The sequence below is a fragment of the Amblyomma mixtum genome, chromosome 2 (genome assembly GCF_055824585.1).
Source record: "Amblyomma mixtum isolate Tamu chromosome 2, ASM5582458v1, whole genome shotgun sequence".
NCBI classification, from domain to species: Eukaryota; Metazoa; Arthropoda; class Arachnida; order Ixodida; family Ixodidae; genus Amblyomma; species Amblyomma mixtum.
Window position 1 is genome coordinate 30,654,093 of NC_143013.1, and position 134,099 is coordinate 30,788,191.

At 48.8% G+C, this 134,099-nt stretch overlaps 1 protein-coding gene across 1 annotated transcript; it reads right to left on the minus strand.

The window, feature by feature from the left end:
• Positions 1–63,401: 63,401 nt before the first annotated feature.
• Positions 63,402–119,772, minus strand: vvl (ventral veins lacking). The gene is made up of 2 exons (XM_089570999.1): positions 117,964–119,772; positions 63,402–63,569 (listed from the first exon to the last, which is right to left on the minus strand). The coding sequence occupies exon 1, from the start codon at positions 119,722–119,724 to the stop codon at positions 118,489–118,491; it is 1,236 nt and encodes a 411-aa protein (XP_089427125.1). The 5' UTR covers positions 119,725–119,772; the 3' UTR covers positions 63,402–63,569; positions 117,964–118,488.
• Between the last annotated feature and the right edge of the window lie 14,327 nt (positions 119,773–134,099).

Sequence of the window (134,099 nt, forward strand, 5' to 3'; positions counted from 1 at the left end):
GTTTCTCCTGCCGTGACAGTTGCTTAATCTGCAATAAAAATAACGGTGCAGGATAGGGGAATCTTTCGGCTAGCTAAAGACATATATTAATTTCAGCCCTTTTCCTTGAAAAATCGTGGTGGAACATTTTAACACTAGTAAGCTAAGCTCAAAGTCATCATCATCATCATAATACCCAGCCTAACTTCGCCCACTGCATGGCAAAGGCCTCTCCCACATCTCTCCAATTAACTTGGTCCTAAGCCTGAAGTGATCACCTTCAGATCGAGCCAGGCTGTTCTACTAAATAGAATATAGATTTGAGAGAAAGACGCCAAATTCTGTTACATTTGTTTCTGTATGACGTCTACAATAGTGCATCCACAAGAGGGACCTCACCGCAGCTCTTCGCCGCAGACGACACCTCGAATCGCATCTGCGCCAGTGAACCCTATGATCAATTGTTCATGCACAAGCCATCACATGACTCAGCGTCCTCTACCGGCGCTCATCATCATCAGCCTGACTACAACCACTGCAGGACAAAGGCCTCTCCCATGTCTCTACAATTGACCCTGTCCTTTGCCAACTGTGGCCACCCTATCCCGCAAACTTCTTAATCTCATCCGCCCACCTAACTTTCGGCCGTCCCCTGCTACGCTTGCCTTCTCTTGGCATCCACTCCGCTACCCTTAACGAGCATCGGTTATCTTCCCTTCGCATTACATGCCCTTCCCAAGCACATTTACTCTTTTTGATTTCGACTATGATGTCATTAACCAGCGTTTGTACCCTCACTCATTCTGCTCTTTTCCGGTCCCTTAACGTTACACCTGTCAATCTCCTTTTCATAGCACGCTGAATTGTCCTGAATTTAAGAGGAGCCGTTTTCGTCAGCCTCCAAGTTTTTGCCCACAGGTGAGTACCAGTAAGATGCAGCTGTTAAATACTTTTCTCTTGAAGGGTAGCGGTACACTGTCATTTACTATCTGAGAGAACCTGCCAAATGCGCTCCGCTCCATTCTTAATCTTCTAGTTATTCCACTCTCGTGATCCAGACCTGCGGTCGCTACCTGCCCTAAGTGGACGTATTCCATTACCACTTCGAGCGCCTCGCTACCAATCCTAATCTGCTGTTCCCTTCCGAGACTGTCGAGCATTAGTTTAGTTTTCTGCATAATTTTTAGAACAACCGTTCCATTCTGGTTGTCTGTCATTGATCATGCTTTGAAATGAATTCCCAGAGTAACTTAGCAAGGCAATCTCATCAGCGAATCGAATCTACCCGCGCTACGATGGGTTTATTAGCGGTACTTTGATGCTCAAAATTATTCGCGCCGCTTATGTGACAATCAGACTGCTGACCGTACATTTGTTCGGCCTTTTCGTCTCTGGCTACCTTTCTACGCATGTCTACGGGCAAATTGTCCCATTCCTTTCAAACCATAAACATTGTGCAGTAGCAGAAAAAGAAGTTAAAAAGCAACAAAAAAGGAAGTAATGTCTTCATTTTCCATCCCTCAAAATATTACACTGCCTCTCTTTTCCTCGGGCTTCCTCATCTCGTTTCACTCGTCTCCACTCTTGGACGTGCCCGAGTTAAATGCTTCCCAGCACACCAATATAGAACTTCAATATGCACCGAGAACAAGATATTCCAAGACTCATCTTTCTCTCTCTCCTCTTCCTCTTTTCTTCAAGCCCTACATTTTTTTTTGCCTGTTCACAAAATGAGAGCACGTTGAAAGCTCGTATGTAAACAAAATACAAAATGCACGAATTCATAATCAAACGATACGTTTAAAGGCAAGCCTGCACACACAGGAGGCGAAGAACGCACGAACAAGTCGCCCTACAAATCCAGGAACTGAGCAGTACCTCAACAAAGCGCGCATCATCTTTACACGATGTCCATCAAGGAGGCGGCGGCTTCTTGGCAGCAGCGACCGCAAGCAACCGAGCCTCAAGAGTGAGTGAGAAAGACAGGCAGAGAGAGAGAGAGAGAGATAGCGGCAGTGCACAGGAGGACGGAAGATGGGGCAAGACTTCTCAATTCCGTCAACGAGCGGGCGGGCGCTTGGGCGGAGATGAGACGCGCGCGCGCCTCACTATATACATACACACACGCCGGGCGTCGCTAGAAACAGCCGCGTCGTGCAAGCCGCCGCCTCCCAAAACGGCGGTGCGCTGAGGCGGGAGCCATTAAGGATCAGTCCGCCTCGGAGAAGCGGGAAGACGACGAGGGCTATCCTCGCACGAGCGTGATGACAGTTTCCGCGGCCGAGAAGAGGACAGACAGCAGAGCGCGAAAGCGCAGGAGCGTGCGTAGCCTTGTTCCCGCTTCCCTCAGCACTTTCGCTGCTACCCCACCCGTCCACTCCCCGGACGTCGTCACCGCTCGCAGCCGTCTCTTCGGCGTCACACCTCCTCATCGCGCGAAGGCTACCATCATCCGAGCGGCGGCTGCTTCCTGCTTGTTCTGGCCTGGGATACGCGTCGGAGAGCGTTGTTCTCGCGGGATAAGCAGGCGGGCGGAAGGGAGGGAGGGGTACCGCGCTTTCTCGAGTCTATGATGCCCTGCTTTGAAAACGAGCGCGCGCAGCGTGAGCTGGAAATTGGGCAACGCGTGCAAGAAGCCGGCTTGATTTGGAGAGATGAAAGAATATGTGTCAGCTGCACTGTTTGCAGTGAAATGAAATGCCTGTTTAAAACTCCCCCCCCCCCCCCCCCTTTTTTTTTGAAGACTGCGCCTGAAGAGACACCTCTCACAAACGATGTCTGTTTATGGCGAGTTAGTTTTTAGCTGTGTACAAGTATTTTAATGACTGTAACTAACGTTTCTATGTGGCTCTACGTGTAATGCAAAAAAAAAAAATAGAAAAACAGGGTAAACTTAAGACACGTGAAGAAAAAAAACATATTAAGGAGTTCACTGCTGCTTTCCATCTCAGTGCCCTTCAGGTTCAGAATTCGGGCGCTTGCAACCATGTCACGAAAAGGAGGCGAGTTTTTAAAAGATGAGTGACATGTTGTCGACATGAAAAACTCCAAAGTAGACATAAAGCTGGTATTGACAGTAGTTGAGTTGCACGTGCACTTATTGGGCTCTTTCAGACTTGCTCTTTGCGCTTCTAAGCAGGTGCACTAAAAGGTATGTGCAGCTCACACGGCTATACTTTGTAAAACGAAACGATCATGTTGCGGTCTGCAGTCGTGAATTCTGATATCAACATTGCGCAAGAACATAATTTGATCCGCTCGCTGAAGAGCTGTTAAGAAGCACACATCAGCAATGACATGTCCTATCCTGGTTACCATTTCTGTCATTTTAAAATATGATCAGCGGCATGATGATCAATGATATATCATCAATATGACATAGGTTACCCAATGTGGTGAAAATTACACTCACACAGTCGCCTACAAAAGAAAAAAAAGCGCACTCAGCCGTGCTTCAAGTCTGAATGGCAAACCTTACGCAATCGACGATTGCTGTTGCATCCAGCTTCGCGGATTGCAGCCGCCAAACAAAATTCTCTCCAACATCTCCAACCTACAAGCTCCCAAAACAAAGTGGCCAGTCAAGAAGTTCAGTCGACCCCCCCTGTCTATGCCAGAAGGAACTTGTGACCATCTGGGACAAAAGAGAAAGCGAGCTGGACACACTTCGTTTTGCTGGGCCAACCCAGAGGTATGTCAGCTGCACAATAAGGTCTATCCAGGCTCCACACACATGCGATTCTGTTGAATTTGCTTTCTGGGTCTTCCGTTCCCATTCCTCTGTTCTTTGTAGAGGCTTTAGACCTTACGGGCGTTTATCAATTTATATGCTCTCACCGGTCGGTCGATCCAACTAAGAGCTTGTCTCGTCTGTACAGAAACTGTTCCAATAGCCTCGCGTTCCGCAGGCAGCCTTTAGCGCATCCGTCCAGGTTGAGAACACTTCCATACCACGCGCGATAAACGCCGGTGCCCCCCCTCCATCCCTCGTGCATCACGATCCTCTGCTCTTCAGAACATCGCACACGTGCACGCCGCATCGTGCAGCCCGAGCGAGCACCAGGCCACTTACGCGCCGGGACGAGAGGTGTTGTACCGTTCACCACGTCTGCGCGGCGCTCAGACGCACGAACAATACGACCCACAACAACAACAAAACGAAGAGCATCCAACATACGCCACCGTTGCTCAGCGGCTGCGGAAGCTCACAGGAGCCGCCGCAGCCTGTTGCATCTGCCGAAGCAACTAACAGCCGCTGTGGAGAAGGGTATGCTCAGGGTGAATCGGCGCGGCGGCTGGAGCGACGGGCCTCACACAAGTTGAACGCCGGTGGACGGGCGGGCATCAGGGGAGGCAGCAGCTCTTGCGGAGCAGCCGTCTTTTATCCCTTCACGCTCGTGTTCAGAACAAGAAGAAGAAGAAGCCGCGGTTTCTCTCGCGGCTTCTGCTGCTGTTGCCGTTCTCGAGAACGTGCATAAGAGCTGCTGTGTTTTGTTTCGGCGAGGCCACAAAGCACCCGCATTGTTCTGCGGTGCCGACGATGTAACCAAAAGTGTGCGTGCGTGCGTGCGTGTGCAGAGAGACGTGTAGACAGTGAGCGCTTTCCGCAGCCGCTACTGCACGAATGTGCCCCCTCCCGAGTTTTAATGTTGGCGGGAGTTGTCTCGTTTGTGGGCGAACGCCAATCAAGGTTGGGTTCGGCACGGCTATGCTCCGAACCGGTATGTATCGCGCTGCGGGGTAGAAGAGGTTATTATAACGCGGCCGCGTAATGATGCCGGCGTTGTTAGCTTAACTGCTTGGGGCGAACTAATCGCTCGTTCGGATAGTAATGCGGAAACCTAGTCAAGTTGGTTGTTGCGGATAATTAAATCAGCGCATCAGACGACGAACAGAGCTCTCCCTTCTCTCAGTACGTCGTCTGTTCTAAGCTGTTTTAATTATCACCATGAACGATTTGTTCATTCGTTTAAAAATTTGCCTGCGCATAATTCATGGCAAAATTTCGCATGCGAATGCTAATGCTACTTTGTAATCACTTCCTCGCTGTCTCTGCACCGCATTGTTCTTTTTTCTTTGCAGATCGGGTGTCTCCAACTTTATGGTGACTATGACTAGCAAATAAGACTCTCGAGCTTGTACTTCCGTACGTTCACAAGAAGAAGAGGTAAAAACAGCGGCATGTTAATCAGTGAAGAGACTGCGATCCATGAAAATTAATGAAAAAAGTCTAACCTGTGTACTCAACACGGACACAATACCTCTGACCAGTTATAAAACCTTTGAATAAGCAGCCCTCGTTCGTTTCATCATTCCTCATCGTTCACAGAAAAAAAAAGGAAGTAGCAAACCTTCGCAAATCCGACGTTTTCAACACGTACTCTAACTTAGACATACGTATATTATTTCACTCCCATAAATTAAAACAACAGCCTCTAAACGCCTGTTGTGTCCTGACTGACCGGTACGATTCCTACTGAAAAACCTGTAGTCGCTTCATACGAAAGGCCATGGGCATTTTATGAATGGGTAACTGCCGCCCGCAGGCCAACTAATTGTATCTTAAACCCATACCAGGCATGACACAACGTTTTGAGATCAACGTCCACCTGAGCGTCTTCAATCACCGAAGATACATCTTAAAACTTCGCAGTTAGCCTCTTCGGCTCGCCTTCAGTTTATTATACCCTCCCCACGGAAAAGAAAAAGTGTGCCTTGTCGTCGAGAGTGTAAGCATGGAATGCATTGCAGAAAAGGCGTAGCACATTCTAGGACGCCTTATAAATGGCGCTAACCGCAACTGGATATTGGCCAAGTTCTCTGGCTGTTGGACGGGCCGCCCTCTTCCCCCGCTTATATTCAGCAAAACGGGGCTGCGTAGATGCCCACCCCGGCTGCTTTCGCAGCTTGACGATCCTCCGCCATCGGCCACTTGTCTTTCAACTGAATGGCGCCCTACTGGCGGAGGCATTTCTCAGCTCAAAACGAACGGGTGAAAGATGACGGCGACGACGAATTAAAGCAGTAACAGGAGAGACAACCGGTTAGACCACAAAAAGTAACAGGCGGCGAAACTGCTCCGTTTGCGCCGGCATTGTATCGAATCGCGAACGAGACTGAAGTTTTTTCCTTTTTTTTTTCTGTTCGATAACACGCAGACGGAAAAGTTCGAAAATGTTCGGATTGGTTCGGCTACATGTTCGGCCTCATGATTCACCGCAGTTTCTTAGCGATGTTCGCCCGAATGTGTCGAGGGAGCTTAGACCATTTCCGCTTGAAAAATCTCGGATCTAGTCGTTTCCCACCATGCCATCATGCCTTCTGAACCTTCAGCATCGAATCCTCGAACGCTGCATGTGTTATAGCTGCATTGAATTGAGAAACGTTCTTTATTGGAACTCTTCAATAAGGGTTCGTTCGTTCGTTCGTTCGTTCGTTCACCTCACTCACTCACTCACTCACTCACTCACTCACTCACTCACTCACTCACTCACTCACTCACTCACTCACTCACTCACTCACTCACTCACTCACTCACTCACTCACTCACTCACTCACTCACTCACTCACTCACTCACTCACTCACTCACTCACTCACTCACTCACTCACTCACTCACTCACTCACTCACTCACTCACTCACTCACTCACTCACTCACTCACTCACTCACTCACTCACTCACTCACTCACTCACTCACTCAATCTTCACTTGATGTCCTTTCCAATCTACTGTTGCTCTGACATCTGTGCTGGCGGACGAAACTATGTAGGGCTATCCGACTGTGCGCGGTGGCTGTAAAAGCGCCAGACAGTTCCACACCAAAGGTATAAATTGTAAGCAGAGATCGAAGCCAGATTTCTAACACTTCGTCACTCTGTACAGCGTCTAGCGCGCTTGGCGTTCTGCTTGTCTGTTGCACACACAGCACCACCACCATCGCTCTGATTCCTCGCCAATGAGGACGCCCACGGGGCTTCTTCCAGCACTGATTCCTCCCGCACCGAATACGCGCCCACGAACCCCGTACACGCACACTCACGGCGCAGATGAAAACGTCACCGCCCTCGGCTAAAGTATCAATCAGGCCCCTGGAAAGGCGCCCTGCACCAGATCGCAGTGGGCTGGCTCTGGGCAACCGCGGCGTGCGTAGCCGCGCACACACTCGTGACCGTCGGACGCCTGCATTCGGCGCGGCTCGGTATGGCGCCGTTCCGCCTGGTGTCCCAATCAAAGCGCCGCCTGCGGTGCGAAGGATGCCGATCCCGTGGCGAGCCCATCCTCACGGCGGCGCTGCCACGAGAGACAAATGAACGGCCATGTCGGGGACGCCGCGTGTTCTCGGAAGAGTAGACTAATACGCGCGAGATGAGCAAAACGACGCAGCATACCAGTACATCTACGCCATGTTGCAATCGGCGCCATTTTGATCATAGCGCTGTTAGTACCAGCATCTGCCCCGGTGCATGTGGCCACATCGAGCTTAAGACACTTGAGAGGCGGCAATAAAATCCCTCAGTATTTGCGACCTGCATGGACTCAAAAGACAGTACAGAGGCCGGAGCTATAAAGACGTCTGTGTGGCAACAGGATTCCATATAACGGTACTTATCGTGAGGTTTTGGATCAGAATGAGGAAATAAAGCTGAGGTTTTGTGTGCTGTGCGCATGCAGCTCAACACCAAGGTGCCTGCTTCAGTGTATTCATATCACACAAGGTTGTAAAGGGTCAGATGCGCCGAACATACCATGTCCTGATATGATCTCGCTAACGTCGCTCTGAGCGCAGGAACTCTGACAAGGTAGGAAATGGTAGGCTAGTCATTATGCTCAGCAAAACACACGCCGATCAGCCATGCAATCTACTTGAGGTGAAGTGCAAATGGTGCTAAGAAAAGTTCGTCAAGTGCAAATGGAAGCATATAAACAACATGAGTGTTACGCATGATCTGGCATATCCGTCAATTCGCCACCGGCGACAAGGTTAGAGAACATATGGGCTGACACCGTCGTGTTAACAAGCATAGCAGTAGCAAGGAGCCTAGATCACGCGAATTACTTTCCTTCGATACGCTGACAAAGAGTCGCTGTAACCACAAATGCTGCGCTCAGTTACGAAATGCTTCCTCGTTTGTCGAAGGGGAGGGGCTGCATTTTTTCATCCCGCGGGGAAAGTGCAAACGCACAGAAACAGAATCGGCAGAGAAAGGAGGCCCGCAAAGGTCAGGAATCGGAGCAAACTGCCCCTCGCGAAAGTATAACGACGCCCGGAAAACATGGTCCTCCCCGGGCCGGCCCTATATAACCTTATAGTACAGCGCGCCGCTTCGAAGGGGTAGATTTCTCGCCGGTGTTTCCTGACTGCTCCATTCCTGTTCTCTGCCGCGCACGGTCAACGAGGAAGCAGCCGCATTAGGTATTCAGGACACGCGGTCTGTGTCGCAGCGCCCACGGGGCAGCGCGGGAAGATATGGATTTATGGGCCCAGGAAACCGAAGAGCGCCGCGTGAAACCGAAAACGTGGAAGGGACTCCCCCCTCTCCACCCGGTTCCGCGCTGTCCTCGCGAGGCGGCCGACGGATCCAGGACCGGTCAGGTTTGCGGCGGCGGCAAAGACAGAGCGCGCGGGTCTCCTCTGGCCAGGTGTGAATGGGGACAACGCGAGATGCGCTTTCGCGCGCGCGCCTGAGTGAGTGAGCGCGTAGGTTGGTGGCGGAGTGAATGAGTGAATAAGTGGAAGGGTGGGTGGGTGGGTGAGTGAGTGATGGGTGAGTGAGTGAGTGAGTGAGTGGTGGGTGGGTGGGTGGGTGGGTGAGTGAGTGAGTGAGTGAGTGAGTGAGTGAGTGAGTGAGTGAGCGAGCGAGCGAGCGAGCGAGTGATCAGTGAGTGAGTGAGTGAGTGGGTGGGTGAATGATTGATTTAGTGAGCGAGTGAGTGAGTGAGTCTATGAGCGAGCAAGCGAGTAAGACAATGGGTGATTGACTGAGGGAGAGAGTGGGCGGGTGAATGGGTAGGAGGTGAGTGAATGGGTGGGTGAGTGATTGAGGTCATGCAGGAGGGTCGGTGAGTGAGAGTGATTTTCTGAGTGAATGATTTAGCGATCGAGTGATTGAACGAATACATGAGTACGTGAGTGAGTTCGGGTCGAGTGAGTCAATTAGTGCGTGAGCGAATTAGTGAATGAGTGAGTGGTTGGTGGTGCGGGCTTCCCCTCATATTTATTTTTTAGATTTTTTGATGCATTTCTTGAGAGTTTTACAATAAAGGGATAACGAGTTAAGGAGTTAATAAGCTTCTGGCGACTACAACATCCGTGAAGAAGCAGAATGTCGCGAATTTGGTGGTTGCCTCTTCTACAAGCACTTCTTTTTCGAGCGTCCTCGAATTGAACTTCATCAATGCTCAACCAGACGATATATGAGGCTTTCACCTTCACTGCATTAGAATTCGTCCTTTCACGCGTGCTCTCCAAATCTCCCGACACTTAGACCACTACATCTCCCTAAGAACTGATATAGTGCCCTCATGAAATCATCGCTTTAATTAAGCAGACCTTTGCCACCGGTGAGAACGCTGCTTGGAGATCATGATTTCGGCGTCAAGGCATTAAACGCTGCGGCAACCCGGCTATCTGCTATGATATTTTTTTTTTCTTGCTTCTTTCAAGCTGCGGGCATTGCCCTGTTCTTCAGAACCGTTCGATTCGCCTAGAGACGTTTCATCATCCAATTAGACCTAACCAAGGAGCAAATTGCCTCGGCGTGCCGCGCCCTCTCATGCTGCGACCTTCGGTACCCGATAGATCACGTCCCATAAGAACGCCGGAAAAAAGAAAAAAAATACCATAACCCTACGCATGCAAGGCACCAAGTGCATGTGGTTAGCTGAATGCCGCGACCGCGGAGTTCCCTTTTTTTTTTTCTTTTGTTCCGCTCTCAGCGCGACCCATAGCGGTACATAATACCGTTCCTCTCGGTCAGCCTTCACGCTGGTGGTTCGCGGTCGGAGGAGAAATAAATCTGAGTTAGGCGGGCCACTTCGGGAGGAGAGCGGGCGCCACCACACGGAGCCGTGCCGAGCCGCACAGGGTTAATAGGCAACGGCGGCGCGCCGTGAATAATGCATAAGCGACGGCGCGCTGAACGGGAAGAACCTCTGGCGTGCGCGCGCGGACACTCGCTGTGTAGTCGCGCCGCGGCGTGTAGTGGATCGCGCGCTATCCCGCTTCGAGTATCCTATGTACTCCATGACTACAGCGCAACGAACGGGACAAGAAGAAGGACACAGGCAGAGACACAACACAGCGCTGTGTTGTGTCTCTGCCTGTGTCCTTCTTGTCCCGTTCGTTGCGCTGTAGTCATGGAATATCGGAACCAACTCGCCCAGCAACTTACCTTATCCTATGTACGTATCCGCCACATCCGTGCGAATTCGTCCCTGCTGCACTCTCTGGCTGCTTGGTCGTTAGTGCTGCGCAGATTTGTGGTGCTGGCAGGTCAGTTTCGAGGCCACCGTACAAGAGGGTTGTTCAATAAGTTTTCGCTCGTGTGGAAGTAAGTTCTACAGCGCTATCTATGTAATGGACGCTGGCCAGTTTCGTGAAGTTCGGCCTCCGCACATGCTCACACCACGGATGGAGTGACCTCTGACCTTTCACCTCAGCTCATACGGCACATTGACAGCACCACGACAGCAGTCGTTATAATGTCCTCTTGCTGCTAGTGATAGTTCTGTAAGTTCTGCTAGTGCTGGCGCTGAACCTCTCTCATTCGCCGGTAACATTATAGTAAAGGGGGATGGGGGCGAGGGGGGGGGGGGGAGCGACCTTGACTGGTACTGATAGAACCTTAAGTTGTTATAGGTGAAAGTCTGGAGGTTCCTTTTTCGATTTATTCCCATCCAGAAGCAATGGATTTCCGCCACCCCTGCACTAATTTCTGAAGCCGCTTTTGACGACACCAACTGCGCTCACCGCACTGGTGGTCTATTTGTGGGACTCGAAACACATGTGTCCCTCATTTTTGAGAAAACAATCAGACGTCGATTTGCGGTAGGTATGCAAGTCGTAAGGTGCAGTGCGCTCTGGGTGTCATCGGCAGCCGCCCTAGCTCTCCTATATGACTGCAAGCCGCTGCCGATGCACGGGTAGCAGGAGTGCACGGTCGTAAAAGTGTTGTGCTCTTTGGGAAAGGTTTGTTTTTAACCCCCCCCCCCCCCGCCCCCTCTTATTTTTTTTGTGGCATCATTCTATTCCGTTGACTAAAAAAGTTACAGCCATGAGGCCAAGCTTACAGGACACCCGAACATCAACGCCAGATTCAGCTTGGGGATTGCATTCGACACCTAAGGATCTGCGGATGTAGCTCTCCGCGTTGTAGTCTATAGGCAGCCCATAAGGCAGTGTTCTAGATCTCCGCGTCGAGCCCATATGATGCACTTAGTGGTGATATAGCCAGACCTATCTTGTGAATGAGCAGTCGGAGGTATAGCAGAGATTTGGCATTTCAGTGCGGCAGTATAGTCACCTCGACGATCACGCAGTGCACACAATTGGTCGAGTTGGTTGCTTCGAACAGGGTGAGACCTATAACTAAAGCGCCGAAAGACATGGGCGGAAGACGAGCTGGACTCTACGAACGTTTACCTCTGAACACAAGGCGCTGTAAAGCATTGTTCGCATTGTCTAGCTCGTCCTCAGTCATTGACTTTTAGTGCTGGTATAGCCAGTGATGTTCAAATTTCTCATTTTTCAGGGAACTTATTTCAGGGGCAAAATTAGGCGAAAAGGAAATTTTTACCGAGTTTCAGGAAATTTGAATTACCAAAATTGTCTCACTTTTCCAAACTGATGGGGGTTTGAAGCAGTTGCAGAAAAGAAAAAGCCTCAAATAGGAAACTTAGGAGTTAACTGAGGGAATTTTCGCTTACGGCGTGGAGCACTGTCTCGCCACTTGATGGTGGTTGGTGATATAGCTGCGTTAAGGAGCAAATGGGGTTAGGCCTACACTGTTGATGTCGAAAATTCCTCTCCTCGACAGTTCCACTTGATTGAGCGCCGCACTAGGCGCAGATGTGATTTACAATACAACATTCAAAAACTGGGAATCCTGGTCGCTTCTCGTCATAGTTGAAGAATAGCATCGCCAAGGACACGCACGTAGGCCTCGCTCTCGCTCAGCAAAGCCTTGTCCAGCAGAAATTTCCTGCGGCGTTCGCCATTAGTGGACCCACACAGTGTAGGAGCTTTATCGGAGTGCTTCGCCGAACTCTGCTCAGGTGAATGGACCGAATGGCGCGCGCACAAGTAAAGGACATAAAACGGCGCGCGCGCGGCAAGATCGGTTGCGGTGAGACCCCGGGTAGATAAGTCTTCCATCCCTTTCCCCCCCTTTGCCGCTCTCCTACATGGGCACACCAGAGGCTCGCACTACATTGCTGCGCATCTGAGGCGTACGTATACGTACACAGAACGCGATCCGCGACGAAGGACTGCTGTTTTCTGACTTTTCTTTTTATTTCTTTTAACTTTTAAGCAGTCGTCTTCGTCCGAGAGCTGACCCTTTTGGCCGCCAACTGAGGCAGTCCCAGTGCTGCCGGAGATATATGAGTCGAGGCTAAGAAAGATTAACCGAACGAAGGCAGGCCAGCATCGTTAGTGCCGGATGTACACGAACCGTCCGAGAGGAAATAAAAACGCTATAGCGCTGCAGGAGTTAAGAAGCTCCACGCTGGACTTTATACGGCCACGATGCTGCGGTGATGGTGTCTGCGTTCGCCTTGAGGCTGTGGTGGCTTTGATTTACGGCTCCGTGGCTCATTTTAGTTTTTTTGGTGCGTCACATTCCTGCCGCCGGCGGAAAAGCGATGTGAAGGAAGAGGAAAATTGTGCGCGAGTCGTGGAATGGAGTCGTTTCGAGAAGATTTTGCACTTCAGCTGTGCACAGTAAAACTGGACATCGTTCGATCTGATCTCCGACGCTTCACTCTGATGCTCGGCTTCTATGACGTTAAGAAGAGAGAATACGACTTTTCGAAATTTATTTGTTCCGCACGCACGTCAAAGAGATCCCGCGGAGTAAGGTCGTCAACGGAGATACAGCGCGAAGAACAAGAGGGTTCTGAGACATGCTGTGGCTCGATTTGTTCGTTCTTTTTACGACGAAACGTGCCCCCAATGTCACACTCTTTCTTGAAAAACAGACCTCTCGCTTATAAAGCCGGGCTCATTCACTACAGTCGTCGACAGGAAAGTTATACCATCGTTTCCTACAGAGCTCCAGGGAGATATACATAAAAAAGGTCCCAACTTCCACGCTGCCCTGATAGAAGCGGCAACATTATTTGAACTGCATGTACTCTTCTTAAGTATTATGAAAGGCGCAACAAGGTTACATGACCTCACATGAAAACAACGCTCGATGAGCTGACATTCTCGAGAACGTAAGCACTACCGCAATGCCGTCATAAGCAGGCCACACCTGCATGGCTTTCTTTTTGGTCATTAAATTAAACACCGTAATCTATCTCCATTATCCAGCATCCTGGATAATGCTGCTAATACAAGTATTACAGCAAAAATGAATACTTTAAAGAAGTGCATGGCGCAAGGTGCATTTCACTGACAGAAGTTTTCCCGAGAAGACGAATCCTGTCAGCTGCGCCACTCTTAGAATAGAGTGGCGTTTTTGTGTATGTGGTCGCGTCTGCTACAGAACTAAATACAAACTTCCAAACTTTGTGCCTCTCTCTAGACCAGTGGTCGCCAGACTACCGCCCGCGCGATATGAACACAGAAGTGTTATCTGCATAGGCTACAAGTTTACTGCAATATCATTTAAATAAATTAAGACTAAAAGTGGCCTCAAATGCTTCCTTGGGGGACTGCTGCTCCGATGCATTGTGTTGAAGATGAATTTTTAAAATATATTTATTGTTTCCTGTACGAGAGGTAGGATTTCATAAGGTCTTGAGCTTTTTCGCGGACACCGTACTTTTATAATTTATGCAGCAGAAAACTGGTTTATTAAGTAAAAAGCTTTGGTAAAACCTATGCATATGCCTGCAACTATCTGCTTTTTTTGAAGCTCGTCTGTTATTTCTTTTTGATTTAGTAGTGTTGTTTCTGTGCAGAAATCCCTTCTTAAACCGTGCTGAAAATCAAGAAGCATATTATGTTTGTTGAAAAATGATAGTACCGTACTAGTTCGAATACAAACATTAAAAATAAAGGAAAAGTCATTATATATGAGGCCTGTAATCATTTAGCTTCCTCGCTTTTATTTTTATTTATATCTATAATTTGTTTTCCGGCCCCCGCCACCTTAACAAATATGCAATCTGGCCCTCTGTGCGAAAATTTTGCAGACCACTGCTCTAGACCAAAAAATGATATCAATATGGCATAGCATCCGCACCATTTCCATGGCAAAGCCAAGGTCTGCCAAGAACAGTTCTCGGGCCTCATTTTCGAACGAGTTATTTCCCTTTCTTCTCGTTTGCATGTTTGCTATCGCTCAACCCCTCATCTTACACAAGAGCAGACAAGTGGCACTGATTGCTAACAGTAATTCTGACGTCAGAGACAGCCACCTGACCACCATGGTAGATACACCTTTGCACGGACTGACAAGCAGACGGACGGTCGGACGCCGGGTTTTCTCCTTATCGGGACCTCTAATCGCATCAAAACTTTGCTGCAAAATAAAAACCCTGATCCGATGAGTTCGATATGGCACATACTCCCACGACAGTGCTCCACTATCGCTGATCCTAAGGTAATTAATTGTCTGGGCTCTGAGTTGCGACACCCCGCAGCGTTTTTGCTACTACATACAAACTAACATTACCGCTTCTACGGCTCTCCAAAACACGGAAAACCTGGCTTGCCCCAGCTATCCTGCAAAAAGGCGGAATACCAGATAAACTGGACAAGCCACGAAGACGGCCGAACCCGAACCCTTCATCTCGAACCGCTTCGCAATTAGATATACTCCTCCAGCACGGAGCGTGCCGGGGCCGGGAGGGGCGAGCGTTCATCGTTCTGACCGTGCGCGTGCACGTATTTGCCGCTCGTGCAATGACGACACAGGAGGCGCGACGCGCGAGTTTGCTCCTTAAAAAAAAGAACGAATATAAAAAGCCGAATAGGGCTGGGCGACGCCGGTGGTTGTAGTCAACCAAAAAGCAAGCGTGAAATCTTTGCACACGATCACGAAGTGGTGGAAAAATATGGGAGGAGGCAAGAGAGGGAAAGGCTGTAAACATCAGCGCCGCTAATGGCTAAACCCAGCCGCACGATTAGCCTCGAGTGGTGCGCCGCTATGGCCCGTTCTCTGGCGATGGGCCGGAAGAGCGCCTACGGCGGAGACGGTTCCGACGGCGATATCGAAGCTTGCTCAGTACAGTGGGAAGTGGAACGGTGCCTACTCGTCGCAACAGCTGACGGTGTGGTCTTATCTGCCATTTCGTGCGCTATAGCATGGACGGGCAGGACGCACGAATGGACCTTACCTCAACCTCCGAGGCAGGTGGATGTGGGACTTTAGAAAATCGCCGACGGAAACCTCGCTCATGAAGTCTCCTGTACAAGCCCATTGTTGCATTCCACGGTGATTGTTAGAAATGGCAGTTCTACCCATTGCTCACTGCCAAATGACCGGGCATGTCCTTGAGAATGTGCGGTGATAATGCGGGTAAAGGCGTGCTATGCGCGGACGACGCCTATGACTAGCCGAAGTTAGTGCTGAATGCGCTTGTTTGGTTTGGCTCACCAGTTGTGTTGGTGTACATTCACTCCGCCCACAAGACTGATGATCCGCAGCAAACGGCGTGTGTCTATCGCGAGTCCGCAGATAGAAAAGAGGGAGCCTATAGCTCAAAAGTTTTTCTATCTAAGAAGCGAGTTATATCACAGCCCGAATTACTTTACTGAAGCTCCAGTTAACAGGTTCAGCCAGTTTGCATGGTCTCTAGGCATACCCGCTAATATAAAGGGAGGACGACGCTAAGTGTGATGTGGACAACGATCGCGACCAGGAAAGAGTCAACTCTCAGTAAGAGGTCCCGTTTTTGGCGGCGAAGACGTTCGGCACCGGCGCAACACCAGCCAACAGAAAACGTTGACTTGTCAAAAGAAAGTCGTCCCGAGCCTGTGCGCGCACTTCCTGTATGGACAGCCGCCAACGTGCGAATCCAATGGGTGGCCAAGCGTGCAGCCGCTTATGTCCCTGCATTTGCACGCGCCTTTGCACGCGATCCTCCCTCGAGACAACGGCACACACGATAAGAGTGATGACGGGAAGCCCAACTAGCCTTATCCCCTTTCCCTCGAGCTGGCTCACGCAGCGCGAGCAATAGCGACGCACCGCTCCAGCCGAGTTAGGCGCCCGTGGGGGCTCCCACGCCTTGCGGCCCGCAATGTAGGTCGGCGGCGGCTCCGCGCTCGCGTATGCCACCAAGGACCCCCGGCGCAGCGGCGGCGGCGGCGGTGAAGGTGGAACACGCCGTACGTGGCTTTCTATAAACAAAGCTGCCCCTGCGTGCGATACACACACACCCCACCTCCGTGTATACGACGACGACGTCGTCGCCCCGGCGCCGAGCCGAGAGCTCTCCCCGGCGCTGGCCTTACCCTTACCCTCGCCACCCGCTGCTGTCTCTGCCCTGGCCGTTTCTCACTGTTCGAGGTCACTCCGGGCTGCTCGAAGAAGCACTGTTTTCTCAGAACGGAACTCTGCCCGATCTGTGGAGGTAGCTTGACTCCTGGGTGAGACGCTCGACTCCTGCCGACGACTGGTGGTGGTCATGCAAAATATCAGATATTCGCCAAAATCTATGAGCCTCTTCAGTATCCCCCCTCATCACGGATCACCAAAATGTCCTATATTCCCGATCGATCGCAGTTGTCAGGAGCACGACAGCGGTATGAAGACTTGATAGCTACACTCTTTAGTGCAGCAGTCGAGGTGCGATTTAGCTTAGGTCTAGTGGCGTATTCAGAATGTATTAAAGAAACGCAAACAAAACAGAAAAGGATCCAAATAACCACGACCCACTAAGACATGCGCAACGTACAATCTATGAAAATTTGAAGGTGATAACTGTTTCCACTACAGCAAGTATTGTACTTCTTGAATACCTAACGGTCCTCCATTGGCACTTTTCGGTTGTAAGGGTCTAGGGACGGGTAAGCGTAAGGTTAGCTGCATTTTCGTAGCACGCAAACTCTTCACGCTTCAGCGGTTGCTGGCTTCGGCACCACGCTCCATTTACTTTTATTTCCAACGCATCGATTGCAATTACGGACTACGAATTAGTATGCTTGGAGTGGCGCGCAATATCATTCTCACCCCGCATGTGCAGACAGAAGAAACAACTTATGGATCACTACATGCCAAGAATGGCAGCTTCTTTCTCTCACCTTGCCAGAAACCAAAACTAGAACCTAAGCATGCAGACACAGCATTCAAATCACAACATCCGCATTTTCAGAATATTTTTTTGTGCCTTTGTTTCCGTACTTGCCTTCAAGTTCCATTTATTCTCCGCCTGTTCGACTGGTAGGTTCTCAGTAGGTTCTTCCGAACTCAGTAAGCCCCGGGCTGGTGTCACGTCTGTCGCATCTGCGCTCTTCCTCTTCATGCCAGCAAATGCGTTGCGGCTCCAGAAACAATGTTATTCCGAAATGGAAATCTCGCTGACCCTCATTGCTCTCTGTTCTCGAGAACTTCAAGAAACTGGGGTAAAAATCGTCAATGTCTTTAAAAGCGCGCAATTTATACTTCATAGATCGCAACGTGTAGCGCACACTGTGCACTTGTCCGCACTGGGTGAGAGGGTAGGTTATCCAGTTCTCCAAATGAGCTTGGAAGAAAACGAAGTTGAAGAAGAGGAAGATGTAGTAGGCGTAGGGTCATGTTTACTGAGGAGAAGAAGAAGACGAGGAAGACAGTCTCGATACAATGCATGAGCTTCTAGGGGAACTCCTGCCAAAGAAGAGCGGGGTACCACAGAGGTGGCCGTGGTTCGAGCATCTGTCTCTCATGTGGCAGGTGCGGTATAAGATCCTCAGTGCGGCCGGGTACCCGACAGTGATACAATAACTATAAGCGTTCCCTTGGCGTGGTGCTCGGCTTCCCTGAGGTGAAATGCTTGGAAACAGGTCGTCGACCCAACCTTGTGTAATCAAAATGAATGCCTTATGCCGTAGCGCTCTGTGACCAAAGGTGTCCTTGGGCCAATAGAATTCATATTCATCATCATCCGGAAGAACAGAGTGAGTGCGCGGTACTAAGTCACTTCCTCAGTCTTCTATCTGAGTGCACAAGATCAGGAAGAGAATGCAATGTTACACAGGTGGCCTTCAATGAAGAAGATGAAGTTGAGGAAGAAAAAAACTGGCAGACAATCAGCAGTTCCAATCACTGAAATCGATGCAATCAATGGCCATGCACTTTGGCAGAAGTCACGCCCACCATTTCGCACTTATCTGTAACCTTTATGCGTTTACGCTGTGTACATATTTTACAATAAAATACTAAACAAAAGCGCAAAAGGAGGTTGGGCACCACCAGGCATTGTCTGCATTTAAAACTGCGCAAAATCGGAGCTTCTCCATAGAATTGCATCCTACTCACAAAGGGCTGAAATCAGGCTGTCTTAAGGAGCGATAAGCGTATTCGGCGGGGCCACGCACCCGCTAAGAATGATTCTCCGTGAACTTCCTGGTGAACATCCTGGTAGTTAGATCCTGCGCGTGGTCCACTCGCAACTTATAGCACGTGTACAAACAACAAAAGCGTTGATTATTATTTTATTTTTTTCCTTGGCTCGCACCACACACCGTTCAAGCGGCGATCGTACAGGCTCGGAGTGGGGAGGGTGGGCTGACGAGGCTGCAATTTGGGCCCATCGAGTTATGCCCGTCGGCTGGCGGAAGCCGGAAAGACACGGCGCCTTGGAGGATACCAAGCGCGTGGCGAACACATTAGGCGTGAGCGCCTTGAGGCTCCTCGCCGCCGCTGCGTTTCTTGGCCGCACAGCCGGGCTATAGGCGAGGCAGGCCACCGTGGTCGAGAATTGCGTGACTCCGAGATTTCTTTGTTGTTACGCTCGATCGGCTTACTCCGCATGCGCTCCTTACTTAAGTACGGGACATAGGTCAGGTACTCGAGGTGCCGTGCCCGGTTCAGACAATCACATTACACGAACACTGAACCGTGAAAACACTCGCATATTCGCAGAGTACTAGTCGCCAATGACCGGCCCATCCGCGCTGTACAGTGAATCATTTATAACCAAGTATCACGTACGGCAATATACAATGTGAATGACAAAAACTTGTTCACATATTTGCTTACTTCTGACATGCATGCCTGATAGGTAGGTAAATCAGTTTTATTAGCTAGCCAGTTCCATTGGATCACGACAACGCAATTTTTCTGACCAGATCGCAGTTCAAGTTTGCCGGTATCAAAAGAACCCTCAGGCATTCTATAGACCGTTTACAGCGCGCAGTTCTTCCGTTTGAGACCAGATGGCGCCACACGTGCGCTCGGAACACGGTACCATTACTTGCCTCGTAAGTCGCCGGCGTGTATGCCTCGACGCAGCAGTGGAAATGTGGAAAGAGAAAATACATACTCTGTTGTGGATTGCAAGAATTGCGACAAACAGTTAAAGGGGCGGGATTTGGTCGTTTGCGAGCTTCACGGAACCGAACTGCACAAGGACGTACTGCCCCTGTTCGCGCCCGTTGGACATCCACCCTTTCCGAACGGGCGAACGCAACACACATGTTCGCCAGCGCTAGACAGCGAATATAGAAGGAAAGGTCTCGATCTTGGAAAATCTGCGAGGATAAGTGCGCAACACAGCCGCATGAACAAGCTGTCCCGCCACCGAAACGTCACAAAAAAAAAAAAGACGACTTACGCTCCTATACCGCTACTGCATATTATGCAGTGCATAGCCGTGCGAGCGGACAACGCTTACCGTCAGTTCGTGTATTACACACCGTCCTGGTGCTACTGTTGAACTTCGCTCCAAGTAGCGCGGTTTTCGTGGACCACAATCGGAATAAAGCATTTGTGTTACGGCTGCTGTGCTCTGCGGTTGTCACGAATTCCTCACGATCCATGCGAGACAGTCACTAGAAGTGACTCCCGGCTGATTGCTTACAACCAACGAGACGTCGAGCATTTTCATGACCGCATATCGAGCATGGAGCGTACCACAATTTTATACTATGTGAGGCTGACATAATTGTGAAATTCTTGTACTGAACGCTCTGCCATGCGCGCGTTATAACAATTATATCGCGGAATCCTTGCAAACGATTGCATGCAAGCTTGTGAAGGCTGCTTGATGCATGGTACTGCTTGCGTGATTGGGTAACATTTGTATGTTTATTTATTCTTGTAGCCTTCGTTTGTTTAGCAAACCAACAGAAAATATCTTCGGCTTCCTAAGCACCTTATACAGGTTGTAAACAAATATGAGTACGATGTGCCTGTGAGCGTTTTAGAGCAGCCTCCGCATGCATGTACACGATACAACGACCTGCGCAGCTGCAGGGTCATTAAACCTTGCTGTTTTAGATAATAACAATAAAAAATATTAAGCAAAGCCTTCAGCGGCATTCAGGCGATCCACCCGTTGCCTCGAACAGGCGGAGAGCTCAGCGGCTCTTCGCGACATGAAGCCCGATCACGTTTTCACGCCTAAAGTGATCGAATTAGGGTTTTCACATGTCCTTCAAAGCTTCGGACCAACCACAGTGTCGTCTTTCCGCTCCTTTACAACCGTATCAGCCGAAACACTGCCTGTCGGAACCGAAACATCAGACGCAGCAGCCGTCGCGACGAGGCGCAAGCTGAGCGGTCAGGAGGCGAGTAATGGCGGCGTGATCACGTGATCAAAGATGGCAGCCCCCATGATACGCCGCTGTAAAGCGTCTATACGGCGCGTAACGGTAGATGATCTACAAACGTCCCGCAGGAGGTTACAATAAGGACAAAGTCAGGAACGACCAAAGAGTGTGATGTATCTTTTGAAGAGCCTATTTGACAACTGAGCGGGCAAGAAGGAATCAATTATTCGTGCAAAGCATTTCCGTCTTCAGCACTCTGCAAGCAATGCGAGCAAGCAAGTACAGCGATTGGCACACGAAGAGTTCGCAACAAGTATACGGACAGCACTAATCAAAGGGCTTGTTCCGTATTCTGGGTCCATTATTTTCCCTGTTCTATTTTCCAGCCAGCCATTTTCCAGCCAATCTAACATTTCGTCTTCCCGAATTAAAGCCTACCTCTTTGCAGATCGAAGTGCGGAGTTCACCAATAGCCCTGTTTACATGAACCCGACAGGACCGGGTAGAGTCAGCGTCGGGTTAGGTGACTCGTCCCTGATTCGCCCCGCTTGGTGTCTACATGAACTCGGTTCAAGCGCGTAAGCATCGCAGCGGCGCCTAGCGTTGAGGTTTTTAGAAAGGTGCGGTTCAGGCGAGTTAACCTTCCCCCTTCAGGCGAGTTAACTCGACTCGCTCTGCCGCTTATTTTACTCGACACGACAGCATTTGCATGAACCCGACAACTGGTGTTTTACCCGAGAAGCAAACTCGACTGGACTCTATCGAGTTCATGTAAACAGACTAATTGACAGAGGCAGGAGGAAAAAATTGGAATAGAATAGCAACAAATACAGATCCATAAGTAGGTCCAGGTAGATCCATATGGGCATTAGCGCCATATTGTGAAAAGTACCACCAACGCTGTCTTCCCTGCCAGCTTCACTCTTTCGGCACTCCATGCCGTGCTAGTTGTCTTGATAGAAGAGATCAACCACCCAACCTGACGCGCGAAGCTGACTCCGCCGCACGAAGTGCTTCCGACAAGCCGGTCGCCCACACGCAAGCCGACCTGCAGCCTATAGGCGAACAAGCGCGTTCTCGTGTTGACACATGGTTGGTCAGTGTTACGCGAGGAGGTCATGACGACTCCGACTCGCGCTCACCGAGCTTCTGGGCGTCAATGGTTGATCCCCCGACCTATGGGCCACACACGCGCGCCAGTTTGCCGCGTCACGTTTCTTTACGGCTGGGCGCAGGGGAATAGTAGCAGTTCGTGTTATACAAGTTGCGTAGGCAGGCGCTTTCTTCCCGAGCCGTAGCGAGCACGAACGGTGTGCTCGTTTTGACGACGGGTCGTCTCCGACGATGAGCGGACAAACGAGTGATGCTTGTCAGAGGAAAGCACGCGCTGTTGTCGCTGCCATTCACAACTTGCACCTTTGTTACCTAGCGGACGGCTTGCTACCCAAACCTCCGAAGAATTTCCCGTTGACACTGCCACTGTGTTTAAAGCGTTCACTGTTAAATTTTTTTCTAATACTCTATGGAAAGCAGCCCTAACATTATAAGCTTGAAATGCTTTCAGCTCTAATTCTAAGCAAATTGAGGCGAATATCGTCCTGGAGCTGCAGTGAACTTGAGACTGAACATGATGCCAAACCTGAGACCGGAAATGAAGCCGAGCACGACGCTGAAGGAAAAGCCCAACATTTCTCAAACTTTTTCTCTCTACGGCAATTAAATTATAACTTATGCACCGGTAGTAAGCGAATACCACGTGGTGACTCGACGCCGCGGTGGCTCAGTGGTTCTCTTGATCATCTGCCTGCCTGAAAGACGCGGGTTCGATCTCAGCAGCGGCGGTCGCATTAGATGGAGGCAAAATAGACACCCGTGTAGTGTGCGATGTCAGTGCACGTTAAAAAACCCCAGGTGGTCGAGATTACCCGGAGCCCTTCACCATTACGACCCTCATAGTCTGAGCCTATTTGGCAGGGTTTAAATCCCATAAAATCACAAACTACAAACCACGTGGCGATTCATCTATTTTAGTCTATTACGCATCATCACACAGACGAAAACTTGCAACTAAAATTAGGTGTCTATAGTGCTTTAAGCACGAAAACCGCTGAGGGACGCCGGACGCGCCGTTCATGAGCTGTAACACAAACGATTGGTCAAGGCGGCTTTCGAAAGTAGCCAGGCAGACCCTCTGTACTGTGCGGGTTGAAGATTATATGGGGTGAAGATGGTGGCCCGTGCAGCGGCCATAAGACCTGGCTGATATCCGGCTGCGACTGCCGCCATCTGTGAAGCGTTGTAGAAAGTGATATACCTTAACTGCAATGCATTTCTTGCTTGCGCTATACACTGGATGAGGAAATAGACTGCAGTTTTTTTTTCTTGAAGCAATTTGCTAATTTCTTCATTGCACGGTTTCAAGTATGACACTAAGGGCGCTATATCAGTCCTCTCTTCTTTATGTTTGTATGGAATGGATTTGACAGTTGTTAAAATAACACTAAATATTCATGTTTTGGATAAACGGAAATGTATGCCGAGTTCTCAAGGTCAGACAGATCGCGGCTTTCTTTGACAGCCAGTGTAGTTGAGCGTCGTTTGACGACAGTGCCGGAGAGCGAATAATAAAGAAATAGTAAAGAGATTCTTGCAACAGGTTGTCCGTTCGCGCCCCAAGCGGTACAGGCTTGGAGCTATGCCGATCGCGATAACATTTCCTGTTCAACTGCAAAGCTTGAAGGCCAGAGACAGAAAGAAGCTCCTGTTGCATGAGGCATTGCATGGTAAATTCTTCGTGTATCTCCTCGCATTTCCTATTGGCAGGGGTCCATCGGCATCTTAAGCTGGACATGAGGCCCAAAGCTATGCTGGTTTCTAAACTTCACTGCACTTGCCTGAACGCTGCTGGGCAAACTAGCCTCTTAACCACCTCTAAGGAGCTGCCTCATGTTTTTAGACGCCGCTAGCAGCAATGTCATCCATGCACTGATTATTAGTTCTTGGTGACGCAGTCTTCTTTGTGATCAGCATGGTTTACCCGATCAGTTAGTTCCCTTTTACAGTTAGCAGCAGCGTACAGAAGCATGTATCAGCATACACATCCCAAAGCATCACAGTAAATTTTTTTTTATCAAAATCGGGAAAAGATCTTCAATTTAGGCAGTTCTCAGTTTTCCCTAATGACCAACCTGAAGCGAGTTTCGTAAAACGAGAACCTCCCTTTTGCTTCTTGGCACGATCGAAAGCTGCTCGGTTTCCAGACAGCCAACTTGGTAATTGTAGAGTTCATCTTTCATAGGTGGGCGATTGAATGCCGAATGGCTTTCAGACGAGGCGACAATATAAGATAACATAAGCTCTCTTGGTCAAACGACAGGCGGTTCCGGGTTCGATCCCTGCAGCAGGGCGAATTTTTTTAATTTGAACACGAGCTTTCCTTTCTAAGAATCGAGGTGGGTTGCTTTGCGCCCAGATGGCTGCGTTTACGCCACAAAATATTTTATATATTTCCTTACCCAAACTAGATTTTGTAGAAACCTGACTGTCCTAACAGGAAGAGATTAAGAGAAATAAAGGAAAATGTATAATACTACACAAGTCCGAAGCGTCCACGACCGACTCATTCGGAGAATTCGTAGAGTCTAATGGCAGAAAGTAGCCTGCCTTTGTATACAATAAGGACAAAAATTGCCAGGATAATGTATGGAACCTCTAACGAAGTGAAAAGTCAGGAGAATAGGTGGCAGAACCGATATGAGCCCAAGTCCCGCATTGAGGGTGCCATTAGAACTTTAATTGCAGGCCTATATAAACAAATACACGCGTGCTGTCTGCAAACAAAGGATAAAAAGAGCCGCTTTCCGCATGATGGAGTGAAGGCGACCGCGGTAGCGTTCTCCCCACGAAAAGTGATGCACGCGTCCATCTCATCTGTCATCTTTCCTTTCGGCCGTACATTTCCCAGTGTATTATTACGATTCACTACACGTACTACGTCAACGCAGCCTTCCATAAAGGGGAGCATCGCGTTTCTAGATGGATGGCCTAGAGCGACAATCTGCAGTCCAGCAGCTGTTATTAGTATTGATCTGTTTCGGTTATCCTGCCGGAATAGGTATGCTATTGGCGACTTCGTAAAATGTGTTTAGCAGTCCAATGTGTCATCGACTGGAAATGATTTGAGAGGATGTCACGTGGGGCGGACACGGGTGCGGTTCTGGTTAAGTTGCACCGGATATGGTACAGCTGCTGCTGAAGCTCGGAAAACAGAAAACGCGTACACCTACACGCATGAATACAAATACGCACATTTGGCGAACGACATTGCGGTCGCCGTACGTGGAACAGTGCACGTCTGCCGCCGTGTACGCAAGGTCAGCCGCATTAGCAGTAATGAAGATGGATTGGCCCAGGTGCTGGCTTGAACGCGAAGTGTGTGTGTACATTAAGTGAGCTCAGTATAGAAGGGAACCGAGCCAAATGTGCGACGCCCGTTCATTGAACGCAGGGGAAAAAAAAGTCAGGCAACAACTAACATTCCAGGCATTCGAAACATGCACCAAACGGGCACAATATAAATAGGAGAGTGTGCAGGTTGGGTTGGGGAGACTGGGGTATCTGTTACAGCCGGCGTCTTCACTTCGGTGGATGCGGTTGTTGCGACGCGCGTCTATTCTTTCACTCTTCGCTCTCACATCTTTCAACTCTCCTCTATCTGCACGTGGCAGTGCTGTGCCTCAGCTCGAGCAAGTGGGCAGGCCCGTGCAATTTGCTTTTCATTCTTCTTTCAGTCGCGACAACAACAACAGCACAGGTTGGGTTGTGTTGGGTTTTATAGCGCACAAGCTACTAAAGCCATCATGGGCGAAACGCAGGGTTAAGTGTCTCTTTTGGGTTGGAAAACTGTGTCAGTTTATAAATATGCACAATGATAATACACATAAATAACTACGTTTGTTTTGATGAGAGGATAGGACCAGTAACGGTCTCACTTCTCGGTGGACACCTCAACAAGGTGCAACGGAAACATCCGGATATAGCTTCTTATTCAAGAGTGGCATCTTTAGCCCCAGGTCCTGCCCTACTATGGTGCGACGATATCCGCTGCCGTCGAATGTGTAATACCAGTTCTTCTGCTGGGTAAACAAACTTTGTTTTGAAATTCTGCCGCCAACTGCGCATACAGGCTTCCTATTTTTAGGGCTGAAGCCGTTCAGACGAGATGACGTAAGTGTACGGGCGCCAAGAATGGTTTGTCTTGTCGCTGCTGAATAAGGAAACGGCGGCAGTCCTTTCACTAAACAGATCTGAGGACAATAATTACGCGCTGGGCAAACAAGCACTTACACGGCGAATCTTTTCCGATCTGGAGTTTCCTCCCGATCAAAGCGGCAGCCAGCTTCCAGTTAAATAAACAAACAAAAAGGTGCCGCGAGCTAGGCAGAACAGACAGAGTAGACTAAAAGACAACTACTAACACTTATCTTCAATTACACTAACAGGAATGGAAGTCACCAACGGCCTTATACCAACGACCACTCTCGAAGATATCGCGTCATGATCGGTCCGTTTCTATACCCGGCTCCTCACTGAAGGACGCCGTTCTCCACGCCAGACGAAGAGGCGACATTGGGATAATTGCACGTCGCATGGGTTGGAATTCTCTTGCTCTGAATTCCTTGGCTGCATACCCAGAGGCTGGTTCGAGTGCATTCTAAGGTAGTTTCTCTTTTTTTCTTTTTGTGGGGTTTAACCTCCCAAAGCGACTCAGGCTATGAGTGAAGCCGTAGTGGAGAACTCGAGACAGTTTCGACCACCTGGGATACTTTAACGTGTACTGACATCGCACATTCCACGGGCCTCTAACATTTCGCGTGCATCGAAATGGTACTGCTACGGCCTCGGATTGAACCCGCGTCTTTAGGATCAGAAGCTGAGTACCATAACCACTGAGCCACCGCAGCAGCTTCTAAAGTAGTTGATATGCATGTTAGGTCAAATCTGGGTTCAAAACGGTCTTTCTTGGTGGACTCTTAAGAGTGTCGCATGACGGCACCATTATGTTTAATGAGGGCTTTGGAGCTGGCAAAGCACTCAGTTCCACATTATTGGAAGGAAAACTCATGTATGCGAGCTGTTCCGCTCGTCGTACAACAGCTCAGCTTAGCTCGACATTGCACGCAATGCTGGCAGCCCAAAAAACGCTATATAACCAAAGAAGTCCATTGAACCTCGAGGCATTTCAATTGAAATTTTTGTTCATCATTTAGTTTTTACTTAACGCGTAAATTAAAAACGCTATCCAATGCCAAAGCTAAACGGGCTCGGAGAACTTGGTTACAATCAGATATTGGGACTCTGGTCACCTAGACGAAAATATTTGAAGCGAAAAGACCACGCGCGCGACTTGTTCAAACTTTTTGTTTCCTTCGTTTCGGTTTCGCAGGAACCGCCGTTTATTCCAAGCTGTCGCTGCTCAGGGTGGTCTGTATTCTTCAGCTCACTATTTTTCCTCAGGGCACAAACTTTTCCTCACCTCTGCCTGATTAATGCGCCCAACGCGAACCTCTTCTACGTTCGCGTTGCTCGCGACGATCCTTCAACCTCCTCCCTCTCGTACTCGGGCCCAGGCTAATCGTGCGTAAGAGCGAAGTCAATTCGACGAAAGAGGGGCGTAGAAGGAGGTTGGGTAAAGAAGCCACCCCCTGCAGAACCACGGAGTATTTGAACAGCGTTCGGGACATCCATCGCCGCATGCGCACGAGTCAGTAAACGTCCGTGCGCTAAAACGGGTCTATCAATAAGCACGAACAGATCGTCCAATTAATTCCCGGAGCGGTCATATCACGACGCACCACCGATTAACAGTATATAGCGAAGAGAGAGGCGCTAGCGTAAGGCTTGGACAGGTAAGCGAGGCAAAAGAAAGATGGAAAGTGGGAGCAAGGGCTGGAGGAAAGAGGGGTGCTGTATGAGGCAGCTAGCTTCATGAGGAAGCGATCAGGCATAGCAGCCTGCTCCAAATTAAAGGGTTTCGTGAGAGGGAGGCATGACCTCAGCACGAGGCACAAGCGTGAGCGAAGGAAGCAGAATGCAGCAAAAATAAAAAAAATACATGGCAGCTCAAGCTGCAAGCCCAGCCAACCTTTTTAATTAACACTCTTCCACGGTGTGGAGCCAACCTATGCTCGGAGAAGGAGCAATCCTCTCTTTCTATGGCCTTTCTTGTATTTTTTTCCTTTTCCTTTCTTTTCTTTTATCAATGTACGCCTGTTTCCCTCCTTTCCAGCCTGCTTCGTAACTTGCTGTTCCTGCTCGAACTCCTGGCAAAGTACGAAAGGACGAAAAAGAAGTATACTGATTGCGGGTTCCACGCGTACCATGTTTGCATGCGCTTGTCTCGCTCCGACTAAGAGATAACTCGGCCCCTCGACATATCAGGTTGTCAGCGAACTGTAAACGATTCGGTCGAGCGGACGACAACAACGTATAAACTGACTAACAAGGCTGATTGATTCCGCCGATAACTGACCTATTTAAAAAAACGCAAGTTTAACGTTAAACACCGTGTTGCGCGTCTTTATCAGTCACCCCCCCCCCCCCCCCCCCCCCCCCGCCTCCCGACTGCCCCGCGAGTTGTACGCTTCTTATGTAACGCAGTGACCTAACAGGTTGGAGCCACTATCATAAGGAAGGCTTTTTTTTTTTGCAAAAAAAAAAAAAAAGAAAGCCGCTTTCTGAAATCTTCAGTTCGGGGTAGTATAGCTTAGTAATGAGATCGGATAAACCAAATCGATGGACGCTTGTACCGGCCTTCAGTGTCCACTGCACTCTGTAGCGAAGCGTGCGCCCGCTTCTGGAGCAGATGGTAGCTTAGACGAACGACGCACCACCTCTCATCTCGCCCGGGATTGCCAAGCGTGAAAAATTACAAGCGGTCAGAATACGCGGTAATCTCGGCGCGCGCTCCAATTTCCTTGGCTGCCGAGAGTACAGAGCGGAGCTAGCAAGGAAGGACAGAAAGTAAAAGTAAAAGCTAGTAGGGAAATCGCGTTGTTTAGAGAACAAGGGCGTTCGCTAGCCTCGTCTCGCCAAGAAAACTCGAGCAAGTTGGCGTTGCGCATTCTATTGAGACGCTGCTCCAATTATTGCTTAAACTTTATGCTCATTAAATGAGAGGGCTTGAGAACGATCAAAATGATTATATTGCCAGTACAGATTGAGCTAGAAATGGGTGTAAAACGGCTCACTGCAACACAAAGTCTGATAGCGACGAGTGGTTCGTCCACGTAAAGACCAAGTGCCTTTGATGGTTGCTGTCGCAGTTAGTCGCTTAGAAAGTAATACTGGCTCTTTTAGGGACTCATGGTAGTGGCCGCGAAGTTGATCCTGGAAGAGCTAAACTCTCTATTCCTTCTAGTCCTTTCAGGCTTATAGGGTGTACAAAAAGCGTTAGAATAACGGAAAGTGATGCCGTTTACTATTCGCTCAAATAGGGAGCCAACTGCGTCTACGCAAATGGAAGGTGCTGATCCGAGTCGACAACTGCTCCGTTTGAGCGTATTGGCCCCACACTACTTTCCGGCCGAGCTAGCGTGCGACACTGAACGATATTGAGTGCAGGAAAGAGTTGTAACGATATCGGACGCACTCGATTAGCGATTTTGGTGCACACTGTACTGGTTCGCCCCCAAGATGTGTATTCAAACATCACCCTGAAATGTTTCTCGCGCCACGACATCACCTCCACAGTGGTCATAGCTATCAGGGGTTGCGGGAGGCCCACTTCGTGAACCAATATATACGCGGCTATCGCAGATGGTTCCTGGGCGCCGCCTGCTAAACCGCTTACACATCCAACACACATGCATACCAGAGGGGACGGAGAACATCCCGGTGCTGTGGCGCCACATGCTCTGGGTCACTCCGCTCCCGCGTAACACGGACATGGCTTCACATGAAGGCAGACGACACGCGCGGGTTCGCACGCTTGAGAGGCAATATGGATATAAAGAGGGCGTCTATACTACGTGGGCATCACAGGGCCGTCGCCCGCGGGATTCTTCACGGCTGCCGTAGTCCACCAGGGAATGAATGTCGATGGGCTATCTTTTCGGGCCCCAAATTCAACACGAGCGGAGGAAGTCGCAATAGCTCTCGCTGCCGCCGATCCAAAATCGAAAACGGTTATCACAGACCCTCGCCGGGCCTGTGAACATTATCTTGCAGGCGAAATATCACCTCTTGCCTCGCAAATTCTAAGACGCGCTCTCGCCGATCCAACTCGCACAAACGTGATCTGGGCTCCTGGCCACCAGGGTCTACGAGGCAATGAGGCCGCTGATGCGGCCGCCCGAGCGCTCACACACCGGGCTCCTCATCCTAGCTCTCTTGGCTCAGAAGCTCATAAACCGCTTCTGCGGTTCCGCGAAATCCTAATTCATTATTGCGACAGCCACCGTCTCTACCCGGCACCTGCCAAGGGGCTGAGTAAGGCGGAGGAGCGAACTCTGCGGCGCCTGCAGACAGGAACCCTTCTCTGTCCTGCCATAGCAAAACACTTCGATCCGAACACAGATGGGCGCTGCCCGCATTGTGGAGAGATCTGCGATATCTTTCACATGGTGTGGGCATGTACTCAGAATCCTCACCTTCCCCCCTCCCCCACCCCCACCCGAGAGGCATGGGAGACTGCCCTCCTCAACTGCTCCACGCTGGAGTCCCAAAGGGCTCTGGTCAAGCGGGCGCGAGACGGGGCCTTGTCGTGCGGTGTCCCAGACTAAGGATACCGACCATAAAGCAGGGTTTTTTGACCCTCAAGCTCTCTTTGAATGTTAAAGTTTTTCACCACCACCACCACCACGACTGCTGCGTTTTAGTGAGAAAGCATAACTCAGGACACACCAACCCGGAGCTGGAATCTTGTCATGTGTGAAGCGTCGGTGGAGCTCGGGTATGCTCGGGTTAGTTCGGAGGAGAGTCGCGCAAGCTGCATCCAAAGAATGGGAGAAAACTCGGGAACATCGAAGTAACTCGGGTATGATCGGGCTTGTTCGGAGGAGCGTCGCGCAAGCTTCAGCCAATGGGAGGAAGCTCAGCAAAGTTCGGAGAAACGTTTCGCCAGCTATAGCGAATAGGAGGAGGGCTTCACGCCAGCTGCCACCGAGTGTACAGAGGGTGTGACAATGAAGCGGGACAAATTCGGTGGCTTGCACATGCAGATAGCAGAAAAAAAGAGGCGAAGAATGGACATATGCATTCGCACATCTACTCGGTTTCACTGTGTTAAAACTATGCCACTTTTTTACGGCGGGGAATGTGCTTTTTAATTCTTTCTTACCGAAGACTAGCACTGAGTGGAACGACCTTCCACCCCATATCGCCTGCTGCACTGAAGACGCGTCACCCTTCAAGCCACTTATCACCAACTATGTCATCGAACAAGCCTCTGCATCATTTTTTTTTGGCTTTTGCGTGTGCTTTTTACTATATTTTTTTTCTTTTTTTCACCCACCCGTTCTAGGGCCCTGATGGTATTGTAATAAATAAATAAATGAAAGTGTTATCCCGTCAAATGATGTTCCCACTGAACATTTTTCTTTGTTGGAAACCAGTGCGCCAAGTGGGACTCGCGTTCATCTCCTTACTCCTCCATCCCCGTCATCCCTTCCTTAATAACGCAGTTCAGGTGTCTACCCGCAGTATAATCCATTTCACACGCGCTTCCTTTCCTCATAGTCTTTTCCCTGCCATACGACAGTAGAGGTGAGTTGAGAAGCCGTGTGCCTATCGTGCTGCCATCTCCTGTTTTCGTATGTCATGTGAATGCTATCTGAAAAGTGCCGCAGTTACTACGCATCCTGTTTCCATAAGAACACTTTTTTTTCCTGGGGGGGGGGGGGGGAGGGGAGGGGGGGCGGGGGGGGGGGGGGGGGGCAGCCGAACCATGGAAGGACCGGCCGCACAGCCTTTTGGTCGATGGCCAGCTGTGTATACCCTTTTACGGAACTCTGCTGAAGGATTCATCGATAAAGAAGAATAAAGAAGGTTTGGTTTGGTTTGGTTTGGTTTAGGGAGGTTTAACGTCCCAAAGCGACTAAGGTTATGAGGGGCGCCGTAGAGAAGGGCTCCGAAAATTTTGACCGCCTGGGGTTCTTTAACGGGCACTGACATCGCACATTACACGGTCATCTAGAATTTCGCCTCCATAGAAATTCGGCCGCCACGACCGGGGTCGAACCCGCGCCTTTCGGCTCAGCAGCCGAGTGCCATAACCACTGAGCCACCGCGGCGGCCAAATACAGAAGAAGCAACAATCACAGTTGCATCGAGATATCACAGTCCCGGCTTTCTCAAAAGTCCCAAACGACACCTTTCTTACAGACAATTCGGTAACGACCACAAACCGAGCCTAGCGATCTCTTTCGAAAACGGTTATTTTCTGTCCTGAAACTTCTTGGCGACGATGGCATCCTTGGTCGGCACACCGTTGTAACACCACGTAGCATAAGGTGCAATTTGCGCTCAGTCAAGTTAGTAGCAAATACGCAGTGAAAGAACTAGAATTAGAGTACAATTACATTTACGTCAGCTTTCTACGGCCAACATTGGCCGCGGCAGCACTGTTCAGAGAAGCTGTCGCAACGTCTCCATTCCGCCGCACTCACGATAGCTCACGAAATCAGCGATTGCTTTTAACAAATGAAAAATTAAACAAGGACGAGACCCCGTCTTAAGCACATCCTGGGCTTAAGGAAGGCAAGCTTAGCTGCGCTGCTCTGTTCGCGAGCATGTCCCCCCAGCGCGGCGAGACCATTTCTCAAAGAGCAGACCGGGATGCCGAGCGTCGTACTCACACGCTTACCACCGCCGGCGGCGGGCGCATGCGGCCAAGAGAAGCCTTGCCGAAGGGCCTTGCATTGCTCAACGCCCGCCGGCACCGGTGTGACGGCAGCGGGCCGGCGGAAGTTGTAGAAGCCGCTTCAGCCGCTTCAGCCGCACCAGCACGCAACCACAAGCACAGCAAGCGCAACAAAACAACAACCTCCACCACTAGCAACAACAACAGAAGCAACCAAGCACCACGAAGCCCGGGCACCACCACCACCACCGCCGGCGAGCGGTGGCTGCCACAACAGCAAGCGCAAGATCCTTATGGGCGTATTCCCCGCTGGCGAGCCCCCAAACGCGCGGCAGGGGCGCAGCCGGGGCCGTGTGCGGCGGTTCAATGTTCTTGGCTCATTTATTAAGACGTGCCCTCTTGGCCCGGGCCTTGCACAGGAACCAGGACAGGCACGCGCGCCGCTCCAGCGCCCGAACACGCTCCACCAGATTAGCGCGGCCGAAAAGAAACGCGCGCGCACCACGCGTATGCGCGCGGGGATAGAGAGAAGAAACTGCAGAAAAGAAAGAAGGGTAGAATACAAAAGAAAAAAGAAGAGAGGAAGATAGAAAGAAGAAGAAAGCAGTAGGCGCAGACCACTACGAAAGATTGTTTGGTTCCGGAAGTTACGCGGAGGGGTCGAGTTGGATCGTCGGCGGTCGGTGTACGCGGCAGTGTACAAGCGGTGCGGGTTCGTACCTCCATGCGTGGTCGTTCTCACTTGAGGCGAACCGCGTGCCAGAATCACTGCGACGTAGTACCTTAGCAATCCATGGGGGGGGGGGGGGGGGGGGGGATCTGTACTGATAGCTCGCCGCGAGGTGTTTTTTAGTGGACGAGGTGGACCGAAATGATTGCTCGGCCAGAGCCATTATAGCGGTTGCGGCAAAGCGCACAGGCATGAGTTGAAAGGGGTGAGCCAGCTTACGCAGTAGCCCGCGGTTCACCGGTAAGGGTGATGGTACAGCGATTCGGAGCAAGTCACGTTGGTGACGCAACGTAACGATGGCTCAGCTGGTGTGAAAGCTTGTCACCTAACTTACTGTCAAATCGAACTTATCATGCTTGTGCGATTCTGTGATGTTTCAGACGTAATCAATGGGCACTGTATTCTGATAAAAAAACCGGCCCGTGCTAGGATTTAATGTGCGCGGAGTGCGCGCAGCAGCTTAATGTGCCTTACTGAAAATGAGTCAGTAAAAAGCAGATATATTCACTCTAACGCTTAAGGAAGTATGGTTCTGATTTACATAAACGAAACCGGCACGCCTTTCACTGAACCTGTGGCAGCTTTCACAATGATCATACCGCCGTCGGAATGTCTCTGGTCTATTAGAAAACGACATTTGATAATGACATTGCGTTATTAGAACCAAAATGTTCAACGCAAGACCGATTGCCGAGAATTATGTTAGGCCTATGACTCTAGCCAGAAATTTGTTCGCAGTGTCGGATGTGTGAGATATACACCGAAAAGAAAAAGCTAGGACCACGGCTAGAAGAAGTGGTCTTTTACTGCATGTAAGATAAAGTCAAGATGTAAGTCACCGCGGTGGTTCAGTGGTTATGGTGGTCAGCTGCTTATCCGAAAGACGGGGGTTTGATCCCGGCCGCGACGGTCGAATTTTGATGGAGGCCCGTGTGCTGTGCCGATGACAGTGCACGTTAAAGAACCCCAAATGGTCTAAATTATCCGGAGCCCTCCGTCATGGTCTCCTTCATAGCCTGAGTCGCTTTGGGACGTCCCTATAAACCAAACCATAAACACAAAATGTTCAAGAAATACAAAGACACATCGGTAACCACTACCACACTGAAGTCGCCCCTTTGTGTTTTTCTTGAATTATGCTCAAAGGAGTAGCCGGTGCCATAATCGGGCACCAACATCTCCTATGCCCATGTCAATAAAGAAAAAGAAAAAGAAGTTGCTCCTGATGAGCCGTAAAAAAGCATGCCAGTATAAACATACATGCAGCCATGTGTGCTCGCAACCTTCTGTAGCCTCCGAACTAAAAAGACACCGTCGATACGGTTTTATCCTTATTTCCTTGGTGTTGTTTTTTGCTACTTAGGAAGTTATAAGCAGCCGCAGCAGAAAGAACCTCAACAGGTGTCGTCGTTGCAGCGAAGAACCAAGCAAAAAGGCAAAGAAAACAGCGGCGACCAGAGTTTTTTTCCTCCTTGGGAGCGTATACGACGGGCGCTTCGGAGAAAACATATCATGTGCCCCTTGCAGTTAGATATTCTGTAAACAATCCGTATTACTGTCTCTCGGAATCAGTAAACACTTGCAGAGCATTGAATAGTGGAGAGTTTTTATCAAAGAAAGCCGAACCGTCCAGCTATACGCTTGGGATACGAGCGAGAGCCGTTTGCTTAACTTGACATGCGCCGATGCATTACTAATTCTTGGACCGAGACTTACTTGGCTCGCTCTTGGTGTCGGTGCAAACGCTGCGGCCCCAGATCATTGAACTCGCATAGCATGTCGCCCAGCCTGTTTTGTGCCAAAGAGGGCAGGAGTGCGAGTGTCATTGTTGCGGTTAAGTATACGTGCGGTTTAACGTCCAGAAGTTGCGCGCGGGCTATGAGAGGCTTCGTGGTCGATTAGATTTGGTTTGGTTTATGGGGTTTAACGTCCCAAAGCGACTCAGGCTATGAGGGACGTCGTAGTGAACGGCTCCGGAAATTTCGATTGCCTGGGGTTCGTTAACGTGCACTGACATCGCACAGTAGACGGGCCTCTAGAATTTCGTCTTCATAGAAATTCGGCCGCCGCGACTGGAATCGAACTCTTTTGGGTCAACAGCCAAGCACCATAACCAATGAGCCACAGCGGCGGCAGTGGTCGATTAATTTCATGAACCTGGAGTTCCTTAACGAGCACGGACATTGGATAGCACGCAGGAAATTTTAAATTGCGCTTCCATCGAAATGCTGCCGTTGCAGCCGGGATATGACACAACTACCGTGGGATAAACAGTCGTACTCCACAACCACAGTGCCACCGAAGGGAAGGGAAGGGGGGGGGGGGGGGGGGGGGGCTCTGTGTGACACAGTGTAGAGGCCGAAACTTTTAAAATAAAACCATAGTGGAAAGCAAAATTTCACCAATCAAAAAAGACTTACATTCAAGTTCATACTCTTCACCTACTCACTTCCGCCTATGTAGCCTTCGAGAGCGAGGGTAGAGTGGCGGCTTGTCCCAGGGCCAACCCCAGCGCGCTGCGTTTTAATTTATCGCCGGTTCGCCTCTCGCAGAGGCGCGGGAAGTGAGCTGTTATAAACGTGGAGGCCCGCGGCGGTACAGCGTTAACAAAAAGCCACGCACCAGCTCCGCATACAAATCGCACGGCGCTCTCGGCGGCCGGAGCGTGTACACATGGCCACGTGTTGTGCCTTGCCTTTCGCGCTTGGCCACCCTACTACCTACCCGCCTGTCCGCCAAGCACGAACCGAAAAGCAAGCCATACAAGAGGCACGCGGGACGCCTTTTTTGCGGGTTACAACTCAATAAAGGTCATGCCTGCAAAGCCAGCGGTCCACTGTACCACCGCAACGCTATCAGCTGAACGAGCTCACTTTCCCTCTCACCCGCGTACTCAGTCAACCATTCCTTCTCCTTCCTTCTACCGCTTTTCGCTTTTATGTTTTCGTTTATTTCTTTGCCACGTTATTTCTCTTTCGTAGGACACGGAGCGCCATGCAACAGGCTGTGGCGCGCGCCCAAGCACCTTGCCTCTCAGTCTTGCCCATGCACCCAAAGTTCTTTTCCCGCTGTAAATCAAGCGTTCTTCCAATTACCGCGGGAGAACCTCATCGCCCTGTGCGCCTCTTTCGCTCTCTCCTATACGGGCTTGCCCGTGCGCACCAAGCTGCTCCTCGCACACTCACGGGGGAAACGGAAATTGAAGGAGCCCATGCCGCCAGTATTCGCTGTTGCTGTTGTGTATACTTGCAAGTTGCCTCCGCCCGTACGCTGTTCGCCACGGAGACCACGCTCGCCGAGAGACCACAGCTTCGAGGCCGTCCTTGCGTCTCTACCTGACGCCCTGCTCTGCACGATTCACATGCGCGCGGAGCGAGGCCGGTGCTCCCGCCGAGCAGTTCTGTTCAGAGCAACTCACTTATACAAAAGCCCGTAGTGACGTACAGTCGCGTTCGGTATTACCTGCAACGCTCCTGCCGCGACACTATTGCGGTTTGCGCTGTAATGCGGAGTTGCAGAGACCGAGAAGCGTGGTGAAGTGAGCGGAATCATCTCTTTTCATTTTGTAGTGCAATACATCTTTATCCGCTCTGCAAGATACGCACTTTCTTGTCAAATAGGCGCTCAGTAGAGAGAAACTGCTTCAAGTCGTATTAATCTACGCTGTACAACAACTGACACGCTTGAAGCTTAAGTGACGCAGTGCCTCCGAAGACTTTCTCAGTGGAGCGCGGGCACGTAGCCAGGAATTTTTAGGGGAGAAGGCTCACAGTGTTTCGCGTATCAAACGGGCAAGGGCGGTCCGGTCCTTTGCGTAGGTGCTTGGGGTCTTCGTGAGAAAACGGCGCATGAGTCGACCGAACTCTAATTTATTGCAGAAGCATGAACAATGTATACCTGGATGTCGGAAGCCGTCATGGCTGCTCTGCACGTGCATGCAATGCGTATACATTGACTATAAGTAATCGGCGCTATGATGAATTTGCAGAGATCCTTCGACGTGATTACTGACACGTAGCTGATACATAAAGCTTGATTCAGTCACTAGAAATTCTCGCAGTCTATATAACGCTTAGCTGCCGCGAGTGATATGCAACTCCTTCTTGATGAGCAATGGAATTTTGCGTGAAAAAATAACGGATTTTCACAGAACTTTCTGCTCATTCTTCTTCAGCAAGCTATAAATGTGGAAACTGTAATAAACCACGCCCTGGAGATAGCGTTACGTATACGGCAACTAACTTCACTCGGATGAATGGTGAAACCCTAATCATGACGAAGTATTTAAAGACGCGGATGTGTCAGGGGGGGCTGACGCAAGCTAGTAGCTGGGCAACGACTTTTGTAACGAGATTACCCAGACACCAAAGCGGGCTCTGGCGTCCACGTTCCGCTACATCCGTGAATGTGTCTGATATCGAAGCTCGAAAGCATCACAAACAAAATCAACCGGCCGATTCACGCCGAGCGGCGTGTGAACGGCAGCAGTTGAACATCCTGCGTAGGCCCCGACAAGCTCTTGGCACAGCGTCATGCCTCGAACGTCGCTGCCCTTCGTCCGACGTCCCCACGGCGTCCCGGTTCGTCCCACGAGCCGTGGACGCCAGGCTCCACTAACGAAGCGCACCAGGTAGGCTCCAACAGGTAGGCAGCCTGCTCTCAGCGGGTCGTTGTGTATACGGGCCGCCTATAAGTGCAGGTCGAAGCGATAACTCTCGAAAATAGCAGCGGGACGCCGGGGGAGACCTCCCTCGGTGAAAAAGGCTGACCGCTCTGTCTGCACACTGTGCGTTAGTGGCGGTGGTAGTAGAGGGGGGGGGGGGGGGGGGGGGGGGGGGCTCTGTTTCCAACCTTGTCGTCCGGGCCGACGCCAGCGCGCGCGCTTCGAAACGGGCGTGAGAACGGGGTCGTGGAATCTGCTTTGGCGAAGAAGAAGGCTCCATGAGCCGCCGAGCTGCGGCACTTGCCTCCCACTAGGCGGGCAAGCGTCGATGCTCCTGCAAAGTGGGAGCGAGCCGATGCGCAACAGACTGGTGTGTGTATGTGTGTGCGTATGGCCGTACACCCGGGGTCGTTCCAGCGACAAGACCACGCTGCGAAGAGCCGCCGGCTTATCTATGTTAAAATTATAGTCGCTGTCCGCGTTATCCGTAGCCATCTATCGGCGGAGCGTGTTTCCTTCGGGTTTTCTTCACGGGTGAAGACCACGACTGATCGCGCTGGCGACAGAACTGTCTCTAAACGCTGCGTTAGCGTATGGACAGATAATTGCAAGGACGGCAAATGATGAGGCCACTAAAAGCAATAACAATACATATCCCATTTTCCGAGGGCAAGGCAGGACTTGGGATTGTGAGAAGCATCCTTATCGCCGGTAGCTGAGAGAGCAGTTTCAAGAACACACATAGAGGCACGTTCTCCGTGCGAGAACAGCGCGACCGCATGCGGCGTTGAGAGCGGCGGTTTCGTAAGCCCTTCTCCGTACATCTTTCTACCGGTTATGAAGGCATTTAATGCCGGAAAGAACAACAAAAGATCCTTACCCTCTAGATCAGTGTTGCAGCGTGCGTTAATTAGTTCCTAACCACGTCTGTCTGTCCCACGTTTCTGCATAAACCTAAAAAACCGGCGTACCTGGGTCGTGCCTGCGGCGAGTAAGCCCCGAGGAGGGCAGAGATAATCCACGTAGGGAACATTAACTCTGCTCGTATCTAAAGACGTATCGAGAACTAGCTTCCTCGGTTAGTAACAAACAGGCTAACTAATCATACGGAGGACATGAGCGTGTCCTTGTACCTCTTTTCGCATTCTAAGTATAGCACCATCGTGTTTCCTTCACCTCTCAGGAGAAGAAAAAACAAACAGAAACGTGCGGAGGGTTGTTTAAGGGACTAACATTGTTGAGCGGTATACGTGCTCCCGCTTGCTTTTGTTGCTTTTAGAGGTTTCGCGTAAGCCTTCCAAGGCCCCTCAAGCCATTTAGTAGCTCTTCCTCGCTGTTTATCACTTTTATTCACGGTGTAATGCTCCCTCTATGGCTTCATCGCAGCAATTTTTAATGCACATTAAGTTCGGACGTCGTTCTGTTTTTACCGTGGTCATTTTTGAGACACGCTGCCCTTTTGTCTGCGAGTCCCTGAATTTGGGCTGTATTTTTTATCTTGGGCACAACTGACAATATTGCTCTCTTCACTGGGTTACAAACCAGACAATTGTGTTTCTGTTACTTAGGAAGCAGGCATCTGGTAAGACATGAACTTACGTAATAAAATGCAGAGCTACGGGCGAATTGTTTTCGTCACTGACTTCGTCAGTGTCATGCAGAAAACTTCCTACTGCAGAAATTACCTGTATGGACTGAGTATCTTACATGCGCACTAGAATGACGGGATTCGCCAAGTACAGAATGAAAGATTCGGTGACAAAGCCGCAGTATATATAGCGGCTTATATTATTTCCGGACACCAAGCTCAACACAATTCTTATAAATAATGCTTGGTTTTCGCCAACGAATGATTAAGTATGAGAAGGGGAAGGCAGAGTAGATGCTCTCCCGGAGATATTAAACTTCATGCTCTCTTCGAGCACCGAACCGCTCTTTACAGTACGAGCATCACTTCACTGAGTTTCGCAAGCTGCCCAGGTGAGGGCGTTGACGCGCTAGCCTCAGCGATCATTCCACAGCGGTGACGTTTCCGCTGCTCCCGTTCATTAGCCGCCATCCTCCGACACTTCTCTTTACCCGACAAGCAGCGTGGCGTCCACTAAAAAAGCAACAAACAGTTGGACGGTGGGCCAGAGTTCTCTCGAAATATCGTTGCCCCCAACGTTCGTTACGGCCGCATTCTGCAACAGCGGTGGGCTTTTGTTAATAGGAACCCGCTGACAGTTGTCCCGGCGGAGCTTGACGGAGAAAGAGTAAAAGCGGGTGTCCACGCACGTCCAAGCACAACGAGAGCGGCGGCCGAGTGAGTGGAGGCTGACGAGTGGACAAAAGGAAAAAGCGGGAGCCGAAATCAGCAGCCCCGACTGCAGGCACCTGCGTCTCCTCCTGGGCTCGCGCGCGTTCACTCACAACGCTAGGGTGCGGCGGCGGCGGCTCGCGCCCTCCTGTAATTGGCGCCGTCCGGCGGCTCCGAAACCTCTCGAGCGTGACGCGGACGCGAATGCTCCGAACAAAATGCTTCGAATGAAAGAAAAGCGAGAACTCTCGGAGGTGGGCTCTTCATGTTTCTCTGTGAGTGAGTGAGTGAGTGAGTGAGTGAGTGAGTGAGTGAGTGAGTGAGTGAGTGAGTGAGTGGCTGAGTGGCTGAGTGAGTGAGTGAGTGAGTGAGTGAATTAGTGAGTGAGTGAGTGAGTGAGTGAATTGGTGAGTGGCTGAGTGAGTGAGTGAGTGAATTAGTGAGTGGCTGAGTGAGTGAGTGAGTGAGTGAGTGGCTGAGTAAATGGCTGAATGAGTGAGTGAGTGAATTAGTGAGTGGCTGAGTGAGTGAGTGAGTGATAAGTGAGTGAGTGAGTGAGTGAATTAGTGAGTGGCTGAGTGAGTGAGTGAGTGAGTGAGTGAATTAGTGAGTGGCTGAGTGAGTGAGTGAGTGAGTGAGTGAGTGAATTAGTGAGTGGCTGAGTGAGTGAGTGAGTGAGTGAGTGAATTAGTGAGTGGCTGAGTGAGTGAGTGAGTGATAAGTGAGTGAGTGAGTGAGTGAGTGAATTAGTGAGTGGCTGAGTGAGTGAGTGAGTGAGTGAGTGATAAGTGAGTGAGTGAGTGATAAGTGAGTGAGTGAGTGAATTAGTGAGTGGCTGAGTGAATTGGTGAGTGGCTGAGTGAGTGAGTGAGTGAATTAGTGAGTGGCTGAGTGAGTGAGTGGCTGAGTAAATGGCTGAATGAGTGAGTGAGTGAATTAGTGAGTGGCTGAGTGAGTGAGTGATAAGTGAGTGAGTGAGTGAGTGAATTAGTGAGTGGCTGAGTGAGTGAGTGAGTGAGTGAGTGAGTGAGTGAGTGAGTGAGTGAGTGAGTGAGTGAGTGAGTGAGTGAGTGAGTGAGTGAGTGAGTGAGTGAGTGAGTGAGTGAGTGAGTGAGTGAGTGAGTGAGTGAGTGATCCTGCGACTCGGTGTTAGAGGTTCAATCCACCGCTTTGGCTCAGTGGTTAAGGTGCTCGTCGGCTCACCCGAAGGGCGCGGGTTCGATCCCGGCCGCTGCAGTAGCATTTCTATCGAGGCGAAATACTAGAGGCGGCCTTCACAGCTTGAGTCGCTTTGGTAGATTAAATCCCCATAAAACCATAAACCTTCCAAAAAAAACGTTTTTAGAGATTTAGAGGATGGCACCAAAAGCACTGTTCCTTTTTTCTCCTCTCCCGACCTGTAGCCCTGTCCTAATTGAAACCCTCGAGCGTTGGATCCTTCTGAAAATACATATATATACATATAACACCCCCCAAGTATCAATAAAATGAGGGATTCGCAAGCACTGCGGGGCTCAGAAGGCTCACTATCCATTTAATCTCACATTTATAAAATGAGAATTACCGTCACAGCTAGGATTTATGCATGTTTTCGTCCCACGCAGAGCAATTCCAAAGATTAATGATCGCGTCCACAGTGCTTTACCTGCTGTTCTTGGTCTGAAGTTTAGTATTATTTTTTTGCTTACTGTCTCATCCTCCTTATTTCTTACCTGACAACTTAGACTAAACGTGGGTAGATGGTTCACCACTGCCGCAGAACCTCGCAAAAAAACAAAAAAACAAAACAAGAATGAAGGAATGAAGGAAGCCATAGAACAAGGACAGCGGGAAATAAAAGAGGAATTAATGAACTACGAGACCTTTTCAGAAACAGGCTTTCAAGACCATCCGTGAAACAGTCCTTCCGAAACCGGCTTTAGTTTCTCTGCACAATGGCGGAAGACACTCTAAGGCTAACAAATTATAGAAAGAAAAAAAGTAAAACGCGAATTGCGGGCCCGAATACGGTATTAGCGAAGTGTTAAACTGCCCATTGGCAAAGCACTTGCTCGATGGAACCCAATGAGAAAGGAAAAGAAAAGAAAAAGAAACGTACCACGGAGAGGCGCAGGTGCACTGCGAAGAGCCGCAACATCAGTGCAAGACGCTTCGACGGCGCACGAAATATATAACTAAAATAAGACCACCATTAAGGAAGGAATACGAACAAAAAAAGCAAAAGAAAAAGCACCCGGGGAAAGTATATAGCCGGCAGCGTATCAGGCGTTCGAGCGCGCGTTTTATCCTCGCATTGCGGCATAGCATATGCAAGAACGGACTTGTTATCCTAAGCCGCCATCTAAATCTAATGACGTAAGAATGTTCTTACGCAACAAGTTCCCGCCGGCGAGGCCACCACTGTCACATGTGCAGGCAGGGTACCCCCCGTCCCACTCTGTTTCGCCTCTTAGGCCTGCAGTGCACGTATGTGCACTACACGGAGAAATGCAGCGCTTTTCCTCGCTGGATCTGCAGCCCGGTATCTCTGTTTTCCTCAACTCGCGACAAACAACTAAAAAAAAGTTCACCACAGTAAAAAGAAAAAAATCAAAATGCACCGTTCCTCAATTTCTAGAGCTCGTTCCTTTTATTTCTTCTTTTCATCAGCATTCCTTAAATCTATCTTTCGCGACTTCTTTCTTTTCTTCCTTCATCTGTTTCTTTCTATTTGTTTTCTTTTAGCACCTTTCACTCGTTCCGAGGTTCAGCTCCGTGGAGCTCGTTCGATCGTGCACGCCTGACTGATTTCTGGAAAGTCGCCTGACTGACTTCATTAGGTATTCCGCACGCATATACTCGAGCCTTGGCCGAGCACGGCTCAACGATTCAATCCGCAGAAAGCATCAGCGCGCGAGCGATCGGATCGCCCGAAAACTTGTCCGCGCCGAATAAGCGCGTTGTGTGAGCGATGTGCGGTTCCGCGCGGCAAACGCTTTCGTCTATGAGCAATTAGCCGCCCCTGCGCTTAGCTCGCCCAGATTGAGCGAGCCAATCTTATTGGTACAGGTGCGTCATCCGATATACAAGCGAGTGAAACTTGTAAAGAGCGAAAACGGGACCAATTATCGCGCGTGCACGGCAATAACTGGCGCTGAACACGATTATAACGGTGCAAACTCAGGGAACTTCTGTTGACCGCCTCTGGCCTGTTCTATATCACTTTTAAAACCTATACGTGCAGAAGAGCCAAGTCTGGAGGACTAGTATGGGTGCGATAGAATGTATACCGTGAGAACTGAAGCTAAATTGCACCTTCGCACGCTTTCAATCTTCACCCAGAGAGACTATTTAGAAGTTCACTGCTGTACTCTCTGCGGAACATGACCCGTTAATCATGATCATCATCATCAGTCTGACTACACCCACTGCAGGGCAAAGGCCTCTCTCATATCTCTCCAATTAACCCTGTCCTGTGCCAACTGCGGCCTCCCTATCCCCGCAAACTTCTTAATCTCATCTGCGCACCTAACTTTCTGCCGCCCTCTAAACCACTTGCCTTCTCTTGAAATGCAGTCCATAACTCTTACGGATCATCGCTAATCTTGCCTTCGCATCATGCCCTGCCCAAGCCCATTTCTTCCTCTCGCTGAACTCGAACGCATGTGACGCTTGTATAAGGCGTATGCACTGCACATTTTCTTTCAAAGCATGTCGGTGAATGCACACTTTCAAGATATTCTGCCATGGGCGGAAGGGAAGTTAGGATCTGCTTTAAAAATATTATAATAAAGAAGAAAGCTGACCAACCTGTGTAACAGTTACTACACTTTTTTCTGCCTCATAATACCCTCCACCAACGCCCTCTCTATAGGAAGTAGTTATTTCCTTGCCTCGTACCAGCCGCAATGGCAGGCGGCCCCGGGTTCGAACCCGGCCGTCATGGATCCCCGGCGAAATGATACCGTATCCCTTCACTACAGCACCTCTTACACCCTTTCTTCTTTCACTCCATCCTTCATCCCTCCCCTAAAAGCCCGATTGAGGTGTCCACCGAGAAGTGAGAGAGTTACTGCTCGTTTCCTTCCATCATTCCAAATTTTCTGCCACCTCCTCGCAATACACGCATTCGCTACAAATTGTCCACGGGCTATTCTCAAACCCCTTGCTGAGAAAAGCCTATTAATCATGCCAACGCTCACTCCCCCGCCAAGAAAGGCTGCCTCTTCCAATACTACACCCTCTTCCGTGAATAGCGCACAAACAAAACAAAGCGCAAAGGGTAGACATCCATGCGACTAGACTGTTCACTTTCTAGGCACGCGTCTTCTATTAAAGTTCGCGGCATAATCACACCGGCGCGTACGCACACACGCTTTCCGCCCCTCCAAAACGACTTGGCAGCCTAACAGCTGCGGGCAATTAAGTTCACACGTTTCGCGACCTTCCGACAGATAGCGCCGCTATTGTGCCCCGCTCACGCCCTCGCGCACGCGCTATACTGTCGTCGCCAGGCCAATATAGAGGTCTACGGTCACCGCTTCCGAGGGAAACGAAAAAGACAAGAAAATGAGACATCGAAATAAGAAACAGCTTATTGCGAGGTATACGTACTGAGCTCGAGAGTGAGAAAGATAAGTTGGAAGAAAAGGGCGACCTGTTCGCTTATCGCGGGCCTTCGCTTCTTTTTCGTTTCTAATTCTTCCGCACCGCGGGTGGCGTACACGCCAATGGAGAGCTGACCAAGGTTGGGCCTCCCTCGGCGATGAGATGGCGACCGGCCAAACGTAGCTCGCGCAGAGTGGCGACCCGAAGAGCTGAGGACAATACGCCACCGCCACCTCCACCAGCGTGCTCAGAGCCGCCGGGGCTTAAAGCTGCCTGCCGCCAGCTCTCTTGTCCACTTGCGCCTGGAAAACAATTACTGCTCGCCGCCGGCTCGGCCTCGCCGCCAAGACGCCGCAGCCGGGTTGGTGGAGATCGGCGTGCGCGGGCGACCAGATAAGCGCGCCGTGCGGCCGCCAAAAACAAAAAGAAGTAAGTGACAGGAAGAAAAAGCAAGGAGGAGCAGAAACGATGATGGCGCCGCTCCTTTACCGCCAGCAAGCAGCTCGCCTGCCACGCAATGACTCATGCAAGGACGCGCGTTTAGGTGCCAGAAGAGAGCGACCCCTTCTTGCCTCGGCTCTGCTCTTGAAAGTGGGCCCGACCCGAAACGCAGTGTGTGTGAGAGCGACTCACCTTGGTCGGTTTTCGTGCCTCACTTGTCCTGTGACTCGTCGCGGAAAAAGCCTCGCTGGTGTGAGTCCATGTGACGAGGAAGGATGCAGAGGCGAATGGGGAGAGTGCGAAAGCTTACAACGGAGCGCAGCAATTGAACCACAACGTGCAATGAATGAATGCAGGGTACAGAGTGCGCTAATACAATTTATTTTGTTATTTTGTGAGCAGATGATTGTCAAAACCTCACAGTGTTATGCAAATCTCATCTGCAGACACATTTAAGACGTGTCTGTACTAGGGGAGACGGCCTGGGTACGACATTCCACCGTTACACGAGTTGCTCTGGTGTACAAGATTCATAGTAAAGTTTCGGCGTCGCGGCGGAAGAGCATTCAGGAAGAAAAGAATTTTGATTGGATAATTAAAAAAGCTACCTTTTGAGGCGCGGCTCACTGAATATGAAGTGACTGAATAATTTGGGTGTGTATTCAGTTTCAGAGGAATGCAAATTACGTACGCGCAGTGTACCTGCTTCAAGGCCTTCAAAAATAAGCTTATTTTACTAGGTTTAATTACCATGCATTTTAACTTTCTAAGTTAATTAATTTCTCATTACATTTCTACAATCAAGGACCCTCAAAGCGCCGCATTCTAGAAGACGAGGAGCGTTATTCAACATTAACAGGGTTTAAATTTTGCAACCTGACTTTATTCCGCACACGAATCGCATGTGAAGATCACATGTGCACCTTCTGCTGCTAAGCGTGAGTCGAGAGCATCGCGGATTTCTTGTGATTTCTTTTTAACGCTGCATTAGCGTTTAGAGATTGAGGCAGACGGAAAAAGCCAGTCCAGCGTAATAGCAGTTTTCTTCAAACACATACATGAAACCAATTAGGACATATCAGTGTTGCTGCCATAAATTAAAATGCCATTCACAGCACTTTCGAAATTACCGTTTCCTGTCCGGCACCCGTTTCCTGTTCGGCACATTAATGGCCGCGTCGAACAGAGCTCAGTTACGACCGGGCAAAACCAGGGAAATCTCTGCCGCCCCAAATAGAGGCGTAAAGTTACTTATGAAATACCTATTAGCCGAGAATCCTTATCTCTCTCGCCCGTCACCGCTTCGTATGACGTTATCTTGCTAAGAATAGCTAGGAGAGATACCCTAAGGTGGATGTTAAAGGTTTCGTAAGCACAAAAGAGAAAACTGGCTGCACGAAAGGATTATGAAGCAACGAAACGCAGCGTCAGCCATAAAATTAATAAAAACTCTTAAGTGAACCTCGGTGGACCGTTTGAATGCGTTAGCAGCCAAACGTTCGTTATATAAGAAGCTGACACACTAAACTTCGTTATATGTCAGCGCAAGTTATAATTAAAGAACCCCAGGTGGTCTGAATTACTCCGGAGTCCTCCACTAAGGCGCCCCTCGTAACCCATGTGTCGCCTCGGGACGTTAAGTCTCACAATCATTTTGTTTTGTTTTTGTTTGTTTGCATTTCGCCTCCTGCATCGGTTTGTGACAGGCTTCAAGTTTTAAGTTCTGGAAATCTGTATAGCCCTCAAATGACATGGCTTCGCGGCGGCACTCACAGCAGCCACGAACTGTGTGGCTGTTTACCGATATCTGTCCTTTTCCCACCGCTCTCACGAACAGGTCGGTCGGTTCCTTTCTTCCAGCCTCGGTTCGCACCTCGACGTCAGCCACGAGGAGATCGTCAGCCCTCCAGAACCATGGTCGCCACTTCCGCCGGCAAACAAAACGGCCCCGACCGCGAGCTGGCACGGCTCTGAGAAAGTTGCGGCCACACGGCGCGCTCACCTTATAGGATGCGTCGACTCTTCTGTTACGCTAGAATAAATAAAAAAAGCGATTTTTCCCCATGAGGAAAGAGTGATAGGAGAGAGAGAGGCGCTGACAGACGGCAGCGCGCAAGGCAAACAGAGTCCGTCTCCGGTTTCAGCGGTGCTGCCTTCGACGACGCGCCTCCCAGCGCCGAAAGCGTTATCGTGGCTCACGTCTTCTTCGAGAAGCCGCGTGACGATAGCTCGAATGGCAGGAGCCATTATTCGGAGCAATCCTTGCGGACGCGTGAAAATATATCGCTGTCAATCAAGGGCCTTAAACGGTTCTCGAGACGCCATTCAAGGGTGCTTCTTCGAGACCGCCGGAAAGAAGGGAGGAGGAGAAAGATGGAGAGAAAAGAAAAGAAAGACGTTTGAGAAGCAGAGGCACGGTCAGGCAGCGCGGTGTTTTCCAACGCAAACACTCACGCACGTTCGGGCTGCACTCTTTCTGCAGCGCCGGGCTTCTTTACAAAGAGTGTGGCCGCCGTGGACAAACACAAGAGAAAAGTGGCGGGTCTTTGGGGCCTACGGTACCACAGGGGAGACGATCATAGAAAGAAAGAGGGGTGAGAGGCGCGGGAGCCCTGGTGGGGAGGGGCTCGTTCAAAAAGGAAAGTGACCAGACCTCCTTCTCTTTCTCTTCGAGGCCTGTCGAGAGCTGGAACATGCCTTAAGAAAACAAATGCCCCCTCCCCTTATGTGGTCAAACACGCAAAGAGATACCGCGTTGTTGTGAGGGGCGGCGAACGGGAGAGAGCGATCTGGCTTGGGTGAAGAAAGCTTTTCCGTGTGCGTACGGTAGGGGAGAAGTTCTCCCAAACCCGCTTCCCTTGATCTCGTTCTTTAGGGATCACTGCGGAGGAACGCGGCGGATAAGTCGGGACATGCCGCCTGTGGAGCGAGCTGTGTGCTGCAAGGTGGAAGAGTAACAAAGGCGTCCGCGGTCTCGTTTCGAAAACAGAGGGAGAAGGTTGGGGCGAGAAGGAAATATTGAAGAAATGAGAGGCGTAAGGAAGGGCGAGAAAAAAGGGCGAGGGGCGAAACGAAGGGGCCACAATAAAGTAAGCCCATACCACAAAGTCCGTAGAAAAACGAAGAACAGAATATTGGATGGAGGGTGCAGAGGCAGGAGCTATAAGGCGCGGCTTTGCTGAACGGGAACTTCGATAAGAAACTGAAAGTCTGAAGGGTTAAGAAAACAGTGTGTGTATAAAAGCCTTGTTGCTCTCATATTTCTTCTGTATTTTTACTTTTTCGTATTTTCTATACGAAAGAGCTGAAGCGAAAGGAACGCAGGGCAGCACCCATGAGAGACGCATGCCTTGCAACAAAACAGGAGGCTGAGATTGAGTGCTGCACAAATAAAGGAGCCAGGAATTTCGAACAGTGTGTTCGCGGGGTGATGCAAGCGGGTCGGTGAATTGTCTACTTCTTTTAGTTAGCCACCGCCGCTGTGGCTCAGCGCCTTTCGGGTTCGACAGCTGATCCCAGTCTCGCGGGTTCAATCCCGGCCACGGCGGCAGTATTTTGACGCAAGCGAAATACAAAGTGACGGCCAATTTTTCGCGGTTATGCCAAACGAGAATTAGGTCCTCTCGCACCTCGGTTTTCACTTCGATTTTGCACTCAGATTTAGGTTTCGCTTCGAGGCTCGGTTTAAGAGGGCGTTGCCAAAGCGCGTGTTGGGTCCATTGCGCACGGATAGAAGTTGATGAAGACGACATCCAAAGCACATCGCAAGATTTATTTTCCCAAGAAAAAAAAATAATCAATCACAAAAGCTCTCTATGCACCTCTCTTCTTGGCCGATCCCCCTGTGTGGGTAAGCGCCGTTCTACGAGGTGAACAACAACACACTGACACTTAAACACGCGGGTTGTTCGGCTGCGTCGATGACGTAATGGTTCAATGCGGTAGCCATCGAAGCTGACCTGTTGGTGCCGCCGCGGGTTAGAAACCCACTCTCGGCCAGTGTTTTTTTTTTTTATAAAGCGTGCAGCATAGTTGGTCGTAAAGCTTGTTGGCAGGTTGCCTACAACTCGGCAGGAAGATTTACACCTGCCCACCGTGGCAGGTGAACCATCCGCCAGTGGGTTCGGAGAAATAAACGTCACGGTAAAGAACCCCATGCCGTTGAAATCAATCCGGAGCCCTCCACTATGGTGTCTCCTATAGCCAATGCTTCGCTCCGAGACGTTTAGGCCCACAATGTACAATTTTACTTCTTTTCTTTAGGGAAATAATCAGAAGTTTGCCTTCCTCTCTTTATTCCCATTCTGCAAAGCATACGACCAATGAGCTATAACACGAATATCCCGAGTGAAGCAATTGTTAGTGCAGCCTTAGGAAATAAAAGAAAAACAGAAACACGCGGGCAAACTGGTCACATTCTCCAAGAAATACATTCACTAAGAAAGTGGATATCAAAACCAACTCTCCTCGTTAGGTGGCACATTTAATGAAAGATTCGAAGATATACGGAGGAAGATTTCATCGAATAACCTACATTGAGCGTAAACAGTTAAGGGCTGTATAATTTTACTTCCAGAGGCGTACCTAGAGGGCATCAAACAGTCCCGGGCCTCGACCCCAAATGTAAAACAAACTACTGGTTTGTTACAGTATAGTGGAGTAAGTTTTCTTATTCAGGACAGGAATGGACTATTGAGTGTGTACGGCACCCATAGGCAATACGTCTTTTCTGAAATATCAGCTCATCGAGCCTTTCCCAAGGCTCCAAACTAGTTCACATTTTTGTTCGCATTTTACTTCCCGGGGAGTACCATTTCAAACGACTTGATCGCTCACAAGCCGTCCCTCATTCCGCGTCCTCGTTCAATCATCTTCGCGCCGCGGACCAAGGGGGAATCGGAGCCCGCTAATATGCTAAACGACCGCTTAACGCGCGGCCCGCAATATATGCATACGACCGACTGCATTCGACGACGACCTTATCATCGCCCTGACGACAGCCCGCCGCACGCCACGTTCGGCTGGCAAAATCTCGTCCTCGCCGCGCCACTATTCCTTCCTGCTACGTCGCCGCCATGGCGACCGTGCCGCTCACAGACACACACGCACACGCACGCACAGACACAATCAGCTGCGAGCTCGCGGGCGCGCCAAATGTGCCTCGCTTACACAAGACACGCCGAGAACGAAGAAAGGCGCTGGCGCACGCTGGAGAGGAGACGGCGAAGACGTCACGCTACATATATGCGAGACGCCGCTGCTAGCTTCGCGCGCTACGGGCGTGTAGCGGCGAAAAGAAAGCTGGGGGAGGGGGGCAGTTTGAAGGCGCCCGGACGGACGGGACGAATCGCTGCGGGCATGTCAATGAAGCGACTCGCCTGTGCCCCGGGGCTGTGTGTCCCTTATCGCGTCGCCCAATAGTTGCGCGAAGCGTGCGTGCGTCATTGCGTGGCATGGCAGTGCAGAAGCGCGCACGTAAGACGTGCAAAGGAGAAGCAACGCTTGTGCGCAGGTCTAGGGAAAGAGAGAAGCCGCTTGAAAACGGGCTTTCCTTACTCTTGTGTACGTCCGGCACCGTGTACTGCGAGGTGTGCCGAGAATGCAAAGATAGAAGAGGATCCCCGGTGGTATGACATGGCGCCGAAAGGGACGCAAGCAGAGCGCAACAAGGATCAGAGGCGAAACGAAAGCTTGCCACTGAAGGATAAGGGTGCGCTTCAGTGGGCTTTGTTTTTGAGCGTGCACGCGAAAAAAATGCGCCCGTATGAGCGAAGGCATGCAGCCTGGAACAAATATGATGCTGCATATGCTTTCGGGGTATGATGCTGGTTGTTCCACTTATATTGTCAATAAAAAAAAAGAGAGAGGTCGTGAGATGTTGTAAATCACTGTTCTTTAGCGATTTCAGTCACGAAAGTCGTGATAAAAGTTCGTGCATTACCTGCAGCCTGTCTGCTAATGATATCAGGTTAAGGCAGTCAGGTGCCCTTGACGTCCTACAACATTTCTTTCTCGTTATTCTGAGCAGGCCGAGTACAGTCAATGACAATCAATGTTCCAGATTTTAAACCACGGAATTCATGGGGAGAATGCCACTTGGCGTGACATAGGAGTTCTGGCTATGGGGATTGCGAAGGGGGGAGAAAGAGGGGGGGGGGGGGGGCAGTAAGTGAAATTGGTTACGCCGCGTAACGTATCAACATGAAGGCGTCAATCGGTCTAACTAACTGTGTGTGTCCTGGCATTCGCCTTTCGCCACGGTTAATGCGCGCCACGGTTAATGTATCAGGTCCTGTAGTCCTGAACTGACTTCAGTGACACTTTAGGCACGGTTATCACTCCTCTACTCTTCGATAGATTGCTAAAAGCACTTGGCAGGCCTCATTTCTAAGAAATGTTAAATGCAATTGGTAGCAGCTACAGCAGCTATTTGCATGCGGCCGATGAGCAAGGAACCACGGCTCCTTGACACGATGGAGTCCTTGTCATGGCGGTTAAATAAAAACAACTGGAGAGTTGATGTTGCATTGAATTTAAAAGAGCTCCTGCAGTGGCTAAGACTGATGCGAAGGCTACCTGAAACCCATTATTCAAAGCTAAGGACAGGAACAAGACTGGAACTGATGTTGAGAGGAGGAAACGTTTGCCAAGAATTAGACTGGAAGCGTTTCATGATAAAAACTTAGTGAAGAAACTATAGGGCTGTACTGCATAGCTGGCAAAGGACAGGGTTAATTGGAGAGACTTGGGAGAGGCCTTTGCCCAGCAGTGGGCGTAGTCAGGTTGGTGATGATGATGATGATGACGTACACGAAACAACACGCCGCGGTAGCTCAACAGCTTTCGCTTTTGGCTTTTTGTTTTCCCCTGAACATTTGACCAGGCTGCTGCTCTCAAGATCGCGGGTTCGATCCCGGCCGCGGTGACCGTATAAACGCCCGCGTGCTATGCGGTGTCTGCTCACGTCCAAGAACCCTTGGCGGTCTAAACTAAGGCAGAGCCCCACACTTCGATGTCCCTCATAACCCATGTGTCGCTTCGGGACGTTCATACCCCCCCAACTTACAGATTTACACACGAAACTATAGACCAGGCACGGACAGTAGTCATGGCGCTGTGTGTGTTTGTTGTTGTATCCCTCAGTTTTTTCTTGCAGTTTATGGACATCACGTCCAAATACTGCAGTCTGCTCAACGAGCATAGCAGTATAAAATGCTCTGGGCGGTCGCAACAGCACGAAATTATTCAGCATGCTGCTAAACTACAGTGCACCAGTGCTAGCCACCCCAGCCGGGCAACGAAGTCTCAACCTCGTCCTCGTGTTGTTCAGCTTAAAGAACGGCCTGGTCCACAACGCATGGCCGCGACAACGGGTCAGTTAACGACATGCAATACAACTGACTTTCATGTCAATCGGGAGGGGTGCTGAGGGAGAGGCCTCGAATTCTTCACGGAAGGGTACATAGCAGCTGATCCCGAAGTGGAGGACGTGAGTTGCTGCGGCTAAGCGCGGGATAACACGCTCGCAGAGAAAGCACCCGCGCTCGCAAGCACCAGCAAAACGAGGCTAAGCCGACCCCCTCCCACCTACCCTTTCACCCGCCGAAGGGGAAAAGTGAAAAGGCGAAGAAAGTTCGAAACAAGAAAGAATTACGGCAGAGACCGCAAAGACAAGGCACCCCCACCGGCACTTTCCATTATTGAGGTCACACGCAGGCACAAGCCACCAAAACCGAGAGAGAGAGGAGCTGGGCCGATGGCGGCGAAAGCCAGTTTCGCTTGTTGTCGTTTGTCTTTTGCCGTGTGCACCAGCACCACCACTGGCGGCGGTGGTGGCGGCAGCGCGCTGGAGAGGACCAACGAGCTTCCTCCGTGCTTCTTCGTTTTTCTTCGCCGCGAAGATCTTGCCGTTGTTGTTACCTCTCCGTACTTCTTCTTTTCCTCCTCTCCCACGCACTTCCTCCTCCTCCTCGTTTCTTTCTGCGCAGCGAAGCCGTTCCAGTTTGGTGTTTACCGTCGCCGGGCAGCGCATCGCCATCCACAGCTCAGCTGCGCCGCACACTTCCTCTTTCGGCGAGCGGGCGGCACACACACACACAAACGACACCGCCGATATCGGCGGCCGTCGGCGTTGTTCTCCGGGGCGCTCACGAAGACGTGCTCCGTCACGCCGTGGTCCCGTTTAGCCGAGGCCCACGGCACGTATACACGCGTGTATCCGCGCGCAAGCGCGGGGCGCTGCAGCCAGTCCAGAGAAACAGAGTCGCGGAGAGAGAGCGGAGCGTCATCAGTTATCGCCACATTCGAGACGCCCCAGGAGCCCGCCGTCGCCGTTTCGCTACGAGTCATGTGCCCTCCATCCTGGCTTATCCCTTTTCTGGGGGTCATGGAGAAGAGGTTTTTCTCCTGCGCGATTCAGGAATCCCCCTGCTCCGTGTGCGCGTGTTTGCTCCATGAGAGTTTTTTTTCTTCTCCTCACTATCTCCTCCTCTGTCTTCGAGTAAAATAAAGAAAGACAGAGAGAGAGAGAGAGAGTTGGAGAAAGATCGCGCCCCCTTCTTACTTGGCCGGAGAAACCGAGAGCGGAGCGGGGGTCGCACGCAACGGGAAGGAAAAAAAGTCGACTCTACAGCAAGCTGGCGTCCCTACGAATCCAGTTGCCGTTTATCAGCGGCGAACGATGCAGTTCGACCAGGACTTGTTTCTTTTCCTCTACCGGTTCTGGGCCTCTGTCACGCTTTCTTTGTTCCGCTCGTTTCTCGACGTCAATGCTGCGATCGCAGCTTCGTCTCAACCATACCGATTACTAGTACACGGATGTTTTAAATTTTCTGCTAGTTTCTGCTGTTCCCCTTCTATAGAGCTTCAGTCCGAAACAGCTTAAAAGAAGGTCTATAGATTGACAAGAGAGCATTAATAGGTTTTTAATAGACTGCCAATATACTGCCTGAAGAAATAGCTGTTAGGGCTGTGTCTACATGTAAATCAAGAGAGACTGCCTAAAGGCCTCAGCAATGAAGTGGCAATTTATCGGGTAGAAAGGTGGGCTATTGGCTGTTATCCTCTGCATAGTCACAGCGGACTAGAGGGAGAGGGTGTTAGAGTGCGCAAACGCAACCGCGTCCCTGTTTGGGCGGTGTGGTTTGTTTTTATTGATTTGCGTCACAGAAAGAGCCACTTAGCGGGCTCTGTGTAGCAACCTACGTTCGGGTGCCTTAAACAAAGAATGAAGTACGACTCCGAAGCATACTTAACACCGCAGTAAAGAATCGGTAAAGAGAACCAAAGCAAAGTGCAACGCGAAAGTAAGCCTGAACAGCTTTGACCCTCATCTGAATCACGCTTCGCAATAATTCTTAAGCGCCGCAAAATGTTGCCTATAACGTAATTCCAGTCATTCCGTTTCGTGTGGTGCGCCACCCCTATATCTTTGAGGCATGAACACAGTATGCCTTCATAGTATCTCATGTTTAAAACATTTATATCAGTCTGTCTCGCCAACGCCATTTTTTTTTTTCGAAACACACCGAAATGCCCTAGAAGGAGGGTATTACATGGGCGGGACAATACATAAAATACATGTATTGCCCCGGCAATACATGTGTTTTACGTATTGATGCACCTGGCAATACATGTATTGCAGGGCGCGCATGCGTAAACATACTTATTACATAAATGGAATACGACGACAATGAGGTAATATACATCAGACAACATCTGCATCAAGGCAGAAAATATGCAGCATTACCAAAAAGTACAATACAATCAACAACAACAAGAAAAGAAAGAAATGTTTAAAAATCTATCAGACATTGAACACCAGTAACTGAGCGGACGAGTTCTTAAAATTTAGATATGTTTAATTTGGTGACAATAGTTCATGGCACATTATTCCAATCGACTATTGTGCGTTGAATAAATGACTTAGAGTAAGGAGATGTGTGGTATGCATTGCGTTTTACCTTGAAGCGGAACCGCAGTAGGACAAATCCGGCTTTCTAAAGCGAAGTCACCACACACGCATACACCTACAAACAAACAACTTTCGCGAAAGGCATCACTCTTCTCCTTTGTTAATAGCGCTGAAAGTGATGACTAATCACTAAGTGCGCGAGGACATACGCGCAGGAACGCAAGCACGCCCAATCAACTCAAACAGGTGCACTGCTGCGCATAGACGTAGTACGCTTCCAAGAAAAGAACACCTTTTCCTTAGCACCGCTTCATTGCGTAACCAACTCTTCTTCGCGACTTCAAACGGCGAGCGTCTCAGGCGCACAGGCTCCCGATGCACCCGAAACAACAAAGAACTACAAAACACGTTCCCTCTTCCAAAATTGGCGCCGGTGTGCTTTCCCCGCCACAAATGACGCGCCGCTGCAGTCTTTCTTTCCAAGTTCATCGAACGCCGCATAATATGCAGGTCAGGAAGCATGCATGATACCGACAGCAACGCGCCGCTGGGAAGGTGCCCGGAAAGAGAGAGCGCAGGAAAGAGGAAGAGAAGGCAGAAGAAAGAGGAAAGAGAGGGGGAGTTGGGCACTGCAAGATCAAGGTCCCCGCAATCACCCATTCAGAATATAGCAGGACCCGCTTCTCCTCTGCATCAGGCGCGCGCGCTCGCTCGCACTCGCAATTAAGATGCTATCGATGAGGCAACCGCGCTGGAACGTTTCCCCAACGCGGCCGGCATTTTCATACACGCGACGTCGGCGTGCCCCCAAGCTCGAATCCGAAATGCGTGCTGAAAGTGAGAGTGCGCTCCCGGCGGCAGTAACTGTGTTCGCGGTGTTTTACGAGGTCCCTTGTACATACATACATGCATGCAGTGCAGTTTCCTCGACGTCACTGTTTTTTTTTTTTCTCTCTACCGCTTCCTTCCTTCCTTGCTTTCTACCTGGCTTCCTTCCTTCATTCATATCTTTCTTCGACGCCCTATCTCTCCGAACGCGTGAGGGTATGCATAAACAAACATTAACCTTGTAAACACGGGTGGCATCTCCTCCCTCTTATCGGCACGAGGCGGTCGTTTGAATAAGGATGCATACTAAGGAGGAAACGCACCGATCCGCAGGAGATTTCTCGGGCGCTTTGCATTCCGCGTACGTGTACGCGTGTTGCACGACTACCCTGCGTACACGGCGTATACGGCGGTGGTACCCCCGCCCCCCTTATGCATGCGCTTCCCTGAAGGTGTACGAAAGGGTTGCAATGTTTCGGGTTCAATGTCTGCGGAAGCAACCGCGAGTGAATACGGCGAAAGCAGCAGAAGCGGCAGCACACTGTTGCATGAACATCGGAGGCACTTGTGCTGCAAGAATTACGGAGTAATGAGAAGCTCGGCAAAGTGTACGTACTGCAGTGGTTAACTTTCATATCAAGTAAATAAAAAGTGGTCGGGTTTTAACGCTGCAAAACGAGTAGACGTTCGGAAGCACGTGTTTAGCCTGGCTGGCTCGTGGTTTCACTTTGCCGCAGAAGAAAGGTGACGAAGTCGACGACGGGCAATGCGCAGAGAGAGAGTGTGTTGCAGTTAAGCATGAGGCGTGATCGGCTGTGGCCATAGCATAGTGCTCTCGATCACTGATCTGTTGGAGCGAAGCTGATTTGTTCGAAACCCAGTAGCGGCAATATTTATTTTCTGCATGGGCTCCTAGGCCAACGTCACCCTGCCATTGGTTAAAGTTGGCGCGACGCTCCTCCGAACTTACCCGAGCTTCCTCCCATTGTTTGCAGCTTGCGCTATGCTCCTCCGAACTAACCCGAGCTTACCCGAGCTACTCCGATGCTTCACACAAGATTCTTGGGTGGGACTGCGTTAAACAGCGCTTTCGCACAAACGAACACATGAAAAACTCTTCCAAACTTGAAGTGGGCAGCAAAAGCACTGAAGGGTGGCTTACCCACGAACTCAACATGCCGGGTACGGTGCCCTGCCAACAATGCTACACCCCGTCTCTATGGCTTCTTTGTGGCCCGAATTTGTACACCCGCTGGTAAAAGTACGAGACATTCCTTGCCCCTTCTCGCTCTGTATTTCAGCAGCGCTGCACTTTATAATTATGCCGACGTTTGTTCTTTTTTTGCTGTTTAATGCTCAGGTTGGTCGCCAATAACATGCTACAAGCTTCCCAGATCGATTGCAGCTTCGTTGATACAGGGAGTAAACACGATTCAGAAAGAGAGTTCTCATACTTTTTCCCCCGAAAGTACCATAACCTCGACAGATGGATCGATTTTATTGGCCTCTCCTTTGAATCGGGGTGGTGGCTGCTGCCACCTTGCATCAAGATTGTTAAGCAGCGCCGCTCTGAACCAGAGCGGTGGAACTCAGCAGCCGCAGCAAAGGCTCCAAAGTAGGAGCGGTTCTCAGACAATAAAAACAAATGGCTGATATTAGAGCGCCAGGGGAGTTTGAAAGTGCTGAACATTTCGAAATGTCCTGAGTGCCGAGAATGTGCTCGCTCGTGAAACATACAAAAACCTCACTTTTGCTCTACCCGTGCAAAAACTTTCCACGGGCAACCGTATTTCGCCGTGGCCTCGCGCCAAGCTCGGTACCCGAGCAGGTCGCGCGTGAGCTTATACCCTCCTCGGCTACGCCCCAGGCATGGAAAGAGCGGCGGGAACGTCCGTGTATCTAGAAACTCTTCGAGCGCCGTTCGGCCGTTGCAGCGAGGTCACGTGGTCGACACGTTCCTGCCTCGCACTCGAAGACCTTGCTCCCGAAGCCTAGGCCGTGCTTGGGCATCCTGCACGGATACTTCTACGCGTCGCTGCCTACCGTATAGCGGATCACGAAAAACGTGAGGACGCTTATTGCACGTGTCTAGAGGGCTGTGGATACTGAACATGATTCACGTTGAAAACAGTTGGGATTGACATGTCTCATGTAAGAGCTTCTCTCTGTTGACCAGGTTCGGTGACAACATATTCGCTCAATTACGCTGAGGTCATGAAATTTTTTCCTGTGGCCTTTTCGTTTTTTATGTTTGTGAGTTTCTCCTTGAGAAAGTAGTTTAAAAGTCTTCGCGAGCCTAAAGGTCCTTAAAGCCGTTCGCAGAGCAACCTGCGTCTATTGTGAAATTTCGTGCCGTGTATTGGCACATATATCGCATATGGGCTTGACATTTCACGCTATTCCGCGGACCACTTTCCGCGCTAATGAAGGCGCCGTCTGGACTGACGTCTCTTTCCTCTCCATTTTTTTTTTCTTTTTGCTATTCCACCGGAAATGCACTCTGCAGAGAACCAAAGTTGTTTGAGCAGACCGCCCACACAGCAATGAATATGCCTCGCGATAGTATCGTTGAAAGAACGCAAACAGTTATCTTTGCTTGTTTGCAATAAGGGATACGTTGTGTGAGGTCTTTTTCGTGCCGTTTACTTTTCCTTTCTTTCCTGGTTTGTTTCGACAAAGCCGCAACTTTCCACAGGAAATCCACAGGAAAAAAACGCGCAACAAATGTCGAAATTTCTGAGAAAATGGCAAGTTGTTTTTCACATCAAGGAAGCTAGCTTACGCTAGACATGCCGTCGCGATTGTCTCACAGCGCACGTGTCTTCCTTCTTGCCTTGGCGTGACGGGCACAGCTTGATGAGTTATTAGCCTTAGATTACAAAGGGCCCGCGAACAGCTGCCACTGCTCTCTGATCTTAGTGTACGAGTAATGAAAACTAAGGCAGGTCTAGCAAGGCAGGAGAAAAATGGCTCAGTTATTTCCCAGTGCTTATTTGTAGTGGAGCGTTGTTTCGAAGTAGCGGAATTTCGCTATATCGCATTCACGAGGTGCGTGTGGCTGTGGCATTTAGGTCCCGGAATATAGGGCACCATCCGGTGTTTCTAATTTTTGAAAAAAACATGTCTGATAGGAAAATATTTCTAATGAATAAATATGTGCCTTGGACAAACATGTAACGACTCGTGTGGGTGTTTGTGTGATTACTGGCTGGCACAAGTTCGCTCAGCGCAGAGAAATGTAGACGCATATATAGCGTTCGCTTTAAGAGCGCACGCTCGCGAAATACAAGGCGTTTTGAACGCAGAAAAGCTGAAATGACACGCTTCTCCTGTAATTGTTTCACTAATTCTTATGATGTCTTCCAGGCGGCCTATAGTTCAAGGGGGCTTGAGACAGGCGTTCATTTTTCCCGGTGCCTTTTACGAGCGCGCAGCAGTGCGCAGCTAGATTCAGTCGCTTTTAACATTGCTGAAGGAGTGCGAGTGGACGTTTATAAAGCTGTGTGATATTAAAAGCTGCTCTAGATAGCGGACACACGTTTTAGCACACTTTTTTCGAAGTAACGTTCAATAGGTCCGCTTAATGGAAAGCAAATAAGTATTTTTGTGCACGAATGCCTATTTTAAGAGCCTGCGTCTAACAGTCAATGAAAGATAATAATCGCCTCGACCTCCTCAAAAGTCTGACGTCACAAGAAATTGTATTTACTTCTTGCTCGCGTCTCTGCCATAAAGAGCGAATTTTAGGCGAATAGATCATAGGAAACTAGAGTAAATAAAGATTGGTTTGAAGGGGTTTAAGGTCCCAAAGCGGCTCAGGCTATGAGGGACGCCATAATGGAGGGCTTCGGATAATTTCGACCACCCGGGGTTCTTGTTACGTGCACTGAAATCGCACAGTACACTGCCTCTGACTTCGCTTCCATCGAAAGGCGACCGCCGCGGTAGGGATTGAACCCGCGTCTTTCGTGTCAGCAGCCGAGCACCATAACCACTGAGCCACCGAGGCGGCTGCTGAAGAAAGACCTTAATTTTGTGAACTTGCCTGCACGTACCAGCTGATAATTGTCCAGCAACCCCTCGATTATTTGGTATTTCGAATCGTACAAAACTGTTTATAATAAGGGAGTAATTACTCATTGACGTCCACCCGAGCGCAGCCAAACGGCTATAAAGGAAAGCTATACAGCTTCCTCAGACACTTCGTAGTTAAAGAAAAAGTTTGTAGCCGTATGGCTGCGCTCGGGTGGACGTCAATGAGTAATTACTCCCCTATTACAAATCTACTCCACCTTGGGGGATTCCCCTAAAACATGTGGTCAAAACTGTTTATAACGCTTTACTCAGCGTCCAATGCCACAGGGTGCAATTACATCGGGTATCGACTACTGCGAAAGAAAAAAAAGAACGCGTATACGTTACCACACTAACCTATTAACCCCCAATTACACCAGTCAATGATCCCACTCGACTTAGAGGGAACGTTCGCATCGGTCCCACGCGACAACGGAAGCAACAACACAAGGCCCGCCGCCGCCGCCGCCGTCAGTTGCATGCGCTATTTCCCTCTAATCCCGTTTCATCGGCTGCGTGTAGCCTCCTCTCCTCTCTTTCATTCTTTTTGTTTCTTCTTTTCTTTTTCCTCCGCTCGCCGTCGCTTCCTTTCCTGTGCCGTTGAGTCTCTGCTCTCTATCTTCCTCTCCACTGCCGGTCCTCTCTGGCCCGCCGCCCGCTGCCGGCCGGCGACGACGGGACATGCATATTAATAAATCGGCAAACAGGTGAGCGGATGGGGCGAGAGTAAGGAGGAGAAGCGGGGCTGCAGGCGCGGAACAGCGATCCGGCGGCGGCGACGAACATGACGTCGATGCAATCGGCCGGCGCCTGCTGTCGCCGCTGCTAAAGAAGCGAACAAAAACGGATACAAAAGAAAACAAACAATGACAATAGCAAAAGGAAAAGCAGAATAGAGAGAAAACACGTGAAAAGAGCGTGGAGTAGCGAAAACACACGTGCGGGAGACTATGGGTGCGAAAAATAAAGACTGGAGCAAACATCAGCAGTCGAACGGCGCCACTATCCTGTGTGAGACTTGTGGGTTAGGTTAACGGTCTGATGTCACGGAGATTTGCATTGGGATTGAGATGACTCTGCTCTGTCTACTTGAACATGACTTTCGCTGTCTTTCGACAGGTCACTAAAAGTAAGGGAGTATTGTGCAGCGCCTATGACTGGACACTTCCTTGGGAGGCATGGTTCTGGGACCGAACACACCACCGACCCAACTTCGTAGCGCCGCCGCTCTGGCTTAGTGGTTATGGCGTTCGGCTGCTCACCCGAAAGACGCGGGTTCGATCCCGGCCGTAGCGGTCGCGTTTCGATCGACGCGAATGCTAGAGGTCCGTGTACTGTGCGATGTCAGAGCGCGGGTAATAATCCAAGGGTTTAGAAATTACCAGGGCCCTCCACTATACGGCGTCCCCCCAAGCCTGAGCCGCCTTGGGACGTTAAACCCCATAAAACCAAACCAACGAAACGAACTTCTCAGCTATATTACACCTCCTTGGTCTTTGTCAGATGATTCTATACACAGCCATATTAATGCCCCCCAAATTTTCCAAAACTGAGTTGCAATGCAGTTTACGACGAGGTTTTGTTAGGAGCAGTTGAAGAGAGCCACTTCAGGCTGTGGTGCACGCTAAAGTTGTTCACTAAGGCCAGTTATTGTTTCGCTTTTATTTGAATGTTCGGCAGGGAGCCTTGTGTGAAAACACAGATCTGCTTTTGAAAGTTTTCTTTTTTTAATCACCATGCCTGGCACTGCGGCTTTTGATGCAGAGTGGCTTTAGATTGTGCTTTCCTTAATCTGTATTAATAAAAGTGGGCAGTATGACACTATTTAGATTTATTGACGCTCTTTTAATTCGTGCCAAGCCGTTCATAGGCAGTATAATATGATTCACACGTATCTGGTTGGCACCCTAGGATGCGTGTATGTGACAACAAATTCATAATATTGCTCAAAATATGTCCAAGTATTCATCAAATTCAATGCAAAATAAAGCTTTATAAGACTGTTCTTTCATCATAACTTAAAATGTATTGAAAGTGAATTCATGCTTCCGCAATGAGGCTTTAAATCAATAGAGAAAAGAAAGTATTTTTATTTTACTTTATAAGTGCGCTGTTTGTGAGTTTTAGAGGAGGACGCGCCAATAAGCAAATAATGCGACAAACGAAGAATCAGAATTCTTTTTTTTTTTTTTTTGCGTCGAAGACGTTCAATATTTTAGAAATCGTCATGGCTTTGCTGAATATGTTCACATTTCTTCAAGACCCGACCTGACCACACTACGGCGGTAAGGTATGGAAATATATCAATGACAAACGCCACGCATCAGCAACAAATAAATGCGTTGTGGTGCAGTGGGAGGCAAAGATTGTTAACGAGACGCGTTTTCTGTCTGTTTAACTTCCACTACGGAACGCGTTCACAGATGGCGCGCAGAACGGGGCGGGCAGGTCGCGAACGGCGCGGAAACTTTCCATTTCTTCACAGCTTACATTAGCATATAGTAAACTGCTTGTGAAATAGAAATTCGACTGACGTCGAAACAACAAAAATTTAGTGCACGCCCTCTAAAAATTTCCGGCGTGGTTTTAGAACTTATGTGCGGTGATATATCGCCACAACACGTGGCCGCTCACATCTTTTGTCACGTCGCCAAGCAACGCAATGCATAAACGTTGCAAAAATCCACACTATACCTCAGTTTTGCAAGGGCAGAAACATGCGGGTCTGTTCCAGTCAGAACCGGAATTTCTGTTGGAGCGGGGGTCATACTATGTCGTAGCCGAAAATCCCCGCTATCACTTCCTCCTCAAAAACTTGCTGAAATGGTCCGCATAAGGTACCTATAAGAACCACATGACGGACTCATAAGGGACACAAGTACCAATTAAGGAATGGATAAGAACAAAAGAATCAAGCAATTACTGAGCCGGTAAACGGCGTAAGGAAGCCATAAGTGAGACATACCAGGAAAAGGGCCACCTAAAGGACCCATCGGGAACATAAAGTCCCCAATTACATTTGTAGAACGTGGTGCGGGCACTGTCGAATGTTAGATGCAGCGGCACCGGTGTATCTAGCTGTACTTCAAGAGGGCAAAAAAAACTGATCTTTATTTATACGACGTACATACGTCAGTTCGCCATCTTAACCGTCTTAAAATTTTTGTTTATTGCGCACAAGACACCAGCGCTGAGGCGCCACCGCTGAAAGCCAGACTGGTGGAGATGCCCGCAGGATTGACAGCAAGCTCAGAAAAAGGTGCGCATCCGAAACCGATATCGACGAGGGATGCGGCAGAGTGGACGTCATGGGGCAGCATCCGGAAACCTGAAACCAGAACGAAAGAAAAGCACAAATGAGAAACATTCGCTTCTCCGCATGCAAGGCAACGCGGGCAAACCAAAACAGAATGAGCGTATTCTCCGCTCGCGGCGCGGCGATAACATCAGCGCAGCGCTGGGTGCTCTACGCATGCACACCGGGCTAGTCAACAGCGACAAGAACACAAAGAAGACGACGACAAACATTAGCAACGGCAACCACCGTACAAGCGGCAGGAACAATCAAGGGAAGCCGACGGCGGCGTGGCAGACGTATGCTCTCGCCTGAGGGAGGAACTAGGAGCGCGCGCGCGCGGAACATCCGAACATGCCGCGGGAGGGCATTTGAGGAACGGCGCGAGATTAAGGGGGGCCCCGCCGCCCAGCGCCGCGGCACGAAATTTACTTAATTAGCAACATTAGCAGCCGTGCGCGACGAACGCGCCGCTGATCTAGCTGCGCGGCTTCTTCCTCGGCCGCGATGCACGCCTGACGGCAGCGGAGGGGCGTCTGCGTCGTCACCGCGTTCGCCGTCAGCGTCGCTGTCGTCGCATGCCAGTGAGCGTATGCGGTTGTTGTCGTTGTTTGTTCGTCGGAGACCGCGAGGTAGGTCCACTTTATTCGGTTTGGTTTATTGGGGTTTAACGTCCCAAAGCAACTCAGGCTATGAGGGACGCCGTAGTGAAGGGCTGCGGAAGTTTCGACCACATGGAGTTCTTTAACTTGCATTTACAGTCTCACAGAATCTACAGCTGAGTGGACGATACGAGCACGAGGCGACAGCGCACGTAGCTTGAACGATATTTAAAAAGAAAAATGACAGAGAGAGTGCGAAAAAGAGAGAGAGGATGTCGGAGAGAATGGGAGAGGTTTAATGTCAGGAAGGGTGGAAGGTCAGCCAAAGGAAAGTGTCCTAACCTGCTAATGCGAACAAGCTGTGAGATGGAATAAAGTGTGCACTTCTAGGGCGCTGCCTTAGTGTAGGTGTCCGTCGGTGCACTTTCTTCAACCTCATATTCAAAGACGGAGTGCAGTACATCAGCACACACACACAAAAAAAAAGAAATAGCGGGTCCCATATATTTCGAGCCTTGTTTTGATGTTCTTCACTTGATTTCGATATTTCTCCTTCGGCACTTCTCCGAGCAAGCGAGCGCACCTTGTATAAGGACGATACCCTCTCTGCGCTAAAGTTGTCTCTCTCCGCGCTTGTCCATTGATAAAACTTATCACCTTTATTTAATTATACTATAAAGGCCACCAATGGCCATTTATGTTAGTTCACATGGCTTACGTCGGCAATATAAACAAGAGATCCTGCATGAGACTATGTGCAGCTTACTGCATCCGTCACGCATGCTCGAATTACCTCTCGAGCACATTGGGTAAATAGAACGCTGTTTCGAATCGGTGTGGAATGCGGCTGATGGCGGAAATACACGGCGCGCGCACACACACACACACGCACGCACGCACACGCACACGCACCACGCACCACGCACCACGCATGCGAACATTCAAGGATGTATCAGCTGAGAAAAGCTATCCATAGAGACGATGCCATTTAATACCAGCTGTCTACATCAAGCGACGCAAAGCTAACCAGATATCAGTGTGGCACGAAATCTTCGCGCACAGCGTGATACGGAAGGATTACGGAAGGGTCTTGGATACACGCCTCCTACTACACACCAATTCAAAAATAATTCGCCTGCCTTGTGCATAAGCAATTTGCAAGTTTTTTATTAATGTATAATATAGCACATTTACTGAAGAGATAGATATTTCGCAGGCCGCTTTACTCGAATACAAAGAAAATCATTTTAGTTTCGTCTCATGAATTTTCCCGTTTGTAACTCTCAAGGCATCATTTAAGCTTATATCCCGTTCATTTCAGAACGCATCGGCATCTATGTCACTGAACCCAAAACGCGAGTGCAGCTTCTCTCTGACGCATCACAACAGTAACACGTTCAGCCGTGTACCGCTTTCCTTGGGCCATTTTTGGAAAAACTTCGTGAAATATCTAAAAAAAAAAACGGTGTGTAGATAGGCAATAGGCACTACTGCGTGGTAGTCTCGCAAGCGGATACCCTTGCGTAAGAATTCAACGCTAACCAAGCTTGTCGTTGTGTGTATCAAGGGCGAAGTTCAAGTTCACTCTTGAAGGGGACTTTTTTTTTCTTGTGGAAGGGGGGGGGGGGGGGGGGGGGAAGGGGATATATGAACCATATATATATTTCCTGGAAATTTTTCGCAAAAACATGGGTTTCAGCATAGTTTTCCTGTGAAATTTCTCCAGGAGATGAGACAACCCGCCTAGTGTGTGCGTGCGTGCGCGTGTGTGATGTTTCCTTTCGCATGCATTTTAGATTCTGTGCTCTCTATTAATGATCGAGGGCGCCTAATAAAGCAAAACATATCCCTGAAGAAACAAACCGTCGAGAAGAAATGCAGCCATAACTCCTCCCCCTGGAAAACACGTTCTGAAGGATTTATGACACGAAACAGAAACAGCTGCGTTTTCTGCGAAATTTCATGCGTGGTCTCTTCACTCTTGGCGCAAACGCGAACCTGTCAATCATATCCCAAGTGACGCATTGTTTAAACGCAAACATAGCGCGAGAACCGTGCTGACATGGAGGTTGCAGATTGGTTGACCCGTCCGTATGCAGATTTACAACATCAGCCGTGACAAATTAGCCTTCAGTGGTATTCATTTCCTCATTATCTGACCTTCGGGTGCGTTACATGAGCCTTACTTCTTTATTTTTTTATGTTGTTACAGGCAGCGAATCGGGTGTCGTAACCTGCTCGCTTCCTACAGTGTCCTGCGTTCTTGGGTTGACCATGGCTTCACGCTAGGGTCACGGTGAAACCAACGATCGGATGCACTCGAAACTGTAAATAACGCCGCGTGTTCCACTACGTCAGCGACATGAAAGCCATACACATCGCATGCTATCAGGCAGTCCTGTAAGTCCTATACAATCTATCAAGCTCCCCAATTAATGGCGCCATGCAGAGCCTTCCTTGCACGTCCGTTACAACAGCCGCGTAATGCAGAAGCAAGTGACGCTCAGGGAAGCCATACTGGCCACCCACCAGCTACTCCTGACGCAGTATCGATCATAGCTTCGGCTCATAACTTAACGCGCCTTTGTTTCACGTTTGAGCCACATCGGGTCATTAACGACCGTGCCGCCAGAGGACTCTGCCTGCCTCCACAGGCACCGAGACAACAACGACAACAACAACATGGAAAAGCACTATCGGAGTGCTGCTTCCTTTCCCCTGGTCCTCAAGCACCGTGCGAATGCCTAGAGGCTTCGAGATGTCCGCTAAGGAACTTCCAGAAGTAACCTCCTCCCTCCACCACGTTTTCTACAGAGCAGCAAACGCGCAGCGCTTCAAAGAACATCTGCCACGAGGGTCCTTATCTGAATACAAGACACCCTCCCCCCCTCCCCCCCTCGGCCCCTCCCCTTCCGCCCCTTCCGCGTGCTGCTCACCTTTTCTTTCCCTCTTTCACTTCACCGGCTCGGCTCTTCTCTTTATCGACGCGTTTCTGGGGCCGGACGGTTGCAGCACAAATTGACCGTTGCCGCCTGACCAAGCGCGGAGACGGGAACTTCATTAAAATTCGAACCATCCCAGCAGCAGCAGCAGCGGCCGGGACCATACGGTCGGTGAAACAGCGCCAGACGACGCTGTCCTCGCCTTCCCTTCCCCTCTCCCACTTCGTTGTCTTTCTCCCCGCAGCTACAGCAGCAGCATGCAGGCGGCAATTACGGCGGGAGGGGCCGCGCAGCATCGGAAGGGGCAAAAAAAAAAAAAATCGTTCGCTGCTGCCGCTCCGGCGACGGAACATCCTGTGTGGCAGCATGCATGCATGTGACGCTGACCCCGCCGAGATGCTGCTCCTGCCGCCGTCGTCGCTGCTTCTGCTGTTGCTTCTGGGCAGAGAACGGCAGCTTGCGGCGCATGTGCACCCGGGTCTCTGCCCCCTTATATGCATACGCGACCGAGGATGCTAGGAAAGGAGCAAAAATATTTTAAAAAAGGAACAGCATCCGAGACATCTTCGAGAGCGGACGGCATATTTGCCTGCGCCTGCTTGCTACAGAATGGAGTGAGCCCGAAAATAGGGAGCACAACAGTGGACTTTCTGTGACGCGCGATGATTACTCGAGGGGAGCCGCATCTCTTGCCCCATCATCGCTCGTATATATCACGCGCAGGCCGCATTTCGATGAAAGGGGAACGCAAAAACGCCCATGTGCTATAGAATGTCAGAGAATCGTAAATAACCTCAGGTAGTCGAAATTAACCACAAGCACAGCACTGCGGCGCCTCTCACATTCCACATGCAGCAATGGACGTTACTCCATCATACCATACCATACCATACCATACCATACCATACCATACCATACCATACCATACCATACCATACCATACCATACCATACCATACCTTATCTTGTCTTTTCTTATCTCACCTTACCTTACCTTACCTTACCTTACCTGACCATATCATACCATACCTTACCTTACCTGAAAATACGATACCATACCTTGCCATATCATACCATATCATTTCATACCATACCATAAAACGCCATAGCATACAATACCATTCCTTACCATAAATTGCCACAGCACAGCATAGCATACCATACCATACCATACCATACCATACCATACCATACCATACCATACCATACCATACCATACCATAATATACCATGCCATACATTATCATAAAATGCCACAGCGCAGTATAACGTGCATAGCATACCGTACCACCGTACCGTACCATACCATACCATACCATACGGCAGCGGTTGCGTGAGAGCGCTTCTCTTTCCAACTAGTCACGTCCCACTGCTTCAGGCGGATCGAGGAGGCGTACGTAAGGAGAGTAGCATTTTGTATTACATATGTCACGCCTGTCGCAACTCGCCAAACACGTTCGCGCGTTGTGAATGTGGCTGCATGCGGATGCGGACTCTCTTCGGGCGCGTCGCCTCCACTTCCTTGCGAATCTTTACGACGCCATTGTTGGGAAGCCCGCTGAAACAAGTGGGCGTCGCGCGCGGGGAAAGTGCGGATGGTGGTGGGCGAAAGGAAATCGCGTCATGGGAGCCTGCGGCCGCTTGGGAACCCTTCATCTCCCTTAAGGCTTTTGTTTCGTCGCATGCAGAAGCAGTTGCGCAACGAGGCAGTTTGCACTATACGCTTTCTCTTTCTCCACACTCGCCACTCACTTGGGGATGTGTCACTGTGCCACAAAGCAAACCTCCGCCGATGCACATTTTCCCTCTTTCCCTCTTGCCCGGCTCGTTACAAGTGCCGGAGGCTTGACTTGGTGGCCATGCAGACACGCATGCCAGCATTTTCGCCTGATGGCACTCTGACTGCTTAACAACCGGCCACGCCAGCACTTGCGTTAGACGTCCAGCTCTAAACTGCAGAGATTAGCGCTAGTAAAGTCGTCTCCATTGTTTACAGCGCACCGGCTCTATAGGCGCAACAGAGGTGTATGGCATGGCACGAGATTGTATGGTATGGTATGGTCCGGTACGGCGCAGTACAGTACAGTATGGTATGGTATGGTATGGTATGGTATGGTATGGTATGGTATGGTATGGTATGGTATGGTATGGTATGGTATGGTATGGTATGGTGTATTGTATAGGTGTATTGTATAGGTGTAACGTTAAGAGATCGGAAGAGGACGGAGTGGGTGAGGGAACAAACGCGGGTTAATGACATCCTAGTTGAAATCAAGAGGCAAGATAACCGCTGGTCCTTAAGGGTAACGGAGTGGATTCCAAGAGAAGGCAAACGTAGCAGGGGACGGCAGAAAGTTAGGTGGGCGGATGAGATTAAGAAGTTTGCGGGGATACAGTGGCGGCATCTGACAAAGGACAGGGTTAGTTGGAGAGACATGGGAGAGGCCTTTGCCCTGCAGTGAGTGTAGTCAGGCTGATGATGATGATGATGATTGTATGGTATGTTATTTTATCTCATTCTATGTATTGGATGGCACGGAATTTTATTGTATGGTGCAGTACTGTATGGCACAGTAGGGTACGTGATGTATAACGTCCCGATGCTACTTGTGGGGGCTACGAGGGACGCCGTAGTGGAGTGCTGCATTTAAACTGAAGCATTTAACGAGTTTTAAACTGCTGACATCATACAGCACACAGGAGTTTTACAATTTCGACTCCATTTAAATGCTGCCGCCGTGGCCAGGATACCACCCCGCCAACTGGAATTCAGCAGCCGAACTGCGAAACCACTCAGGCAATAAGCCTGCTTCAGTCATTCATATTGAACGGTTTCAATTTGTGTGAAGTATAATAGTGCGTCTGCGGGAATAATTCCTCCACTGCATCCAGATGGCAGCACGTTCACTGCTTTGGGTTACCCGCGTGACGTGAATCGCGGTGTTCGGTCTCCCTCCTGCTGCGCTAAAGTGTCAGATGTGAACGCCCCAGGTGACGAGGCATCACAATAGTGGCATGGTATTAGAAAACGACCGCTATGTGCTCTTTGCGCAAGACGGCTGGCATTTGGCGGGACTTTTTGTTTTTTTCAGCTTCCTGCGCGGCCAGACACATGCCTATTCTCCCCTTATAAGAATGACCGATGGCGTTGTCTGTGATGCACAAGTATGGAGGCGACATCGGTCACGACTCACGGCAGCCCTCACCCTGTCCAGTAACTGCCGTATTATTCGCTTCCGCTTACAAAGACGTCTGCTGTCCATTGCAAGCGTCTCACTCGTACAGCTGAGTCTTCTTTCTGAGCGAATTTCAAGGGCCAGTGGCATTGCTCATCATCGCTTCAGAAATAAGAGCTCATGCAGTGAGCGACGCTGCCTGTCTGCAGGTTTGCAAAGGGCATAACGACACATCTGAGCGGTGTATATCGGTTCCTTGTGCCTCGTTGTGGTATTCTGAACTCTCCTCCCCCCACCCCCTCCCCTCAAACATGCACGCACACGCAACCATCCGCTCTTTATACAGGTGTCTCAGCTAAGCTGATTAAATGGTGAAATAAAAAAAAAAGGCACCGAGAACTGTTAATGGCTGCGGCAGTGAGGCTGAAACAGTATATAGTCATAGTGATATGACTTTTTCGCTCCTGCTTATTTACTTAACTGGTTTATTTTGATAAATTACTTCGGAAGAAGTGGAGGTATACTAAATGCTTCACGTAGAAAGAACCACACACAAGAAATGAAAACGAATGTGGGATCTTTTTTTTTCTGCTGACGAAAGAGATTACCATTCGCTGAACAAAAAACACGATTCGGACATAAAGAGAACGGAGCGTATTTCGAGTCCCCTGCGGTTGTGAGTGATTCCGAAACTGGCCTTCTACCCTTCCATGAGGCGCGATCAAATTCGCGCCTCTAAAATCGCCCACAGAGGGCGCTAGAACCCGCTGTCCTCTCAGGGAGTTCGCGCGCTTCTTCCAAAGTGCATATATTCAGTGAGTTAAGAGTTAATTAATAAATCTTACTTTATCGGATTAATGCGACGTAAAACGCACTCGTGCTTACAAAGGAGACAGTGAACTATAATTATTTCGTTTTATTCTCGCAACATGCACAAGACGTTGCCTAATGCGCTAGTCGTGCAATACTGTATGTGATTGTGGCTTCGTATATTTTAGCCTGATGTACTGTCTTCTTAATCATGTGCGTAGTATTGATGTCGTGGTAGATTAAATATGAAATTCTCTATGTGAATTTGCAGGTGAACTGGCTCATGAAAGCGCGCGATAAACTGCTTGAATAAAACAACAACAAAATCTCCTTAAATTACACACGGCCTCGAATAAGACAAACATGTTTTCTAACTAGAGGTTTTTATTACAGGAAACGTGTTTCGTGCAATAATCGAGAAGACTATACCCAGAGTTCAAACCGGGGCCAAGTGCACCGTCGTAAGTTCACAATTTTTGTCGCTGATATATAAGCGATTCTGGAAGGTATGGTCGTGCCCTCGATTGCTCTCTGTGGTACCAAGTTGCTTTTTCATGGTTTTCTGTGGGAACAATAAGGTGCTGAATATTACGCTGCATCATTAAAGCAGAAAATCGAAATCTTTAAACAGTTCTTGAAGGAGCTACTATGTTCAGACTTCTGCGTGAGGCGACGTTGCATAGATCGTTTTAAAATATCATGCTTATGTAAATGTCACAGAGCCGCAAAAATCGCGCGCCGACCACATCAATCATCAACGCTGGAAACAATTATACGCACTTAGCGTGCGTTGGTGGCGCCCGACGACATATCCTTCAAATTTTTTGGTCAAGCAACTCGGGTGTCTGTCTAGGCAGTCTGGTTTTTTCAAATGTACTTCCTTGGTTTGTTTTACTGGTTCATGGGTGTTTAAAGTCCCAAAGCCACTAAGGCTATGAAGGACGCCGTAGTTAAGGGCTGAGGAAATTTCGACCACCTGGGGCTTTTAACGTGCACTGACATCGCACAGTACACGGGCCTCTAGAATTTCACCGCCATCGAAATTCGACCGTCGCGGCCGGGATCGAACCCGCGTCTTTCGGGTCAGCAGCCGAGCTCAATGAACAGTGAGCTGCCACGGCGGCTGTCTTTCCTTGACGAGTGAATATACTGCGTGTGTTCACACGTTGTATGTTGCTCCGGAGAACCCTTAGTGTGTACACTATGCATTGCGTGTTTGCAGTGTGCAACAATGTAGTTGCGACTCTCTCAAGCCCAAGCACAACTGGGCACTGCGGGAAAGCGCCCTTGGGTACCCATCGATTTCCTTGTACGGATGCAAGATTACTCCAACCCTTATATGCTCGGCTTCCTCTTTAGTGCAATATTTCGATATTTACTCTACCGCTCTATCCTTATACCGCTCGCTGAATGCACAGGGTTAGTCGAAAGTTGCCAGGCCTGAGAGTCTGCTTTTTAGCAGTATGAAACTACCGGACTCCTCAAGGGAGAGAACGAAGTTCCTCCTCGCCCTCGAGGCTTTTTAGAAACCAGACCCTCTATTCTGAGGCCTTCTGAACAGTCCTGTGCCCGTGGTTTTCTCTCTTTCTTTCCATCTATCCCGATTTCACTTGTCCATTCATTATTTCACGGCGCTGCTGAGGCGACCACAAAAAAAGGTTGGGCAGTTATAACCTTCTCCCTTACTACAACTCGCTTTTATTGAGACCTTAGTAACTAGGTCAAATTATTCGCATGCGACATACCTTCCTGTTACTCAATTCAACATTAGATAGTTTTAGCATAGTGTAAATATACTGTGCGCAGAGGTACGCTGGATCAGCCTGGGGCCTGCTGCGTATATGCAGTGGCAGATGCGCGTCTCCGCCTGAGCACTACGCATGCACAGAAAGCATCCGGTTGGCTCGGTATGCGCCTGTGTTGTTAAGTAACCGCTATACTAAAGCTCTGTGGCGCTCAAAAATGTTGAGCACATCTGCTTTTGTTCCAGCCTTTTTTTTTTTTGTCTGTTCACACAGGCGTTAAAAAGGGCCGACTTGCTGGAAAGGTCATGGTAGATGTCTAACATAACGGTCGTTCCTTGTTGCTATAGCTTCTCTTACATGTGACTTCGAGGGAACGAACGTACGTCTGCGCGTACAGGATATAAGGTCGGTGAGGTCTGAAGCAATGCTTTGCCACTTGTTCAAGACAGAGAAATGCGTGCGTTTATGTTTGTTTTACTTTGCGAATAAAATGGTATGTGTACGACACAGTCTTGCCTCACCTTAGCCTGGCCCAACTGCCTGAGCTTAGCTACTTAAAATTTGTTGCTCAAAGCGCCCCAAATTCTGATTTCCCGCCCTGTGCTAAGTATGACCCTTCATGATGGAGCACGGGTATCAGCGCTCCGGTTAGATCAGCATAATCAAACTGCGTTATTACTTCGGATGTTGTAATCTGGCTCATTACGGTGAACCGCACGAGCAGAGCCCGAAGAATTTGCTTGGAAGACATATAGTGGGGCTCTTTGCAGCTTCTGTGCGAGTACTACACAGTCTCACCTTCCGGAGTTCTGTAACGCTGGAGATTCATAACAACACACACACAGTGTGACCCAGAAGCAAGCCCCTTGGGCTCTGCACTTCTGACGCAGGCTGTTTACATTAAAAGTGTACTGTGCTTTATAGCAGGGCAAGCATACGGAGGCAGCAGCAAGCGAATGACATGCGTCGGTGTGTGTGTGTTCAAGACATGAATTTCACGTACGTCTGCCCATCGCGATGCGAGTGCCAGCCAGTGTGCGCGTGTGCGCGTGTGCGTTTGCGCGTTTGCGCGTTTGTGCGCGTGTGTGCGTGTGTGCGTGTGTGCGTGTGTGCGTGTGTGCGTGTGTGCGCGTGTGCGCGTGTGCGCGTGTGCGCGTGTGCGCGTGTGCGCGTGTGCGCGTGTGCGTGTGTGCGTGTGTGTGTGTGGGGGGGGGGGACATCACCCATGAAACTCATTGTATTATGCCATGAGCAACTTTCATTCGCACCATCCCTTTCCTCCCCTTCCCCTTACACCAGTGTGGAGTAGCAGGCCAGGGCCGTGTTACCACCGGCCGACCTCTCTTCCTTTCCTCTCATTAAAGTTCCTTTCTCTCTCTCTCTCTCTCGCGCGCGCTTTTTTTTCTCGCTGAGCCGCGCGCGTTTCGACAGCCCGAAGCAGACATGACACAAATTAAATGGCACTAATTGAGTTACTTTTTCGCTAATTTACAATACGATAAATTATTTTTAGGTAGTAATTTTAGGAGCAAAAGTGATTGCTCACTTTCGGAATTAAGTTTTGTCCAAAACGCGCGACTGTTCTTTGTGGCAGTGTGACCCACCCATGGCTGGTGTCCCACTTTGCCACCTGCAAGGGGAAAGTGGTACCTTACAAGGGCCACCTATCAAGGTTGGTAGACGAAAGAGCCAGCTGCTACTTGCGACCTGCCACGGTTCGCAAGTGGCAACCCAAGCAGTGCCAGTAATTGGCCAAATATAAGAAACATATTGGCATAGGCGGGTCCAGAGTGAAACCATCCATTTGCAATATTGGGCCGATATTACAATATTGGGAAATAGGAAAGAGAGGGAAGTCTCGCTCTCCACTTGCATGGTGTGTGTGGTCATGTATGGCAGCTCGCAACAAGGTTATCGCATTGTCACAGCTAACGATAATTAGGTGTCCTCTAAGTTTCTTGCATGGTCGCTGTGGTAGAGGATAGCATATGTCGCGAGCATCTGCCAAGCACCAAGACGTAAGGATGTTCTCGGGCAGCCCAAAGGACAGATGGTGCATTTCGGAGTTCAAGACGAGTGACTAGTGTGCGCCGAGGCACTCCAATGGTTACATTTGCCAAGGGCACAGTGGTGTCTGGTTATGCTCCTCGTTACGAGGCGCGGGGGGACAGCCGGAAACGCGCATGGCGCGAACATTCCCGAAAGAAAAGTGATAATGTAGATCGTAAAGCCGAAGCAATAAAAAAAAAAAACATCGATCCTCGGTTGATTGTTTGAATACGTTAGCAGCCAGACGTTCGTCATATCCGAGCTCGTACACTTAGGATCGTTATATCCGAGGTAAAGTACGAAAGGTTCGCACGAAACGTACGAAACGTGCGAGGTCTGGTTCTCTGTCCATATCATTGGACGATGTAGTTGAACTGCTTTTACGATTAGACGCGAGAAAGTCAACGTGTCCAGATAAAATTCCAGCCATTTTTCCTAAGAGATACGCACACCTTATGGGTGAATTTCCTCTCATAATACTTGACAAGCCCTTAAAAACTGGTACATGACCGATCGATTGGCTGCTGGTCCGCGTTCCAGTTTTCAAGAAAGGTAGCCACGGTAGAAATAAGTAATTATCGACCTGTTTCACTGACGTGTATTTCTTGCAAGGTGCTGCAGCATATTTTGGTGAAATATTAAAGTACCTCTTTGGATAAGCATAATATCATAACTGAAACGCAACACAGGTTCTGACGAGGTCTTTCTATCAACACGCAATTAATAGTAACAGCGAATGACTTCGCTGAGGTTCTAGATAATGGTCAGGTAGACATAATATTTTCGGGCTCCTCCAAAGCTTTGGACAGGGTGACTCACAAAAAATAGTAATAGACATGAAAACAACTGGTATACCTTCCGAAATAAACAACTGGGTTAAATATTACTTGACTAACAGAAAACAATATGCCGATATAAGATGTGTTGCTGGGCGAGTTGGTTGATATAGACGGTGCGTGCACTGCAAATCTAGATGTTGACTCGGGAGTGACGCAAGGATCTGCAATTGGACAGGTATTATTTAATATTTATGCCAATGATCTCGTCCACTCTGTGAAGTCAACTGTGTCAGTTAAACTGTTTCCAGATGATCGCGTCAGTTTGAAAACTATAAATTCGGTTGCTGATCAAACTGAACTGAACGTAAATATAAAAAATAATTAGTTGAATGGTACAAGTGGTACATGATAACTAATTTTGAAAAAAAAAAAAAAAAACAGTATATATGTGTATACTAATAAAAAAACAAAAACTGGGATTATCAAATAACATGGACTAGGATGTGATTAAACAAGTAAAGAAATATAAGTATCTCGGCGTTAAAATCACATGCTGGCTTAAACAGGCAGCACACGTTGACAACCTATGCGCTTCAGCACGTAAAAAAATTAATTTTCTTAAAACAAATTAGGAAGGTCTTTAAGTGCGCTGAGAAACAAGACATACAATGCCATAGTAAGACCTTCTCTAGAGTAGGCAAGCATTGAGTGGGATCCTCATACAACGGTGGATATAGGAAAAAATAGAAAAAACATCGGGTCAGGAGCCGAGCACCATAAGCACCGAGTCATCGCGGCGGCTTGTTTCGATTCTATTAAAAGCCTTTAGTGGCTCATACTGTGGTCCGTTAACAAAGCGTGTCACACGCGTTTAACTCGGAAACTCGGGAAACCAATGGTTCCTTCAGATAGAGGAGGAAAGAATGAACCTATAATCCAAGTTTGATGACTGTAGAATAATTAATTAATTAATTAATTAATTATAGGCAAAAATGGCGAAATTGCGTCGAAATAGCGCTGACGTCTTTATAGCCATGGGAATGGTGTGCGTCACATCCACCAGAAGTCGTCACGGCATAGTGAAAATTGTCACACAATTGTCGCAAAAACGTGAGATTTGTGTGAAATTAGATGGAAAAATGTGTAATTAAGCGTAATTAACACTTAAGATCCCCGAAATATGCACAATTTAGGTATCAATACAGAAACGGGAAACGGTGTGACGTCACATCCACCGGAAGTCGTCGCGGCATAGTGTCGTCGGCTTTCGCCTCTCAACACTTCAGTTGCCAAAGTGTCCTCGCAATTTTTAGATGAATTCGTGATTGTTTCCTGTCGATGATAGGCGTAGCCTTCAGCCCTTTCCCCAACATATGCTGCAGTAGCGGGCGTATTTGCGGGAGGTTTCAATGGCTGAGCACTTGATATATAGGTTCGAGGAGGTTGTTCTTCCTGAGGTGGCCGGATCGATTCCGTAATTATCATTGTTTCTCGCAACACGGTTGTTTTTCTGTGATGGCTTACAACCAGCGGCTATACCATCATTGCATTGTATGTTACACCCAGTGGAACCGGCACCCAGAACTATGTATCATCCACCGGACAAAAATGAACAATCACCAAAAGCAGTTCTTACGCCAGCTCAGCTCACTTCCCCGACAGCGATCATTCAACGTGAGAGTACTTAGTGAACCTGAAGTGAACATTAGCTGACGCGGCAAAAGCCACCGGTGTACGTGCGTTCTGAAAGGCAGATATGTTCGTCATGAGAGACAGCTTCCAACAATTGATGTCGGTGGATGGACAACCTCACTGATTTAAATTTGATGGCGTCATTTCTTCGCGCCTTCCTCTCAGAGGCAGATCATATATCTCCAACACCGAGTTTGTCGACGAGTTCGTAGAAGTGAGATCATCTATCATTTCGCTTCCTGCCACCTAAATGTCGTTGGAAAGCAAAGAGTCGCGAGGACTGCCACTTATACGCGATTTATTTTGCCTGTCAATAGTGGCTTCCTTTTGCCTTTCCACGGGCAACAAAAAAAAAACTGTCATTAAATAAACGCACCGCATTTATTGTGTACTTAAAAGGCATTTTTTTGTTGCTGCCTTTCCCGTGGTAGTCAAATCCTTCTGAGGGAGTAATCTTGTTTCCTGTTTCTAAAACACACTCTTTTCTTTCCTGGTAGGATCAAAATGACATAATTGAATTTCATTAACATCCAACAAATTGTCGTAGGTTTCGCTAGCCGATTCCGACTAAGTACAGTTGTGAAGAAAAAAATTCATCACGGATGGAAGGGAATGAGTGTGCCTTTCAGCTGTAAAGAATAAATTCGGAATGTCATGACTGGCGCTTCTCTCTAAAGCTACTTGTATCCCGTTGGCCGTTCTCTGCGCCCACCTCTAATAAATTCATTCGCACTGATGTTTTAGTGCAGGAGCTGCGGCGAAACAGGCGCATATACTGCACACTGCGCTGCCCGCGTCCCCCCCCCCCCCCCCCCCCCATTAAGTTCGCTTAGATTTGCAAGGTAACTGTAGTAAGAAAGAGAGCAGTCAGTTTGCACACACAGCTACAAATTGTTATTTCTACATTGAAGTTTAAACTATCGCTGGAGACTATCCACCCAGTATCAAGCAATTAGAATAAATGACGAAATGCTTTTGACGCATTCGTACAATGAAGCATGCTCATCATCATGCCCACCGCCATCGTCATCATCATCACCAGCCTGCAGGGCAAAGGCCTCTCCCATGTCTCTGCAATTAATTCTGAATCTGGGTAATGCGTTTTCTTTCATGTCATAGCCACGTGTACATAATGTACAGCCCGCTTCTCAGCGCGAATGAAATAGGATGACTTCAGTACGAAGGGGAATCCATTTAGGGCCGATATCGACGAGGCGATTAGACAGAGGAACTGCCAGTAGCGACGAGGCATTATAAGCTGGAACAGCACATGTGCTACTAGTACCACGTAGATGGCACAACGTTGCGGGCCAGGTAATAAGCGTTACACCTTCAAACTCTCGATTCTAGAGATGCCAACTCAAACAGCTCTTATACCTGCCGACAACACTAGATTGATTCCAATTTGAAGCCATGTAGGATCTCTGCTCTCCGCATTTTCTCTTCTTCTCCCATGGTCATGGGAGAGCTCTTACTAATTACTCCATCAGGGTGATTCGTTACCCACACATGCACGTTCACTCCATCTCCTGCGGACAATGTATACATTTTCCGCACCAATACACCAGGAACGGCGGGCCACGGCGAAAAAGAGGGCCACTCGCGGTATCCACTCGGGTAGAACCTCGATGCGCCTTCGAACGAGGCTGCCGCCGCCGACGCCAGCGCGCTGATGATGATGGATCGACTCGACCCGGTATACGCACCGTAACGGGGTAGAAATGGGCGCCTTTTAGTAATGACAGGGTACGCTGGCCGGTCGCCGTGCCACACAACCCACTTTCGCCCCTGCGCCATGCTTCTTTCTCCACGATTCCGCGTGTGCTGTGCAGCGAGTGGAGAAACTGGGAGCCGCGCAGCTTCTAGAGAGAACTAGGAACGCGAGATCTTTCTCTGACGTCACGTGCATGGGCGATATATAGCAGGGTAATATATAGATGAGCCAACTTTGAAACAGGCTCACTTCTTCACATCGATGATATATATTCCTCAGTGCGTTTTCCGTTCAGCCCAGTGCATCACTGGGCGCTTCGTGCAGCTAGCCCGGCAGAATGTATTGCGCCTTAACGATAGGCATATCTAAAGTAGGCGCACCTATATCTTAGCCAAGTGAATAGTAAGCGGCGCTGGTACGCCGCCAGTGTGGTTCGATGGAACTGCACCTAACTAAACTACACAGTTGATATAGGCGTAGACGTGCCATCTAAGCGCATGTATACCGCTGCACCACCATATAGCTTCTCACGACGAGTTGTAACCGCGGCGTTGCGCTCTTATCCGCCGTTCGATTTGGGCGCATGCGCAAACACACCCCAGCAGGCGGTACTCGCACTTAAAGTACGATGGCTTCGAACCAACTGCAAAAAAAAACAAAAAAAAAACAACAGCAACGGCGCCGGCAACACGGAAAGCCAGCGAGGCGAGCCAGCCGCCCGCTGACTCGCTTTTCCGCTCGACCAGGCTGGGAATTACGGCGAAAAGGTCATCGATATGCAGTTAGCGCTGACTTGGCGTAGTCGCCTCGTGGTTAGCGCCGGGACGGGCACGTACAGTCATCACGAGCTCCGCTTACCCTCCCTCCCCTCTTCCACAACTTCTTGCGTGTCTCTCTTCCCCTTCTTGGCTGACGCTCTCTTTACCCTAATTTCGAGCGCCACACACACGCCCGCCTTTCCCGATCACGCAAAGGCAAACCGCGCGCTTGTATATGATGCGTGTACGAAGTGGGACGCGCGCGCCTTTCGGTTCGCACTCGAACGTGTTGGATCGCGCGCCGCAGGAACAACGTGCTTCGAAAGGAAGGTGAGGAGGAGGAGGAGTAGAGGAAAGTGGGAGAGGGCATGGTTTCACTGTGGCGTGCTTGCTTGGCGTCCATCTTGCCGGCTGGATCTGCGAAGCTGTTGGCCGGCCGCGTTTCCGCATTGACTCGAGACGAATAACGAAAAGAAAAATTGAAAGTGTGAATCAATTGCTTTGCCCGTGGTAGCGGAAGCAACGTTCGCACTTTCAGTAGACGTCAACAAGCAGGTTGTAAGTACTAAGCCGACCGATCTACCAGTCGGTATAGGCTGTGTTCGCATAGAACATCTATGAAAAAAAATACAGAAAGAAGCGCACTATGTAAGCATGGTGCTACTTCGCCACTTTTAAGCGGCTCCCTTAATTTATTCGTGTTTAGGATAAATGGCAGCGCTGACTTCAAAGCAAAATCTAATAGAATATGAACTAAGCATTGCTCACTCTCCTATGCGAACAGAGGACAATCTTCGGAATTGAGTAGAAATTTTTAAAAAAGAAATAATGATTAGTCGTCGCTTTCCGACTGCGCATGGATACTGAAGGAAAGCGCTCACTGGTGAGCTTCCGTGACCTTCGAATCGTGTCGTACCCTCCAGCAAACGCAAGCTCAAATCAATTAATTAGCTAGACGAGTTTCTCCCAGTACGTGATCAATTGCGTTTCAAGTCATCGTTCAAACTTCAAACCGCGCACAAGCGTCGCTCCATTTTATGCAAATCCAAGCAAGATGTAGGTGGCCACAAAACATTTCACAAAGTGACTGCGTCAGTGCGGAACTGCTTCATGTCAAATTGCTAGAGGGATTAAACCACGTCATTTCGTCCTCAAAACGGCGGGTAGCTCTGATTCCATTATGTGCTTTGTGTGCTAGACTACAATGGATTGGGTGCCTTATAACCTTAAGATGCTTTTCTTTGAAGATTCTTCTTATTTGAATGCCCTCACAGCTAATGAGCGCCGTACAGCGCGCTCACTGCGGGAGTGATTTTCAGCGCCGACGCTGCATTACATTTATTAGACTGTCAACTTTATTACCACGTCGCAGCAAACGATGGCCTCATTAGCGCCGCCTGAAAAGAATTGTGTTAAGACTCAAAAGACATGGCGCAAAGCGCAAGCACCCGGACATTCATCACTGCCGCGACTGTCTCACTCTCGAAAGGTTAAAAAACAAGAGAAAAAAAAAACGCCCAAAGCGTCTCAAGAGACTGGCACGTCACCGATGTGCATCCAGCTATTCCAGATATCTGGGGGTTTCGATAGGCTGGGAAGCTGTGTAGTCCAAAAGCATCTAGAAAAGACAAATGCAATGTAATTAAACAATGCACAGCAATGTGTAGGCGCGGACACAAGAAGACGGAGATCGCTGTGTTGTTCCAGCTGCACTCAGTTATATATTAAGGGACCCGCCTTAGTTATAGCTGATGACATCAGCGATGCTAAAGAGCGAATTATCAACACTGCAGCTGCTTGGTGAGCTTATGTCACGCTGCTGAATTCTCCCACCCACAGACATATTCCCAGCTTTAAGGGTGTTATGGCGGCCCCACTAAATTGCTCGAACGCACACATTCTGGCCTGGAAACTTCCCACTCAGACTGTAATTGCCAGTACTGGAGTGCAGGTTTAGTCAAGTGTCCCTAGGCGCTTGAGGCTTGTAGTAGGGCATACACAATACACCGAAAGATGAAAATTTCTAAAGAGAGGCAGGAGTTCAATCTTGAACCAAGAGGGCCTTCGTAGCTTCATGAGCGCCGAAAGTGCCCGACTATGCTGCTCGAAGGCAGACACTGGGGCCTATGAATTTTTTTATGAACTTTTTGCTTAGATGCGAAGTCCTTTTGTTTGGTTTGGTTTATGGGGTTTAACGTCCCAAAGCGACTAAGGCTATGAGAGACGCCGTAGTGGAGGGCTCCAGAAATTTCGACCACCTGGGGTTCTCTAACGTGCACTGACATCGCACAGTACACGGGCCTCGAATTTCTCCTCCAAAGAAATCCTTTTGTTTACGGCATATGTTGCTGTACACTGGTGGTACTCATAACTACGGTCGTGACACTTTGAATTTCGGTGAGAACATAACACGAAGCACACACCCCGATCGACCCAAATTCCAGAGTAGAAAGCGTGAAAAATTCGTGCCTTAATCCTAGCTTAATCACAACTTAACCTTCCGGATCATGAATTCTCAGATCATGAATGGTAATTTACCAATATCCCTCAAGAGAAAAATATACAACAGCTGTATCTTACCGGTACTCACCTATGGGGCAGAAACTTGGTGGCTAACGAAGAGGGGTCAGCTTAAGTTAAGAACAACGCAGCGAGCTATGGAAAGGAAAATGATAGGTGTAACGTTAAGAGATCGGAAGAGGGCGGAGTGGGTGAGTGAACAAACGCGGGTTAATGACATCTTAGTTGAAATCAAGAGGAAGAAATGGGCTTGGGCAGGGCATGTAATGCGAAGGCAAGATAACCGCTGGTCCTTAAGGGTAACGGAGTGGATTCCAAGAGAAGGCAAACGTAGCAGGGGACGGCAGAAAGTTAGGTGGGCGGATGAGATTAAGAAATTTGCGGGGATACAGTGGCCGCAACTGGCAAAGGACAGGGTTAATTGGAGAGACATGGGAGAGGCCTTTGCCCTGCAGTGGGTGTAGTCAGGCTGATGATGACGATGATGATGATGAATCTTCCGGGGTGTTTAGTGCTATGAAGTATCGCAAAAAATAGCAATAGCCACAGCAGTGAACATGTCCAGGAATGGATTTGTCCTGCAGCTCACTTGAAGCAACGCCGACACACGAACGACTCCTCCTCACACTTATCAGTTGAAAATTCAGGCCTAGCGCCATAAAATAAGTATGAACACACACTCACACGCTTCAGGCAAGCTCCACTAAATGATAGGTTAAGTTGCAAGACATACGAAGGTATCCCTTAAAATAATTAAGGCTCGTTGTCATTCAGTGGAATTTGTATAAACGTCTACTTATATTCTGATTAAAACTGGAAAATTATTCTTTAAAAGCCGGATTAAGTGCACAGCGTACGTGGTCCGAATGAATATGTTTCTGCGGTAAATGTAGGCATTTTTTAAAAAACAGCACAGCTTTATAATCATTAGACTATGTACAACAACATATACAATAGTGCCCCGTTAATATGACCCCTGCTCATACGGGCGTCTGGAATTATGGAGAATCTTTCAGGCACAAACGTTTGCCTGTATTTTTGCCTCTACTATACGGAAACTATCTCTTTGGTCCATAATGTAAGTGCGAAAATTCAAAGGTCATTGGGATTTGTGTATTCTTCTTCCGTTAATATGAACAACAATATTGAACGACAATAATGTTAACAACAATAATATGAACAACAACCACTTATCCCACATGGTTCCTTTTTTGTGTTTTGAGTGCAAGACATCAGCGAAAGACAGGGCGAAACTGCCTTAGCGACGAGCTTTTTTTATTAATTGTGATTTCGTGCCTGTACGATATGCGCCATTTCATTTGCCGAATTGCATGAGTGGCTGTGAAGGAAGCTTTCTCAGCAGTTTCTTCGATGTTAAACGAATTCAGCAGCTGCCAGCCGACAGTGTACAGATGCATACAACCGATTCGCGAAGTATGAGCAAGCGTGATGTAGAAACACATCAGAATGTTATGAGGCGCCACCATGCGTCGAAAGGCGGCTCCAACCGCACAGCGTTTCTATGGTAATGTCGACCAGAATCATGAATATCGAGCTCTGAAGGTTTTTGTCTAATTTTCAGCTCGCTGGGCACCGCTGTACATACAGGTAGAAGCAGGCTTTATTTTCGCATCGTTTGTTCCGGACATTGTTGCTTCCTTGACGGTTCATTATTATAGACGACTCGCTTTACGGACAGTTTCACTTGGCAATAAGAGTGTCTGCATTAACGAGGCCTGACATTTAGGTTAACATTTGCACCGCTTGCTCTGAAAGACCGCGCGGTGGAAACTAGACTAAGCTCGCGTACAAAAGAAAAACACGCCGTCCTTCACCATTGAAACGGATTGGCTGCTAAGGGCCCGTGTTAGCTGTGAGAACATGTAACTCTTGCAAGAAAGAACTGGGATATCTGGCACTCACGCCGGCACAAATACCGTGTGTGATATACGGGTACGGTAAACGGTACAGATTGGCACTGAAAACGAATATTGGCAAAGAAAACAAGACAAGCGCTTTTTAAAGCTGGGTCCTCGGGCAGAGTTACGCTAAGTGTTAGAGTGAGATGAGTTAGCGGTACCTTTCTTGGCATACCTAGCACCCAGGAAGCCAATGGCTTGGCGTACCAGTACCAAAACAAGTTAGGGCGACGGCAACCAGGTACAGTCGAGCACAAAAGTGTCCGGGCCACGTGATCCGAAAACGAAACAGATAGCTCTATCAATAGCCGGCGGCTGAAGTTCATACTTGTGGAGCTAAAAGTTAAAATCCTGCTCTTTCACCTCCACACGCATGGTCTCTAGTGGGGTATTAATAATATAACTTTGGGCTTCGTTTGCGCAGCACGTGGTCCAGAGACGTTTGTCTCCTACTGTAGGTCAGGATGGACAGAACTTCACCGCACGAAGACAGGCTAAATCTGGCGGCTAAACGGCCCCCTCATCCCCCCCCCCTCACCCCCCCCCCCCCCCCCCCCGCTCCACTGGCTTCTTCGCGCGGAAAAAATAAAACAGGCCACAATTACACAGTTGACGATGTCCTCAAACGAGCCGAGTATGGTGTCGTACTCAGCTCGCAACCGGTCCAGACTGTGAATACTTTGTGAATTGGCGTGATAGGGAAATAAAATAAACAGCATGGAGAGAACATTCTGCATACAAACTGACGTCGGATAATAGGTGACATCACAGTCCTACCGCTGTGAAATCGGAGTTAAGCGCTAAAGATCAAAAAAAAAAAAAAAACCCTGCACACGATCGTCCGCGCAGGGCATAAAACCAAGATAGAAGTGAAGATACACGCTGGAAGGCACTATACATGGAGGAGGCTGCGTCGGCGGCGTCGGCACAGACAGTCCCGCTGCAGACCGGTCACGTTTCGGTTTTCAGTGCTGCAGAAACAATTATTCCTCTTCGTCCAGCGGCCACGGGAGCAGCCGAGATCCCGGCGAGCATTCATCCTGAGGGGGGTAGGGGGGCTTCAGCCTCCTCTCCCCAGCGGCGCCGGGTTTACACGGCGCGCGCATACAGCCTGCGCCACGGTTAATCGAAACAAACCGCGCGGACCGCGGAGAAAAAAAAGAGGCGCTTCTCACGACGGCGCCCTGGCACCGGTCCTGAATAGCCGCGGTGTTCCCTTTGTTTCCTGCGGCGAGCTTTCACGCACACGCGTATTCATGCCTTCGTGCTGGCGGTTCCAATCCTAGCTTCCTTTATTGCTTTTCTTGTTCTTTTTCGATGCACATCGAACAGGTGCGAACAAGCCTATACAATGAACAGAGCTCGAAAATGTGCTTGCGCTTTCTAGCTTTTTTTTTTTACTTTGTTTCGGTATCGCGCCATTCGTTATTTTTTTTTTTTGCTCAGCGTTGCATCGAAAGATGATGCGGGCTAAAGATAGCGAATGAAGGCGGGTGCATCCCTTTGTTTGCCCCGTGACGGGGCTCGTGCTACAATGGTTTATTTCTGAAACTGTACTAGTTAGCGAAAGGCAGTGTAGAGAGGAAGAGTGCAAGCGTTGAACCAGTTAATCAACAGAGCAGCGTCTCTATTAAGCAACCAGTTCCGCGAAGCCCCGCCGTAGAGTGCAGAGGGGGTATCGCTCGCGAGTAAAAATGTAACGAAGGAAAAGAAAGAGAGATGTGAAAAACTGAGAGCAGCGTCGATCAAAGCATCCCAAGCCTAGCAGAGAGCGAGGCAGCTCAAGATTTGTTTCCCTGTTCTCGTCCGCGCACGGCCAAGAAGATATGGCTGTTTGGATCCTGCTAACAACCAGGCACGTATTCTAGAACGGCGTATATATATAAAACCTCGTAATTTAATGAATTGCCAACGTACTAAAAGAGCGCATAGATTTTTTTTCGCGTATTTTAAACGTGCTCGAAGCATGCTTATGGTGAGGTATTTTCGGCAAATTTTAATACATTTCGAATACCGAGCAAAAAATTTCAGGAACCTATTTCCTGAAGGTAGCCGACATAAGAAAGTTTAACATGGAGAAAATCGAGCATGCTCTAAGGAAAGGAGGTAGCCTAAAATCAGTGAGGAGAAAACTGGGCATAGGTATAAACCAGATGTTTGCGCTAAAAGACAAACAGGGCAATGTCATCAGCAATGTGGATAAGATAGTTGAATTAGCCGAAGAGTTCTACACAAATCTATACAGTAGCGAATGTAATCATCAAGTTACTGAGGGAGGCAATCGAGCACAGCAATGGGACATCCCGCGAGTAACGAAGGAGGAAGTAAAGAAAGCCTTAGGAGCAATGCAAAGAGGGACAGCAGATGGTGAGGATCAGGTAACAGCAGGTTTGTTGAAGGACGGAGGAGAGATTGTGCTACCAAAACTAGCCACCCTGTATACGCAATGCCTTGTGACCTCGAGAGTACCAGAAGTTTGGAAGAACGCTAACATTATTTTGATTCATAAGAAAGGAGATGTCAAGGACTTGAAGAATTACAGACCTATCAGCTTATCGTCCGTTGCCTACGAGGTATTTACTAAGGTAATCGCTAATAGAGTCAGGACAACCTTGGACTTTAGTCAACCAAACGATCAGGCATGTTTTCGTAAAGGATACTCGACAATAGACCACATTCACACTATCAATCAGGGGATAGAGAAATGAGCTGAATATAACCAACCCCTATATAGAGTCTTCATTGATTACGAGAAAGCATTTGACTCAGTGGAAACCTCAGCTGTCATGCAGGCATTGCGGAGTCAGGGTGTGGAAGAGTGTTATGTGAAAATATTGGAAGATATTTATAACGATTGCACAGCTACTATAGTTCTCCATAAAGTCAGCAATAAAATTCCAATACGGAAAGGTGTCAGGCAGGGAGACACGATCTCGCCAATGCTCTTCACTGCCTGCTTACAGGAGGTATTCCGGGGACTGGAATGGGAACAGTTGGGGATAAGAGTTAATGGAGAATACCTGAGTAATTTGCGATTCGCTGATGACATTGCCTTGGTAAGCCACTCAGGACAAGAACTGCAAAGCATGATCAATCAGTTAGACAGGCAGAGCAGAACGGTGGGGCTAAGAATTAACATGCAGAAAACCAAAGTAATGTCCAACAGCCTAGCAAGGGAACAGCAGTTCGCAATTGGTAGCGAGGTGCTGGAAGTAGTAAGAGAATATGTCTACTTAGGGCAGGTAGTGACCGCAGATCCGGATCATGAGAGGAAAATAACTAGAAGAATAAGAATGGGGTGGAGCGCATATGGCAGGTTCTCTCAGATCATGAATGGTAGCTTACCAATATCCCTGAAGAGAAAAGCATACAACAGCTGTATCCTACCGGTACTCACCTATGGGGCAGAAACGTGGAGGCTAACAAAGAGGGTTCAGCTTAAGTTAAGAACAACGCAGCGAGCTATGGAAAGGAAAATGATAGGTGTAACGCTAAGAGATCGGAAGAGGGCGGAGTGGGTGAGGGAACAAACGCGGGTTAATGACATCTTAGTTGAAATCAAGAGGAAGGAATGGGCTTGGGCAGGGCATGTAATGCGAAGGCAAGATAACCGCTGGTCCTTAAGGGTAACGGAGTGGATTCCAAGAAAAAGCAAACGTAGCAGGGGACGGCAGAAGGCTAGATGGGCGGATGAGATAAAGAAGTCTGCGGGGATACAGTGGCGGCAACTGACAAAGGACAGGGTTAATTGGAGAGACATGGGAGAGGCCTTTACCCTGCAGTAAGTGTAGTCAGGCTGATGATGATGATGATGATGATTTCCTACATGCTTTTAGCGCATTCATGCGCACAAAATATGCTTAAAATACAATACCAATGTCCCGCCTTATATTCCGAACGTATTATTTTCGCTAACGGACGATTAAGGCTTCTTAAAAGAAAATAAATTGACTAAGATTGTCCAACCCGTACTTTCCTCGTCCAGAATCTGAACAGCGGCTGGAGGAAAAGGGAAGAGGGACTAAGTGAAAGCACAAAAGTAAATATATAATAGAATGTCGAAGAAAGAGGCTATGTGCGAAATGTATGCGTGTGCAAAAAATTACGCGCCTACGCCTGAGTCCTGCCTCTGTCAGATCACACACGAGCATAGTTCCAAGCTGTATAGGGCAGAGGGGTACAATGATGCAGTTTATTGTTAGGTACAAGCATACATCATAATCACCATCGTCAGAGTCCAAGTCATCATCATCATCATAATGCCGCCTACTCCCACTCGAAGATAATCCCCTCTCCCGTATCCATCCAGTTAACCCTGTCCTGTGCCAGCTGCGGCCACCTTGTCTCCACAAACCTCCTTGAAACCCCACACGTTACTTCAAAGTAACCATAGATTATATTCTGTCCCCATTGCGTAACGTGTCAAGTTAATTTAGTTTCCTTGATTTCAGCTAGAATATCATTAACTCGTGTTTGTTTCCTAACCCGTCCTGCTTCCTTCCCTCCCCTTAACATTACCACTACCGTTTCCTTCCCATTTCTCGTTGCGCGCGTTGTCCTCAATTTAAATTCAAGCCTTTTCGTTAGCTTCCAACCATCTGCCACACAGTCGAGCACTGGCAAGACGCAACCACCTTATGCACAAATAGTCAAATCTACACACACACACACCTTACCCAATGCGCACTAAAGTGCCTATGCAGGAAGCGCCGCATCTTTACTCTCTATCTTCCGTTCTTCCCCGTGTCTCCCGCGGAGAACGCGAGACACTTTCGCGCGCTTCGCCGTGCATCGTAACAGGGCAGCGGGAAGGTTATCGGCGGCCGCACCGTGTCTGGCCTCGGGCTGCCCGCCCGGTCGCCGCTCCTCCCGACGCGAGCCGCGTGCAGCTCAAAGGAGCCGCGCGTGCTCTCCACCAAGAAACCGGGCCAGCCGCGCAGGAAGCAACCGCCGCCGCCGGCTCGCGCTAAATGGTCCAGGAAGAGCTCCACCGCTGGTACACAGCCAGGCTGAGGCAGGGAGAGACAGTTGCAGAGGGGAGCGCGGCGGTCGAAAAATTATATCGCGCCTCGGAGCAGCTCGCTTCAAGGGGACCAGTAACAGATGTGCCAGCCGAGAATCTGGCTTGCCGTATGCAGAATAAAATTCGCTGTGGCTTAGCTTGGTTAAGCCCGGTAATTGCGAAAGCAATACCCGTACCTACGCAATGGTACAGCTGGTAGTGTAGCTGGTGGCGGTGCTTGTGGTTAGACTTGTGGTGATGCATCGGTTATACAATCCAATCCAATCCAATTCATTCCAATCCATGCCATTACAATCCAATCCAATCCACTCCACTCCAATCCACTCCTATCCAATCCAATCCAGTTCAATCTAATCTAATCTAATCTAATCCAATCCAATCCAATCCAATCCAGTCCAATCCAGTCCAGTCCAATCTAGTCCAATCTAATCCAATCTAATCCAATCTAATGCAATCAAGTTCAAATATAGGTCAATGGTGGTCACCGCCGCGGCACGATGGTGGTCACCGCCGCGGCACGGAAAAGGCGTGAAAGTGCAAGTAGTATTGCTTTCGCAATAATAGACTGCTGCTAAAGTTGTGTGGACTCTGCTGAAGCAGTGGGTGCCTTTATGTTTGAACGGTTTCGTGGGCTCCGTGACGGCGCAGTGCAGCTGCTCAGACATTAACGCGACAGTGTTAAAGGTGGCCCGAGTCGGAGAAAGGCCGACGTCGGCGTCGGTGTCGTTGGCCGTGAGCGAAAAATCCACGAAAAAATCTCCAGATAAGTAACCTACACTCAAAACAACAATGCACCCTATATGGGAGTAAAAAGGAGTATGCTGACCTCTGGCGCACACCCTTTCATAAAAGGGTGTGCGCTATAGGACAACTTACTCTTTATAACTCCTTTCTGTTTCAAGTGTAGGTTGGCCGTCTAGGTCATGTGACCCTGTGGTGTCATCACAACCTGCCCATTGGATTGTAACCAAACTGCTCACCATAGCGACTGGAAGAAATTAGTGATTGGTGGCGGTAGAGTATCTGGGGCACACAAGCAACACTAGTGGCAGCGCTTGTCATAACAGGGCAGTGACGCATCGCTTAACCGCTGCACCACTGCACCAGGAGTGGTATGAGCACTCCCAGGGATCTATGAATGTAAACTGTAGACAATGACCTATTCCCAATATATGGTCATTATAACTCATTAAAGCTATCGCTTCATGCCCTTAAGGGGAGCTTAGGTGTCCCTTAAACTGCGTTTAAAATATTTCGCAGGCACCATCCGGGCTCCGACAGCCGCAAATGCCTACACAGTTGTGAACTTCACTGTCGAAACTGGCCATACAAATTGGCCATACAAATTGGCCATACAAATTGGCCATACAAATTGGCCATACAAATTGGCCTCTCGCGCGAGACAGTGCTCTATTGGGCGAGGCAATACAAGTTACGCCTGGAAATATGACTACGCGCAGCAAGTATTCTATTTCTGGCAGAAATTTGAATGCGGAGAGTACGGCAGTGACTGAACAAACTTAAATCAGAAAAGGTGAGCTTAATTCCGGGACGGTGGTGGGCTTGAATACGTGCCCCATCCCCTCTGACTGGAGTACATGCATGCCTGTTGGCGCTGTACACGAACAGAATAGATAGAAACGCACAAAAATAATCGTTACCTTGAAACCCTCCCCTTTTCTCTTTTTTTGAAAAAAGCACTCCACGTATAACGTAGCTACGAAGCCTCACAGAAAAACCGCGCTCGGCCTTCGCCATATTTCTGAGAGAAGTCCTGTCACTAAGATAGATTGCACGAATACTGAGTGGGTGTAATACAAAGATTCTCTCCATTTGCGATTCTGTTGCGCCCCGACTAGCAGATACTGGTGTCAGAAAGTGTGTTGCTTAGCTTTAGCCAAAGTGACGAAGAATTAAAAATTAAACAAATGAAATAGCAGATCCGAATGGAATGAATGCATTTTTCTGACCATCCAGTGATTTGATATCACAACAAATTGTATGCGTGCAAACACCCGCCGCGGTTCTGTCAAGCTCATGCCGTTATGCGAAAGTGAGATAGATCATGAAGTACGTGCGCGAAAAGGAAAACCTCCTTTTCACGCCACCGATTATAATGCAGCTCGGAATGCTTTATTGCGATTGATTCCCGACAGAGTTCATTATTCTTAATACCACGAGCTCTCAAAACGTATCTCTCTATAACACGAGCCGAGTGCAGAAAGATGCAAAAAATGTCAGTCGATTTGGGTAACCAGGCCAAAAGCGGATATGTGCGCTGGCAGGATGTGTTTCGGTGTTGCGCTGCTGTGCTAAATTTAGGTGGTAAGCCGCCCAGTGGGCAGCTGAGCAGTGCAGCAGCTGAACAGTGCCGCAGTGGCACAAGGTAGGTGCTGCCATGGGGTGGAACTGGGTTGCTTGGGTTGATGCTAAGCAGGTTGCTCTTCCCGAGCAGCCTCTCGGGATTAAATCAGCCGCCACCTGACATGGTGGGCAGGTTGTCCACCCCCCGGTGGGCAGAGCCTGCCACAAAACCGTCTTCAGACGGACGCACGGACGGACGGACCGACCGACCGACCGACCAACGGACGGACCGTAGGACGGACCGACTGATGGACCGACGGACGGACCGAAAGGAGCGGACCGACGGATGGACCGACGGATGGACCGACGGACGGACGGACCGACGGACGGACGGACCGACGGACGGACGGACCGACGGACGGACGGACCGACGGACGGACGGACCGACGGACGGACGGACCGACGGACCGACGGACGGACCGACGGACGGACCGACGGACGGACCGACGGACGGACCGACGGACGTACGGACCAACAGACGGACCAACAGACGGACCAACAGACGGACCAACAGACGGACGGACCGACAGACGGACCGACAGACGGACCGACAGACGGACCGACGGACGGACCGACGGGCGGACGGACCGACGGACGGACGGGCCGACGGACGGACCGACTGACGGACGGACGGACGGACAGAAAGACAGACAATGCCCCAATGGGGGAAAGGCCATTATAAGTGCTAGCGTACTAAAAGTTTCACCACATGACATCGATCGACGCAGAGTAGTTTAATAAACATTATGTGCTAATGAGACTAGCCTGGAGTAACTGTTTATTGTGCTCAATATGTGCTTTCTATTCAAATTGAAATGAGGGAATACTAAATGTTCTCACAAAAAAAAACTGTACTCCATTTACGTGAACGTGATTTTGATATACTATGCGAAAAAAGGGTTGGACTCGCTCAGGAAAAATTTAGAGCGGTGCATATAGGAGTAAAATTCTCTGAGCATGAGTTAGGGTTAGCTACGTGTGCTGAAATCTTGATGCCGCGAATCGCGGCTCGAGGCAGTGTGCACATTTTTTTTCTTGTCCACAAGGACAAAGAATACATGCCACTGCGAGGTGTGTTGACATTTCGTGACTCGGAAAGAAATGTCTTTCGCTCGTTAGGAAAGAGGGCGAACAAGGGAGTTGCAAAATTTCAAAACACTGAGACAGCCGCTTCCAACGGATCGCGTCTCAAATACCATCGTTCCGTTGCCAGTCGCAGTTGGCGGCGTCGAAGCACACACACCCCACGTGCTTCCTGCAACCGCGCCAACCTCCTTTTTTATTATTATTATTTTCTCTCGTCACAGGGTCATAAGAAACTTGCCCGAGCAAAATGAAGAAATATGAAGCCACGTCATGGAATGTGTCCATCATACGACGAAATAATAGAAGCGAAGAGGCGCACTAGCCCACGTGTAAGAACTTCTATAAATGACATGCATATGACGGTGAGCGGATGCCAGCCTCTAGCCTATGGCGATGCGCTCATAGAAAATTGGTTTACCTGGAAGCTAGACCATATAAATTTACTTCAGATGTTTACGCTAACTTCACCCACGCAACGTCCTGCTTGCGCCGATACGAATCGTTACTGCGAAGTACCTGCACCCAAGACAGCTTAGTTTACTACTAACACTGCGTGGTAACCACACGGGCTGTACAGCAAGATCTCAGCCCAAGTTATAGCAAAAACCCCAAAGCCGAAGACAGAACTTTGTTTTTGGGTCTGGCCATATCGACCACATGTGCACTTCAAACATCACTTTTGATTCCTCTAAAGAACAAGCTAATGCCCCCCCCCCCCCCCCCCCCCTCCTCTCTTTTAGAGCACTGTTTACTACCCCTTGAAGCGCATTGTTGTCTACAAAGGAATGTTCACGAAGCATGCTTGTTCAAATGTCGCAACAGAGAAGAATCGCCGGGAGTCTCTGTGCTGGACGCCGACGAACCCGCATTCCCTTTTAGAGTATCTTAAGCAATTTGGGACGTGTGGGCCGCTCCATCGTCGTGAAGCAGCAAATTTCTGAACATGGAATGTTTCAGCTTTCACTGCCGGCAAACCAAAATAAATGTCGTCAGAAAGCAACAAGCTTCAAAAGGTGAACTTTCCGTGCGCATGGCATGCAGCAGAATAAAAGGAAAAAAAAAAAGGAACTTGCCCAGCACAACTATCGTGGTTCAAAGTGACGCTGTGGCAAATGGAGCCGCTTCAATTCCGGCGCCGCGGACCATTCGGTCATCGCCGCACGCCAGCACCTTACTGGAGGCTTTACTTTTGTTCCCTAGGAAACGACGAGTCACTTTTTCATTAGCTCGTCCCGTGACTTTAAAGCAACAGTGAAAACAACTCCATACAGTTATTGTTCTGCGTACAGTTCCATTGCTTGCCTCTCTCCGGTTAAGGCCATGTACGCTGACAAAATAAGCGTTTCTTGCTGGTAAAATCTGATTTAAAATATTTAGGGGCGATCGAATGGGTTGATGCGAACGAAATACAAAATCATTTTTCTTTCACTCGGCAGTATATTTCAATTCTGATTCTATTGTCTATCGCTCACTGCCGAGTCAGTTTTAGTCATTTTCATCTGAGCTGAATCATTCTTAGACCGGCGTGTCCCTGACGTCACTGTCAGCCAGTGCGGCGACGCCGGTAGCCAGGTTTTCGCTCCAATGGGGCTTCTATGCTATCGCATAAAAATGAAGCATTCTTATTCCGACTCTATTAAAACTAGTGACGTCAGGACCAAAAAGGACTCCGTGATCACTGTTAGGATGTTACCTGTGGAAGAGATCAGGCTTAGAAATCCGTATACAGAAACTATCTCGACGTCACCGCAGTACTTGCGAAATCGGCCGACGATGGCAGCACTTGTACTTAATTTTATGGCCCTTTCTAGCTTATAAAAGCAGTGTTTACAGTTAAAGTAGCGTCTTTGTTGTTAGAACGCGGTAATCTATAGATATAGGTCAACCTCAGTTTGTGCTCAGTGCCTCTTCTGAGTCGAGCAAGTACGCCGTAGCTCGCGAGCCGCGCAGGCAAGAAACAGACTTGAGCAAGCACCAGGCACAATAGCTTGCACTGCAGGGAAGATGCTGCGAAACACTCTGGATAACGCTTAGACTCCAAGGCAGGGACTCACGGGAAGTCATGAGCAACAGAAAACAAGCGGCGGCACAGAGCAGAAAGGAGATACTCTCTGCATGCCACCCCGAAAGGAAAGTTATGACTCTACGTCTACATGAAGCGAGCAGCGAAACACGTGTGCGGGCGCCCGTGCTGAAACATGAGACGTTAACACTTGTGAAACATGGTTCCTACCCCCTCAAACGACTCCTAGCCTCTATGCTCCCTTCTCCTAGGCCTCACTCTTTTCCGGACGCCTAGCCCACCCAAGCTCGCCTTGGGACCCCGCCGCATCTTTGCTGCTTGTTCTAACACCAAAAGAGGTGGTGTAAGCGGCAAAAAAAAGTGGCAACAAGCGCCCAACAAAGCTAGGGATGTGCTCTGTTCTTTGCGATAGTTTGGCGCCCATTTCTTTTTGGAAGAAAATTACCTTGAATAAATAAATGCAAAAAATTCTAGGATGGCGGCTTTGCGAAGGATAGGCACAGCAGAGAATTACGTCTGATGAGTGCGCAGTTGTATAAAGTAACGCAAACACTTCTAGGACTGCAGCATCAACGTTCCGTGTTTTGCGACGACGCTGTGACAACACCGAAATATCCCATCGCACCTAGCCTGTGCCTGCTACCACTTCCAACCAATTCTTAGCGCAGCAGAAAAAAAAAAGTTTATTGAAATAGTATTAGGTACGGCGGCAGGAAATAGGTATTTGACTATACTGGAATTGCCGACCATCCATGCCTCAAGATTCCCATCTTGTCTTTAAATTGCGCCTCCTCTCCGTTCTGCCCCTCTTAAAATTTAATTCTTATTTAGAAATGGTCTCCAGCAATGGCCCATGAAGGTAGGGTATCCACCTCATATGCTGCAGGCGGTTCATGATTCGAGTTCCTGTACCTCCTAATTATAAAGTGCATCCTAAAGCCTTTTTAACAGCATCACGCGAGCCGCGTGTTCGGAAGGTGCCCTTACCTCTATTCCAATTAGTCTAACACGCTGTACGTCACTCCTTACGACAGGGTTAGGTAGCCCCTTGATATGCTCTGGTTGTTTTTGCGACTATTTTGGGGAGGGAGAGATTGAGATTGTGGCAGGGTCGGGTGGGGGCGTCGTCAAGCTCGGGAACAAAAATCGAAGACAGCCTAGTCGTGTACAAGTAGTACGCGAGGAGTCTCAGGGTTGGGAAATGGTTGCGGTTGGGGAACAGGAGGTGGTTGTCATGTGTCGGTTGGGAAGTCCATGCAGGTTACGGTAGCTTTGGCCTTGGAGCCTCCGGCGGGGTCGTCCGCTGGACATTGGGCGAAAAAGTCTCGCTCTGGCCGCATGCAGGGCAGTCGTTTCAAGTGGGGACCAAACTCAATCCGGTGGTCTTGATGTTGGATGGTGATTACTATATTGATGGAAACCCTAGAGTAATCAAAGACCATCACTGCTTTTGGGACGGGGGGAGGGAAGGGGCGGTAAGGCCATGAGCTGAACTCGTAGTAAACTCGTCGGTTTCCTCGTTGCCAGGGACGCCGATGTGGGATGGCAACATGCGACCACGGTCTTTCGGGGAATGGAATGTACCTCTCAGGGTGGACATTGTGAGGGTGTTAACCTGCCATCTGGCATTTTGTTGTGGTGGTGAAAACTTTTATTCGGTGAAATAGAGTTTGGGAGCCACACAGTGGCACCGCTACATGGTCGGCGTCCCTATAGCCCAGGACACAGCATGACGAGGCCCCGTCTCTCGTCCGTTTCACCAGAGCCCTTTGGTACTCAAGCGAGGACCAGTTGAGGAGGACAGTCTCCCATGCCTCTCGAGAAGGAAGTCCGCCTCTTCAGGAGAGAATATGCCTCAACCTAGCCAGGAGGGTAGCAGCGTCAGGGGCGTGGTGAAGCCTGTCTATGTGGTGCAGGCCCTATATGTTCTGACAGATCTCCTGTATTTTCTTTCCTCGTGATGTATCTCTGTGTGGCCGCCCAAAAGCCTAACACGGGCGCTCAGAAAAGCCCCTCATACGCTAAGTCAGTTTGGTGAGAAACAAATACCTATATTTTTTTTCTAAAAATTATCTGGTAGACTACACGTTTGAAAGAGTTCGTTTTTTGACCAGTTGGCAACTTCTGATTATAACAGAAATGCGCGGTTGGTACTAAGACACAAGAAGAACAAAGACAACAAGAGCAGGCGCAAGCTGTCAAACAAGGTTTATTAAAACGAGTACCTCGTCTTCTCTAGTACTTACCCGCCGCAGTGGGCCAGTGGTTAGAGATCTCGGCTGCTGAGACCGATGACGTGGGTTCAATCCCGGCAGCGGCGGCCGGGTTTCCATGCAGGCGAAATGCAATACGACTGTGTATTGTGTCATGTCAGCGCACGCTAAAGAATCCCAAGTGGTCGAAATTAATCCAAAGCCCTCCACTACACTCTGCAGAATAGCCCAAGCGTTGATCTGGGACGTGAAGCCCGCAGTACTATCTTGAGTCCTCATTCTTGAGTCCTCATTCCTCATTCTTGAGTCCTCATTCCACCCGCACACTTGCCGTCTAATTATTAGCTAATAGGTAGCCGATGCTCGCAGGCGAACCCTCGGGAACAGCTGGCGATCCGCAACGACATTACCGTACACCACTTTGTGTCTTCACAGCGGTATCACAGTCCATGCATGATACATGATGGAGGTAAATGTTGCACGTAAAGATCCCGACAAAAGCCAAACACCCTTAGAATCACAACGAGAAAATACTTTACTGGTAACGGATTATGCAGAAGCAGAACCACAATGGGACCTGCTGTTCTGACAAACTCAAGGAGCCAGTGAGCTCCGATGACAGCACAAAATGAATGTCCGGTCCTGACGTTATGTATCTCCTCATTGATTTTACTGCTGTTGTAAACCTTTCGGGTGATCAGATACTAAACCGGTGTCTGACATAAAAATACAGTGTGATAAAAAGCACATAACAATAAAAAATATTATAGTTTAGTAAATACAGCAGAATATAAAAAATGAAATGTAGCTTTTGCTTAAAATGAGACAAACTGTTCTTTTGTCGCTATTTTCTCCGCCTGTAGAAGACGAAGATAAGAAGGGGAAGAACTGGAACAAATGGGGCAAGGCTGACAAAGCACCCAAGAAGAGTAGCATAAAAAGTGCGACTCGGCTTATTTACTATTGCTCACCAGCCAGTTCCTCTAACTTGCTTAAAGCCTACAAATACAAAAATTGCTGCGCCAAATTTAAGCGGAAAATTTCTTCTTCTCCTTGTTAATCGTCTTTACTTCCCCAAAAAGAAAAAAAGAAAGAAGTGCTGCATCAGCACGGCGCAAATTAATTGCTAGGAAAAAAATTATGGCTGAGGCTTAGCTAAGGTTAAGCCTAGTCAGATGCGAAGCATATTGGTGGCTAGGCTTGGTAATACATGGCTTTCCTTGGTTGCATACTTGGTCATTTTAATACAACCACTAGAAGCCTTCGTCGTGGGGGAAGACAACGGCATGGCTACAGCGGAACGCCGACTAACCCCGAGACGCGCGTTGGGTGAGCGCCTGGATTGCCACGGAAGCCGCGCCTGCCTGCCCGGTGGAGCGAGCGTTTCACCTACACAGAGTGTGAACGCGCGTTCGAAATGCGCGGGAATGCCGCTCGAGGACATTCCGGCGTCTGTGCGATGGCATCGTCACGACGACGTCACGGTGTCACGTGGCGTGACGGCTAGGGGTCCCACGGCGACGGCGCGAGGTGGAGGCCGCCTCTCTCATCCGATGTCACGTGGTGTGACGTCACGGTGTCACGTGGTGTGACGTCATTGTGTCACGTGGTGTGACGTCACGGTGTCACGTGGCGTGACGTCTAGGGGTCCCACGCCGACGGCGTGAGTGGTAGCTCTAGCAATATGCTTCGCATAAAAAACTTTGATGTGGCGAAACGGAACAACGGAACACCACGTTGCCGAGCTAAGCGCGCCGCGATTAGCTGCAAAGGCCAAAAACTTTCCATGAAAAAGGTCAGCGAGTAGGCAATGCAATGTGCTTCCGCCTCAAACGTTGATGAAGCTGCAGAGTGTAGAAAGCAAGCGCTTGTTGAAGCTTGTATACTTACGCTAATCTAACGTGCAGAAGTAACAGAGAGTTTTAGCATAGCGTACGTAGACATTCGCAAAAGCATAGCGAACGCGATAAAATAGCGTCATTCGTACTGCGCATGCGCCAAACGCTATTTCAAACCAAGGTTTTACGTACGTTCACGTTACGTACGCTATTTCTCGAATTTAGAGTGCGTGCTCTTGCGTACGCCAGGAAAAATAGCGTTGTCAACATAGCGGAGCCCACGTCGCCCGCTTCGTAGAGAAATTGCCATTGTCATTGGCTCTTTAGGCATACTCATTGCCCTTAAATGGAACATGTGATATTCGCCTTGCCTCCTCTCGTCGACAACAGAACGAATGAGTGATAAACTTGCCCTATTTCGGATTCTGTGTAGTGATTCCGTCGTTCATAACCCTAACAAAACACCGCCGCTATGGATTGGCTTGATTTGGATTTTACGCCAAGGCAGTCATAGCCTTGCCAAAAGTAGCGGTTTCGGCGGTCAGCTGGCCCACGACCGGTCGTGGCTGGCCCGTCGCAGTGCTCGTAGCACGACTCATTTGGGGACGCCATGCAACCGGCTATCTACGTGATACGACTTGGATACCTTGGCCAATGCCTTGGCTAAGCGCGAAAAATATGACAAAATGTTTTTACATTATAACACCAGATGGCGCCACTGCGGCCCTGGCTACCGTCCCGTTCGGGTGGTTTGTTGTAAAATAAACTAGAAGTGCTCTTGCTAGTCGCACAGTAACTTCCCGCTAAATGCCTGCGTATAACGTGCGTAAGCGCTCATACGCTATACTAAAGGTGTCTACTAACGTGCTACCGTTGGCGGGCTTATAAGTGTACACGCGCCTATCATGTGCCTGTTAAGGAAAGGCACGGTAACTGCCTCCTTTCTTAGTGGACACCTGAAAAATGCTGAGGGAAGGGGATGAAGAGGAAAGTAAAGGAAGGTAGATAGACAAAGGCTCCGTAGTGGAGGGCCGTAGTTTCAGTTCTTATCTTGTTTCCTGCTGTGGCTGTATGTTTTGGTATGTTGGCCCATAAGATTTCAGCTGAGAGTCAGCGCTCGTGTAGTCTTGATCCATTGCCTGCGCACTCTTGGTTCGGGCTTTTTTGAAGCACGAAATGCTTTTAGCTCCCCTGTTCTGCAAACTCAGACGAACAACGACCGGGAACCGCGGCGATCCTCAGGACGAACATGACGCTGAACAGTAAGCGAACGCAAAATGGAACTCGTTTCGCTACGGCCAATGTGTGCCAGTTAGCGGAGGCACACATGGCGTGGTGGACACGAGTCGGAGGTGCCAGCTATAACTGTTCGTCTCGAATTGCAACGAAAATCACGGTAGTTCTTTCAAGTTCCTCCATGTACTACCAGTCTTGAAGCAATGCAGTAGAGTCGAAAAGCCGAGAATCAATGGCCACTGTGGTCAACGTTCCGACGATACAAGTTTCGGTTCCTCACGGTGTGGAGGCTTTCGGTGAACCCCCACAGTGGTGGCTCAATAACTATGGCCTACTACTGCTGAGCACTAGGTCTCAGGTTCGAATCCAATCGATATGCCCCTCCCCCCCCCCCCGTTCCCCCTAAAAAAAAGGCTTTTAAATGTTGAAATACAGCGCCGCGTTATAAGATGTCATGCGATTCAAGTTTATGCGAAGTTTTCAACTAAGACATACCATATAGCCCGTAGTGTGCGCACTAGCTCGTAAAGATGTACTTGCAATTTCTTTAGTTATGAGCACGTTCGCTTCAAGCTAAGAACCGGATGCTTAGGTCGAAGTTAACTTTATCCAATGCCCACTTACCTTACTACGACCTTCAACTAAGGCACATATTAATTATTTGTTTTGGGTACCCTTGTATCCCAAAAACGATATGAAGAGGCAAAAATTTCAGTTTCTTCGTAATTGGGACGTAAGTATTTTTCCTGAGATAATGTAAGCCCATTAGATGCCGGGAAACATTGTGACGTCACCGAGGAAAGAGCGAAGAAGGTATCCGGTGTTTCCCTCCCCTTCCTGTTATTTTTGTTTCCTGCATACAATGATATATCGCTTCACTGTAAAATCTGCTTCGGCTGCGCGCGACATCTCAGTAGATTATGCAAAAAAATTGTCGAGCAAATGCGCTAGGTTCCATATGAATGCTGTCTTAACAACGTCAAATTCGGAGCGAAATAGCAGCCGTTGAGTCTCTGCTTACACTGCAATACTATCGCCATCTAAATAGGAGCTTGTTAGCATGCATCGTTCATCTTATTTTCATAAAACACCCCCGGCACATTTTCTTCCAACCCTTGTGTTGATGTTTTCCTCATTCTCTTTCGCGCGAACTGATTCATGCAAAGAAATAAGCTGCCAAACAAAGCGAACACATTCTGATGCTTTCCTTTGTTAGATAATGTTTCGAACAGGTCAAAAAAGCCTCATGAATATCAATGCTCTCACAACGAGCCGACAAGCGCGCCCAACGCTGGCCGCTCCAGTCTTTATTTTGCTCTGCTTTCAACAAAATACACCTTATATTGTGAACCGCTGTTGCTTTCATTGTGTGTGCTCCTGCATAATGCAGGCATATTCGAAATCAGTCGGCACTAAATAATGACACACGAGCGTGAAAGCTGCGCCGTCGCTGGTCTCGTAACTGTCACCCTTGTCTATTTCCTGTATTATTTACTAATCTCATTTAACTTTGCGCCATTGAATTAGGCACCTCCTGACCGCCGCCGATCCCTGCATTGTAATGCGTATTTATTACGAAGTGCCTTCTTTTAGTCGAGAGGCTTACTGGCTTTGAAATTTATCTCCTAGTTAAAGTTTTGTGCTCCACTGCGGTAAAGTTAACAACAGAAATTGCCTGTTTCACACAGTGTATAAACACGAAGGACACCGAGTATAAAGACTGCAGCCCTGTCTCTACAAATGGGCTCCTTTAGAATGACGTTGACACCTCTACTTTGGACTGGCTGTCTCTTGGCGATATATACACACTGTCTATTCGAACAGGAAAAGTAGAAGAAAAAAACAATACACACAAAAGAGACTACAGAGAGTACAGTGCCGGCCTGTTCTGATGCTGGTCTCGCCTGCACTGTCCTGTTTATGTATATTCAGAGCGCATTGTGTTGCTTGCTGATTTCTCCGTTGGGACATCAACAAGCAACGTGCCCGGCAACGTACCATTCTGCGTTGACTATGGCATGGGAACTCCTATAAGACGCATTTATGCCATATTAAAGCCGCACACGTGTATGCGCATTAAAATGAACGGTGAAGGCCCAGCACGCGAACGAGGAGCTGAACTCAAAAATGAATTCGCTACAAAAAAAAAAAAAGCACAGTAGTTCCGGTGCGTTGTTCGACAGGTTTGGTTTTATTTTTGGAACTCACCCTTCGACTCGTGTGCAAACAGTACAAAAGAACCTTTTCAGGCCTCTAAAGGCAGACCATTTTAGTTCATTCACGCGGGCACATTTGCGCTAGAAGAACACAAGACAACCGTACGGTACACACTGGGCCACTAGAAGATAAACCTCTGCATCTACGGTGTAGAACCTGGAAGAGCCAGCAGGCAGCTTCTCTACCTGCGTGGCTGGCATGTGAGCGTGTAGGAACTGTGTATTTGTATATCCTAACAGAAATTTTTTAGACAGTCTATAGACTGTCCTCAGACATCTGTCTATAAAGTCTATAGACTCTCTATAGAGAAATCCTAGAGAACTATCTATAGGCCATACAAATGCTATAGACAGTCTATAGACAATCTATACATTTATGGCGATACACTTCTAGTAGACTTTTTTTCTACAGACCGTCTATAGACTATGAATAGACAAAAAGAAATATCTATAGGAAGGCAATGGAGCCTGTAAGAAGTCTATAGACTATCTATAGACCATTTTTATAACGGAAAGCCTGCATCCCGGGCTCGTAGCTGTTCTTGCATAACGACAGAAAGTTGACCCCGAGTAAACCATGGCAGACATATACGCGGTATCGTCTATGCAATAGACGTACAAGTGGACACAGTGGCCACTTCCCCGCCTGCCACCTCCCTAATATCGTGATTCCGTCTACAATCGAACAAGTCTCATAAATCGCCGAGCTCAATACCATGTGACCTTATCAAAGTTATCCCGCGTACGAAAAGCCTTGCGCCACTTAGTCGCATCACGTACAAACTTCCATAGAGCAAAGGCATGTCGGTAGAGGAACCGCATCCACCGCGAATATTCGTTTTTCTGCTCTTGTCTCTTTTTGTATTTTCTCTCAGAACTACATCTTCAATTTGAGCTGACCAATTGATTGTTTTGTTTCCCTTGCTGCCCTGTGCTTTCCGTTGCTGGGGAGCTGTTATCAAAGCGCGCCGTTCTCTGCACAGCTGCAGCTAGCCCGACGCGTCAGAGCCGTCTGGCCGACCGTCTGGAGCGTTGCCTGCGTGCATATATCTATGCAGCGCGCGAGCCTAGCGCGAGCGATGCACCCGTTCGAGTTGCTGCTGCAGCTTTGGCAGGTGCGCTCATGCGCCGGCATGGTGGATGTTGGAGGGGGGGGGGGGGGGGGGGGGGGGGCGAGTGCCTGTTCACCATGAGCAACTTGTTTGCCCGACAGCATAGCGCTGCATCCGCTCAGTAGAGTACGTTCACTCAATCTGGCAGCGGTGCTCTCCTGACAATCAGCGCGCGTGGCTGCGCTATCGGTGGCATATGATTAACGCACGAGGCCACTGTGTCAGCAGGCGACAAACCTACCAGCCCGCCGAGTACATGAAAAACGAAAAGAACAAAATCCCCCGTAGCGTCTAACCACATGGGAGTACCCATGGTGCATATGTTTGAACGGTGCACGACACGGAGACTTCACAGCCTGCATCGAAATATATTGGCGTTTATTTAAAATTTCAAAGAACATATTCCATGATAGTTATTCGCTCAGTACTTTCTCATTAGCGAGCCGCCGCTGTGGCTCAGTGGTTATGGTGCTCGGCTGCTGACCCGAAAGACGCGGGTTCGATTCCGGCCGCGGTGGTCGAATTTCGAAGGAGGCGAAATTCTAGAGGCCCGTGTACTGTGCAATGCCAGTGCACGTTAAAGAACCCCAGGTGGTCTAAAAATCCGGAGCCCTTTACTACGGCGTCTCTCATAGCCTGAGTCACTTTGGGACGCCCCATAAACCAAACCAAACCTTTCTCATAAGCCAGCTTAATTGGTCCAGCGCGTCGTTGGCTGTCATGAATGGCCAGGCCTCATGTGTCGACCAGTCACGCTTATTGTCTACGTGTCACAGAATTTTTCAGCCTAGCCCTAGCTCTCTTCACCTTACGTAAATGTTGTCTTCGAGTGGCTCTTTCCGAACAGGGCGCACTTATACCCTCGAACAGTGACTGCACCTCGATCAAATTTACCATGGCAATGCCATGGGTCTACCTATTAATTTTACGTAATTTGGACTGCGCACTAACGCGACTCACTGATAGTCTCGTGCTCAACAGAGGGCGGTCATTGTGAGCTGGCCAGCATTCGCCTCGTCCTCGTCCGTTATCAAGTGGCGACTGGTTTTCTTTTGTAATGTTTCTTGCAACAGGCACAAATCCAGTATATTGCAAACTGTGGGCCTAACGTTCCGAAACGACGCACAGGTTATGAGGAACGCCGCTGCTAAGGGCTCGTGGGTAATTTAAACCACCTGGGGTTCTTTATCGTGCGTTGACACCGCACAGCGCAAGGGCACCTTTTTGCGTTTCACCTCCATTGAAATACGGCCACCGCGGCCGGGATCGAACTCGCGACCTTGGTATCTGCAGCTGAATACCATAGCCACTGATCCAAAGCGGCGGTCACGCACGAAGTGACCAACCTCACAATTAATACTCCTGCAGCTCGGTGTTTAAGTACGGTAGTGCTTTAAATGCAAGGTCTTGTTTTGACGATAGCTCTGCTCTCAGAAAATGCCACGTGTAGCGTCTGCACGAGAGTTGTGGCACAAAAAAAAACCCACATGCATTCGCTCGCTTGCCGCATAGAGCGAGGACCGACAGATTGCTGTGTGCTATCTACAGTGCGAACTAACGCTTGGGTTTAACCTCAATACCACTATATTCACAATGTAGGACTCACGCTGAATGCCCACTGGCCAGTGAGAGCAACGGTATAGAATCCAGCACACGCCATTGCAGGTGCCATTCAGGTGAATGTGGCGACGTAACCACCGCGGTATATCTCGCCGGCAGAACGCTTTGACAAAATGTGTGGTAATTTTTGCCCTCTCTTTCACATTATGCTGGGCCCTGTGTAGCACAGTTAGTGCACTCGCCTGTCCAGCCACTATGTCCACGTGTGACTCCACCAGAAGACCTTAAGCCGAAGGTTAGTGCGCCCTAAATTTATGTTTATTTCTGGGCATAGGATATGGAACACGTACAAAACGCGGAGAGTTATTTTGATGTAGCGCACTACAAAATTTGTCCCGGAGAATTTTGTCATACGTCGAAGGCCTCCCAAGAGAAAACGTCACTGAGTACTGTTCGAACGCATCTGATAAAAATTTGACTTCGAAGCATCTCACTAGCGCTGCCGCGGCTCAACTGTCTGCAGGTTCGCGGCAATACTCACGGCTTCGAAAATTGCGTGGGACAACCTTCCATTGCGAAGCCCCTGCGAAACCTGGTTTGATTCAACGAGAAGAAATTCCTCCCCAAGCCTTATGGACTGCAGGCATACTTACACCTTCCTGCTACGGTGGCTTTCGCTGCATGACTAAAAGAGATCAAGGAGAAGAGCCTTCACGCCACACAGACTTTCTCAAGCGGAGCGCACTATGCCGCCATTTTAAAGATCATAAGCCACAAGCGGAAGAATTAAGTCATATAGGAAGTGCTCAATACAATCACTGCAAAACGTCCATTTACAATGCAAAATTACGCGATGTCCGTCAGCCGTGAACTTTATATTGAAAACCCCCTATAGGTGAAGCGAGCCTGCCAACTATAACCCACATGGCGACTCCATGTCCCTCCATATATGTTGACACTAAGACTGCTTTAAAAAAAAAATGTTGTGAAGAAATAGGAAACATGGCAGGAAAGACGCTTTGGATAAATGCTTTGGTTCCGCAGAAAGGCAGAGCGCATGCCGTCCGTTCCGCCGACGGAGCGGCTGCTGGCATTAAGGCGCTCGAGAGTCTTCGTAAAAGGTCGCCCCGAAAGGTCAGTCCCGGAGTTGAGTAAGAAAGCGACAACTGTGATTGAGCCTCCGCAGGCACGCTGGGCCCCGAGTTCCCCAAATACCATCAGCGCCGACGCAAGCGCAGTGATATTAACGATAGTCAGGTAATGTAAAACCATTAGAGGCTGGTGTATATGCGCAAAGCGATGGCCAATTACGCGAAGTCGTGTTTATAGCGGCATTTAATGAATCGAGCCACCATTACTGTCGCTACTCTTTTAGCGCCTTTTGAGTAGAATCCTGAATCACAAAATAGGTGTCAGTAAGGCTAACGAGACATTTGGTGAGACGCCCTGCGTTCACGCGTGTTTTACGTTGATTTCAGAGAGTTGTATGATGTGAACCTCTGTCAAGTTGTTCATTGCAGCGTTTTTAGTCCATCATTCACAACACTCGCAGCTGCCTTGGTAAATAAAGTAATATGAACATATTTAGTTGAACCTCGTTATAACGAAGTTGAAAAGAACCGGCGAGTACTTCATTATAGCCCGTGTTGACCCAGCTTCCTACGGGAATCTTCATTCCTTCGCTATATCCATTATTTCGTTTTTAAACCGTTTCGTTATAACGAAGTTCGACTGTATACGTGTAAGCTCTGGCAGCAGGGGCGGATTTATGAAGGGGAGTTAAAAGAGGCGGAGGGGGCTTTTCAGCCAGAAATTCTACAAAAATTGTGCTGAACCTCTTTTCTTTTTTTGGCGAAAAAGATCCAAGAAATACACTGTTCAAATGCTACCCTTCCCCGCACCCGCCAAGCGGATCGCATAAATCCGTCCCTGCCTGTCGGGCGTTATAGTTCAAGCCCCCAGCCGTGTGTGTCTACACCGCTCTGTGACAACATGTAAGCTGTCCTCTGCGCTGGCACGTACTTTGACCTTTAATCTCCTGCCTCAAACGCGGCAGTCTTCTCGAAGCCAAGAACACATCAGCAGAAATCCTCAGATGGCTTGCAGCAGACTGTGGTCGTTGACAGACTGAAGCGCTGGCAGCCGCAACTGCAGTGTTTTGCAGGCGTCGCTCATGTACTACTAAACGCAGCGCCCCGCTTCGGCGATCCGCTTCTAATTGTTTTTCTACAGATAATTAAGTTCTACCTTGACCGCCGAACCATGGAGCATTCGACAAGTACCATGATGTATAACGAACGCTGTATTTGTTTTCTACATCTCTCTGCTCCTAAAGAACCAACCGGAAGCAAATGTGACATCACCGCTGCGCAGACCACTCAGCGTCCTTTTCAGGAGGCGCTTGTATTACCAAAGGCACCGAAGTACGAAAAAGAAATGTCGCATCAGCGCTACTGCGCAAACGCGCAAAAATTCATTACGCTGCGTAAATGTGTCTCGGAGTCTATAGCGCTCCTATATATCTGCGCTATATCTTTACACCAGCGTTAGGCTCCGGCTGCAAGGGTTGAACTTTAGACGCCTTCGATGCATGAATGCAGGCTGTCTTCTCACACTACACGCTCCGCGCATTTAAGTGCAATATGGTGCAATGTAACGACAAAACGCTGGCCATTCCAACCCCACCTGAAGGACGAAAGCTATTGTTTGTATGTCATATCGGCACGTGAAGGAAAGCGTTAGAAGTTTGTATTCAGCAGTACTGGAAACAGCTAGCGTGTTTCTGCAGAGTAGGGGCAGACCAGAGGCAACTGAGCTTCGGCTCATCATCAATAGCCATCATAAACCATCATCACCAGACATGCTGTCTTGTGCCAGCTGTGCCCACCCTGTCACAGTACATCTCTTTTCAATGCTCTGCTCCAGTTGATTCTATGCAGTCTGCGACTAGGTTTCCTTGTAGTGACCACTACACTGTTCTTGTGCAAGATTATTCATTAGCAGTCTTGATTCGTAAACGGTCTACGCAATTCGAGCAGCGTTTATTCCAGGTTGTAAATTGCTGCTTCCTTTCCGGCACTAATGTGGATATCAGAAACACTGCACGCGAGTCTTGTCAGCTCGAGTAAGCTCCCAACAAAAAGTCAAACACACCTTGTGAACAACGGCTGGCATCGGAGAAACCGGCAGCTCTGGACTGGAGTACTTAGTGAATGCTAAGTTTACTACAACGAGGAAAATTAGCAGCTCTGAGCGCAGAAAGATATAAAGAGTCGCCAAGATGACAAATAAAAGACATTTTAGCGAATGCTCTCCAGTACAGCGTTTTTCGCCAGCTATGCTTGGCCACTGTGTGATGTGGTGCGCTATGTATTTATTTATTTACCTGTACTTAGCCATTTCAGACGATCCGCTGCAAAGGAAGCAGTGACGTAGTGCACTGAATGAATATTTTCTTCCGATTCCAATCTATCAATTATCAGGCTCCCTAAATGGCCGATCAGTACCAAGAGGGGTGCGCTGATTAGTTAGTAGCAATAACAAGGCGTGAAAACTACAACTGAATAGAATCAGGATAGAAGCAATTGGAGCGGCCCACGAACGCGTAGCTACTAAGAAGGTCGATGTTGTGCGGCCCCGTGTTCTTTATTTATGTTTATTTATTTTTATACGCAGTGAGGGTTCAACGTTAAGAGCTTCTCGCTGTATACATGCAGGTATAAAAATCAACAACTCCGGCTAATTTCCAGGTGCCTTTCGACCGCTCCAGCGGTTGAGCAGGGTATGCAGGGGAAGCGCCAGCTACACATTTACCATTAGTGCAATGTTTCCTGCCTCTCCGCTGATATTCAGGATTAACTTGGTTTTTGAACACTATTCTCCTATGTACTCCGAGACGCAATCAGCGAGTATAATCGCGATCAGCAGAATGGTAAAGATGAAACCGTGCGTTTCCTTTCCGCTGTGTCCGTTTTCCGTGTCGATATATATATATATATATATATATATATATATATATATATATATATATATATATATATATATATATATATATATATATATATATATATATATATATATATATTTGTTTCTGTGGCTTTTGTAGTTTGTCAGTCCTACAGAATAATCAGCAGCTGGCAATGCAGCTCTCAGGCCAAATTCCTGAAGAACAGAGCTTTTGGAACTCGTGCGGATGAGGATACCATTCTCAGCCCAGAAGCTGAGTGAAAAGTGCAAGAAAAAGAAGAACAACAGAGACAGGGGTTTAGCTTTTTACAGGCACAAATATATTTATGTATACGAACTGTGTCCATCATAAAAATGTCCGCATATAATCACCACTCTTCTGTTCACACTTCTTTCATCATCGTTCGCTCGTTCGAAGTACAGAAAAAAAAGTAAGAGGGAAGGAAGAAGAGGAACCGGGTTCTGGGAGAGGAGGCGAGCACACGCCTGGAAGGCAAGGCGTTGAGAGGAGTTTACTGCGCAATTCACTGGTGCGCCGGTAGATGGCGCCGCGACATGATGACGCAGAACGAAACAGAACGCAGGTGAAAAAGAGTGAGTGAGTGACTGAGTGAAGGAGGTACAGACGGAAAGAGTAAGCAGTGTACAAGCACAATCACACACGGCGAGCGCAACCATAGGCCATCCACAGCAGCGAACATGAAAACAAAAAAAAATTGAGAAGAGAAACAGATGCTCATAGACAACTATATATAATGTATACATATTTCGACCAGTCTCTCACGCAGTCTCTTGTTTTTATTCCTATGTACACCGTCTTCAGCTTGGGGCGTGTCGAGGGGAGGTGAACAACGCAGCAGATGTTCCACCATGGTCCCGCGCGCACCACATGTCATGTATACACATATGCACTAGCTCATCACTTCAGTCTTCGTCACATACGCGCCAGAGCGTACCGCATGTACAGATACACACACACACACGAACGCACACACGCTGTCACGTCCAGTTGGTTCTATGTACACAAGCAAAAAAAAAATTCAATGACTCGATCGAGACATGGAACACAACGCCATGCTCTAGTGGGAAATAGTTTTTCTTTCTCTATTTCTCTTCTCTCTGTTTTTTTTTCTTCTCTCTATCCTGTATACAAACGTCTCCACTTCTATATCTGTCTTGGAATGTCGTGAAAGCATGGAGCAAAGGAACGGGCGTATCAAACATGAAGATGTGGTGCAATGCTAACACTCAGAGCGTTACGAGTCAGATCACATCAGTAGCCCGTTCGGCGCTTTAATATCAAACATGCGAGCCTTTGGAATGTCTCAAAACAACGAAATGAAGTTTTAAAAAAACAGACCTAACGCAAAACGAGCGCCGTGTGCGGGACAAAAGGTCAGGCACGGTCACTTGAAAAAAAAAAAAAATGCTACCGCATGAGGAATGCGCGTCAGTACAATAACATGGTGTAGAACGCAGTACGAGAAGACAGTGAGATGACCAAGGGAGCACAGAAGAAAGAGATGTGCGGTCGATTGCAACTCTCATAGCCTGACACGTTTAAGCGAGAGCCACAGCAGCTGTTGCTAAATGCATTTTTTTTCGTTCCAATTCAAATGATAACAGCAAATTACGGTATGGTTTATGGTTTATGAGGGTTTAGCGTCCGAAAGCGACTCAGGCTATGAGGGACGCTGTAGTGAAGGGCTCCGGAAATTTCGACCACTTGGGGTTCTTTAACATGCACTGACATCGCACAGTACACGGGACTCCAGATTTTCGCCTCCATCGAAATTCGACCACCACGGCGAAATTACGGTACGTTAGCGGAAAATTGTTCATTAGCCGCAATCAAAAGCAGCATTTGCCGAGTGTCCAACCAATCGCGCACGTTGCGCAGTCAATAAATGGCGAACGGCGCTGCAAATTCACCCCCGGCGTCAGGCTGCGCCATTAATTTCCGCTTATTAAGAAGCCTCGTAGCTCATGTAGTGGCGGTAATGTACGAGCCAAGCCATCGGCAAATAACTCCGGCTTTGACAAACGAGGCTAAGCCTAAAGCAATAAAAATAAATTTGCAAAAACTGGAATTCGAAAATCACGCGTTGCCACACGCTGCTGGTACAACTCTCTTCCTCCGCTCAAGCTTTCGAAAGCGCTCTAAGACGCATTTGCAGCCGCAATGGCGCAGCTTGTCAAACGATGCATCCAATCAGTACGACGCCTCCTTACGACTCAGATCGTCCAAATGATGCTCACTTGGAATGTCATTGCAACCACACCAAATTCTCTAAAGACAACAATAGCTCGGCTGCCGCAGCACTAGCGCGCAGCTGGGGACTAATTAGAGGCGTCGACAGGGGAAAAAAAAAAACTACGATGAAAGCGAATTTGATGGAGCCCCAAATAATTTTGCCTGCGTAAAGAGCAATTTTCATATGCCATGGGGAAAGTGGCCTTACCACAACCCCCCTTTTTTCTCCCGTTTTTTAATCGACGCAATTGCACATTAATTAGTGCGCACTGGCCAGCCTCCTTCTTTCGGAAGTTGTCGGAGTGCAATAAGCGTGTAAGAAAAATAAATCACATAAGTCGGACATGAGAACAAAACAGAGCAACAAGTGTGCCTCCTGTGTGTAGCAGCGCCACTTCGAGCTTGAACGCACTGCACGGCTGTATACAGCTCCGCAGCTGTTATTAAATGAAGTCATGGCTGCACATGCTGTCAACAACAACAGACAAAAATAAGGTTACTTGTTGATTCATGACCGTCAATTTTTTTCTTAATTTTTTTTTCCCCATTCCAGCTCGCACGTGGCACACCGGAGAAAAGACAAATCCCGAGTCCTTAAAGGTCAACATGAGCCCAGAGGTGCCAGAGAAAAAAAAAAAGAAAAGAGAACGCATATGCTGAAAGACATCCTGAAGCGCCTGCTCACCAATGTTTTGAAATCTCTCTTCCTTGGGATATAGGTGTAATGAGAATTTAAATCCCCTGGCAACCAGTGTTTTGACAGTTCTCTTCCTGCAAACGTATCTATCATGAGAACTGAAGCATGTGCAGCACGCTCAAAGATCTCGACATTGCGGTGGTGCATTACAAAAGCGACAGCCGAGAGAGGGCGCTACACGACGTGGCGCCGCGACACCTAGCGGGAAAGACAAGCATAATGAAGAAAGGGGAGAACACACTAACATGGGCCACAACAACAACACTGCAAATGAAGACCAGGATTTCAGCATCGAAATGGCTGCGTCACAAATTAATCAAACGTAAGCAAAATGAAAAACTAGAATACAAAACAGGTTTTAAGAATGTTACAAGCTCTAGTAGGCAACGCAAGTACAAACAAATGTTGCATTTTGTTTCCTTCTTCGGACTTCGCACGTACAGATCGAAAGCCTCGTTTCCATATTGCTATTGTTGCCATTACAAATGTTATGACTGTCTCCCTTGATCTTTAGAAGCATCCTTGTACCCATTATCGCCAGTTAACGCTTCTTTCTGAAAGATAATTGTTGTCTACTTCTTTGCTTTCTTTTATATGCACATGCTATTGAGAGACTGCAGTTTGAGGGTGAAAACAACCGTCGGACTCCGCAGTGATTCAGATGCCACAGAATGAACCAACACGTCGCCCACGCGTGGACGATTCGACAACTGCGCGCCATTTAGCGTCACACCCGCAATATTTCGCAGTCCCGCAAAAAAGCGTGTCAGTGAAGTGTATCGACAATTTCTAGGACACGGCTGAGACGTGAATGATAGTGCACCTGATGAGACAAAGAGAAAATGCCTCCGACCACACAGTGTTCTTTTAAAACAAGAAGAACGAATCGCGCTTCCTAAGCACGGCACTTTTGGTGCGTTGCGATCCGCTTGTATGTGCAGCATGCGGGAGCAGGCCTGGAATCTGTGCGAGCATGTTATTTTCCCTGAATTCAGAGTTCTGTACAGACCGCGTGCGCGTACGTTGAGCCCGCCTACACCTGAAAGTGACTGGGCGTTTCAATTTCGGCGAATGGTTTCGTCAGAGGGAGCCAGGTTGAGAAATGATGTGGACTCATTCCGAGCAGTGACAGAGACGACCCACGAACAAGGCCTTCTGTGCATGCATATCGTCCATACTGGAGACGTAATATCGCGATCGAACAATACAGTGAACCATATGTGTGTGCTCAATATCTGACGTATATTAAATGGCCCAGAAAAAAAAAAAGAAAGAAACACCGGCCCTGGGTTCCTGCCGCTTGCTTTGGACGTTCAAATCCCGAAATGGGAGACAGCTGGGTGAGAACATGAAGATGAAAACGCGTCGGGATTGTGAATCATCACCAGGATATACACGAGCAGCAGCTGAAGAAAATGCCGCGCAACCTGGCGACAAATAACGCAGAAAGGGAAGGAATCTGAAACAGTTCAGTAATTTCCTAGCAAAAGCAAGAAATGCCAAGAAGTAAGCAATAGAAAACTTTGAGAGACGCTTTCGTTCGTAACATGCGCACATGGGTGCTCAGCAATTTGGAATGCAACAACCGCTGTAACCACTTCCCTGAAAGGATGGCCTGTATTGTGGTTCAGCGAGCTTCTGCAGCTCTCTGTCTCTCTGCGGGTTCCTGGACGTATTTCATTACGTAACTTGACACCTTCAATGCCGTGGATCTCTGAACTTTCACGCCACCCGCCGACATAAATTGGCGCTTGATCCCTACAGGAGAGCAACACTCCTCAAATGTAGCACGTGGCAACGAAAAACAAAGCATAAATGTTGCATCTAATTCTTACTTAAAAAAAAATTCTGTTACAGTGTGATCGTGGCGGCGGGAACGGACGTGTCGCACTTGCCTTCCCTCAATGTCAGTCGCGATATTCTCCCTCCTCTGCATTTTTTTTTTTTTTTGCTGCAGCAGTTGCTTCGTGCGCCTGTGTAGCACTTGCTAAAGGCTTACACAACGGCTACGTCCGCCTACGTAACGAAGCACGCCTGTACAGCCGGAGATGTCATCTGCGGCGACAAACTCAGCCGGGTAGCTACACGTTTCGAGCACATAACAGCCTCCAATGAAGCCGTCATTTATTTTGCGGCGTCAGCTAATTTACATTTTCCTATTCTTCGACGCTTCTCGTCACGCTGTTTCCCCTTTTGTAATGCACCCTTTTTCTTGGCTTGTAGGCTCCGGTTTTGACATCAATTGTTTGCGCCATATTAAGGTCAGTTGAGAACAGACAAAGGCAGAGCAGGCAGCGACAAAAAGGAAAGCTTGATCACTTTACATAAATTAGGCCGCTATATATTCGAAGTGCAAAAAAAAAGAAATAGAATGATCGAATGGGGGCGTCAGTCGGTTATAACGACCAGGCGCTGCTTTACAGCTGTCGGAAGTGCTGAATGGGTTAAGCCATGCGTCTTGCAGACCAGCCTCCTACCAGGGACACCCCGGGGTGAATGGATTGAAATTTGCGCCAATTACACTTCAAAATCGCGCAATTCGTCACACACATTTCGCCCTCGCACGTTCTCCAGTTCATCGCCTAAACTGGATACCACGTTCGCTCTACGAAATGAATGAACTTATAGCACGGAGTCTTATTGAGCGGTTCATTACTTAATGCCGTTTGTCGCGATTCAAATGAAAGTCAATGAGCAGAGGCGGGCGGCGGGAGGTACAATTATAGCATTATAAATAGACGTTTAGTAAGCATTGCAAAGGTAGCAAACGCGATCACTCAGAGCAGAGTAGCTTGAGTGCTGCTTACAAAGCAACGTTATGCGGTGATCATCTGTTTATATGCAGGTCAGTCTAATCTTCGGTACTTTAAGACAGCTTCTTTCTGACGCTTCACAAATGTGGATCTCTTAACCCAGGACTAAGGAAGCTCGTGGTGGATAAGTGCAACGACCTCATTAAGAGTGCGCCGACGTTTTAACGACCATAATATAGGAGATGGCAAGGTCTGCATAATGACGTTAACGTAAGGCAGGTGCTGCTTTTTGCACTGGACAAAGTTTAGATGCTGGTCGCGTGAACCTCATCTGTATTGCGGTATTTAAATAACTGCACGGAATGCCCGTGATAAATAAATGTTTGTAGCGAGAGCCGTTTGTATACCGCGCCAAAACTGCTTCGCAACAGCAGTGTATTTCCAATAAACCATCGAGACTGCGCGGTCGCGTCAATACTTTTTTCTTTCCCCCTCTCGTAGAAACGTTGTTGCAGTCTCTTTTTTCTAGCTGTTTCCCGGCTTTACTTCGCCTTTACAGGCGATATATAACGCCTCGGGTATTACACAGAGTCCGACCTTTTGCTCTGGTATTGCTACAGTGCACGGCTCTGACGTCATGCACGCCGTTCCAGCGCTTCTCGAAAGAGCACTCAAGTTCAGAAACATTTTCTTGGGTTTCACATCTTCGTACCAGCGGCAAGCTTTAGGCCTCGTTCGGCGACAGGCAGCTCTTCTTTGTCTTTATTTTACTGCCGCGATGTACAGCCCGTATGCTATGCACTGCGACACCCCCATAGCTATACACAGCTGAGCCGTTCGCGACAGCATCAGAAGACGGAGCACACGCCACGGACGCCTTGAGGCAGCGTGTTTCGCAGGGCACGAGTGGAAAAAAAAAAAAAATGAACAACCTAGAAAAGGGGGGGTGAGCCGATCAAGAAGCAGAAAAAGTCAGCGCGCACAGGTCTGCGCTTGCGCCAATAAAAGAACAAAAGGAAAAAAAATTGCGCGATTTCGAAATCATCGCCCCTCACTGTTCAGCTGCGCAGAGCTATCTAGCTCGGATCGCCTTCTTCGTCATCGCTGTAGCGCGCCTGCGGCGACGGACGGGGTTCGTTATGTGCTCTGTCGCGTGCGCGTCGGCTCGTCAGGCGAAGAGAGGAATCCGGGTTTTGAAATGCTTTCTCCTCATCGGAACGCTTGCAAGAGCAGCAGCAGCCGACCGAGAGGCCATAAATCACGCACGCTTCACCCGGCGTGAAAGCGCATAAGAACATGCCCATACCGAACGCGCAAGCGGCGGTAATTACGGTAATCGGCGCGCGAGGCCCGTGACCCACGTGGTGACATTTTAAAGTGGCACCCTGGCGTCTAACGAATTTTGTTTAATCTTCTTCTTTATTAACGCAACACCGCCACTCGTCAGCGCACTCACAACCACCTCGTCCGTATTTCACTGCAGCCAAACTATTCCTTCTCGTTTCCCCCAGATTTCCCCCTCTCTGAAACGTTCTGTCCGTCTTATTCCTTTTCTTCTCGTCTTTTTTTTAAAAAAACAACCCGATGCAAACCAAAAGCAGATTAAAAACAAAAACAACCAACAAGTTTAAAAGCGAACGAGCCTCGAAGACGACAAACAGTCCTATAAAACTAGGCCAAGCGGCACAGCGATGTGTCAGAAACAAAATGAGCAGATGCGAATGTAAACACGTATACATTAAACGAAAGTGCCTCGAGTCGCGTATACCTAAAGCTTTGACAATAGAGTTGAAGCGCGGGAAATAAAACGTGAAAGGTCAGCTGTTTATCTTCAAGTCTCTTTTTTCCATATGAAGTGTTTAACGTTCGTCTTGTCGCAGCTTGCAGACACTAAATAGCAAAGCAGCGACGGCAAATGCACGCCACCGGTTTTTGTACAAAGGACGCCACCCAAATGATCGCCAATTAGTTTTCTATTACAGCTCCTCTAGCGTTAACAAAGCCCCCCGGCAAAATGCAAGTGATAGCTCTCATTTGCAACGCTTCTATACCCGGTAACATGCAGGCATTGCGTGTGTATTGCCGCGTATTCTTAATGGCACTTCAGGTCAGATCCCCGCCGCCTAAAGTCATGTCATCTATAATGCATCTCTATTTCGCTCCCGCCGCCTTGACATGCTGTGAAGCTTGCGCTGCATTGAAGCGCGCCACCCGTAAACACACGAAGAATAACAAAAAAAAAAAAAGCGCAGCTGTCACCGATGGAATTCACATTTCACTATACGCTCTCAATTGTCCGCGCTGAAAGATCAGCGCAAAAGTGAGTGAAAGCTGCTGAGCGTCGATCACGCGCTAATGGATTTCCAACGCAAGGTTTATAAGCTACTCAGGGGAAATGCAAGGTAGCTGGAATACACTCGCAACTAAATAACAAAAAAAAGATAGAGAGAAGCGAGACAAACGTACACACGCACACATGCGCTCGGAACACAGAAACGGAATGCTCAGGAAGATCGAGAGAAAAAAGAGCAAAAAAAAAACAGATAGAGTTACACGTTGACGGGAGCAGCAGGCGCAGTGGTTTCTGAGGTATATAACGTCTCGCTTGTGAAAGACAAAACGGTCGCCCCTTTATCTATGGGGGACGACCGGTGGACCGACCGCTCGCACGGACGCTGCCCCGAGGCACAGGTAATGGAACGAACGGGCTGCCCTGGCTCCGCAGAGCCTTTCTAGACATCTCCGCGTCCCACAGTGGCTCACAGCGATCACTGGGCTTAAGCGTGGACCGGTGACGCTTCCCTCCGAACGCACAGATATTTTTATGACCCAAGCCATCCCCCACCGCAAACGCCCGTAATACGCGCTTGATTCAAAGGCTATGTCTATTTCTATGTAGCGTCGAGTCCTTTACTGTACTTTTGCCCACAATCGCCCCCACCCCCCACCCTCCCCTTTTTTTCTTGCTCGTTGCTTTCAGATTTCAAATGGCATATTTGATTAAATCAGGTGGCACAGAACTCTACGCGACGCTATACCAAATTCTGAGGCGCCGATCCACACTTATTTGCGTACAGCGTGCTTGCGAGAAACTGGGAACTAAGAGGCATCCTTCAGACAGGACAACCCGTAAAAAACTACCGCAGAACTCGGACGACAGACTCTCACGAGAGACTTCGCCGCCACAGTTACAAAAGATAACAACAAATGATCAACGCGCCAGACAGGAACGTATACGTCGAGGAAGGAAAGCAAATCTGCTCGGTCGCCGCAACGACCAGATTATACTTCGGGAGGAGAACTGTCCGGCTGACAGCGAGAAAAAACGCCCTGGGCGACAAACGACGGAATAATGAGCGAGAGGAAGTGATGTCTGCCTACCTGGACTAGTTGGGCATGCCTGTCTCCGTCTCAGTGTGGGTGTCGGGAGAGCGCGTAACATGTGAGAACGCGAACCGTATTTCTGTGTGTGTGTGCGCGCGCGTGTGTATATAGGAGGCTGTCGTCACTTTGCAGCGGACGAAGCGGGGAGGGGTCGCCGACGGCGCCTGGGTCGTCGGCAGAGTCGTTGGTTGGCACCTTTCTTCACCTGCTGTTGTACAACGTTTCGGAAAAGGATCATGGTTCGCTCACATGGTGGGGAGGGCACGCATCACACGCACCACCGTTGCAAACACGGAGGCGGCACGGCATGAGCGCATCGGTCCGGGGGCCCCGTCTTTCGCGCCGCGTGCTATGTACACAGGCGGCGTCCCCGTCCGGGCCACAGCGGCACGACCACCACCAGCACAGCACGACGGAGGATTGCACTTTTTGTACGCGGCGGGTGTTGACGCGCACCCCTGCCCTGCAGAGCGGCGACGGCTAGGTGTCGTCGCAGCTGAATAGGCAGGGGTACAGCGTGGGTCAGTGGGCCGCCAGCGACTGGCCCGGGTGAAGCGCGGCCGCGTGGGGTGGCGGCGGCGGGGGCGGCGGCGACTGCATGTGCATTGCCGGCGGCGAGTGGTGGTGCATGTCACCAGGAGAGCCACCGTGGCACATCATCATATCCGGCGTCGGGGGTCCGCCGGGTGCCCCAGCCTGCGGCTGGTTGATGGGCGGCGTCATCCGCTTCTCCTTCTGCCGCCGGTTGCAGAACCAGACGCGGACCACTTCCTTCTCCAACTGCAGGCTGTCGGCCAGGGAGGCGATCTCCTGGGCGGACGGCTTGGGCTGCTTGTGGAAGTGCGACTCGAGGGCGCCCTTCACCGACACCTCGATGCTGGTGCGCTTCTTGCGCTTGCGTCCCTGGGCGGCGATCTTGTCGATGGACGTGGGCGAGCCGGTGGTCGAGTCGGCCTCCTCGAGCCACTTGGCCAGCAGAGGCTTGAGCTTGCACATGTTCTTGAAGCTGAGCTGGAGCGCCTCGAAGCGGCAGATGGTCGTCTGGCTGAAGACGTTCCCGTAGAGGGTGCCCAGAGCCAGCCCGACGTCGGCTTGCGTGAAGCCGAGCTTGATACGGCGCTGCTTGAACTGCTTGGCGAACTGTTCCAGATCGTCCGAACTAGGCGCCTCCTCCTCGCCGCTTTCGCTGGGGTGCCGGTGGTGGTGGTCCAGCGCGCGCGGGTCGTGCTGCCCGTGCATGTGCGGGTGGGGGGGCACCTGGTCGGCGTGAGGGACCTCTCGCATGGCCGGGTGGGCCGCGCCGCCAAGCATGCCGTTCATTCCGCCGTACGGGTGGTGGTGGTGCTGGTGGTGCTGCGGGTGCATGCCGCCCATGGCGCCCATGTGCGGCGACACGGCGGGGTGCCACGAGCCCATGTGCTGCGCCGCCGCGGCCCGATGGTGGCCGCCGGCGCTCAGGTGGTGGTGGCTCAGTTCGCCCTGGGCGGGCTTGATGTCCGCCATGCTGCCCGGCGCCATGGACCACATGGAGGCGTCCGTCGGCAGCGACACCCACTGGTGGTGGTGGTGGCTGGACAGGCCGTTGGGCCCGCCCTGGTGGTGCGGCTGCGGTGGCATGTACTTCATCTCGGGAGGCTCGCGGCCGTAGCCCGCCGTCGGCTGCGAGGCGGCCACCTGCATGGCCTGGCTCGGCGGCAGGTGCACCGACGTCAGGCTGGACACTGCCGACGTGCCGATGTACGGGTTCGACGCTGCCATGCCGCCCTCCGCACGGGCGCCGCGCACATCTGACTCCGCCGAGCACTGGCTTCGCTATGCGGCCCGAGGGGCGCCCGTCGACGCCGCGGGGGCGCCTGCACCGCGCGGGAGGGGCCGCGGGAGGGGACCTCTCACGGGGCCGCCTCTGCGGGGGCCGGACTGCGCATGCGCGCAACGGCCCCGCGGGCGGGACGCCTGCGCGGCGGTGGCGCCGGCACGTGGCCGCCCCACTCAACAGCGCAGCCGGCAAGCGCGCAGTCTGCCGTCGCGTTGCGTCTACAGCGGTGCCGGCGCCGTGTTCTTCGGCGAGGTGGTACTTCGTTCAATAAAATGGTCCCTCCTCGCAGCGATTAAAGTTCCTTCCAAACGCTTGTCTGTTTCACTTCGTCTTGCTCGTGGAGCAGTGAATAAAGCTTTGTTACATAGTGCGTGTCCCCTGTTGTCTCTTGGTGCACTTCTGTTTCTTGGCAGCCCGATATACGATGTGTCTATTTCGTGACATTTTTTGATGCATCAACTCCCATTAGTATCCTGTACGGTTTCTGCCAAGAACGGATGGCATGATCGCTTTCTCAGTTGTGTGCATCATTCTTTGGTGCACAAAGCAGTTGCCATTGTTCGAGGACATGCAGAACGTGCGCGTTCGTTTCGTTGTGAGACAGTCGTGAAGAATTGGTTTGCTCTATAGGCGAAACTCGTGGCATCGCCTCATCGAGCAAGAGCTGTTGGTGGAACTTGTCGCAACTAGCGAGGTTGCTAGCGGAGAATCAAAAATGACCACTATCCTGAGCAACTGATGCAAGCACCAGGAGCGTCTGCGGCATCTTGGTCAGAGAGTCTCAGCTACCTGACATCCTCCTTTCTTATACTCTACCGCATTTCAACAAGGAATCTGTCTTCTCTACGCTGATGTTGGTGAGATTACATTCCTTACGTATATCTGCCCTAGTAGAGGAGGCTTACTTCCGCGCGTATATTCATCCACTGTCATTCACTACCATCATCATTATCTGCAGTAACTCACCGCCACTACCATCTGCATTAACGAGTAAGTGACACTGTGCACCAGAAGCGTTAAACGCAACGTGAACAAGACAGTTGAAACGCAATTACAAAAACACAAAAACATTATCTGCTGCTCAGAATGCTTTCGTTAACACTTCCAAAGAACTGGGATCGCGCCTTTGAAGTGAAATTGAACTACTTGTATTCGACCTCTCATGGGTAAGACTTTTTCTGTTCGTGTTTCAGGCGTTTTACGCCGTTTTATTTGACTCACACTGTATACTGACGCGCACATAAGTGTCCTCTTACCTCACATCGGAGCTCTTGAAGCGAAGATGCCGCTCTCGCGAAAATCTTTACTAGAGAGGAAACACGCTGGCGTCCCCTGTTCCCGCTCACATCGGCGTGAGTCAGTTCCTGAAGAAAATACTGTGTTTCCGCCTTCTACAATGCTGCACATTAGCAAGTGCACAATAACCTCATTTATGGTTGACAACTTGTGTGTGGTTGTCACCCTTCCATGCGTTCTTATGCGCAGGGTGAACTTTTTGCCATGCTCTAATGGGTACTGCTAACAATACTGATACGTTAAAATTAGTTACTTTTTTTTGCGTGGCTCTTACGTGTAAGTTTACGAGCGAAAATTTGCCAAGAAGTCCAACGATATGTTCTGGCTGGACACGCGATCGGTGAAGAGACCTCACGGAAAGACCTCGCTTTAAGATTTTCTTCTTTTTAATGAGGGTTAGTTTTTAATAAGCAGGGCAGGTTTAATGCTCCGTGCCACATTTATCGACCTTGCCTACACTTTCGCCCCCGAAACTCAAGGTTTACGGGTCAAGTGATCAATGTTTCTATTTGGCCCCAATATTGAAACCTCCTCCCGCTGTTGACAGTCTAGCCTGTCGCAGACCTTCACCTGGCAGAAGCGCTTATTATACCGAAGACCCTGATGCCCGCCAACGGTGGGAAAAAAACTCGCAGGACTTTGGTCCGTGCAATAGAAACTTCCAGAGCCGCTGAAATTAACAAAAAAAAGTGGAAGACATAAACTTACGGACTCAAGGACGTACAAGCTGCTAACAGGAACACATACACATTCACGTATACAGCGCGCCGTACTACTATACCGCACAGCAGCAGTAGTAGCAGCAGTAGCTCGCAGCTTGTGAACAGCAGATCAGCGGCACGCATTATCCTTGGCTGTTTAGGCCCGTCGGAAATGTTTTATTAATGTTGGTCTCCTCCGGTTTCCGACGCTCCCCTGGCCCTGCTTGCAGTGCCGGCGCCCGAAGTGGGCAGCGCGTTTTTGGATTCCGATCAGTGCAAATAGGAGTCACCACGTTAGTAGCAGCGAACGGAGCACTCCGCATGCGGCGATTCCTGGATCCGCAGACCCCCCCTCCCTCCTACACCAGCGCACCGTACCGTGCTACTGTCCTGCGCACACGCCGGCAAACATGTGCCCCTGAGCACATTCCTTTCCACGGCCGTGTGCGGAACAGTCAGCAGCAGAAGCAACGCAAGGTCCTACTCTTGAAGGTGCGCGGCTGCTCCGGACAAGACGCGGTGGAGATGCGCCGAGGCCTACGCGGCTTCTACGTGGTCCAGCGAGGTGAAGGTCGAAGATGAGTTGCACGCTGTGTGTGCACCTTCAGAGTGCAGCAAGGTTCTGCGGGCCTTCGCGAGTGCCAGTGTTATCAGTGGTATCGAGAAGTCCTGCTTGTATGTCGTCAGGCCGGCCCTGGATTGTCTGTACGCACTAGGTGTGCATGGACGTGAACTTGGAGATACGCGCATATGTGATATGGTGTAGTAAATCAACGATCGTTATGAATTTCTCCACGCGGAGCTTATGCGAAGAAAGCTCTAGAATGTCCGCAGGAGAATTCGGGAGCTATGAAACGGTGAGCTTTACCCTTTTTTTTTCTGTTCCAGTCTGTTTCCGGTCGTTTATAGTTTTGTGTGCTGAACTGGCGCTTTCCTCAACCTTTACTTTAAGCTGTCAAGCGAGTCTTGCGTTAGACTTTCGTATCGGCGACGCACGAAGATATTCACAAACAACAGCGTCAGATTTCTGCAGTAATTTGAGGTTGCTGGGGCCATGACACCGAAGCATCTGTGATGCGACGTGAGTTGATTCAACCTCTAAGTACCACATATACACATGGTTTGGCGTGTTATACAGTCAGCACGTCATTGGCGCGCGAATATGATGCGCACTGGCTAAATACCTTTTGCATTCTATCCAGGAACCGACTATTGCGCGTTTATAGTCCGGTTGACGGCCGTTGCTATGATACGAAGACAAGCCATTTCTCACACACTGATATTGAATGTACACATGTACTGCAGAGATTTTACTCGATACAGTAAGAAAACCCGACAACCACCCACACATGCGACACACCTTGCAAGCTTGCAGGGGGCGCTCGCACGCACAGGGCTCCGCACATTTGCAAGGTGGTAGTTGACGCAGAAGCAAGACCTGTACGTGAATCGATTTTATCTATATACACATAGACTGCATCGCATGCAAGCTCTAATCACACACGAATTCCTAATGTGCAAACACGATCCAATCGATTTCTTTTTTTCTTCCTTCCCAACCATGCACGATGCATGAACACCTGTCCTGTGCCGTCGCTTCGTCGGTCGTGTCCCAGTGGTTCGCCATTTCAATCACGAGCGCCTCCGCTATCGATTACATATATCCTCCGGTCTGAAACCGCGAGCTCTTCTGTCTTCCGGGCGCGAAGTTTATTCAATAAACCGAGACCAGACATTTCGAGCCCATTCACGCACAAAGAACCCCCCCCCCGTGAGATGCGTGTCCGGACTACACGTGGCACGGGCAGAGATGTGCCACGTATACCTCCGCCCGTCCACATTCCACACAAAAAAAAATCAAGAAAAACTGAGTAAATGCTTTTAAAACTTTGGCGCTGCTTCGGGCACACACACACACACACACGGAGAGTCATGCGTTATTGATAACGTTTTCGATGTCTCCCGTCCGCGTGGCGTGCGGCCAGAAAGTTTCTCCGAAAACGCGCAAGCGACTGCATGCCAGGCGCTCGCGACTGTCGCTTCGCAAAGAGCGCTTTGTGTACGCACTATAGCAGGGTATGTGTCGACAGCTATACCATTGTCTTCAGAGAGAAGAAAGGCTGTCGTGCGTGTGACTCGATGTCACACCGCGCCTTATACGTATATGCACGCGTATACGCGCTGCTCGATACGGTATATATCAAAAGCGTGTTTGCGCACTTTCGCGTCCACCCTTATGACGAACTACGCAGGCAAAGCTTGCGTGCTCTGCTATCAACTGGCGTGGACGGCAGGGTTCCCAGTCCGAACTGCCACGCCCGTTCTATAGATATCGCTCCACCTTGTTGACACGCAACAGAAACGCCCGCAGACGGAGAGAGCCAAGAGCTCTATGGTGGAAAGCTTAAGCTAGAGCGATAGTTTAAACGCCCTACTCCTCCTTTTTTTATGGTATGGCCCACTTCGGGGACTGTAGACCACGTATACCTGCAGACTATGCAACTACAGATATACAAACACCGCTCGACTAACCACCGATAGCGCATGTACGTTTTTGAGAAGGTGATTCGTGATTCCAGAGAGGTGAATGTCAATAGGTTTTAAATACTACAGGCTTATCACAAGAAATTCTAGACCTACTATGTGTACTACTACGACAAAAGCGTAACCGCAGTTAAATTATGTTATTCGATTGTCGTTTTGCTAAGAAAGAAATAAGACTATCTGCAGGGTGAAAATAGTGTGCTTCTGGCCTAATTCGCAAAAACTTAATAAAGGCGGCTGTGTGATTGGACGCCATAAGGACGCTGATCAGGTAATGGCGGACTAACCGATATTACGGATAACGGAAAAGACCCTACCAATGCAGCGCGCTTGAGTAAGACACGCGTTAAGAATTACGCCCATAATTTTCCTTGCGCCTCGCATATTTAATGTCGCGGTCTAGAATATTTTTCTTTGAGATGAGGTTAGTATATCTGGTGGGATAGGGAGTCGGTGGTTGGTATACTACGCATCTTTTTAGAGCGCAATGGGATAGGCCTTCTGCAACGTATGTCGCCTGTCAGTGATGATGACGATGATATAGTTTCGTGTGATACGCTGAGCCTGGACATTTATTTACGCATAACATATCAAGTAGGACACTTTCGAGGAATGTAAATGACTACATGGCGAAGTCGAAGGAATGCCCATTTCGGACTCGAGAAAGTTCAAACTTATTTATCCCATCCGGTCGACAACGGGCACGAGACATACTCGCTGACAATCCACAGGACAAACAGTGCAGAAGTTGCAGCTGGCCTCATGCAGAAGAACAAATAACAATTACGATTTTTTTTTTTTTTGACGAACCCTGCCGCTTCTTGAGTTACTTGTGTACACTGCTTCAAAAGCTTATTTGAAAAGCATCAACTAATACCACCGGCCAATTTTATTGCGTTGTGATGAATAGTGCGATTGCACAAGAACGCGAGAGGCGTGGAAGTGATTGTACAGGCTTATGGAGTACCAGCTGATGCCTACATAGCTGTGCTCGCACGACCACATAGTGGCGGCAGCGCTTTGGCTCTAGAGATGCTTGAGCGAGTTGCTCGATATACTCAAGATCACAGAACTTTCCAGCGATACTCAAATGCTGCGTCAATGCAAAGCCATATGTTATGCAATTCTTCTAAAAGATTAATAACAGGCGTCGACTTCTCCATGTTTATGCATAATTAAGCTGTTTCCACGATATGATGGGGCTGTGCGCTCCTCCTGTGAAACGTCGCACTGCAAAACGCACAAATTCAACCTCAGCTCCTACCTTAAGAAACAGCAAAAAGAACGAATGGGTGATTTTAAGACTGCACGACGTCATTTCATAGCTACCCGCCATTATGATTTGCAAATTTTAGGCATATCGCGGAAGAACAGACATTAATCTTCACAGTGATATTTTTGCATTTTTTATGTGTCCGCAGCAAAATTTAAAGGCAGTAATGATACGACAAGCCGTCGTGAAGCATACAACTTAATGAAATTCTTGTTGATTGCTGTATAATGCGGCTTGCTTTGAATAATTTCGTTTGTTGAATCCCTGCGAACGCGGCCGTGATCGATGGTCTGGGATTTAAAATTTACGATACTATGTGGATAGCTTTTAATACGCCTTATGACATGCCATGTGCTTGATTCTGCCTTGCGCTGGCATCTACAAAGACACTTTAGCTCTCCGTTAAGCTCAGTCGGTGACGGAACAGTAGGCCCCGTCTGCAGTTCAGTTAACCACGTGTATCATTACTATTAAGGAAGTCCCGATCATCTTTGCGAAATTATCGTGGGCTAGAGCGTGTCATGTCATACTATGAGTGATGTAGCATTCGACGAGGAGGAAAACCAGCGTTACAAAACTGGCAGCCTCTCGCGATGCGTACCACAATACACTTGCTGAAGCAAACCGCCCTTATAAGATTCACATGTGTAGACGAAAAAAAATGATGCCAATACCAGCTACGTACAAAGGCACTTAATCTTCGCACTGCGTGATCGTACAGGAAAGCCCGAAACCTTCCTCAGGATTTTGGCTCGTGTCACTTTGGTCTCGCACTTCCCCGTTCCACGGCACGTGGCTCAGTGACGCCCTTGTACAGTCGGGGTCAAAAGTCTGTGGACCACGTGTTCCTAAAACGAAGTCGAAAGCTCTGCTGTTAGCCCGGGGCTGGAGACCACATATGTGGAGATGAAAGAGAAATACTTGTTATTTCATCTTTACAAGTGTAGACTCCAGCCGCCGGCTATTAATAGAGCTATCGGCTTCGTTTCAGGAACACGTGTTTCATAGACTTTTTGTCGTCGACCGTACGCGTGGAAATTGGCACGTGATACTTCGCCTAACTGTTTCGTGCAAACGTTGAAGACCCACACCCATCCGCTTTCGCCCACTCATACAATAAGCCAGAGTGTCATGCCCGCTACCCTCTTCACCAGCCTTCATCTTTATCGCATTGTATGAAGTTACACCTTCATCATCCCTCTTAAAAATAATAATAACCAACATTTTCGCAGCGTGCCACGACTAGAGAAAGAAAACACAGCGAAAAGTGATCGATCAAGGTAGAGGACCTGCACACGGCTCTGCGTCGTTTTATCTGAACTGTCGAGCACATCGCCTACAACATATTTCACCGTATGTGACGGAGAGCGTGTTCTCGATGCTCTGAGAAGAATGAGTAGTAAAAAAAAAGACAAAAGAAGATCAGCCTGTGAATAAAATTTGAGCGAGTGTACTTTGCTCTACAACCAATGTTGACGAGAATAAGGAAAATAGGCGCTTGAGAACTTTCACGAAAGTACGTCTTTCACAGTGATGGTTTTGAAACACATTTTATCCATTGAAGTACTGTGCTATATCAGTTGCGCTTGACTAATAGTAATGTATATACTGTACACATTCTGACCTGACAAAGTTCTGCGGTTTTTTTTGTTGATGTATTGCGTCTCACACTTCTAATTCTCTTTTAATAACCGCTTCTTTTGGGCAGCTTTCACAGGAAATCAATAACAATGCTAAACTCAAAACAAAGTTCGCGGTCAGCATAGAAATGTGGCAGACTCGGCTGAAAATCGCGGAAATGAGAACGCGCAGATATTTTCTGTGCTCATACGGATTTGTGTGCATAAAAAAAGGACAACCTGAGAGTAATAAAATTTTCATAGCGCAAATAATACAAGAATAAATAAGATCCATTATTTACAACAACATGTATACTGCACATCTAAAGAAGTATTTACTTTCAATTGGCATGTAGATGCTATACATGACTTGATTCGACAGCCGTACACTTACCGACCGAGAATATGCGTCAATAAGTCGAGGCCGGGCCCCGGTTTTTCCTCTTTTGTGCGTGCTTTCCAGCAAATGCAAAAGATTTATAGTCAGTTATAGACAGCATCTTATGCTGTAATATTTGCCTACTTATCCGGCGTATATAAAATGCACGGACATCGTCAGCGCGTCTACCCATCGGGAAATGTACACCTCCATGCTATGTGGCCATGCATGATCAGAATAGTCCCCCCTCCCCCGTATCAGCGCATCGTCATCGTCATTATCAGCCTGTCTATGCCCACTGCAGAGCAAAGACCTCTCCCATATACCTCCAATTAACACTGTCCTAGTGATACGGCCGCCATATTAGCTACCAATGATGCCAGAACGTGAACTTTGATCACATAGAAGGGGTGTTAAGTTCCTTGCTCAGTAGTCTGAAAGAAACTTAGCCACGATAACAGCGAGTATAGAGAGAGACGAGAGGCAGTAAAAATGCTATCACTAAAGTAAAGGATTAGATCTACATGCATCCTGTCTGCCTTTATAACCGACACTACGCGCGATGTGAGCCGTCAACTGCCCACTGGCTCAAGCATGTTATACCACTGAATCCGGCTCTTGTGTCGTCAATTCTTTCTAGCAAGAACCTACACGGCCTACTTACGCCTATAGCGGAATTCCGAAAGTAAGAATTTGAGAATCTGTTACTGTTCCCCTGAAGTATTAACGCGGGGTGCTGCTGTCTCTTTGGGGCATGCGGACATATAGGAATGCGTGGAGTATACACCTTAAACTCGAACAGGGGGGCTGCCCAGTGTGCGACCGAAGCTGAATGAACACCGCCAAGGGCTCATCAGTATTCCCGGGATCGCGCCACTCGCTTATACCCGATAGTCGGCGAGACTTGCGCGAGCGATGCATGGGCGCCGCAGGATCGTAATGCAGCCGCCCGACGCGACCTCATCAGATATTCACCGGCTGCTGCTGTGGTATTTCTCTCGCTTTTTCTTCCTCCTCCTTTTGCTGTGCCATACTGTTCCCTGTGCGTGTGTTGTACGCAGCTTTGGATAAGGGACCCACGTCTAGTCACTGCGCCGAAAGTGACCCCGAAATCGTGAGAGCGCTAGACGAGACAAGAGGTCTCTCTCTCTGCCTAGTACAATGCGGAAGTATGTATAGATGGACCAAATGACCTTGACATTCGATGACGTAAGCGGCGTACCTTGTAACTGCGGGAAGTTCGGTTAATGTGGGGCAGATATTTCATGTTTTGCTGGAAAGGCAGGCCCACCTCTCCCTTATAAAAATGGTCTATAGACAGTCTGTGGACTTCTTATAGACTCTCTTGCCTTCCTATAGATATTTATTTTTGTCTATTCACAGTCTATAGACTGTCTATAGACAAAAGTCTACAAAAAAGTGTATGTCCATAAATGCAAAACAGATTGTCTATAGACTGTCCATAGGATTTGTATTGCCTATAGACTATTCTCTAGCATTCGTCCATAGACAGTCTATAGACTTTATAGACATAAGTCTATGGACACTCTAGAGACTGGCTAACACGTCTCAGGAACCCTTGAAAAACTTTCTTTAGACAATGCACACTCACACTATACACAGATTATGGAATGTATAACGAAATTTTTGTGAGGCAGCTGGAAACGACGGCTTCTCAAGTGAGTTGTCTCTGGGTCATGTCGAGAAATCATCGCGGCGAGAAGACAGGGAAAAAAAAACTGCCACAGAGCGAGTGTCGTCTTTATACGTCCTGTATCAGCTTTCGCACAAAAACGCAAAGGAGAAGGGAGGAAAGGCACATAGAGCGCCTGACAAGCTCTAGTTCCCAGAACATCCCGTAACCCAGGACAAAAGGCATTATCGCAAGCTCTAGCATACACCGATTTGATAGGAAGAAGTATTTTTCAACCACTTACAAGATTATTGAGAACATTTAAATAACAACGCAAGATAAACTCGACGGCACAAGTTAAAGCACCACATGTGGCATTGTATGTGATCACACCCGCTGAAGGAACACCAAATTCACAAGAAGAAAACAAGACAAGGAAAAGTAACAAGCCACTCCTATAATTAAAGGGAAGCCTAAACGCTGGAAAATGTACACTTAAAGGAGAACTGCACAAGGTGCATTGGTCAGACACGTCTGCGACGTTATCATTATTTAAGGGTTTAGGTTATTGTTATCTTAGGCACCAATCCAATCTGTTATGAGTTTAGGTTATCTATATGTTGTAAATGGACAGTAGGCGTTCGTCAAACATGTACTACACCTTCAAATTCCAGCCGATGCTTTTCTATTTATAGCACGCAAATGTATGACGCGCGTTTAGGATGGTAATGCCATGGTTTATACTACAAGCGACTTGTATTTCTACCTATACAGGCATGTAGTTTTCCGGTATTCTGAAGTATGAAAGGACCAGATAGATTATTTCTGCAATGGATTACAACTATTCATTTGTGACCGCAGTTTCACCTCATATCAACAGATATAATGCTGTAAGCATAACTCAAGAACAGTTGAATACGAACTAGATAGCGCATCGTATGGAGCATCAGGTGCCAATCGCTTGTTACGATTTCGATTTTAACATTTACAATGCCCGTTTCATTATAAACATCCCTGAAAATAAACACTAAGGAATTTTGCTGAATCAGCTTGTTCGATGATGACATTAAGAAGGTTATAATTAAAATTATTGGTAACTGCAGACTTGCGCGCCGTAAATATGATATATTTCGTTTTTAGTACTCACATCGAGATCATTTTTGCAACCAAGCAGGAAAAAACTCCTAGCCCCATAACTGCCCCAATATTGAAATGAGCTATAAAGATGGGCCACTGAAGTAAACTTAGGCACCATCTGCGTCATATTATTTTTTCAGTTTCAGGAATGTTGCAAGTGGTATAATGTAAAGCAAAAGGGAATTAAGGCGCAAGTAATGAGATTTGATGGGCTCCCATTGATACAGTCTTTAAATCGGAAGCACTAGCCGCTGGCATTACGCACTGTTTTCGATTACTAACATAGGTATCAATGAGATTATCAGCATGTAATGTACTACCGTAAAACTGATTTTACTGAGTACTATTGCACATTTTACAGCAAAATAAGCTTTTATTATTTCAAGGAATATTTCAGATGTGTGCAATTTTTGCTTAATTGTATGAATGAGCGTCTCCTGAATGTCTAATAGCGCTATATAAATTGAAAAGAAAACTCCTGCGGTTCCTATTAAAGAGCATATACTCGTAAAATGCGTTGGTCGCTAGCATATTACATTTTAAATATCCTTGGAAAGTTAGTTAAAACGAATATTGAGAGTTAACTATTAAGTAATCTGCTCCTAATTTGTGGATAGCATATGCAATAACAATATTGAGTTAGTCTGCAACTGATCCGTGACTAACTCAGTTGTGTTAAACTGCAAATAAGGGTGCAATTGCTTAGGTTATCAAGAGGGGTTACAATAACGAAAGTCTCTGGTTTTAGACGGCTTGGTTTAATGTCATCGAATTGTTCATTGTGGCATAGTGTCGCAGCAACAATCCGAACCAAACAGTTGCCCATCGACAAACATTACAGAGCTCCTGTACATTGGATGCATCTCGGTTGAGACCTGAGTGACACGTATACTCTGACACAAAGCAAGTGGCAACAGACGATTTCGCGGCGGTTCTGTTGAAATAAAATAAAGAATATTAAGCACAAAAGTCGCGAGTTCTATATGCGTAGAATTTCTGCTAATGAGACAGACGCTCCGTATATCGTGTACCATTTCCGAAAGTTGCAGATTTTTTCCATCGCAAAATGTGGAAATTGAAAAGTTGAGCAAAGCTGTCAAATGACGCGGTGATTTGGAACAATTTCGCCATATGTCGTGCATTCTGTCTTCCGGTTTGACGCTTCTACGCGACACATCTGTCATCACGGAAACCGTTGGGATTTGAACTTTACGCAGCGTCGACAATTGCTAGCCTTAGAATGTCAGAATGTCGAATCCTTGAACGCAACGAAACGCTCCCGCTCGAAGCGCTTCGCGAGGGAGCAAGCGGAACGGCGACTCCGCGCCAGTTCTCGGGTGCGTCGCGGCATCTATCGGAAACGGGCCGCACTAACAGGGCACCAGGATGCGTCTGCTGAGCGTGCGTTGGTTAGGTTTCGCTTCAAAGAAGTTGAACACTCTAAGCACCACATAAACGGATAGTGCTTACACGCACTCAAAGAACACTCAATGTATGTAATCAAAGCACTTATCAAAATGTACTAAAACTTATACAAACGGTTAGAAACTGCTATTCAATGCAAAGGTTTTTTCTCGTTTATGGAACATGCGTTATTTATTTGTTTAAAATACTTACCAGCGCCTATAGGGCACGGTGTAAAGGTGTAATTGCAACAAACTCGTAACAATGCAACTGTTTAGCACTATAAAAAGCAATAAAATATGTAATACGTAACGTATATCAACACTCGAGACACGATAACGCTGCCCTTGGCTACTTTTTTTTTTTTACTATTCTTGAGTAGCATTATTCAGCGGATACATAATATGCTAAACTGGCAGGTACCAGTTCCTACCAGATGTCAGCCAGTACGAACTTCTTCGGCTTGCTGGCAATCTCATGACGTACAATCACGACATGACTTTTGTCACCTTGGTTGAGGAAGGTGTGGCGTCTTTTCAAGTTGCTGGAAGAGCAGTCTTAGCGCTGCATAGCTTAAGTTGAGGAAGAACTCATGACCAAGACACGCCCTATAGGATAGTTTTAAAAATGCGCAAAGCTCTCCCTTTAGCGGTAATACAGCGCATTCTGAAATGTCATGGCCTTCTTGCTGCGCGCCCTATGTGCAAAGATTTTATTTTTCAAGATTCAAATATCCTACTGAGTTTATTAACGTTTATGCATTAGCAAACTCCTCATAACTATATACCTATACAGTTCATTTAACTTGGTTTCAGAAATGAAAGCTACGGTTCTGTACAGGGCAGAATTCTCTCGAACCGGCTCATTTATTAATTTCAGGCTTCTCATGAGACGAATTAAACGCCAGTCTGCTTTGCTCACTGCGAAAAGCGTAGCGCCATAGGCCACATGTGAAATAAATAACATCGAAGAAACACCAGCACACAGTCCTGCCAATGCTGCCTTATGATGCAGCATGACTTAAGAGAGAGTCAACGAATTAAGGGACAATGTTTTATCGCGAACATAATATTTGCTTGCGATATTTTCGGCCCGGAAGTCTCTTGCAGTTTCAAAATCAGCAATTAATTTTTTTTTCCTTGTTTCTCTTTTGCCTGGTCTCCCCTTCCTGGTCTCGTTGTCGTTCTTAGAACAGACCGAGACCACAAGTGCAACGGCATACCGCGAGATCTCTAGCCGACATCTATATAATTGAACAAAGCGATTAACTAAAAATAACCCATCCCTACCAAATTTAAAGCCACATACGAGTGCTCCCGAATTGTACTTGTTGGAAAACGAACACAAAAGCGCCACATAAGTATAGGACATGAACAGGGGGCGAACGGGATGGAAAGATCCCGGCCTGTATACCGTATTTTCCGGTGTATAAGACGCGGCTTTTTTTTTTTTCAGAAATCTTGCTGGTGAGTCCTATACAAGGGTGCGTCTTATACTCTAATTTTTCGCGTTTTTTTTTTGCGAGTTCATGTTACTCAGTTTCATGTTACTCAGGTTCATGTTCAAGCTTTTTTCATTGAAAAAATATCACTACCAATGACGCGGTTGTAACGCGGTTAATACTTCAATACGGGGACCGCCGTGCGCAGCTTTTCTTAGGTGAACTTTATCATGAAACAGCTGGGATGACGACTTCCGGGATCACAAACACGCAACCGTTTCGGAGGCCCCAAGCAAAAGTAATGTGAAATGCCAAAAGATGAAGACAATCGCGCTTCTCGCCACTGTCAAGACACGTCAAGACAAGCCGGTGTTCTTTTTTAGCCACCATTTGCAACTTTGCTCCGTGTACGTAGTACGAAGAGAATGTTTCAGCCTCGTTGCCAGCGCTGGATTAGGGGGGGGCCTAAGGGGGCTGCAGCCCAGGGCCTCACCTCCGACAGCAGGAGAAGGGGCCCAATTATTCTAACTTGCTTAGTATATGGAACCGCGGGTAATGGAACTTTGAGCGACACGTATGAAGCGAGAAAACCAGAACGATGAGAGCCCACACCTTATAACTTCGTTCAGCCGGATCAGTTGGGGAGAACTTGTCGAGCTGCAAAAACAGGAATCCCCCGCCACCCTGGAGGGGGCCCCATTTCTTATGAAGCGAGATATGCATTTGCTTACGGCTTGCGGAAAGTTTTTCGTGGTTTTCTGTCAATCCCCCCGTTCAGTGGCGTCTGAAGGTGTTGTGTTGAAAGTGTATGAGAGTCCTGGCGTCGGCATAACATCCGTTTTTACAGAGCGGCGAGGCGAGACTCCCGCCTCGCTAATATGCAGTGCGTG

Excerpts from the sequence above, each read along its gene's own strand:
- vvl (XM_089570999.1), bottom strand. The coding sequence starts at position 119,724 with ATGGCAGCGTCGAACCCGTACATCGGCACGTCGGCAGTGTCCAGCCTG.